The following is a 120,034-nucleotide window of genomic DNA, read 5'->3' on the forward strand; positions in this document are numbered from 1 at the left end:
TGCAAATTTTTCAATATTTTGAAATTTCCCCGGTACCAAGTACATATTTTGCTATATACACTGGCACAAGAACTATCGATTTCACAACTTGGTTGCTATTTAAACGAAGAAGATAGGTAATCAAACATGATAAATTATAAAAATATTGTTAGTAAACAAAAAAAAAAGTGCACCAAAACCGAAAGGTGGGCATTGTTAATCGTGTTGGCTATTCAGAGATAACAAAAAATTAATAAAAAGCCTCCACAAATTTCACTTTTCAGTTAGTTGAGCAATTGATAAGAGCCACAACTGTTGGTCTTAAGTTAAAAACAAAATACTAAGAACAGAAACTTAGAGTAGCCATGTTCCTATATCTGGCTGTGCTTCTTATAACAGCTCTCTGTGTCATAGTTAAACATCACTATTCGCTATGGCAGCGTCAAGGCTTGGTTTGTGATGAGCCCATCATTCCCTTTGGATCGATGAAGCCAGTATTTCGCAAAGAAAAATCGATGGGGCTCGTTATCAACGATATCTATGAACGTTTCCAAGACAAGGCAGTGGGTATTTATTTGGCCTTCAAGCCAGCCATTGTCATCAGAGATGCCGAATGGGCGCGTCAAATGCTGACAAAAGACTTTAACAGTTTTCATGATCGCGGAGTGTATGTGAATGAGAAGCGGGATCCTTTGTCGGCGAATTTGTTCAGCTTGAAGGGACAATCATGGCGTACCATGAGAGCCAAGTTGTCACCATCATTTTCCTCGGGAAAATTGAAGGGTATGTTTGGCACAGTCGACGAGGTGGGCAATAAGATGGTCAATCATCTAATGGAGCGAGTGAAAGATGGTGATAAACTCAAATTGGATATTAAGGATGTGACAACAACGTAAGAAAAATAAACAGAAACTAACAAAATCACTAAAAATTTTAAGCATCATCAATTAAATAAAATCAACTGCTTTATGAGTATAAACAGCTGATTTAAATGAATTGGCCAACGAATCGGATTTGACATTAAATTTAGCTAAATTTCCCTAACAAAAATATATGTTCTTACAGCTATGCCATCGACATTGTGGGCTCGGTTATCTTCGGCTTAGATGTGGACGGCTTTGTGGATCCCAACAACGAATTTCGCATGATTAGTGATACTCTTTTTAAAAAAACCAATGCCCATATATGGCATAGGATACGCAATATAATGAATTTCATGTGTCCTCCGTAAGTACAGCCATTGAAGGAGTTAAAGGTTCATTGGAATAAAACCTCTTTAAAATATTTACCCACAGCATAGCCCAATTTATGGCCCTCTTTGGCACCTTGGACCCCATCACCGCTAGCCTTCGCGATATTGTGCAACGCACCATAGAATTTCGTGAACAAAATGGTGTTATACGTAAAGATCTTCTGCAATTGTTACTGCAATTGAGAAATACTGGAAAAATCAATGATGACAGTGATGATGTTTGGAAAGTAGAAACTGCTGCTGAGAACTTGAAGTGTATGTCCATTGATGTGATAGCAGCCAATTTATTTTTGTTCTATGTGGCTGGCTCAGAGACTACTTCCTCCACCATTGCTTACACTCTCTACGAACTGGCCATGCATCCGGAAATTCTGGAATCTGCTCAGCGCGATGTTCTGGAGTGTATGAAGAATCATGGTTTAAAGCCTGGTGACAAATTGACTTATGATGCTGTACAGGATATGAAGTATTTGGATTTATGTGTAATGGGTAAGTTTATATCAAGATAATATAGCGGTTAAAGTGAGGGTGTCAAGCGAAGATGAGTAATCATGATTGCCTTGAAGCTAAATTCGTTGATAAGTTATACCAAAGTCATGCCAAAGTTTAACCGCTATTGTTTTCGACAGACGGAAGGACGGACATGACTAGTTCGACTTAGAATGTCATGACGATCAAGAATATATATACTTTATGCTGTCCTGGACGCATATTTCGAGGTGTTACAAATAGAATGACGAAATTAGTATACCCCCATCCTATGGTGGAGGGTATAATAACATAACTTTCTCGTGGTGTTAATGAAGGCGCAGCGGATCAGGCCATGTTCAGCTTATTGTATACCCAAAGCCCTGCAATTATTTAAAAGTATCAGTAAATATAAAACAAACGATTTTTATACCCTCCACCATAGGATGGGGGTATACTAATTTCGTCATTCTGTTTGTAACACCTGGAAATATACGTCTAAGACCCCATAAAGTATATATATTCTTGATCGTCATATCATTGTAAGTCGATCTAGCCATGTCCGTCCGTCCGTCCGTCTGTCTGTCGAAAGTACGCTAACTTTCGAAGGAGTAAAGCTAGCCGCTTGAAATTTTGCACAAATACTTTTTATTAGTGTAGGTCGGTTGGTATTGTAAATGGGCCAAATCGGTCCATGTTTTGATACAGCTGCCATATAAACCGATCTTGGGTCTTGAATTCTTGAGCCTCTAGAAGGCGCAATTCTTATCCGATTTTAATGCAATTTTGCACGTAGTGTTTTGGTATAACTTTCAAAAAATGTGCTAAGTATGATTCAAATCGCAGGTCGGTTGGTATTGTAAATGGGCCAAATCGGTCCATGTTTTGATATAGCTGCCATAAAAACCGATTTTGGGTCTTGAGCCTCTAGAGGGCTCAATTCTTAGCCTATTTGACTGAAATTTTGCACGAGGTGTTTTGTTATGACTTCCAATAACTGTGCTAAGTATGGCGTAAATCGGGACATAACCTGATATAGCTGCCATATAAACCGATTTTGGATCTTGATTTCTTGAGCCAATAGAGCGCGCAATTCTCATCCGATTTGGCTGAAATTTTGCACGAGGTGTTTTTTTATGACTTCCAATAACTGTGCTAAGTATGGCGAAAATCGGTATAGAACCTGATATTGCTGCCATATAAACCGATCTGGGATCTTGACTTCTTGAACCTCTAGAGGGCGCAATTCTCATCCGATTTGGCAGTAATTTTGTACAACGGCTTCTCTCATGACCTTTAACATAATGTGTCTAATATAGTCTGAATTGGTCAATAGCTTAATACAGCTCCCATATAAACCTATCACCCGATTTTGCTTCTTGAGCCCCTACAAGGCGCAATTCATATCAGAATGAACTGAAATATCACACAATGACTTGTACAATGTTCAGCACTCACTTATGGTCCGAATCGGACTATAACTTGTTTTTTGTTCTTTATGACCAATTTTGCGAAAATTTGTCCCTTTTCTTTTGAAGACAAATACTTTTTTTACAATAAAACTTGCTGTAGCGAAACACACCAGGCTAGCTAGTACTGTTATAAAAAAAATCTAATTGAAACAAATTTTAATTTCTGTTTTCTTTTTTAGAAACTTCTCGTAAGTATCCCGGCCTTCCTGTTTGGAATAGAGAATGCACCCAGGATTATAATTTGCCCGATGATAGTTTCACCATTAAGAAGGGGACTGCCATTATGATACCTATAATGGGTATAGGCAGAGATGCCAAATATTTTCCCCAACCAATGGAATACAGACCACAACGTTTTGCCGAAGAGAAAAATGAAAATAACATGGTGGCATTTATGCCATTTGGAGATGGCCCGAGATACTGTATTGGTAAGTAGAGAATACAACAATATGGAACAATGGAAAATCGAAACAAGTACTATTAAAATGTATGACAAAAAATAATTCAAACTACACTGAAACAAAAGTTGGCGGAAAATTTAAGATTTTGCCTTATCTTAAGGATTTAAGCAAAAAAAAAAAAAAGAGCCAAAGAACCAAAATTTTAAAAATTACTAACAAACATGACCATTTTGATCGTTGATTGCTTCTTATTTTACTTAATAAACGACTATCTAATTATTATTTTTTGAAAAATTCTTTTTTTTAACTTTTCATCTTAACCTTTCTTTATCCTTAAGATTTTAGCAATAACAAGTAAGAGCGTGCTAAGTTCGGCCAGGCCGATCATATATACCCTCCACCATGGATCGCAATTGCCGAGTTCTTTGCACAAAGAATAATGGATAACAATTGTTATGCTATTGCAGCTATAGTTATAGTCCGATTCGGACCATAAATCAAGTAAATGTTGAAGACCAAATTAGATGTCATCAGATCATATTGGACACGTATGTTGAAGGTCATGGGAGAAGCCGTTGATCAAAATTTGAGCCAAATCGGAATAAGAATTGAGCTTTCTAGAGGCTTAAGAAGTCAAGATCCCAGATCGGTTTATATAGCAGCTACATCAGGTTAAGTACGGATTTGAACTACACTAAGCACAGTTTTTGGAAGTCATAATAAAACACTTCATGCAAAATTGCAGCCAAATCGGATAAGAATTGCACCCTCTAGTGGCTTAGGAAGTCAAGATCGAAGATAGGATTATATGGAAGCTATACCAAAACATGGACGGATATAGCCCATTTACAATCCCAATCGACCTACACTAATAAGGAGTATTTGTACGAAATGTCAAGCGGCTAGGTTTACTCATTAGAAAGCTAGCGTGATTTCGACAGACGGATGGGCGGACAAACGGGCGGACATGGCTAGATCGACTTTAAATGTCACTACGATCAAGAATATATATATATATATCGAGGAGTTCAGATTTAGATATAGGTCCCATACACAGATAAAAATAATTTTGAAAAACAACAAGTTTGGTTGAAAGAACAACTACGAAAGTTGTTAATTTTCCTGCAACAATTTATTTGGAATCTCAACGACCCAAAGTACAAATTTGTGGTTGAAAGGCCCTCTCTCCAAGCCAACATAAACAACAACAACGATATATGCATAACGAGGCAAAAAGCCATCTAACCAGCTAACACATGTGCTTTGCTTCGGGTGGTGGTGCTTTTGTATTCTTTGTTCGGCTCGCCCTGCTTTGTCTCGTTCGTTTTACTGCTGCTCTCCGGTTTCCTCTGTCACTCTCTATTATAACCCATAAAAACAAATTTTAATAATTTTGGTGCCGCAAAGCATAGAACTCATGATCTGGTGTTTCGTAGTCTTGTACACATCCTGTAGCCTAACGACATAATCTTGCTTCTGATGAAAACACTCAATAAGTATTTCTGCACAGTAATAAGTGTCTCAATTAATTAAATTACGAAAAGGTAAAAACCACTGTAATAAAATTTTTTTCTGAATAGGAAATTCATATTTTTTTGCCGAATTGTCTAAAATAAGTTTAATGAAAAAAAAATTTTTTTTTGATCGGCCGGGGTACTCGAAACTAGGTTTGCAAGTCCTGGATGGCATGGGAGTTTTGTCCTCTATTTTAACAAAGTCAACAAAATTTTAATATTTTTGTCTGTCAAGTCTCTTGTAGAGACTTACTTACGTGCTTCTACAAATAATGTCTTCGATTCAAAACTAAAATTCGTTGAGAATTTAAGGTTTCACGTGCAAATTTGGTAGTTGGTTTTTCTAAGACTTTCTTTTTCTGTGTATAAACCTATCTCCCAATTTGATTTCTAGAGCCCCCGGAAACTTAAATATTTATCCAATTTGCCTGAAGTTTTGCTTGTAGTGTTCTGTTATGACTTCCAACAACTGTGCCAATTACCGCCCAAATCAGTCTATAACCTGATATAGCTCCCATATAAACCCTTCAAAAAAATTTATTTTGTATACATTTTTGGCAAAATTCAAGGTGGTGGGTTCCCAAGATTCGGCCCGTGCGAGCTTTTTTCTTGTTTTACTAGACTATCCAATTATTATTTATTGAAAAATTCTTTTATCCACCAATGGATGGGGGTATACTAATTTCGTCAGTCTGTTTGAAACACCTCGAAATATGCCTCTTAGACCCCATAAAGTACCATAAAGTATATATATTCTTGATCGTTGTAAGCATGTCCGTCCGTCCGTCCGTCTGTCCGTCAGTCCATCTGTCCGTCTGTCCATCTCTCCGTCCGTCGGTCTGTCTGTCGAAAGCACGAAAGCATTCGTGATCGTTGTAACCATGTCCGTCCGTCTGTCTGTCGAAAGCACACTAACTTTCGAAGGAGTAAAGCTAGCTGTTTGAAATTTTGCACAAATACTTCGTAAATATTAGTGTAGATCGGTTGGGATTGTAAACGGGTCATATCGGTCCAGGTTTTGATATAGCTGACAATAAACCGATCGTGGGTCTTGACTTCTTGAACCTCTAGAGGGCGCAATTCTTATCCGATTGGAATGAAATTTTGCACGGCGATATACCGGGAAAAGAACTCGACAAATGCGATCCAAAAAACTAAACATTTATAGACGCTCCTATTTGTATGGCTATTTTCCGTCTTTAACTACGGTACACTGTTGCCTTGCCCCAAAGTAAATTTCCAAACTTTCAACGATTTTTTGACCTTCATTTTATATTTTTTACCTTGGCAGCAAGACGAAATGTCAAGGATTTATAAAATTGCCATTTAAAATAAAAACCCCTATATGAAGGAAAATATTTTTCTCCAAAGGGAATGTTTCCTTAAAAAGTGGGAATAGTGATCATCTCTAAATTACCTTTGCTAATTTTTGGCTCGAATCTTTGAAATTAGGCCCACAATTTTTTCAGTGTATTGTGGAATACATTGATTAATTGATTTTCCTAATGAGTATTAATTTTAATATGAGTTAATATGAGTTAATTTTTGTTGTTTATTCCCTTTCCAGCTCAACGCATGGGAACTTTGAACGTTAAAGCTGCCTTGGCAAAAATTCTTTCAAATTTCAACATTGAACCTATGCCACGTAAAGAAGTTGAATTCAAATTTCATTCTGCTCCTGTCTTAGTTCCCAAGGATGGTCTATTTATAACTCTCTCTAAAAGAGGTTAACAAAGAATAAAATAAAGAATTCGAATCGAATTCGTGCTGTTACTGTAGTTCAAATATAGTTTAGTTTTGATATAATGATAGGCTGACTTATTTAACAACAATTGCATGAAACTTAAAATTTAGATTATTGTTAATTTCTAAGAAATTTATTTAAATTAGTTAAAAATTGAATTATGTTGTAAAGTTATTTTGAATTTGTTAATTTTGTTTATAAGTTTTCATGTTGTAAAATAAATATTGTTCACTTAATTGTATCTGGTATTTATGGAGTGTTATGAATTTGATGAGGCATTGATACGGCAATCGGGGAGGTATGAAATAAACAACTTCAAATCGACACATTAGTCATATTTTTAGATAACCTGTAACCTGTTCCTTTCCTTTTTCATATTCTCTTCATTCCTTATAATCACTATCTGGTAGAGTTTTTAATTTAATATCGGAACATCACCATCACCACATTGTTAATATTTGCTCATCACGGCCAGTTTTTTTTCCATATTGACAAAAGCAATTTTAGCTCAACCTGCAGTAAATTGCAGATGATACACAGGATGGCCACAGCAAATGACTTTTAAATGAAAAACGTGCTTTCAGTCATCTTTTAACAGTGCTAGAACTTAGAACGATTGAAACACTGACGCTAGACTACAGCAAATTGACAAAGCCTTTTGATAGCAGCTGAAGTCAAAAGGAAACCACAACACGCACTGCAGTTAGAAGACTTCCACTCTAAGAGCATTCAGCAAAAGTGCCATACAAGTTGTGGCAATATTCGCAGCATACAGAAAGTGAAGATGCAACTGAAATGTCTTACAATGGTATTGTTATGGCAGGTAGGTGATAATACTTTGTTGACTATTGGCCTTCTAACAAATGGCTAACATCAATAGACACTCTTACATGGTCATGCTGTTAACGTTGTCTCTATTCATGGCTTTATAGGTTTTTGTAACACCACCACACTTTGCCTTTGCTGCTAAAGCCGAGGAAGATGTCAATTTCAAGGAATTCATAAACGATGTCGAGCATTTAGTCTTGGACACCGAGAATGAAGCTTTGCGTCTCAGCATTTCCATCTACCAGGGTCTGGCAAATGCCATGACACCTCAGCTGCGACAAGCTGCCGCTCCTCTTATGGAAAGTTATGTGGAAATGGTAAGGCATGCTTTGGCCAATAACAGCTCATATGGCGAGAAACGCATACTTTTGAGACACTTTCGCATCAATAATTGGAAATTGGAACGTCTACGCATGAAGCTTGCCCCGGAGATGCCCAAATTTCAATTTGAAGTTATATCCCAGGAATTTTACTTCAGTGGCCTCAATACCACCAAGTTCGATAATATATATTTGCGATTTATGCATCAATTTCAAAGGGCCTCAGAAAAGCTATGAAATTGTTTGTCGGAGGATGTGGTCGAACATCAACAGGAAATGCTGGAAATATTAGATGAGATATCAGAGGAAAAGAATTTGGCTGAAAAGGATAAACTTTACGATGAGTTCATTGAGACATTTTTGTTTAAGACCGAAAAGGATCGTCTGGAGACTAGGGAGTTGGAGTAAGGATTTTCTGCTGAACTAATAAACCTTTTGAGTAAAATTTTTCGTTGGTTAGGTTAAAAAATATATAATGGAATACATTTTAATCTAAAAAAAGTGAATAAATATTTTTTTTTTTCCAAAAAATCGAAAAGCATTAGTTGGCTGTTATAGGAAAAATTTATTTTCAGCTAAATTAAGAAAATATTATGGCATTGGTTTAAAAGCTCCTCTTTTTAATTCCTGACTCCTCAATTCAAGATTTTTCTTTCACTTGATATTTTTTTGTTGAAGTTTAAGTCCTTCGTGATCCCACCAGAAATGGTCATTCGAAATTTATTGTTCCTTATTCTTGGTCCTGAATTATTGGAAGAGAGTCTTTCCTATATATACCCTACACCACCACTGTGGTATAGGGTATTATAACTTTGTGCATTTGTTGGCAACGCACTTCGGAAACTACACCGCAGTCAGTCAAAAGGCTGCGGTCACGTGGAGGCCACCCCATGCCTAAATGAACTAGGACGAACAATATCAAGATGGGTCCAGGAACCCATTTGGTGATGGCAGTTGTCGACAAGGGAGAAGAACTGGGGTGCATATCTAGGAATAACTGGAGTAGGATAGTTAATGTACTGTCATCCGTATACTCCGATTTTCTTGCGGAATTTCCAGGGCATCATCCAAATTGTGACGATGCAGCCTGGTATCGGGACCGATACAGAGTAATTGTCTTCGGGGATCAACGCTCAATTGAAATGTATCTTTACGCCCTAAAAAAGCTTGGAGCGATTTGGCCAGGCGCAGCACTAGATTTAGTGAAGAAGGAAGATATTCCTTCTCAACCAATGGTGCCTGCTTGGATACCAAGGATTCCCTCAGATTCTGAATTCATACTTGAAGACTAAGGAAATGTAATTCAAAGCATCTAAGGAGGAATCGTCCGCACCGCAAGTGTCCAGTGCCCAAATGAAGAGTGGTTCCACTGGATTCTCAACTGCCTCTGGATGCTTACGGAAGCTCATCATGGCAAGATCTAACGAATCTTGTGAGGATGAACTCCTAACGGAATCAGAAGACGCGGCTAACCCAACAGTGGTGGAAGTTCCGAATCCTGACTATAGTCCGGTTTCTGCAGATAAATCTCCGATAAGTTCCGAATCCTGACTATAGTCCGGTTTCTGCAGATAAATCTCCACCATTGTAAGGCCGCTTCGGCGGCAATAAAGGTCACCCTGTAGCAGGAAGATTTGAAGTGGATCTTATCCAGGAACCATGGGTGTGGGGAGGAGTGGTTCGTGGACTAAGAATTTCGGGATTCAAACTACTCAAGGGTACGGGGAATGGGAGAGACAGAGCCTGTATTTTTGCAAAAAGTAGTCTAAATGTTTTTCTCTTCCGTCGCTACGCATTGAAGATTCAGTAGTAGCAAGCCTTGAAATAAAAAAGTCACATTATTGGCTGGCTTTCCTATATATGGCAGACGATTACGAGATGCCGCCTTCAAACCCTAAGTTGCTGGTTAAAGTCGCTTCTGCAGGGAAGAAGAGCCTCATTGTGGGAAGTGATGGTAATGCACATCACCAGATATGGGGAAGTTCGGATGTCGACGACAGGGGTGAGCTTCTTATCGAATATATTATAAGTTGCAATCTGGGGGTAAACCGACCTTTAATTCCAGGAACAGGCAGGATGTTCTAGATATTAGCACAACAATATGCGACTGGGAAGTGTTGGATGATCACAGCTTCTCTGATCATCCTTATATTAGTTTCAACCTTAGAGAAAATACTACAGAAGTGGTCCCTCGGCTAAACAGAAGAAAGGCGGATTGTGACAAATTTCGGCACAAGTGCTGCACGTCAATCCCTTCAAGACCACAAAAGGAAGTGGCAACTACACAGGATATAGACATTATGGTCCAGCGGATCACAAAGGCCCCGAGTGACTAGCTTGAGTTAGCATGTCCTAGTGCCAAGCCAAAGAGCAAACAGCGACCGCCGTGGTGGAACCCAGAGCTGGTTGGTCTAAGGAAGGACTGCAGAAAACTCTTCAACAGAGCGAAAGTCACAAGATCACCACACGATTGGGACATCTATAGCTGTGATAACAAAATATAAGGGCGAGCTGCGAAAGGCTCAGATCAAATCCTGGGTGGAATTCTGCAGCTCCATGGAGGATACATCTGAGAGCTCTAGGCTAAGGAAGATTCTGCCATAGAGATCTATTACGTTGGGGTATATTCAGAAGTCAGAGAATGTGTGGACAATGTCTAATGAGGAAATACCGTTGTGGTGATACACCAAAGATCTAGAACTGGTCATATCGAAAAGGTTACTCGATAAGTGCAGTGTGTATCATGCGGAGATCCTTGCAATTAAAGAAGTGGTGGAATGGCAAAGATATAATGTTATAACCACGATTGGCATAAATATCTTCGCAAACAGCCAGGCAGCCATTAAATCCCTCGAAAATGTATTTCTGAAAACAAAAACCGCAGATCTCTCAACGAGAGATCTAAGGGGCCCCCTTTTTAAAGCCGAGTCCGAACGATTTTATATTGGGTTGCCCAAAAAGTAATTGCGGATTTTTCATATAGTCGGCGTTGACAAATTTTTTTCACAGCTTGTGACTCTGTAATTGCATTCTTTCTTCTGTCAGTTATCAGATGTTTAGCTTTAAAAAAAAGGTGTAAAAAAAGTATATTTGATTAAAGTTCATTCTAAGTTTTATTAAAAATGCATTTACTTTCTTTTAAAAAATCCCGCAATTACTTTTTGGGCAACCCAATTTATAGACACAGCTTCTACTTATTAAAATTAGTAGGCTGACTCGGTGGTGTAGGGTATTATATAGCCGGCTGCGCCCGACTTTAGCCTTTCCTTACTGGTTTTAAAACGAAATTACAAGTTTTTCCATCTTATTTCCATACCAAGTGGAATATCCTTTTCCAATACATTGATATAGAGCAACAACATATTCAATTTCATTAATTTTGTATTCCCTGACATATACTCTCGTATATTGACATCAACTTGGAGAACAAACAATGTTGCTCGCCTCAAATCCAAAGCCCTAACAAATATAAAATATTTAGGTTGAGCTATAGGATGTTGGCAACAAAATCGAAGTGGGAAAAAAACAAGGATGTTTCCATGTCCAATACATGTGCAAAGTAGAACAACACAATGCCATTTTGCCGAATCGGGAATTCCCTTTCCATCTATACTCCAGCTATATACGTTCGATGACTTGATAACACATTGACATGACACTCGACAACAATAGATGTCCATGGCAAACTAACCAACCTTACAACCAACTTCAACATTACTTTGTCCCTATAAATCCAACATTCATGTGATTTGTGTGTGTGTGTGTATGTGTGTTTGTTATACCCTCCACCATAGGATGGGGGTATACTTTTTTCGTCATTCTGTTTGTAACTACTCGAAATGTTTGTCGGAGACCCCATAAAGTATATATATTCTTGATCGTCGTGACATTTTATGTCGATCTAGCCATGTTCATCCGTCTGTCCGTCCGTCTGTCCGTCTGTTCGTCCGTCCGTCTGTCTATCGAAAGCACGCTAACTTCTAATGGAGTAAAGCTAGCCACTTGAAATTTTGCACAAATACTTCTTTATAGTGTAAGTCGGTTGGAATTGTAAATGGGCCATATCGGTCCATGTTTTGATATAGCTGCCATATAAACCGATCTAGGGTCTTGACTTCTTCAGCCTCTAGAGGACGCAATTCTTATCCGATTGGAATTAAATTTTGCACGACGCGTTTCGCTATGACTTTCAACAACTGTACCAAGTATGGTTCAAATCGGTTCATAACCTGATATAGATGCCATATAAACCGATCTCGGGTCCTGACTTCTTGAGTCTCTAGAGGGCACAATTCTTATCCGATTTGGCTAAAATTTTGCAAGAGGTGTTTTATTTTGACTTCCAACAACTGTGCTGAGTATAGTTCAAATCGGTCCATAACCACATGTACCTGCCATATAAACCGATCTCGGGTCTTGACTTCTTGAGCTTTTAGAGGGCGCAATTCTTATATGATTGGAATGAAATTTTGCACCAGGTGTTTTATTATGACTTTCAACAAATCTGCTGAGTATGGTTGAAATCAGTCCATAACCTCATATAGCTGCCATATAAACCGATCTCGGGTCTTGACTTCTTGAGTCTCTAGAGGGCACAATTCTTGCCCGATTTGGCTAAAATTTTGCAAGTGGTGTTTTATTATATCTTCAAACAAATGTGCTGAGTATGGTTGAAATCAGTCCATAACCTGATATAGCTGCCATATAAACCGATCTGGGGTTTTGACTTCTTGAGCCACCAGAGGGCGTAATTCTTATCCGATTGGAATGAAATTTTGCAAGAGGTGTTTTATTACGACTTCCAACAAATTTGATAAGTATGGTTGAAATCGGTCCATAACCCGATATAGCTGCCATATAAACCGATCTCGGATCTTGACTTCTTGAGTCTCTAGAGGGCACAATTCTTGTCCTATTTGGCTGAAATTTTGCACAAGGTGTTTTATTATGACTTCCAACAAATGTGCTGAGTATGGTTGAAATCAGCCCATAACCTGATATAGCTGTCATTTAAACCGATCTGGGATCTTGACTTCTTGAGCCACCAGAGGGCGTAATTTTTATCCGATGACCATGACCTTCAACTTACGTGTCAAATATGATCCGAATCGGTCCATAGCCTGATATAGCTCCCTTATAAACCGATCTCCCTATATTACTTCTAGAGACCCTTAAGGGTATAATTCTTACTCGAATTGGCGGAAATTTTATACAATGACTTCTTCTATGGTCTCCAACATTCAGTTCAGACCGGACCATAACTTGACATAGCTACAATATTATAGCAATTCCTTTCTTTTATCCTTTGTTTTCCTAAAAAGAGATATCGAGAAAAAAGCTCGAGCTATGGTGGAGGGTATATAAGATTCGGCCCGGCCGAACTTAGGACGCTTTTACTTGTTGTGTTACTACAGCGTCCTAACCAACTTATGTGGAAAAGTCCTTGATTGAACTATAGTTTCTATTGCTGAGGAGATGACGACATGGATCAAGGGAATACAAAACAGCCATTGAAAGAACTGGGTTTGTTGGCCAAGCCAAAAAGATACCCGCCATTGTTGATGGGGGGGGAGTAGTTGGATGAGGTAAAAGTTGAGCAGATTTCACATGTCTGCAAACAACCAAAATGTATTGCCATCAACATTTACTGAAAGGATATAAAACTTAAGTAAATAAATCCTAATATCATCGAATAGAGAACTCAATAGAATAGGAGTTAAATTGCAAAACAAGTGGTGAAAAATATGATTATAATGAGGACACTTTGGAAAGAAGTCGTTTTTATATGTGGAGCAAAGGAAAGTGCTGCAGACAAGTGCCCTTCTCATTGTAGTTTTTAAAGTAGCAATGATGTTTTATGGAGTATATTGCCAAAAAGTTTTATTTGGCATAGAGTTTTTAGTTTACTTAAGAGGGTGTAACAGCATGATGGAGTAGATGTTTGCAGTCTTTTGTATATCTAAAGACTGATAAAAATGTCTGCCAAATCGGATGAGAACTGCGCCCTCTAGAGGCTCAAGAAGCCAAGATCCCAGATCGGTTTATATGGGATCTATATCAGGTTATGTCCTGATTTACGCCATACTTAGCACAGTTGTGGGAAGTCATAACAAAACATCTCATGCAAAATTTCAGCCAAACCGGATGAGAAATGCGCCCTCTAGCGGCTCAAGTGGTCAAGATCCAAGATCGTTTTATATGACAGCTATACCAAGTTATGAAGCGATTTGAACCATACTTAGCACAGTTTTTGAAAGTGACACCAAAACACCACGTTCAAAATTTCAGTAAATTCGGACGAGAATTGCGCCCTCAAGAGGCTCAAGAAGTCAAGACCCAAGATCGGTTTATATGGCAGCTATATCAAAACATGAACCGATTTGGCCCATTTGCAATCCCAACCGACTTACACTAGAGGAAGAAGTGTTTGTGCAAAATTTCAAGCACCTAGCTTTACTCCATTGGAAGTTAGCGTGCTTTCGACAGACAGACGGACGGACATGGCTTGATCGACTTCAAATGTCATAACGATCAAGAATATATATACATAATGGGGTATGGGACGCACATTTCGAGGTGTTACAAACATAATGATGAAATTAGTATACCCCTCTCCTATGGTGGAGGGTTGTTGACTACGATTGCGCCTCAAATGGATCAACCGATTAGTCCAATTTTGGCAACATTTCGGCCGGTAGTTCACGAATAAATTCTTCAATGTTGTCTTCCAATGCGTCAATTGAAGCGGGCTTGTCTGTTTAGACATGAGCTTTAACATGCAAATGCAAATTGCAAATTTTGCCCCTGAACATTCCACTAAGGAACAGGGGTAAACTTCTCACATATCAATGAGTGCAGTCCGATTTAAGTTTAAGCTCAATGATAAGGGGCCTCCTTTTTATAGCCGAGTCCGAAAGGCGTTCCCCAGTGCGATACCTCTTTGGCGAGAAGTTTTACATGGCATAGTACCTCACAAATGTCGCCAGCATTAGAAGGGGAAAACCACCGCTGAAAATTTTTACTGATGGTCTCGCCAGGATTCGAACCCAAGCGTTCAGCGTCATTGGCGGTGCAGTCCGATTCAAGTTTAAGCTCAATGATAAGGGGCCGCCTTTTTATAGCCCAGTCCGAGCGGCGTGCCGCAGTGTGATACCTCTTTGAAGAGAAGTTTTACATGGCATAGTACCGCACAAATGTTGCCAGCATTAGCAGGGGAAAACCACGTGGCGCCGTCTTGTTGAAGCCACATGTAATGCAAGTCAATGCAAAAAAAAAGGTTGAATATCATCTCACGGTAGCTCTCACCATTGACAGTTATGTTACGATTCGCATTATCTTTGCAGAAGTACGGTCCAATGATGCCACCAGCACATAAACCGCACCAACTGTAACTTTTTATACCCACCACCGAAGGATGGGGGTATATTCATTTTGTCATTCCGTTTGCAACACATCGAAATATCCATTTCCGACCCTATAAAGTATATATATTCTTGATCAGCTTAAAAATCTAAGACGATCTAGCCATGTCCGTCCGTCTGTCGGTTGAAATCAAGCTACAGTTTTTAAAAATAGAGATATTGAGCTGAAACTTTGCAGAGATTCTTTTTTTTATCCATAAGCAGGTTAAGTTCGAAGATGGGCTATATCGGGCTATATCTTTATTTAGCCCCCATATAGACCGATCCGTCGATTTAGGGTCTTCGGCCCATAAAAGCCACATTTATTATCCGATTTCGCTGAAATTTGGGACAGTGAGTTGTATTAGGCCTTTCGATATCTTGGCTCAGATCGGTTCAGATTTTGATATAGCTGTCATATAGACCCATTCTCCGATTTAGGGTCTTAGGCCCATATGAGCCACATTTGTTATCTGATTTTGCTGAAATTTTGGACTGTGAGTTGTACTAGGACCTTCGACCTCCTTCTTTAGTTTGGCTCACATCGGTCAAGATATGTATATAGCTGCCATATAGACCGATCTCATGATTTAAGGTTTTAAGCCAATAAAAGGCGCATTTATTGTCCGATGTCGCCGAAATTTAGAATAGTGAATTGTGTTAGGCCCCTCGAAATCTTTTCGCAATTTCGCCTACATCGATCCAGGTTTGGATATAGCTGTCATATAGACCGATCTCACGATTTAAGGTCTTAGGCCCATAAAAGGGGCATTTATAGTCCGATGTCGCCGAAATTTAGAATAGTGAATTGTCTTAGGCCCCTCGACATCTTTCCGCAATTTCGCCTACATCGATCCAGATTTGGATATAGCTGTCATATAGACCGATCTCACGATTTAAGGTTTTAGGCCCATAAAAGGCGCATTTATAGTCCGATGTCGCCGAAATTTAGAACAGTGAATTGTCTTAGGCCCCTCGACATCTTTCCGCAATTTGGCCTGCATCTATCCAGATTTGGATATAGCTCCCATATAAACCGATCTCTCGATTTCAGGTCTTGGACCCATAAAAGGCGCATTTATTGTCAGATTTTGCCAAAATTTGGGAAATTGAGTTATGTGAGGCCCTTCGACATCCTTCTTCAATTTGGCCCTGATCAGTCCAGATTTGGATATAGCTGTCATATAGACCGATTTCTCGATTCAAGGTATGGGGCCCATAGAAGACGCATTTATTGACTGATGTCGGCGAAATTTGGGACCGTGAATTGTGTTATGCCCCTCGACATCTTTCCGCAATTTGGCTTACATAGTTCTAGATTTGGATGTAGCTGCCATGTAGATCGATCTCTCGATTTACGGTCTTGGATCCATAAAAGGCGCATTTATTGTCCAATTGCGCCGAAATTTGGAACAGGGCCTTCAACATCCTTCTTCAATATGGCTCAGATCACTCCAGATTTGGATATAGTTGTCATGTAGACCGCTTTCTCGATTCAAGATTTTGGGCCCATAAAAAATGCATTTATTGTCCGTTTTCTCCGAAATTTGGGACAGTGACTTATGTTAGGTTTTTCGACATCCGTGTCGTATATGGTTCAAATCGGTCTATATTTGGATATAGCTACCAAAAAGACCAATATATTGTTCTACAAAATTGAACAATGACTTCACTTATTAGACCACTCAATGTACGTGCCGATTTTTTTCCAAATCGGACCATATTTCTATAAAGCTGCAATGGGGGCATTAATTATGAATTTTTCACCGAATTATGACGAAATGTGGTTTACATATATACCAGAGGAGGTGGGTATCCAAAGTTTGGCCCTGCCTAACTTAATGCCTTTTTACTGGTTTTCTTTTAAAAACTATGTAAGCACGATGCAAATCTGAAGTAATTTGGACATAGCTGTACTGAAAGTCGTTTGTTTAGACTTCTTGAGTTTGACACTTTTTTGCAAAAATTCGATACGGTATTAGACCCCTGACATGCATTCCAAATCCGTTCTAAATCGGAACATATCTCAATATATGTACTATTTAACCTATGTCCTATTTGATCACATAAATGAAGTATTTTCTTTTATATAATTTCACTAAAAAAATTTTTTAAAGGTGTATAGATGTTCTTCCAAATTAATCTGGCAACCCTGGCACCATCCCACTATGTCCCCCTTATCAAAAAAAGTTAATATTTACCTATAATGCAATTGTACCTCCTCTCTCATATTGAATTTACTTCACAATGTAGACACTTCTCTCAAATCAGTCCAAATTTCAATAGATTGTACAAATATGGAATTTTATTATAAACCAATGGTAGAAAATAATGATATATTGTTTGTATATAGCTTAAATTTAAATTTTTTCTTTACTTACTTTACTGCAATTTATGGAAATGTTATGGCGATGTTATTTTCCCCCCATATTTACCATAACTTTAGCTAAACAATTTTGCTAAGCTAAGACACAAATAATTCACATACACGGTGGATATGTTAAGACTATAGTCTTAGCTATGTGTCGCTAGATGGCATTATTATGTTATAAAATGTCTGTAGTTTAACAGAAACTTGTAATGTTATAATCATTAAACTAGGCTACACTTATATTAAGGGTTGCATTTAGACTAAATGACTGTTACTTTAAAAATAAATCTAAAATGAATGCTGCCTAATGATAACGATGGGGATGAACTCTTCCACGACTGCGATGGTGACCGTGGCCATGGCGATGCTCATGTTGATGATTACTATGTTGATGTTCTAAATGATGATTGTGGTCATGCTTCTCACTGTGACGATGTTCTCGAGGTGCTAACAAATCGTCATCGAGAGTGTCAGACCGCGGCATGTTATGCTTGTGGGCACTATGACTACGGCTGTGGCTGTGATTATGACCATGCCCATGTCCGCTGCCTAAGTGACCATGGCAATGATTCGTTGTGGAAGGCAATTCTAAGGGTGTGGGCGATATTGCATAGCGAGGCGGGCGACAGTGTGTGGATGGAGGTATGGGATCATCAAAACGGGGGCAAGCATGATCACCCACCGGAGAAGCAGTCTCATAACGCTTTGACAGCAGTGTGAATTCCTGATGCGCCGAGCACAGAGCTTGCAGGCGTTGCAACAGATCAGTTTCAGGCAAATCGCGCAAATGCAGAGTGCGTGCCACCGAAGTGCGGAAATTTTGCAAATGCGAAAGTCGATGATTGGCATCGGTGAGTTGAGTTTGTATGTGCTGCAAATCGTCACGAAGCGACTGTGTAGAAAGAGCAAAACAAGTGCGGTGTGGGAAAAAAATGTAAAGAAAGCAAAAGTGAGGTAAAAATTGAGTCAGAGCTTAGTAATAAAATAAACTCACATTGATTAAAGTCTCATCACGACAACGGCGATTTTGATTAGACTCCTCTGTGGACTCCAGGCGTTCCTTCAGCGAACTTACTTGGGCCATTAGCCGTGTCTTCTCCTCCTCCAAGTCACACAATTGGCTGGTGAGATCATCAATTTTGCGAGCCCTTTCCAAGGCAGTTATTTTATATTCAGCAGCTTCGGCCAATTGAGCCTTCATTTCGGCAATCTGAGAACGGGCATCGGCCAGTTGAGCTGTCAGCTTGTCCACCATTTTGCTGGCCTTTTTGGCACGACACACAGCATCATCGCGTTCACCCTGCAGCACACATTTGCCGCGAGCTCCATCTTCTATAATGGCTAATTTTCGTTTCAATAACTCCAAATGTAGATCACGACGCTGAACTTGTTCCTTGAGAATGCGCACCTTGCGTTGTAGGTTATATAGGGTGCTTGTGCTCTCCTTGAGTGGTAGGTCATGGCAGGAGCGCTCGCGTCGCAGTTTGCTACCATGCACGTGGTGATAATGGTCACAGCAACTCTGAGAAAGGGAAGATGGCAGATGTAGAAGCAAGTTTAAAATTAGTTTAGAGAGGGGATCGATTTCTATCCAAAAGGTTTAAAGTTGTACCGGAATGTGCTTGAGGTGCAATACAAGGAAGATTATTGAATCACAATGAAAGTCAAAAACAAGGCGAGAGGGTTTAATCGCTGGAATTGCGCGGTAGGCTGTGAGCAGACGAAAAGGTTTTGTGGTGAACGATCGAAACGAAATATTTGCGACCTGATGTCTGTGGAGAAGCAGTAGTATGAAAAAGTGCATTGAAGGACCTTCATCAAGAAGAGGAGGTGGAGAGGTCTCACTGTTATACTTTCACAATCAATGAGCAATTTTAAACTGAGCTGTAGGCTCTTGGTTCGGGTCATGTGACATTGAGGTTTTTGGAGTGATGCAAAGTCTTGATATTGACTTTGAGAGTTCTCAAATCATTGAAAGTAAATGCCAAGGGACGGGATGGCTATTAGCGCTACAAGGAATGGATCTGTGAGCTCCTATTTGTGGTGTTCGTCGTCATAACGAGAATCTCAGCTGGGAGCTACCGGACAGATAGTGGGATGCCTCGTATACGGAGTCAAAATTGAGTGTAACTCATCAGACGAGATAATGCCAGCAAAAAGGAAGTATTTCGATATATAAAAACAAGTAAAAAGGCGTTAAGTTCGACCGCGCCGAACTTTGGATACCCACCACCTCGGGTATATATGTAAACCGCCTTTCATCAAAATTCGGTGAAAAATTTATAACTTATGTCCCATATCAGTTATATTAAAATATGTTCCGATTTGGACCAAATACTAAGTACAGTAGATATATCTAATAATAAACCGATCTGAACCATGTACGACACGTATGTCGAAAAGCCTAACATAAGACTTTGTCAAATTTCAGTGATATCGGATTATAAATGCGAATTTTATGGGGCCAAGACTTTAAATCGAGATATCGGTCTACATGGCAGCTATATCCAAATCTGGACCGATTTGGGTCAAGTTGCATAAAAATGGCGAAGAGCCTAACTTAAAGCACTGTCCCAAATTTCGCGGAAATCGGACAATAAATGCCTCTTTTATGGGCCCGAAACCTTAAATCGAGAGATCGGTCTATATGGCAGCTATATTCAAATCTAGACCGATCTGGGCAAAATTGAAGAAGGACGTCGAAGAGCCTAACTAAACTTACTGTCTCAAATTTCAGCGACATCAGACAATAAATGCGTCTTTTATGGCCCCAAAACCTAAAACCTAGATATCGGTCTATATGGCAGCTATATCCAAATCTGGACCGATCTGGGCCAAATTGACGAAGGATATCGATGGGCCTAACACAATTCACTGTCCCGAATTTCAGCGAAAACGGATAATAAATGTGGCTTTTATGGGCCTTAGACCCTAAATCGGAGGATCGGTCTATATGGCAGCTATATCCAAATCTAAACCGATCTGGGCCAAATTGACGAAGGATGTCGAAGGGCCTAACACAACTCACTGTCTCAAAATTTCAGCAAAATCGGATAATAAATGTGGCTTTTTTGGGCCTAAGACCCTAAATCGGCGGATCGGTCTATATGGGGGCTATATCAAGATATAGTCCGATATAGCCCATCTTCGAACTTAACCTGCTTATGGACAAAAAAAGAATCTGTGCAAAATTTCAGCTCAATATCTCTATTTTTAAAGACTGTAGCGTGATTTAAACAGACAGTCGGACAGTCGGTCAGGCGGACAGTCGGACAGACGGACGGACATGTCTAGATCGTCTTAGATTTTTACGCTGATCAAGAATATATATACTTTATAGGGTCGGAAATGGATATTTCGATGTGTTGCAAACGGAATGACAAAATGAATATACCCCCATCCTTCGGTGGTGGGTATAAAAAGATTCGTCAATGTCAAAAGACATTGGAATTGCAGTCCTTCATCGACAAGGGCTGCCGCCTCAGTGTACAATGCACAGCTACAATTATTCGAATCCGAGTGATTGTCTTCCGCCTTCGCCGAGATTTTTTTCGACATCGACAAACAGGCTATTGTCGGTCATTTTGAAGTACAGGTGGCTGACCAGTGGAAACTCTTGCTGAGCAGACTTCACTATGGTATTCGAAAAAAGTTTTCATAATTGAGAGAATTTTGCACAAAATTCAGAATTCTTGAATAAAAAATCAACTTCTGCTGCCATCAGGAGTGCATTAACAGCAGCTGGGGCGGCTTTGACTACACGTACCCAAATTTTTCTACGATCTGGAGGACCTGTTGGGTCGCCTCAGCTTCTTTACAATAGGGGACATTTATTTACAGAAACCAGGTCAGGGTCAGGGTTCCGATTTTTTGCGACTTTTGCATTAGCTTCATCATCTGTGTCCATCAGAGTTTCATCCCTACTAGAAACGTTTGATCATATTATGATGATTTTCCATTAGAGTGGTGAAAAGAGCAGTGACACTCACTTCCTAAGCTGTTGTAGAAGTATTCTCTGAATTTCCAGCTTTACTTAAACACCACCATTTACCTTAACCTAAATAGGGTTCCACTCACACAGAGCTTGTGGGGTGCCATCATGGCTCCTTTCTCTCCTTTAGCGATGGAATCATATTTTAAGAGGTTTTCCATTTCCAGCAATCCGCCAGACTTCAGCGATGTTGATGAAGCATATTTTGAATTTCCCGATTTACCCGCACATACCTGAACATTATCCAAAACAAGTGAAAGTTCGGCAGGGCCGAATCTTATATACCCTCCACCATGGATCGCATTTGTCGAGTTCTTTTCCCGGCATCTCTTCTAAGGAAAAAAAGGATATAAGAATAGATTTGCTCTGCTATTAGAGCGATATCAAGATATGGTCCGGTTTGGACCACAATTAAATTATATTGGGTTGCCCAAAAAGTAATTGCGGATTTTTCATATAGTCGGCGTTAAAAAATTTTTTCACAGCTTGTAACTCTGTAATTGCATTCTTTCTTCTGTCAGTTATCAGCTGTTACTTTTAGCTTGCTTTAGAAAAAAAGTGTAAAAAAAGTATATTTGATTAAAGTTCATTCTAAGTTTTATTAAAAATGCATTTACTTTCTTTAAAAAATCCGCAATTACTTTTTGGGCAACCCAATATGTTGGAGACCTGTGCAAAATGTCAGCCAATTCGAATAAGAATTGCGCCCTTTGGGGGCTCAAGAAGTAAAATAGATTTATATGGGAGCTGAATCGGGCTATAGACCGACTCAGACCATAATAAACACGCATGTTGATGGTCATGAGAGGATCCGTCGTACAAAATTTCAGGCAAATCGGATAATAATGGCGACCTCTAGAGGCTCAAGAAGTCAAAATCCCAGATCGGTTTATATGGCAGCTATATCGGATTATGAACCGATTTGAACCTTATTTTACACATTTGTTGAAAGTAAGAATAAAATACGTCATGCGAAATTTCAGCCAAATCAGATAGGAATTGCGCCCTCTAGAAGCTCAAGAAGTCAAGACCCAAGATCTCTTTATATGACAGCTATATCAGGTTATGAACCGATTTAAACCATACTCAGCACAGTTGTTGGATATCATAACAAAATACTTCGTGCAAAAATTCATTCAAATCGGATAAGAATTGCGCCCTTTAGAGGCTTAAGAAGTCAAGACCCAAGATCGGTTTATATGGCAGCTACATTAAAACATGGACCGATATGGCCCATTTACAATACCAACCAACCTAGACTAATAAGAAGTATTTGTGTAAAATTTCAAGCGGCTAGCTTTTCTCCTTCGGAAGTTAGCGTGCTTCGACAGACAGACGGACGGACAGACATGGCTAGTTCGACATAAAATGTCGGTACGATGGGGGTCTCAGGCGAATATTTCGAGTAGTTACAAACAGAATGACGAAATTAGTATACCCCCCATCCTATGGTGGAGGGTATAAAAATTACCAAAACTAGTCGGATCCCATTTCGGAATATTTCTCTCCTGTTCGAGGAAAAAAAAATTAATTTTCTCATCAAACAAGCAGGGGATGTCCCCTATATATGCAGTGCATAGCGTTGGAGTTATCCGTTTTAAGAAATTTGGCAGATTTTGTTATGTGAATGATGGTTCCTCCGTCAAGTACTTAATATCGGCTTAGAAGTCTCTTCACCCCCTCACACCACCGCTATTATACATCTTTGGCCCCACCTTATTCAATACGTAGGGTACAAGTACGTTAGACTAATTGGGGAATTTGGGACAGCAGTAGTGAATTTGAGTGAATTACGCTAACGTCGCAACATCGTTGCCTATTTTTTGGGTTTTAGGTTCATAGAAACAATTTTTAACATATCTCCTTATAACTTACCTTATCAGCACTACCTATCAGAGGCAAATGATGGTGATGCCCATGTAAATTGTGATGGTGCTCATGAGTCAAACGATCCACCCTTTCCAATAGACTATCGGCCATGATGTTGGTATCATTACCCAAGGCTGGTGGTGCCGTACACTCACTAAAGTGTAAAACTTTTGCCAAGCGCTGTAGAAATTCCGAGAGTCCCAGATGATCATTGCGCAGAGTATGTATTTCAGCGTGACATTTCTCCAAACGCTCTTCCAGTTCACATTTCTGGGCTTCTTCGTCTCGTAGACGACACTGAGTGGTCTCCTCGGTTTCTCTAAGTTTGTTGTGCTCACAGGAAACTTGTTCCCGCAGGGTATGGATTTGCTGAAGAACAAAGGAAGTAAAAGGTGAAACACATCGATTTTTTTGGGAGGGCATGAAATTTTCTACTGTGTGCTGTTTTTTTAATGACTTTACTTACCGCATGCATTGCCTTATTATCATTTATCAACTCTCTCAGCTTATCCTTGATCAAAGTCTCGCATGGTTCCGGTATAGTGAGCGTATTGGCCAAACATCTTAGGAATGTCAGACGATCGTTTTGCACACGATCTAAGTTACTCTGTAAACGATGACATCTTGATTCGAACCCTCTCAGCTCCTCCTTAAGTTTTTCCGCATTAATCTCCGACTCTGTTAAACGATCACGATTCACATGCAAATCCCTCTCATATTGACGACAACGAGCCTCCAATTCATGCTCATGGTTTGTGGTGCTATCCAACTGGGCAGTCAAACGTTGCTTTTCAATGTTGGCCAAGGACTTGAGATTCGTGAGTTCATTTTCACAACTACTCAAGGCATCACAGGTGGAGGATAGCTTAGCTTTGGTTCTCTGCAAGTCGGTCATCAGTTCCTCGGTACGGGCAAAGACACAGTCGGTTGTTAGTTGAGCACTGTCACAGGATTCCATACCCATGCAATTGCTCAAACGCTTGAGGAAGTCACATAATTGAGCTCGTGCCAGTTCCTTTTGGGATTCTTCATTGGCCAAGTGGGTCTCCAAATGTTGAATTTTACCCAGCAACTCTTTGCAGCGCTCATCGGCTGTACGCTTTTCGCGTTGTATTGTCTGTATGGTAGAGTCACATCGTTGTTGCACCGATTCTTCACGATTTTCTGCAGCATGCAAACGACTTTGGAGAGAGGATATCAAAGCGGTTTGGCGAGCCGCTTGAGCACGAAGATTTTCGCACTCGGATTCACGACTGCACAAGGCAGCCTTGACATCAGAGAGCTAGAGCAGAGAGATAGTAGATGTTTAAAAGTTGTGCCCTCTAGAACTATTTTGGTTGGCTGGACTTACATCTGTGGTTAATCGCTCCTTTTTGTATGTCAATGCTGCTAATTCACTTCGTAAGGTCGTCACTAGGTCAACGCTATGGTGATGATGTTCGGACAATGTCATACCAGTCGAAACGGTGCCACATCCATTGTCCAACTGTGTAAAAACAATAAAGACAGAGAGTTATTATTAATCCTTGGGGAAGTAAGGTTTTTTTTGATCATGTACCGAAGAATCAGTCAGGTTCAATTCTTAGCGAAATATGCTCACGTCCTCGTACCTGATCCTGCAGGCATTTGAGGAAGCACAAGACATAAGTTTTGCACTATTGCGTGCGCATTATAAAAATTTGCTTTTATTGGTGGAAATATGCTGTAAGATATAAGGACTATTCTTTTGTCTTTAGGGAAGATGCATCTACACGCAAAAAAAAACACGTTTGGAACATTTTTACGACAAACAAAATACTTTTGTTACAAAGTTTTTATTTTATTGTAACCGTAAAACGTTTCACTTCAACATACCAAACGCTTACCATAAACGTTGATCCAACACTTAGACCAGTAACGGGTGGATCGAGTCAGAGACTGGATAAACCATATGCTAAGGACAGATGGATAAATGGTGGGTCCCATGACTTAAATATGAGGGGAAAAGTGGCACAAGGCACGGCACAGGGGGCATTTTATCGTCTCTCCTATGGGTGACCACCATAAATAACCTATTAGGAATGCTGACTGAGGAGGGATTTGAAACCGTCTGCTATGCAGACGTATTACATCGTCTTCTGCTTCTAAGAGGTAATAGATTGGGTTGCCCAAAAAGTAATTGCGGATTTTTCATATAGTCGGCGTTGACAATTTTTTTCACAGCTTGTGGCTCTGTAATTGCATTCTTTCTTCTGTCAGTTATCAGCTGTTACTTTTAGCTTGCTTTAGAAAAAAAGTGTAAAAAAAGTATATTTGATTAAAGTTCATTCTAAGTTTTATTAAAAATGCATTTACTTTCTTTTAAAAAATCCGCAATTACTTTTTGGGCAACCCAATATGAATCAGCCATGCAGAAAGATCTAAAGTGTCTTGCAGATGGCATACGACGGAGCTTGACCCAGGGGTCTCAATGATACTGAAATCTGCCTGTTCATGAGAAAGACGAAGGTGGGCCAATTTGACGCACCACTTTTCCTCAATACAACGATTCCGATATCCGACAAGGTCAAAGACTTAGAAGCAATTTGGGACAGGAAACTTAATTGGAAGCGTCACATTCAAGAACGTACTGAGAAGGCTCACAGATGTTGGGCACTATGTAGACGGGCAGTAGGCTCGAAATGGGGCTTGAAGACGAGGATAGTCTACTGGCTCTACAGGATCATAATAAGACTAATACTCACTTACGCTTCAGAAGTTTGGTGGATTGCGATGGAGAAGTGCAACGTAAGGATAATACAAAAAGTTTAGAGAACATTTTGTCTTGGTATAGGAAAAGCGAGGCTAGAAACTATTTAAGATATCCGACCCATTGAAAAACAGATTAAGTGTGAGTCAGCCACTGTGGCTATTAGACTTAAGGACACGGGAGAATAGAATAGATAGACGCCTTGATCATACCGCGATGATGCGAGACGGTATGACCTGCACCTATAGGTCATACCATCGCGGTATGATCAAGGCGTCATAGGAAACCCGGATGGATTAGAAAAGATTTCCCACTAGATACCTGAGATGACATTTGGGTTCGAGAGCGAGACACAGCTGCCAGAGGCACAGTCTTGGATTGATGGAACTCTGGTATTGCCATCTGGGAAATCATGCTAGACAGATGGATCACAGCAAGATAACAGAGTGGGCTTAGGGATCTACATTGAGTACCCAGGGACTGAGATCTATTTTTGGCTGCCTGACCACAATACGATCCTGCAGGCGGAGATTCACGGAATACGTGAGGTTTTGTGGTGTTTATGCGAGGACGTCAAGTGTGATATTTACGGACAGTAAACTGGCTCTCAGGGCAATAAAAACCAAAACGGTAAGGTTACTAACAGTCTTGAATTGTAAGAAGGAGATTAACGCCTTCTCTGAGGATGTCACAGTCCACATCGTTTGGATGCCGGGTCATAGCGGAGTAAGGGGGAATGAAAGAGCAGATGATTTGGCAGTGAAGGCCAGCGGACTGCCGTCAATAAACATAGTTAACCCGAAGCCTTTCGGGTCGACGCAGTCCCAGTTATGAATGTGGTCGACGAACTAGCGAAATGGTCGGTAGGACGCCGAAAATCATTTGTTGTAAAACCGGAAACTCTTTAATGACAAAAGTGTTTAGAAAGCCGCAAACGATTATTCGTTTAAGAGATCAATAATTATTCCCTTGTGTCTCTCCTACTAGAGAGAAGTGTAAGTATTTTTAGAGTATAGACAAGAAATTGGCAAAAAATACCTGCATTATTCCACATTACTGTGTAATTTCACAGGAAAATAATCCCCAGCAAGCCCATGGGCTTGCAAATAATTGCAATTGTGTGCTCCTCACTGGCATAGACACATTATCACACACAAATTTTTTTCCTTAACTTGACTAAGCAAATAGCAGTCAGTATGTTGTGCAGCTCGCTCGAGTGCGGATGGTTAATTCGGAAATTAGGTTAGGTATAAGTGGCAGCCCGCCATCAGACTCACTTAGAAGTTTTCGTCCACTGTGATATCACAGGAACAGTAGAAGACGTCTTCTAATGGGTGATTTTTTAGCTATTATCTATTTGGCAACACTGGTTTAAACAGCTGACACACGTTTGGTGATTTGCTTTACTGTCAAACATCTTCAGTTTGGTCTATAATTAAAGCATGAATCGTCTTACAAACCAACAACGCTTGCAAATTATTGAATTTTATTATCAAAACGCATGCTCTGTTAAGAATGTTCCACGCGCGCCATTTCTTCTTCAGCAGCGAAGCTCATTTTTGGCACAATGAGTACGTAAGTAAGCAGAATTATCGATTTTGGAGTGAAGATCAGCCAGAAGCATTGCAAGGTAACAATGCATCCAGAAAAAGTCATAGTTTGCTGCAGTTTATGGGCTGGTGGCATCATTGGACCATACTTCTTCAAAGATGATGTGAATCTTAACGTAACTGTGAATCGTGAGCGTTACCGTGAGATGATATCCAATTTTTTTTGGTCCCAAAATGCAAAAGCTTGACCTGAAAGTTGACCATGGGATTCAACAAGATGGTGCCACATGCCACATAGCATGCGTAACAATGGACTTATTGAAAAACGAGTTCGGTGAACATTTTATTTTATCACGTTCAGGACCGGTCAATTGACCGCCTAGATCGTGCGATTTTACGCCTTTAGACTAATTTTTGTGAGGCTTTGTTAAAGCTCATGTCTAAACAGACAAGCCCGCTTCAAATGACGCATTGGAAGACAACATTTATTCGTGAAATACCGGGCGAAATGTTGGAAAGAGCATGCCAAAAATGGACAAAGCGGATGAACCATTTGAGGAGCAGTCGATATCAACATTTGCATGAAATAATCTTCAAACATTGAATTACTATCGATTCAAATAAAGATTTCATGAATTATTCTGAATTTTATGTTTTTTTTTAACTTTCCTATTGCTCTCAAAAAATCACCCTTTACCTGAGGTTTAAAAAAAAACACATTGTATTGTAATTACTGAAATACATTATTAATAAGGTTTGTTGATTCTTAAAAGTAAATCCCGGGCGACTACTTATTGATTTCAGACATCTGATGGTCTACCCCGTTAGAAGAGTATTTCTTGAATACCAAAACGAGAAAAAATCTCCAAATTTTTTCTTCACTGTATATGACATTTCCACAACGTTAAAGATTCTTATCACATAAAGAAACTGGAGTAGTATTCGTACTATAGCAGATTTTTTTTATACCCTACACCACTACTGTGGTACAGGGTATTTTAACTTAGTGAATTTGTTTGAAACACCCAAAAGGAAGAGAGATAGACCCATTGATAAGTATACCGATCGACTCAGAATAACTTTTTGATTCGACTTTGCTATGTCCGTCTGTCTGTCTGCCCGTCCGTCTGGCTGTCTGTCCGTCCGTTCGTCTGTCTGTCCATGTTAATTTGTGTACACAGTACAGGTCGCAGTTTTCATCCGATCGTCTTCAAATTTGGTACAGGCATGTTTTTCGATCTAGAGACGAAGCCTATTGAAATTGGAAAAAGTCGGTTCAGATTTAGATATAGTTCCCATATATTGGGTTGCCCAAAAAGTAATTGCGGATTTTTTAAAAGAAAGTAAATGCATTTTTAATAAAACTTAGAATGAACTTTAATCAAAAATACTTTTTTTACACTTTTTTCTAAAGCAAGCTAAAAGTAACAGCTGATAACTGACAGAAGAAAGAATGCAATTACAGAGTCACAAGCTGTGAAAAATTTTGTCAACGCCGACTATATGAAAAATCCGCAATTACTTTTTGGGCAACCCAATATATGTTCGTCCGATTTTCAGTAATAATGCAATAAAATTGTCATATGTTAACCCATTCTTTCGAAGTTTGGTAGGGAGGATTTCCTCTTGACTCTCGACATTACTGGTGAATTTCATAGAAATCGGTTCAGATTTAGATATAGCTCTCACATATTTATATCGCCCGATTTTCACTCCTACAGCCACTACAAGCGCATTTATTGACCCAACCTCCCAAAACTTCGTACAACGCCTTTCTCAATGACTGTCACAGTATCCGAGAAGTTTGCTTGAAATCGGTTCAGATTTGGATATAGCTCCCACATATATGGTCGTTCGATTTTCAGTAATAATGCAATAAAATGGTCATTTGATAACCGATTCTCTCGAAATTTGGGAGAAAGGTTTTCTTCTTGACTCTCGACATTAAAAGTGAATTTCATGGAAATCGGCTCAGATTTAGCTATAGTGGTCATATATGTATATCGCCCGATTTTAACTTATTGAGTCACATAAAGCGTATTAATTGACCCATTTTGGCAAAATTTTGCAAATCGCTTTCTTCGACGACTGTCACAGGTGTAGGGTATTATACAGTCGGCACCGCCCGACTTTTGCCCTTCCTTACTGGTTTTTTTATACCCTCTACCATAGAATGGGGGTATACTAATATCGTCATTATGTTTGTAACACTTCGAAATATGCGTCTGAGACTCCATATATTCCTGATCGTCATTTTAAGTCGATCTAGCCTTGTGCGTCCGTCCGTCCGTCTGTCCGTCCATCCGTCCGTCTGTCCGTCCGTCCGTCTATCTATCGAAAGCACGCTAACTTTCGAAGGAGTAAAGCTAGCCGCTTGAAATTTTGCACAAATACTTTTTGTTAGCGTAGGTCGACTGGTATTGTAAATGGGCCAAATCGGTCCATGTTTTGAGATAGCTGCCATATAAACCGATCTTGGGTCTTGACTTCTTGACCCTCTAGAGGGCGCAATTCTCGTCCGATTTTATTGAAATTTTGCATGTAGTGTTTTGGTAGCACTTCCAACAGCTACGCTAAGTATGGTTTCCATCGGTCCATGTTTTGATATAGCTGCCATATAAACCGATCTTGGGACTTGACTTCTTGAGCCTCTAGAGGGCGCAATTCTCGTCCGATTTTATTGAAATTTTGCATGTAGTGTTTTGGTAGCACTTCCAACAACTACGCTAAGTATGGTTTACATCGGTCCATGTTTTGATATAGCTGCCATATAAACTGATCTGGGGTCTTGACTTCTTGAACCTCTAGAAGGCGCAATTCTTATCCGATTTTATTGAAATTTTGCACGTAGTGTTTTGGTAGCACTTCCAACAACTACGCTAAGTATTGTTTCCAGCGGTCCATGTTTTGATATAGCTGCCATATAAACCGATCTTGGGTCTTGACTTCTTGAGCCTCTAGAGGGCGCAATTCTCGTCCGATTTTATTGAAATTTTGCACGTAGTGTTTTGGTATTACTCTCAACAACTACGCTAAGCATGTTTTTAATTGGTCCATTTTTGATATAGCTGCGCTATAAACAGATCTTGGGTCTTGACTTCTTGAGCCTCTAGAGGGCGCAATTCTCATCCGATTTTGCTGAAATTTTTGATATTTTGCATGAGGTGTTTTGTTATGACTTCCAATAACCGTGCTAAGTATGGCGTAAATCGATCTGGGATTTTGACTTCTTGAACCTCTATTTTTTTTTAATTTGATACTGATTTTGTCTAATTTTGAAAAATTCTGCAGCGTTTTGCATTAGTAATAAATCCAAAAAATTGGTTTTCAACTATTTTCTTCACTTTACCAAATGGTGGTGATGATGATGTGGCGATAATCCTTTCATGGGTTCATGTTGCAGATGTAGATGATGGTTATGGTCCTTGTCGAAAGGCATTGTCGCAAAATATAAAACGTTTTTTTTTTCTCAATTAAAGAAGATACCGAAAAAGTTCAAATGTCCACCACTAGTACCGGAACCAAAATTTAATAACGAACACAATCTAATCCTTTAACGGCCATCAACGAAATTGAACTGAACAATTGCCAGGCAGGCAATCAGACATTAGCCTCAAAAAAAAAAAAAAAAAAAAGAGACCCGACGACCATCTATCGATGATAGTTTGTTGGAAACTATGGCACTGAAGTTGCATAGAGTTCTCTTGGGTCCCTCAGCCATTCAACCAAACAAATCGCCAAACATAGGCTGTTGGAACACAACGCCTCTTCGCACAAGGAAGAAAGAAGCAGGAGATGGAGGTGAAGTGAAATGAAGCAAAGGCATAAAAATCACATAAAATTAACTTTCGGAATTTACGAATACATATCAACTCGATTATGTTGTTTTTGCATTCAATGTTGGCATGTTGCCCCCATGATTGTTTGTGAATCCTTGGATTCTTTATGCCCCATACCTCCATAGGTTGGTTGTAAAGTTATGTTGTGTTGGTGCTTAGATGACAGACATTCGCAGGCCAAATTGTAGTTGGCGTCGCCAAATAAAGCTTCGTGTTGATATGCATAAATGCTAATATGACAAAAACACACACAGAATCGAATAGTCCTTTATGAAAGTTGGAAAGATGGGGGGGGGGGGGGGGGGCTTTAGAAATTGAGCTCAATGGCAACGCTTTTTTTAGGCCTTTTGTTTATTGCACTGTCTATTATTTGGGTCATTCACTTGGTAGCGAAAACAAAAATCACAAACACCACGAAATCGACGAAATCGACGACAAGCAACAGAAACATCAACAAATAACACAAAACGAGAAACGAGAAACTACAACACGGCATCAAGGATATGCATGTAAAGGATATGCCGGTATGCATGTATAAAGTTTATTTGAAACTTGATAAATGTGTAAACTATGGAAAAAGTAAATACTTGTATGCTGATTACAGGAAAAGAGTTTATGAATTTTCTGGTACAACAATGTTGGGAAATGTCCATGTTTGGTTAGGGGGGGTGCTATAGATTGCATAAAGGGTTTGTATTCAATAACTCATTTATGGGAGTTCATAAACAAAGTTGTTAAAATGCATGCTACTTTTAGCATAAAACTATGAAGAAATTTAAGCCTAAGGCATATTTGATGATGTATTGGGTTGCCCAAAAAGTAATTGCGGATTTTTCATATAGTCGGCGTTGACAAATTTTTTTACTTTTAGCTTGCTTTAGAAAAAAAGTGTAAAAAAAGTATATTTGATTAAAGTTCATTCTAAGTTTTATTAAAAATGCATTTACTTTCTTTTAAAAAATCCGCAATTACTTTTTGGGCAACCCAATATGATTTGAAAGAAAACTTCTATGAATCATTTTATGTTATGTAGTCGAAAGCTTCAGTAAGACATCCTTTAGTCAAACCGCATATAAATAACAGGATCGGTAGAAGATCAATGGAAAGTTCATAACTTTCACAATTATATGTTCGTCACTCTGTTTGTCGATACAGGATAACTGTGTGCATTGCACAGCCTGAAACATCGGGCTTCGACTTGTGTGGTTTTCAGAGTCATCACGGGTTCCGCATAATGGAAGGCTTCATATTTATGCGGAGTATCTGCAAATGCAGCAGTGAGCAATCAGCGGTTTCGAGAGGAGAGTCTCCGTGAGAGGTCGCTCGGCACCGGCACTTCAATAAATACTGAGTGCCAATGATACTCGAAAAGACAAGGCGAGTCATTTGAGCCTTTAAATAACCATTGGCCAACATCAACAACTATTCCCAGGTTAGGGACGGCTGGATGCGGGCGTCGGATCTTGAAGCAACATCAAGAGATACATATGCAATCCCATATAACCCATGCGGCTGGGACGCTGGGCCAAGTATCACAACGACGCCAAATGTTACTCACTCTACTATAGCTGCCATGACACGAAGCATGAATTTGGCTTTGTATTCGAAGTTTGTCGGAGACTGAAACATCTTCCAGGTTTTCTCCGTTGGATGAGAGCCTAGCCACAATCCGCATTGAGTCTAAATTCTTCAATATCAGTGAGGAAAGTTGTTTGTCAACTTTCTCTGTAGTGAAAACTTTACCTGGCAGAAAGCGGCAGGGCACTTACATTTACCAAAAGGTGTGCAGAGACGCGCAGATTTCAGAGTATGGAAATCTACTACGAATCCTAACAACCAATGTAAAAGGCAAAAAAAAAAAATTTTAGGAATGAGCTGTTTTTGTCACCTTGGGGGCTCAATAAGTAAAATAGAGAGATCGATTTATATGGGAGCTGTATCAGGCTATAGACCGATTCTAACCATTATAAATACGTATGTTGATGGACATGAGAGGATCCGTCATACAAAATTTCAGGCAAATCGGATAATAATTGCGACCTCTAGAGGCTCAAGAAGTCGAGATCCCAGATCGGTTTATATGGCAGCTATATCAGGTTATGAACCGACTTGAACCTTATTTAACACAGTTGTTGAAAGTAACAATAAAATACGTCATGCAAAATTTCAGCCAAATCGGATAGGAATTGCGCCCTCTAGAAGCTCAAGAAGTCAAGTCCCCAGATCTGTTTATATGACAGCTATATCAGGTTATGAACCGATTTGAACCATACTTGGCACAATTGTTGGATATCATAACAAAATACTTCGTGCAAAATTCATTCCAAGAATTGCGCCATGTAGAGGCTCAAGAAATCAAGACACAAGATCGGTTTAAATGACAGCTATATCTGAACCGATTTGAACCATACTTGGCAAAGTTATTGGATATCATAGGCTCAAGAAGACCCAAGATCGGTTTATATAACAGCTATATCAAAACATGGACCGATTTAAACCATACTTAGCGCAGTTGTTGGAAGTGATACCGGATAATCGGACCAGAATTGCGCCCTGTAGAGACTCAAGAAGTCAAGACCCAAGTTCGGTTTATTTGACAGCTATTACAAAACATGGACCGATATGGCCCATTTACAATTCCAACCGACCTACACTAATAAGAAGTATTTGTGTTAGCGTGCTTTCGACAGACAGACGGACCATTTGGCAACAGCTATGCTCCGCTTCGAATCCCTCCGCTGGGCTACTTTTTGGCACACACCGAGCAGCCAATTGACTGTTGACTAGTTCTCTCCCGTGGAGAGTGTACGTGTTCCGCCTTTGTTTTGTCTCACATAGAGAGACACATCCCGGAGAGCCTTTTCCATACATTTCCGGATCCTGGTTCAGTTCGGTTTGCCAGAACCGCATACATCATTGGTCGGTGCGGTGTAACCAGTGCATGGAGTAGGTGCATTTCCGATCTTGCACTGGCCTTACGTCACTAGGGAGTATAGTCGAACTGAATATATTACAAGGTGCTGTGCAAACATAGACAGCAGTGGGTCAAAAGCGTCCTCATTTTCGCCTTCTGCGTCCTCGTCGTCAGACTATGTGACCCCCCGATCTATCCCGTGCGGCAATTTTCTCCACAACAGCATCCCAGCCTCAATATTGCCAGGTCAGTGCCGGGAAGTGTATATTCTTTACAATTGTATTGCTATGGTCTCCGAGCAAGATCGACTAGATAGTAGATTTTATGAGTCGGAAGAACATATTGGTTGCTGCGATCCAGGAGACAATGCTGACCAACACCTGCAGCCTACACAGTTGTCACGGATACAATGTGCTACGTAAAAATCACTTAAGGAATGGAGATGAGGGATTGGCTTCCGTCATACACTATTCCGTGCAGTGTAGACCAATCTCGCATGCGCCTGCCACCAGTCGCCCCAACGTGGAGTGCATGGGGATCGCAGTTCAGTTCTGCCGAGATAGAGCTATACAATGTGTACATACCGCCGGTTGGTAGTTGTGACCCAAATGTGCTCGTAGCCGAGAGAAAATTCCGGGACATCATTAACGCAGCAGCCGCTCTCTTTATACCAGCCAGTCGAATACCCCAAGTACGACCCCGTCGCAGGCAGTGATACTTTCAGACGAGAGCAATGGGATTCGTTGCACGGACCCCACTAACCCCAGAATATATGAGCTGAATCTGGAAATAAGCAGGGTAGTCAACGAACATAAGCGGAATTTGTGGCTGGAACAGTTGGAGCAATGTAACTTAGTTACCGCCGAAGGCAAGCTGTGGTCTACTGTTAAGCCACTCTCGAAACCCTGAAGAAAGGATAACAGGTATCTTAGTCACATTTGGCGACGTGGCTGGCCCGAAAATGCGCACGCTTTTTCAAACGTCAATTTATTGAGCTTCCTTTGAGTGGCATACTAAAAGAACCGAAATTCGTCGTATCCGTGGATGCCATCACAATATGCCCTGGACGAGGTTACAAGTGTCATACGCGGTGCCAAGTCATCCAATACGTTGGGCCCCGATGAAATCTCTATACTGTAGCTGAAAAAATCAGAATCTACCTGAAGTCCAGTACCTTACAACTGTCCTCAAACTGTCTTTAAACACTCTTGTAGTGCCAGATGTCTAGAAAATGGGCAGAGAGATCACGTTACTGAAGCCTGGAAGAGTCGCTAGTAGGGGGATTCATACAGATCGATCTCGCTTCTCTCACCAGTAGCCAAGACGCTGAAGGGACAACACCTCGCGAGGCTTGTTGGAAAATTTCCATTCGCCGAGCATCAGCATGGTTTTCGAAGATTGCATAGCACAAAAACTGCTTTGCATCCCATCATCGCATGCACTTGCCGTGGTTCTAATCGGTTTAGGCTATGTGATAGGACGGTCCATGTCCTCATGGCACTGGACCTATCGAAGGCATTCGACTCGGTTAGCCATGGCAGGCAGGCTTGAAATGGTGGGTCACGAATTATCTGTGTGGTCACCCGTCAAAATCGAATCACCGTAGAGCGAAACAGAGAGTTCCCAAAAAACGGGGTGATACCTCCGGCACTGTTAGCCTCTAGCTATCCTCCATTCCACCTTCTACAGGCGACATAGTGATCGTTTCATATGCGGACGATTGTACGATCATGATGTCGTGGTCGTACATTGATGACAACAGGTTATTTGCCGCTTATTTCGCGGCAAGAGACTTGAAGATATCTGCCACCAAACTTTCAGCCACACTATTCACTACAGATACGCGTGAGGTGAGTTATGAGTATCGATCGTTGGAGTATCGATCCGACCATCAAGTGTCTCAAAATACTTGGTGTCACATTTGGCAGCTTTTACAAATTCTCCACATGCCACAGCAATTTGCGAAAAAGTCAAAAGTAGGAACAAGGTCCTCAAGTCACTTGCGGGGGGTGCGGACAAAGAAACCTTGTTGACCACGTACAAATCAATTGGCATGCAGCGCCAGTGTGGTCTCGCCAGTTATGTGACACATAGTGAAATCATATTCAGATCTGTCAGAATGACGAGTTTCGTTGACTACCTCCATCAGTAGACAAAAATGCTACCCGTGCGCATGTAATTTTTTGATTTAGAGCGTGATCAATTCCTTCTGACTAAAACATAAAGATATCAGCTGTTTTTGTTGTCAGTCCCTAAACAACTCTAAATAAAATTTCTTCACACCTTTTTTACAACTTAACCATTTTTTCGCATAAAAAAATTGGATTTGCTCAAAATTTTAGGTTATGTCAGAAGCCTTAAGGTGGCTCAACATGATCTACAGCGTGATGTTCAGCACTTCATGAAGGAACCTCTAGATCAATCAGGTCTAGACAACATTCATGCAGATAGGGTAGCTGATGCGGTGAATAGCTACCGGGTGAATGTGCTCCTTGGAGAATGACCGCCTCCCATGGCACCTGAAGCAATTGACCTTCCCCTTGGCAAACCAGAGTAGTTCTGGCTCAATTACGATCCGGCAGATGCAGCCGTCATAACTCCTATAGAGCAAGGATTAATGTCAATGTGCAGGATGTAGGTCCCGATTGTGACCTGGGACCACATGACACATATCATCTGTTTAACTGCCCAGCCAGATCCATTTGTCTCAGACCCAAATCCCTCTGGACGCTTTCCACATTTCCTGGATCTGGACCTGGATAACTCCCATTTTGTGCCTATAGGGTAGGTGCAGAGTCCGTCCGCCCTGACTTTTGCCTTTCCTTACTGGTTTTAAGATAAATTTTGTCTTTAGAGAAAATTTCTTATTAATTTTGTCCTTAGTATTAAAATTTTGTCTTTTGAGAAAAAAAGACAATGTAAGCTTAGCGTGGCTGTCTATTTTCTTAACACTTCACTTCGACTATTTTCGCCCATTGAGAGGACTCTAGTAGCAGTAAAACCGACTACCCACGCACTGGTTATCCGAACCCTCTACAAACTCGGCTTCCGTGGCGACCTATCTTTAGAGATGATAAGAGAATGTAAGCTTAGCGTGGGTGTCTATTTTCTTAACACTTCACTTCGACTTTTTTCGCCCATTGTGATACCACAGTAGCGACAGACCAGGACTCTAGTAGCAGTCAAACCGTCTACCCCCACACTGGTTATCCGAACCCGTTACAAACTCAGCTTCCGTGGCGACCTATCTTTAGAGATAATTTCTTGAAAATTTTGAGTTTTTAAAAAATAAAAATTTTTTCTTTTGAAAAAAATTGTAAAAAATGTTTTCTTATGAAAAGTTTATTAAAATTTTGTTTTTTTTTTTTTGGAAAATTTCAATAAAACTTTCGTCACAATTTCTATGTAGATAAGCCTACTTTGGGTTAATGTGGGTTTACTCACCCTTCCTTCGAAAAACCTGTGCGTTACCTGTTTCAACCATTTGTATAGGTCCACCAGTACCACTCTTCAATTCGAAGTGAATTCCAATACAGTCTATTCATGTAAGTTAGGCTGTTGCTTAGGTATTGTTGATAAGCAACAAATTGCTTATGAATTGCAAACAACCCAAGAAGACTCGATAAGCCTGCTTGGAAAAAGGAATGTTAAAGGCAACCATTTTCAAATAGACCACAAACCAGACGGACAAACAATGACGTGATTTATAATAAATACCTATTTCCTGGAATACATTTTTCAATCTAAAGAAAAAGGATCCCAAAATTGTCCCTAAAATATGCAAATTTATTGGGAACACACTTTGTTATGCGCCAATACACAACTAAACTAATCGAAAGAAAATCAAAAACTTATTACCTGGAAACACGAGCTAAGAAACACAAACAAACTGCAAAGGACTTACCGGCAAAATAGAAGGCTGATGAGACCTTGAAGGCTCATGACTGGAGGCCAAGGAACCACATAGGATTTCAAATATTCGCCAATCTTCTTCACTGTTACCGTCGGAGGTCATTGCCGCTCGTCAAGTAGAAGTTCAACCTTGATATTGGGACTGCGTTTAGTTTGTTGAAGATATAATCGAAAGCTCAAACTTATTTTGTCTGAGAAATATTTTATGCTGATGATGTAGTGTTTAATGTATTCAAACAAGTTTTTTCTTCAATAAATGATGGTGTATCGATTGTGTGTTGATTTGTTGTTACTGCTGCGTATCGGAAGGATTCCCTGATATGAAGGCAAGGAAATCGTAACCAATACAATAGAGTGTTACTAAGGCAATTGTTGTTAGCAGCCATTGTGAAAATGCGAAACAAGGTGGTATTTTTGTTAAAAAAAATGTTGGTGTTCTGAATAGAGGAAATCCAAAATTTAGCAAAGACCACTTTCAATAGTTGCGTTTAAAGGAATAAAAATTACTGCTAAACTAAAGGGTGATTTGTTAGCTATTATCTTTTTGACAACAATGGTTTAAACAGCTCGCTCAAGTTTCGTGTTTTGTTTCACTGTCCAACATATTTAGTTTGGTCTATAATTTAACCATGAATCGTCTTACAAACGAACAAAGCATGCAAATTATTGAATTTTCTTATCAAAATGCGTGCTCTGTTAAGAAAGTTCATCGAGCTCTTCTCCTTCTTCAGTGACAAAGCTCATTTGTTGCTCAATGGATATGTAAATAAGCAGAATTGTCGATTTTGGAGCGAAGATCAGTTAGAAGTATGCAAGAGCTACTGTCGCACAAAATTTCAGGCAAATCGGATAATAATTGCGACCTCTAGAGGCTCAAGAAGTCAAGATCCCAGATCGGTTTATATGGCAGCTATATCAAGTTATGAACCGATTTTAACCCTATTTGACACAGTTGTTGAAAGAAAATTTCAGCCAAATCGGATAGGAATTGCGCCCTCTAGAAGCTCAAGAAGTAAAGACCCCAGATCTGTTTATATGACAGCTATATCTGGTCATGAACCGATTTGAACCATACTTGGCACTGTTGTTGGATATCATAAGAAAATACGTCGTGCAAAATTTCATTCCAATTGGATAAGAATTGCGCACTCAAGAGGCTCAAGAAGTCAATACCCAAGATCGGTTTATATGGCAGCTATATCAAAAGATGGACCTATTTGAACCATACTCGACACAGTTGTTGGATATCATAACAGCATGTCGTGCAAAATTTCATTACAATCGGATAAGAATTGCGCACTCTAGAGGCTCAAGAAGTCAAGACCCAAGATCGGTTTATATGGCAGGTATATCAGGTTATGAACCGATTTCAATCATACTCGACATAATTGTTGAATATCATAAGAAAACACGTCGTGCAAAATTTCATTACAATCGGATAAGAATTGCGCACTCTAGAGGCTCAAGAAGTCAAGACTCAAGATCGGTTTATATGGCAGCTATATCAAAAGATGGACCGATTTGAACCATACTCAGCACATTTGTTGAATATCATAACAGCACGTCGTGCAAAATATCATTCCAATCGGATAAGAATTGCGCCCTCTAGAGGCTCAAGAAGTCAAGACCCAAGATCGGTTTATATGGCAGCTATATTAGGTTATGGACCGATTTGAACCATACTCGGCACAGTTGTTGGATATCATAAGAAAACACGTCGTGCAAAGTTTCATTCCAATCGGATAAGAATAGCGCACTCTATAAGCTAAAGAAGTCAAGATCCAAGATCGGTTTCTATGGCACCTATATCAAAACATGGACCGATATGGCCCATTTACAATACCAAACGACCTACACTGATAAGAAGTATTTGTGAAAAATTTCAAGTGGTTAGCTTTACTCCTTCGGAAGTTAGCGTGCTTTCGACAGACAGACGGACGGACGGACATGGCTAGATCGACATAAAATGTCGCGACGATCAAGAATATATATACTTTATGGGGTCTCAGACGAATATTTCGAGTAGTTACAAACAGAATGACGAAATTAGTATACCCCCCATCCTATGGTGGAGGGTATAAAAAGTCACAGTTTGGTGCGGTTTATGGGCTGGTGGCATCATTGGACCGTTCTTCTTCAAAAACGATGCGAATCGTACCGTAACTGTGAATGGTGAACGCTATCATGAGATTTTATCCCACTTTTTTTTGCTCAAATTGCAAGAACTTGACTTGAATGACATGTGGTTTGAACAAAACGGTGCCACATGCCACAAAGTACGCGTATCAATGGACTTATTGAGAGTGAACATTTATTTCACTTTCGTTAACGGTTAATTGGACGCTTAGGTGGTGCGTTTTAATGCCTTCAGACTTTTTTTTTGTGGGTCTATGCGCAAACTTTCGAAGGAGTAAAGCTAGACACATGAAATTTTGCGCAAATATATCTTAGGAGTAAAAGGGCGGTTGAGATTGTAAATGAGCTAACTCGGTCAAAGTTTTAACATTGCTGAAATATAAACCGATCTTGGGTCTTGACTTCTTGACAGTCTAGAGGGCGCAATACTTATCAGATTTGGCAGAAATTATGCACGCGGTGTTATCACTTCCAACAACTTTGCGAAGTGTGGTCTAAATCGGTTTATAACCTGATATATTGGGTTGCCCAAAAAGTAATTGCGGATTTTTCATATGGTCGGCGTTGACAAATTTTTTCACAGCTTGTTACTCTGTAATTGCATTCTTTCTTCTGTCAGTTATCAGCTGTTACTTTTAGCTTGCTTTAGAAAAAAAGTGTAAAAAAGTATATTTGATTAAAGTTCATTCTTAGTTTTATGAAAAATGCATTTACTTTCTTTTAAAAAATCCGCAATTACTTTTTTGGCAACGAATAGCTGCCCTTTTAACCGATCATGGGTCTTGATTTCTTGAGCATCTGGAGGGCGCAATTCTTCCCCGATTTGGCTGAAAGTCGCATGTGTTTTGTTGTGACTTCAAACAAATGTGCTAAGTATGGTCTAAATCGGTTCATAACCTGATATAGCAGCCACATAAACCGATCTTGGATCTTGACTTACTGAGCCAATAGAGGGCGCAATTTTTATCCGATTTGGCTTAAATTTTACTTCAGATGTTCTGTTGTGACTTCCAACAACTGTGCTTAGTATGGTTCAAATTGGTATATAACCTGATATAGCTGCCATATAGACCGATTTGGGATCTTGACTACTTAGGTCTCTAGAGGGCGTAATTCTTATCCGAATCGAATAAATTTTGCATCAGATGTTCTGCTATGACTTCCCAAAACTGTGTTCAGCATGGTTCATATCGGTACATAACCTGATATAGCTGCCATATAAACCGATCTGGGATCTAGACTACTTAGATCTCTAGAGGGTGCAATTCTTTTCCGACTTGGCTGAAATTTCGCATAAAGTGTTTTGTTATGACTTCCAACAAATGTGCTAAGTATGGTTCAAATCGGTTCATAACCTGATATAGCTGCCACTATAAACCGATCATGCATCTTGACGCGCAAAGAACTCGACATATGCGATCAATCGTGGAGGGTATATAAAATTCGGCTTGGTCGAACTTAGCACGCTCTTAATTTTTAGATTTTAAGATTCCTGAAATTTCAGCACAATTGGAAGATGTTTACACGTGCTTCTTGGGCCTCAAAGTTCTGAAAATCTCAATTTTTTTGGCTATTCGGCAACTTTGGGGACTTGGCGACCCATATCTCTGAAACCGCTAAAGCTATTTGACCGTGACACCACTAAAGCTATTTGACCGATGTGACCTAAAGTTGGTCACATCGGCATTCCGAAAAATTTTTTGCGCTGCCAAATCTTTCTCAAAATTATTTTTTGCTGGTTTTGGAAAATCATCAACGACGCCATTATCTTCATATCCTAAGCCCACCATCTGCATAAGATTTTCTTCATTAATTCTACAGGAAGTTTTGCTTTCATCAAAGTCATCTCGATTTGCTCACAAGCACGTCTTTCCCTTTCTCAGTTTTCACCGATGAATAGATATTGCAAATGAACATTCCACTAAGGAATAGGGGCAAACTTCTCAAATATTAATGAGTGCAGTCCGATTCAAGTTTAAGCTCAACGATAAGGGGCCTCCTTTTTATAGCCGAGTCCGAAGGGCGTACCGCAGTGCGACACCTCTTTGGATAGAAGTTTTACATGGCATATTACCTCACAAATAATGCCAGCATTAGGAGGGGAACGCCACAGCTGAAAATTTTTTCTAATAGTCTCGCCAGGATTCGAACCCAGGCGTTTAGCGTCATAGGCGGGCATGCTAACCTCAGCGCTACGGTGGCCCTCAAATGTAGATATAGGTTAAGTTATATTGAAGAGCCAGTCAGCCATCAGACTCACTCAGACGTTTTCGTCCATTGTGAAACCACAGGAACAGCAGAAGGATGATGCCTCGTAGTAAACATGAAATGAGAACCTAAAATGGGACACACACACAGAGGCGTTGTTCTATGGACTCTTCTTCCTTGACGTCCTCACACTTTCTGCAAAAGTCATTACTGGCAATCTTCAGTCTGTAAGCATGTTTTCCGATCAGACAGTCACCTGTCAAGACGGAAATCACAGGAACAGGAGAAGGAAGATGCTTTGTAGTAAACATGAAATGAGAACCTAAAGTGGGGCACACACACAGGGGATGTTCTATGGACTCTTCTTCCTTGTTTCTGCAAAAGTCATTACTGGCCATCTTCAGTCAGTCAGCTGAGACGTCTGTTAAAGACGTCTGAGACGACTGAGACGTCTGTTAAAGCCAGTGACAGCAAAGCGGTAGATCTCTTCAGGTCTAGATTAGGCCACATAATTTTGGAATATTCATATTTGTCGGAGTGAGGGCACAAATTGTGGCTTTCCTCTCATCCACCAAAGTAAGTCAGGAGACAAGGTGTCTTTGTCACCGACGAACCATAAATTTAAAGCCAAACCCATTTTTTACACCATGTCACAATACAATGCGTCACCTTTAGGTATTGTTGTGAAGCCTTTACCAAAGGAGGTATTACAAGTATTCTTGTAAAGAGGAGTTGTGGCCTTGTACTTTTCTAATATATTTGTCAATGAGAATATTAGGGAAAACTGCTTTCCTTTTCTTTTTTATACCCTCCACCATAAGATGGGGGGTATACTAATTTCGTCATTCTGTTTGTAACTACTCGAAATATTCGTCTGAGACCCCATAAAGTATATATATTCTTGATCGTCGTGACATTTTATGTCGATCTAGCCATGTCCGTCCGTCTGTCCGTCCGTCCGTCCGTCTGTCCGTCCGTCCGTCCGTCCGTCCGTCTGTCTGTCGAAAGCACGCTAACTTCCGAAGGAATAAAGCTAGCCGCTTGAAATTTTGCACAAATACTTCTTATTAGAGTAGGTCGGTTGGTATTGTAAATGGGCCATATCGGTCCATGTTTTGATATAGCTGCCATATAAACCGATCTTGGGTCTTGACTTCTTGAGCCTCTAGAGTGCGCAATTCTTATCCGATTGGAATGAAATTTTGCACGACGTGTTTTGTTATGATATCCAACAACTGCGCCAAGTATAGTTCAAATCGGTTTATAACCTGATATAGCTGCCATATAAGCCGATCTTGGGTCTTGACTTCTTGAGCCTCTAGCGTGCGCAATTCTTATCCGATCAGAATGAAATTTTGCACGACGTGTTTTGTTATGATATCCAACAACTGTGCCAAATATGGTTCAAATTGGTTCATAACCTGATATAGCTGCCATATAAACCGATCTTGGGTCTTGACTTCTTGAGCCTCTAGAGGGCGCAATTCTAATCCGAATGGAATGGAATTTCGCACGACGTGTTTTGTTATGATACCCAACAACTGTGCCAAGTATGGTTTAAATCGGTCCATAACCTGATATAGCTGCCATATAAACCGATCTTGGGTCTTGACTTCTTGAGCCTGTAGAGGTCGCAATTATTATCCGATTTGGCTGAAATTTTGTACGACGGATGCTCTCATGACCATCAACATAAGTGTTTATTATGGTCTGAATCGGTCTATAGCCTGATACAGCTCCCATATAAATCGATCTCACTATTTTACTTCTTAAGCCGCCAACGGGCGCAATTCTTATTCGAATTGGCTGACATTTTACACAGGTCTCCAACATATAATTTAATTGTGGTCCAAACCGGACCATATCTTAATATCGCTCTAATAACAGAGCAAATTTTTTCTTATATCCTTCTTTGCCTAAAAAGAGATACTGCGCAAAGAACTCTACAGTTGCGATCCATGGTGGAGGGTATATAAGATTCGGCCCGGCCGAACTTAGCACGCTCTTACTTGTTATTTCTTCAGAATATTCAGGGGTTACTGAATCGGCGCATCAATCAGTTTTTATAGTATAAGAATTCAATAAGACCACCTTAAGTTTTAGAAATTTGGAATGAATGGTCTCAAGACGAACAGAAAGTTTACTATTGGGTTGCCCAAAAAGTAATTGCGGATTTTTTAAAAGAAAGTAAATGCATTTTTAATAAAACTTAGAATGAACTTTAATCAAATATATATACGAAAAATCCCCAATTACTTTTTGGGTAACCCAATATTTATCTGGCTAACCACTTCACCACCCATTTCAAAATGTGCTCCCTGCAGATGTCACTGTATATTATCAAGCTATAGTTAGTATAAGGCCAAAAGCAGCGATCTGCTAAAAGCTTTGGACAAATGATCTCTGTCTCCAAGTGTAAGATGATCAGTCATCTATTTAAACCAAAGGACACAAATCATCGCATCAAATTTTTGCCTTTCCTTAAATCCTTGTAAATGAAAATGTCCTCATTTTTATTAACCCTCACTTAAAGATATTTGTTTTATTTAATTTGGTTTTTTTTTGTCGGCAATTCATAATCAAAGTGATCAACTTTTTGAAAGAAATGGTTATTCTTAAACTAGAAAAAAGTAGACAAAACATTCAACAAGAAATGAACTAGGAAAACAACTAAAATATTAACTTAGAATTAGAACAGCATCATTGAAGCCTTTTGGAAGGACACTTTACTTCTTGGTCTTCTTGGGCTTAGCTTCGGCGGGGTGTTGTTGCTCCATCAAACCGTTGACGTTCTTTTGGAGTTCAGCAAGGCCGCTTTGCAAATTTTCTTGTACTTTGGAAAAACCTTCCTTAACATCATTCTATAGAAAAAGAAAGAAGAAAGGAATAAATATTTTAAGTCAAGCGGTTAAGGTTTGAGGTAAATTACTAAGGTTACCGGGTGGATGCCGTATTTCTTCAAGTTATCCTACAAAAAAAAGTGGAAATAAAAAAAAACAAAAATTATTAAATGGAGTTTCATTTTTTGAAATAGAGTGTTGAAAGAGGCGAATGGTAGCGGTTAAAATTGGAAAATCATTTATGCAATAACAATGGAGGACAAATGTCATATCTTTAATTAGGGTTGCCCAAAAAGTAATTGCGGATTTTTTAAAAGATAGTAAATGCATTTTTAATAAAACTTAGAATGAACTTTAATCAAAAATATTCTTTTTACACTTTTTTTCTAAAGCAAGCTAAAAGTAACAGCTGATAACTGACAGAAGAAAGAATACAATTACAGAGTCACAAGCTGTGAAATGTGAAATTTGTCAACGCCGACTATATGAAAAATCCGCAATTACTTTTTGGGCAACCCATAGATCTTACTACGAAAATTACTAATTGGCCACCTTTATACTGATTGTTCAATAGAGTTTGATTTTTAAAGACATTTTTATAAAGTAATACAAATTTTAAAATTATAAATAAGAATTTTTTGAATTTACCTCAGTGAAGGCTTCCGAGATGTTGGCGCTCAAGGCATTCTAAAAATAGAGAACAAATAAAAAATATTAGAAAACTCAGCTATTGACAACAAGAGCATATATATATCGTTTTAGACAAATTTTTTGCACACGTAATGAGCCGTCATATGAAACAAATTTTGCAAAATTTTTTAAAGATCGAACCAAAATTTTTTATTCGATATACCCTTCAGAAATAAAAGTGTATATCGGATAACACATATACACATAAGCAAAAATGTAAATTTGCCCATAAGCATTCCATGAAGGAACTGGATGGTACAATTTTGGAGATGGTATGGGAAGCCATCACCCAGTCCGAAGCATGGTTTGGTATTGAACGGTTCAGAGAAGTTCATTTCAATCTTAAATGAGGAATGTTTGCCAGCTAACGCCATTTTGAAAGGATACTAAACTCAGATATAGTTTGATACACGTTGAACGTCCAGGTTTTAGCTTAGGGTAAATATTATGTCAATGGTATATTTACTAGGCTCAGATAAAGCTGAATTATATCGTTGACCTTAGATTAAAATTTAGCTCACATTTTACACAATATGCGATGGAAAGACTTATTCATCTAAAGTTGGAATATACAGTCATGTCGACTTTGAGTGTACAGACATAAAATGCTTCGATTCCAATCATAGTGATTATGTTGTTCTAGCCAGATATGCCTCACTAGGGTGTCTTAAATAGTTCAGCTGTCAACCTATCGGCACCTGCTGCCTTGCTGTTCTTCAATTGGGTGGCTGTTACTACATGACATGAGGTGTACATTCTGATTAGGCGGTAAACATACTACACAGTCATCAGGAACTAGTTTTGGAGTGTCCGCGTCGACGTCTTTACTGCAATCCAGGAGATGTGAGAAATTTTATTTTCTTATCCTCAGCACATTCTCCATAACTGTTAACAGTTTTTCTTTTCTCTTCAACTATTGATCATTAACACAATTCAAACCTTTTTGTCATTATTTTCACTCAAAGATTTTTATCTCTATTCTTCATTCTCTAGTTGATTCTTTTTTTGCAATGGATTTTACTTACCCAGAATTCAGGCTTGGTGAAAGCTTCGAAAATGTTAGCGGGGAGGGCAGGTTCATTACCACTGTTGGCTGTATTGCGTGGCAAGCGAGCCATCTCAGCGGACTGCAAAAATTCAAAAAACATAGAAACACTTAAAGCACCATATCAAGGATATTTTCTTTTTATCTATTTAATTTTCTCCAAGCAGGATTATTCAGTGTTTTTTGCAGATTGAAACCTACCTGCATGTAGCAGATAACAGCTACAGCAACAAACACGTATTTCAAAGCACCAGCCATTGTTTTTTCCTAGTTCCTTCTGGATGGGATTAGTTTAGTACCAAAGTTGAACTAACTATGAACGAATTTTTAGAATGACTTGGACTTTTATGTACAAAAGATGCAGACTGTAGTGTAGTGGTAATGGCCTCTACCAGTGTTTGTGTGTAGTGGTGTATGAAAGCAGACCGACAACCATACTTGGTGTCATTGAGAACCACCACTATCATCGCTCAAAGAGAGAGAGAGAGAGAGCACATTGCGAGAATGAAAGTATCAGTGATAACCTTTGAACTTTGTATACAGCAAGTGGTTCGTGGAGATTCAATTTGAATTGACATATGATTCCCAGTATCACCAATCGTTGACGCATTGATCATTAAGTAGTTTTGATTAAATATTTGTCCAGGGGCGGAGTTAGGAGGGCCTTTGAACGATAGGCCTATTCAAATTAACGAATTAGTAGTAACGTCACATGGTAAGAACAGATATCGGGAGATAAGGAGAGAGGAAAACCGTTTATTCCAAATGAGGAAGAGAAAATTTATAAGACCTTAGTGTGAAAGTTTGACCCTGTTCCTTAATGGAATGTTCATGGGCAAGTTTGCATTAGTAAAAAACAAAACAAAAAGTGAGGCCGGGCCGAATCTTGGGAACCCACCACCATGAATTCTGCTTAAAATTTAGTTTCTATAACTAAATTTAGTTAAAGGGCATACTTTTATTCTACATACCAAACTTCTGGCAAACCAGCAAAAATTAAAGTTTCTAGGAACCAAGAGACCGGTTTATAAGGGAGCTATATCAGGTTATAGACTGATTTGGATCGTACTTGGCACAGTTATTGAAAGTCGTAATAGAACACCGCATGCAAAATTTCAGCCAAATCGGACAAAAAATGAGGCTTCTAAGGGCTCAAGAAGTCAAATCGGGAGATCGGTTTATATGGGAGTTATATCAGGTTATAGACAGATTCGTATCGTATTTGACACAGTAGTTAGAAGTCATAACAGAACACCATCTGCAAAAATTTAAGCCAAATCGGACAACAATTGCGGCTTGTAAGGGCTCAAGAAGTCAAATCGGGTGATCGGTTTATATGGAAGCTATATCTAAATCTGAACCGATGTGGCCCATTTGCAATCCCTAATAACCTTGATCAATACTAAGTATCTGTGCAAAATTTCAAGTGGGTAGCTTTACGTGTTCGACCGCTTTCGTGATTTCGAAAGACGGAAGGTATGTCCGTCCTTCCGTCTGTCGAAATCACGATAGCGGTCAAACACGTAAAGATAGCCGCTTGAATTTTGCACAGATACTTGGCTAGATCGACTCAGAACGTCGAGACCAAGATCAAGAATACATATACTTTATGGGTCTTAACGAATATTTCGAGTTGTTACAAACCGAACAAGGAACGGAGGCCACCGTAGCGCAGAGGTTAGCATGTCCGCCTATGACGCTGAACGCCTGGATTCGAATCCTGGCGAGACCATCAGAAAAAATTTTCAACGGTGGTTTTCCCCTCCTAATGCTGGCAACATTTGTGAGGTACTATGCCATGTAAAACTTCTCTCGAAAGAGGTGTCACACTGCGGCATGCCGTTCGGACTCGGCTATAAAAAGGAGGCCCCTTATCATTGAGCTTAAAACTTGAATCGGACTGCACTCATTGATATGTGAGAAGTTTGCCCCTGTTCCTTAGTGGAATGTTCATGGGCAAAATTTGCAATTTGCAAACGAAATGACTAGATTAGGATGAGGGTATATCCTGTGGTGGTGGGTATAACAAAAATCATCAAAATAATTAGGCCTTCTTAATTTGGCTTTATATCAGGTAAATCCATAATCTGATTACGCCAAATTCTGGAAAATACCAATCAGAGAGAGAGAGAGAGATGCTTTTGTCGACTGCAACATCGCTTATGACAGCCCTATACTCTTAAAGGCATTTCAAGCTTCAGCAGAGTTTAGTCAGAATTCTGAAAGCATAGTGGTAACTCAACTGAAGTCAAATCGCACGACCGAGGCGGCCAATCGACTGGGCCATTTCGTAAGATAATACCTTCTCCAAACTTGATTTCCAATAAATTGATTGTGGCATTCGCCGTGTTGCTGGTGTCGCCGTACTGTTAGAACTACATGTCCTCCAAGTTCATATCATCCAATTGGGGCCAAAAGTATTATATTATCATGTGAATTGGTACCGATTCACATTCACAGTAACGTACCGGTCTTGATCATCACTGAAGAAGTACAGCCCAATGACTCCGCCGGCCTATAACCTGTAATTATAGGCCAGCGGTCTATCTCTCTTCCTTCTAGGTGTAATACGTGTACCATTACTGTGGTACATGTATTATAACTTAGTGCATTTGTTTGTAACACCCAGAGGGAAGAGAGATAGACCCATTGATAAGTATACCAATCGACCCAGAATCACTTTCTGATTCGATTTAGCTTTGTCCCTCTGTCTGTCCGTCTGTCCATATTAATTTGTGTACAATGTACGGGTCGCAGTTTTCATCCGATCGTCTTAAAGTGACACAGTCATGTTTTTCGGCCTAGAGACGAAGCCTATTGAAATTGGAAAAAATCGGTTCAGATTTGGATATAGTTTCCATATATATGTTCGCCGTATTTGCAGTAATAATGCAATAAAATGCTCATTTGTTAACCGACTCTCTCGAAATTTGGCGCGAAGGATTTTCCTCTGACTCTCGACATTTCTGGTTAGTTTCATAGAAATCTGTTCAGATTTAGATATAGCTCTCATATATATATCGCCCGATTTTCACTCCTGGATCCACTGCCATCGCATTTATTGACCAATTTTCCCAAAACTTCGTACAACGTTTTCCTTGGCGACTTGTCTATAAAGTTTGCTCGAAATCGGTTCAAATTTAGGTATAGCTCCCATATATATGTTCGTCCGATTTGCAGTAATATTGCAATAAATTGGTGACTTTTTAACTGATTCTCTCGAAATTTTATATATATATATATATATATATATATATATATATATATATATATATATATATATATATATATATATATATATATATATATATATATATATATATATCGCCCAATTTTAACTTCGTGAGTTACAGAAAGCGCAAGACCCATCTAGTCAAACTTTTGCAAAATGCTTCCGTCGACGACTGCGACAGTATCTGAGAAGTTTGCTGGAAGTCGGTTCAGATTTAGGTGTAGCTCCCATATATATGTTCGTTCGATTTTGTGAAATATTGCAATTAAGTGCTCATCTTTTAACCGATTCTATCGAAATTTGGCAGGAGGGATTTTCTTAGACTCGCGACATTACTGGTAAATTCACAGAAATCGGCCCAGATTTAGATATAGCTGTCATATATGTATATCGCCAGATTTTCACTCCAAGAGCCACTGCAAGCGCATTGTTTGATCAATCTTGCCAAAACTATGCACAACTTTTTCATTGACGACTACCACATTATCTGAGAAGTTTGCTCGAAATTGGTTCAATTGGGTAATTTTCCATAATATAGTCATTTGTGAACCGTAGTTATTACAGTTTGAAGATATTTGCTCGAAATTCGATATGGATTGTTTAATAACCCTTCGGAAAACATTTGCCGAGGTCCATCAAAATTGGTTCAGAATGGTATGTAGCTCCCGATTTTTGCCCTTCCTTACTGGTTTTAAGATGCAATGATGAGTCATGCAAGCCTGACCCGGTTCAGAATGGTATGTAGCTCCCACATTGTATTGTAGTTATAGGGAAGGTGTCCGCCCGATTTTTGCCCTTCCGCACTGGTTTTAAGATGCAATAATGAGTCATGGATTACGTGTGAAGTGCTGTCAATCGTAGTTCCGAGCATCCATCTGGTTTTAAGATGCAATGATGAGTCATGGATTAAGTGTGGAATGCTGTCGATCGTAGTTCCGAGCATTCATCTGTAAATATATTGAAATTCCCCAAGCCTGATCCGCCGTTTGCTGCCACTCTGCCAAGGTAGGTATTAACACATGCAACAACCTGCTGTCCACAATATCCACTCGTGACAGGTAGTCAGTTTGCAGGTCAGCCCGTGGAACATAGCTGTATGTCTGGCCGACAAACTCCGAGACTGACTACGCTGTGACAGGCTTAACAGTGTCCTCTCGGCCAAATCCTTGACGTATAGACTGTATACCGAGCAACACCACTAAGGATCTAGTGGCAGTAGTTCTCTTAGACCCGCTTATAAATCTCAAAGCCACCTTATTCACATTATCCAGGTTCCGCACATGGGATGCGTACTCCGTCAGAACAGGACCAAGAACAAGACGCACCACCGCCGACTACAGCCAGTGCATCAATCTAGGACGAAGGACCATCTACTGCCAACGATCCTCTGACATGAATAGAGAGCTGCGAAAGATATCCATATCATATCAAGCTCCAATTCAACTAGCTATCCAGAATAACCCCAAGAAATCTAGCCGATTTGGATAGTCTCAAAGTTTTTGAATGCTTCCTCGGCAGTCTGAATTCAGGCACCTTCCAAATTTCTCATGAAAACACTAACTCAATCTACCTACCGTTAACCCCTAGACAACACTCAGTAGCCCAAGAAGCTGTGGCCCCAAGGGCAGTTTGCAGAACCCCAGACAGGGAGTCCAGGATCTTTTCTGTGGCTATAATAACTAGGTCGTCACCATAAGCGCATATCTTGACCTCTAGGGTCTAAAGTCTCCACAAAATCTCTTCAGCCTCAAGAATCCATAGCAGTGCAGAAATAATCCCACCCTGTGGCGTGCTCCTGGCCGCATTCACCTTCACCATCTTTGGTCTAAGTCACAGCCCATCATTAGTCGGGTTGCCGAATGGGCTAAATTGTTTTTTTTTTTTGCACCCTTATGGTAACCCAAAAACTCGATATTCATATAAAAATTTGGGATCAAATAACCTGGGGGAACGCCCCACCCCCAAAGTCCATCCAAGCGTACATGGAACAATCTCGGTATCCAGTGAAAGGTATTTAAAAGTTGGATACAAAATTTGGTTGCAAGTGCCTGGAGGCCGCCCGAACCCCAAAAGACCCCCAAAGAGATATGTTTATCGATTTGGACAATATAGGTATCAGTGAGTAGTTTAAGACCTACCATCTGACCTAAATAAAGTTCAGATCGGACTATATTTATATATAGCTGCCATATAGACCAATCTGCCGATAAAGGGTCTGAGGCCCATACAAGCTTTATTTTTTATCCGATTTCGCTGAAATTTGAAACAGTGAGTAGTTTTAGACCTACCAATATCAGACCTAAATATAGTTCAGATCGGACTATATTTATATATACCTGCCATATGGACCGATCTGCCGATAAAGGGTCAGAAGCCCATAAACGCTTTTTAATTGCCCAATTTCGCTGAAATTGAAACAGTAGGTCATTTTAATCCTCCCGATATCTGACCCAAACATGGTTCAGATCGGACTATATTTAGATATAGCTGCCATATAAACCGATCTGCCGATAAAGGGTCTGAAGCCCATAAAAGCTTTATTTATTGCCCAACTTCGCTGAAATTTAAAACAGTGAGTAGTTTTAGACCTACCAACATCTGACATAAATATAGTTCAGATCGGACTATATTTATATATAGCTGCCATATAGACCGATCTGCCGATAAAGGGTCAGAAGCCCATAAACGCATATTTTATTGCCCAATTTCGCTGAATTTTGAAACAGTAGGTCATTTTAAGCCTCCCGATATCTGACCCAAATATGGTTCAGATCGGACTATATTTAGATATAGCTGTCATATAAACCGATCTGCCGTTAAAGGGTCTAAAGCCCATAAAAGCTTTATTTATTGCCCAACTTCGCTGAAATTTAAAACAGTGAGTAGTTTTAGACCTACCAACATCTGACATAAATATAGTTCAGATCGGACTATATTTAGATATAGCTCCCATATAGACCGATCTGCCGATAAAGGGTCAGAAGCCCATAAAAGCTTTTTTTATTGCCCAATTTGGCTGAAATTTGAAACAGTAGGTAATTTTAAGCCTCCCGATATCTGACCCAAATATAGTTCAGATCGGACTATATTTAGATATAGCTGCCATATAGACCGATCTGCTGATAAAGGGTCTGAAGCCCATAAAAGCTCTATTTATTGCCCAATTTCGCTGAAATTTGAAACAGTGGGTTATTTTAAGCTTCCCGACATCTGACCTAAGTATGGTTCAGATTTAGTATTTAGATATAGCTGCCATATAAACCGATATGCCGGTTAAGGGTGTGAAGCTCATAAAAGCTATATTTATTACCCGATTTTTTGAAATTTTAAATACAAAATTCAACAGTGACTTATATTAATAAGACCACTCAATGCCCGTGACGAATTTGGGTGCATAAGCTATCCAATTTTCATCGGATTGTGACCCGAGATGGTGGGTAACCAAAGTTCGGCCCGGCCGAACTTGATGCCTTTTGCTCTTCTCACCCTCAGTTTAAAGATTTAACGACTTTATTCACGAAACTTAATGTAGATTTGAAACAGGTTTATTAGACACATGGCCTTCATAGAACTGTCAGATAAACCTAAAAAAATTAATATCTAAAAAAAGGCCTGATATGGCAGAATTTATTCCCCTGGCTGCTTATGTATGTTCTCGCACACGCGCTTACAAAGATGAGAACAAACTGTGGCCTGACTAAGTTTTAGGGAGAGATAATACAGATTTTGTTATTTCCATTATTGAGAAATGAATAAAAGTGTCTGTAGAAAAGGCGTAATTGATTACTAATCAAATAGTAAACACTTAAGCCTTACTTTCCAATGATGTAAATCCAAAGTTCATTCACTTTATGTTTGAGTTGAGAAGAATTAATAACTGACCATTCATCTCATTACTTGAAAAGAAACAAAAATGTCGACTAGCTGGATAAATAAACCAAAATTTTTGAAGGCAAATAAGTAGTACATAGAAGCTTATTAGGAGAAAGGAAAGTTGAATATTCTTTTCCGATGATATCGCCAAGATTCGAACAAAACCTTAAGTTTTACTTCTTAAGCTTTACAGTTCAGGATAAGCACACAAAAGATGTTTCCTTTTCCTCGAAGTTCCCACAGAGGGCAGAAATTGATACTTGCAACCTTTAGTTTTTGCAATCAAACAGTGACCAGTCATAACGGACACGTGAGACTTGAGTAAGACTTCTGCTCCAGCTAGTAACAGCAAAGGTTAGACCTCTTCAAGTTCTTAATGGGACACATTATCTGGCATGGACACAGCCAACTCGTGACCACCTGTCTTCCATTGCCCATTGAGCAAATCCTAAAAAACAAATTAGTGCCAACATTCGTTAAGAGATTATATCTTAGCCATTCGTGCATAACGTGCACTACAGTTGTAGGATAACCTTTCTTTTTTCACGCAGGCAATGTGTAATCCATACTGCCTGTGACATCGGCCACTGTATCAAAGATGAAGCAGTGAGAGTGACACTAATGAAATTGAAAAAATATTTAATCTCAGATAGGATCATGTTTTGGGGCAAAGTGGGCTTCTCAAAAGTCAGTAATTTTTATACCCTCCACCATAAGATGGGGGGTATACTAATTTCGTCATTCTGTTTGTAACTACTCGAAATATTCGTCTGAGACCCCATAAAGTATATATATTCTTGATCTTCGTGACATTTTATGTCGATCTAGCCATGTCCGTCCGTCTGTCCGTCCGTCCGTCTGTCTGTCGAAAGCACGCTAACTTCCGAAGAAGTAAAGCTAGCCGCTTGAAATTTTGCACAAATACTTCTTATTAGTGTAGGTCGGTTGGTATTGTAAATGGGCCATATCGGTCCATGTTTTGATATAGCTGCCATATAAACCGATCTTGGGTCTTGAATTCTTGAGCCTCTAGAGTGCGCAATTGTTATCCGATTGGAATGAAATTTTGCACGACGTGTTTTGTTATGATATCCAACAACTGTGCCAAGTATGGTTCAAATCGGTCCATAACCTGATATAGCTGCCATATAAACCGATCTTGGGTCTTGACTTCTTGAGCCTCTAGAGTGCGCAATTGTTATCCGATTGGAATGAAATTTTGCACGACGTGTTTTGTTATTATATCCAACAACTGTGCCAAGTATGGTTCAAATCGGTGCATAACCTTATATAGCTGCCATATAAACCGATCTTGGGTCTTGACTTCTTGAGTCTCTAGGGGGCGCAATTCTTATCCGAATGGAATGGAATTTCGAGCGACGTCTTTTGTTATGATACCCAACAACTATGCCAAGTATGGCTTAAATCGGTCCATAACCTGATATAGCTGCCATATAAACCGATCTTGGGTCTTGACTTCTTGAGCCTCTAGAGGGCACAATTCTTATCCGATTTGAATGAATTTTTGCACGAAGTATTTCGTTATGATATCCAACAACTGTGCCAAGTATGGTTGAAATCGGTCCTTAACCTGATATAGCTGTGATATAAACAGATCTGGGGATTTGACTTCTTGAGCTTCTAGAGGGCGCAATTCCTATCCGATTTGGCTGAAATTTTGCATGACGTATTTTATTTTTACTTTCAACAACTGTGTCAAATAAGGTTCAAATCGGTTCATAACCTGATATAGTTGCCATATAAACCGATCTGGGATCTTGACTTCTTGACCCCTAGAGGTCGCAATTATTATCCGATATGCCTGAAATTTTGTACGACGGATCCTCTCATGACCATCAACAAACGTGTTTATTATGGTCTGAATCGGTCTATAGCCCGATACAGATCCCATATAAATCGTTCTCTCTATTTTACTTCGTGAGCCCCAATGGGCGCAATTCTTATACGAATTGGCTGACATTTTACACAGGTCTCCAACATATAATTTAATTGTGGTCCGAACCGGACCATATCTTGATATCGTTTTAATAGCAGAGCAACTCTTTTCTTATATCCTTTTTTGCCTAAGAAGAGATCCCGGGAAAAGAACTCGACAAATGCGATCGATGGTGGAGGGTATATAAGATTCGGCCCGGCCGAACTTAGAACGCTTTTACTTGTTATAGTTAAAAAAATCAAACAAATTTTTTTTTTTTTGAAAATTCTAATGAGTGAGATTTCTGGAAATCTTTTTAGAGTTTTGTTGCAGTTTATGGGTTTTATATTAAAATATTTTTTTTTTGCGATAAGGCAACTACTATCGACAGCTGGTGCGATTTTTAAATAAAATGTTAGGAATATGAATTTTGTTTTCAAAAAGTTAAAAAAAAAATTTTTAAAAAATTTAAAAAAATTTAAAAAATTCCTATAATAATAAAAATGCTCTTAATAATGAATATAGGAAATTTCATCAAAATCGAACTACGGAATCGCGGGTCAAGCGGAAATGGGTTAATGTTGCAACATAATTTAAACTCAAATTTTTAGCAATTATATGTATTGTAGATCTCACTTGACTATTTCACAAACACAACTTGATACACAATTATATTAAAAGCCTTCCATTATGGTTTTGCAAAGGGTGATTTTTTTGAGGTTAGGATTTTCATGCATTAGTATTTGACAGATCACGTGGGATTTCAGACATGGTGTCAAAGAGAAAGATGCTCAGTATGCTTTGACATTTCATCATGAATAGACTTACTAACGAGCAACGCTTGCAAATCATTGAATTTTATTACCAAAATCAGTGTTCGGTTCGAAATGTGTTCATTCACCGTTCAGCGATGAGGCTCATTTCTGGTTGAATGGCTACGTAAATAAGCAAAATTGCCGCATTTGGAGTGAAGAGCAACCAGAAGCCGTTCAAGAACTGCCCATGCATCCCGAAAAATGCACTGTTTGGTGTGGTTTGTACGCTGGTGGAATCATTGGACCGTATTTTTTCAAAGATGCTGTTGGACGCAACGTTACGGTGAATGAACACATTTCGAACCGAACACTGATTTTGGTAATAAAATTCAATGATTTGCAAGCGTTGCTCGTTAGTAAGTCTATTCATGATGAAATGTCAAAGCATACTGAGCATCTTTCTCTTTGACACCATGTCTGAAATCCCACGTGATCTGTCAAATACTAATGCATGAAAATCCTAACCTCAAAAAAATCACCCTTTATTATGATCTACTGTATTCGTTATGCTATAAATAAAACAAAATGTAACTTATGTGAGTTGTTCTTTTCGCACAAATAAATGCCTACTTGGGATAGACATTTTTGATGCGTTAATATCATTAAAAAATGTATGTTCCTTAGAAATTCTTGTCTTGTTTTCTTGTACCTGGCAGCCATTTGTCTGTTGCTCTAATGATTTTTGGCATTGGACACACCAGCATTTTTGCTCCTAGGGCAAAACTTTAAAAATTATCACTTATTTACTATCCGCACTTGACCGATCTGCTGAATATATCGACTCTTCCTCAGTCAAAACAAAAAAGGGAAACATGTTGTTTGTGGGAATGTGTCTATACCAGTGAAGAGCACACAATTGCAGTTAGGTGCCAGCCCTTAGCCTTGCTTGGGAATATTTTTTTGTGTACGTACACCGTAATGTATAGTAGTGTGATTATTTTTGCCCATCACTGGTCTATTCGCTCTAAAACTCACCCATTCTTTCTGTTAGGATATACATAAGAGAGTAATTGTTGGTACGGCAAACTATTAATCATTTGCGGATATCGAAATACTTTTGCAAAGAGGTTTTGGTTTTATAACAATAGAAAGGTTATTTTACCGTAGGCGAAGCTGCTTTGCAATAAACAAAGTTAGTTACGTTTAAAAATGCTACGTTTATTGCCAACGTTTGATATGTTGAAGAGAAACAGTGGACCATTACAATAAAAGAAAGTCTTTGTGATAAAAGTATTTTGTTTGTCGTAAAAAAAGTCCCAAACCTTTTATTTTTTTGCATGTAGCCACACCCATGGTTCCTGGATAAGAACCACGTCAAATCCGCCTGCTATCAGGAGGACGCTTAGTGCCGCCGAAGCGGCCTTACAATGGTGGAGTTTTTTCTATAAAAACAGTACCATAGTCAGGATTCAGAACTTCCATCACTGTTGTGTTAGCCTCGTCTTCTGATTCCACCAGGAGTTTATACTCACAAGATTCATTAGAACTTGTCATGATGAGCTTCCGTGCGCATCCAGAGGCAGTTGAGAAAGCTGTGGAACCACTCTTCCTAAGAACACGGGACACTTGCGGTGAGGACGATTCCTTCTCGGATGCTTCATTAGCTACTGCCGTCGAAGTACTTTTTGAGTTTCGTGCTTTCGTGCCCGCTGGCGAACACCTTGAGCCCAGTTCAAGTGGATGACTCACCCACACAGGGCTTGTTGGGTCCCATTTCGATGCCTTTCCCTCCTGTCTCAATTGTGGTAGGGGGATTTTCAGTCTCCTGCAATCCGCTAGGATTAAACTTCAATCGGACTGCACTCATTGATTAGTGAGAAGTTTGCCCCTGTTCCTTAGTGGAATGTTCATGGGCAAAATTTGCAATCCGCTAAATTTTTGCGATCTGTTCGATAGTTCCTCAGGCAAGTGTTCAGCAACAACTGCTGAGTCGTCTCCTGATACCCCAACCCCAACGCTTCAATAGACCTTCAGTTTCAACTTGTTGAATGCGTAGGATACAACCCCTTTAGACTTGTTGAGGTTTGCGTGAAAGACGGAGTTTAATGCGAATGCTGCATGTCTTCTCCGGTCACCATCAGCCTTATCAAATCTATTAATCTTCCAGTAGGTGGTTGAAAGATTGGGATTACATTCTCTTAATCTTCCAAGTATGGATTCAGGATCTGGGGTAATCCCTGGTTTCCAAGCATACGCCATTGGTCGAGAAGGAATATCTTCCTTCTTGATCTAGTGCTGCACCTGGCCAGATCTCATCAATCTTTTTTAGCGCACAACGATACGTTTCAATTAGTCTGTATCGGCCTCGATACCAGCCTGCATCGTCACAAACAGGAGGAGACCCAAGAAATTCCGAAAGGTCATCGGAGTATACTGATGATAGTTCATTGACTATCCCACTCCAACTACGAGTATCCCCAGGTATGCAGCCCTGTTCTTCTGCCTTGTCGACAACTGCCAACACCAAACTGTCCCTAACGACATTAGCAAAGGTTCATGGACCCATCTTATTATTGTTCGCCCTAGTTCTTATAGACATGGGATGCCCTCCAGGTGACCGCAGCCTTTTGGCTGATTGCGGTGCAGTTTCCGAATCCAGACTTGTAGTCTTTGGGGTAGCCTTTGCAGCAAATCCCCGAGCCCAAGTTACGAAGTCTCTCTCCCTATTGGTGAGAGTCTTAGGATTATTCGCACCAAGCCTCTCAAAATGTTATCAGATCAGACAAATTATTTCGAATTTAGCCTTGAAACATTTTTTTCTGTGCGTAGTTGTTAAAATTGATTCGTCTCAAAAAATATCACCAAAATCATCAAAAAAAAAAAAAATAAAGCTCATAAAATTATTTCGGCAGACAAAATGTCATGCGTTTTCGTTAATGTTGATTTTTTTGTCATACATAAGACTTTTAGGGCGATTAAGTTGTCCTCCAAAATTGAAAATTTGATAAGAACAACTTAATAATGAAGAAGTTTTTGAAGAATCTTTACATCTTGCGTGAGTGTCTGTGGAGGAACGAGCCCATTTATACTATTTGGTGTTTATGGATCTTCTAACTACAAAACGGAATGTTCATGAGAAAATTTGAATTTTTTGTCTAAACTTAAGGTTATAACCATGACCATAGGATGGGGGTATACCAATCTAGCCATTCCGTTTGTAACACCTCGAAATATTGATCTAGGGCCCCATAAGTATGTACATTCTTGATCGTTTCGACATTCTGAGTCGAACTAGCCATGTCCGTCCGTCCGTCTGTCGAAATCACGATAGCGGTCGAGCGAGTAGAGCTTGCCGCTTGAAAATTTGGCACAGATACTAAGTATTGATGAAGGTCGATGGAGATTGTAAATGGGCCATATCGGTTCAGATTTCGATATAGCTCACATATAAACCGATCTTCCGATTTGACTTCCTGCGCCTTTACAAGCCACGATTTTTATCCGATTTGGAGGAAATTTAGCACATAGTGTTCCGTTATGACTTTCAATAACTGTGCCAAGTACGGTCTAAATCGGTCAAGAACCTGATATAGCTTCCATATAAACCGATCTCCCGTTTTGACTTCTAGTAGATTTGGTATATTGTCCAAGAGAGATACATCTCGAGAGGCCAAGACATATATGGAAATTACTCTTCAAAGGGTAGCCTTACAACACATTGCCCATCTGAGCGGAATTTATTTTCATAACTTGACTTAAGGGCAATCCAAACGAGATTGAAGTTCTCGTCACATAATGACACTGCCTTCAGTTTTGTTGGTCAAATGTTAGATCTTCTGAGCTACGGTGAGTTTGGGTTGATTCATATAAACTGCCGGGAACTTATCACGGAAGAATAGGCATTCTTTGTCATGAATATAACAATCACTGTAAGTTATATTCTATTCATTATTTTTTTGCAAAATCGATTTTTTTTTTTAGATTTTTTTTTTTATATGGACAAATGCAATATTTCGAGGAAATAATGATGAGTGTGATGGTCTTGCGGTCATATTTGTTCGACCAATTATTATAGTAATGACATCATACCATTTCAAGCTTATCATCTTAAATTAAAAATAATTTAATGGTTCCAATTTGATGTATTTAAAATATCAGTATTGAAGTCTGTTGCGTTATACACTGTAGACCTTCACCTATAACCTTCGTATATCATCCTTAAATATAGCATTCCAGTATCATTTGAAAAAACCTTATAATAGCACTGCTCAAACAAAAGTTTGCAAATCCAAATTTGCCCACGTACAATCCATTAAGGAACAGAGAGAAAACTTCTCCCATATCAAGAAGCGCTGTCAAATCAAGTTTAAGCCTTAATGTAAAGAAAAGCCAACTTCTTCTACGGTTCAAAGAATCGAAGAATACGATTTCGAATTCTTTGATCAAAGTCTTTAAAAATTTTGGAATCTCGGGGTAGAATTAAAAGGTAGCAGAGAGGTCCACTGACATTCCCAGCGGTGTTTTATGCAGGCACCTGCCGTGTTGGCTAAATAATGTAGGGCTTTTAACCCCGGGTGAATACAATGCATCTACCAACGCCTCCACACATAGCCAAAATTATGAGTAGGTGGCAATTCGATCCCACGTTGTTTGGACCTGTTCACCTCCTTGGTTAGGGCGGAGTACTATCTAAAACTCTTTCCGACCTATGGGTCACGGCACCCGGTTGCAATGCAACTCCTCATCGAGCTTGCGCTCTACCCGCGATTTGGATTCAAACCACAGTCACATCATTACTCCCCACTGGGATCTCACCATAGTCGGGCTGGGATCGAAATCTCTGGGGCCCCCGACTCCCGGGGTACCAGATTAAGGACTCCAGTCAGACCTCGTAGCCGAAATTACTAACATTAGAACCCCAAACAGTCCCGGACTGGTCACCTGATCAATTAACCTAAGACCTATCAATAATCCTAACCTAAACTAAGCCTAACTGTGAATAACCCTAACCTACACTAAGCCTACTATAAATACAAAATCCGATCAGCAAAAAATGTACCTAAAGCGACAAATCCATAGGTTAGAACAACAATTTACACAATGAACCTCACGGGACACTCAAGTCCATAAGGACGCAGGAATGACAACCCACGAATAACACACAAGGCAGCGCAACATTTGACACAGCCACACTCACGCATGGCCTTACAACAAACATCAGAATCTGGAGCGGCAACAACGCGACGACGGCATTCAAAAAACAAATGTGCGAAGCCCAAAAAACGCCCACCATCTCCCGTAAAAGGATTGCCTCCACTAAGTCACAGTACATCTCCTATCTAAAACCCCCTTGCAAAGTTGGCCAACCTGCAGGATTGAGGCAACACGGCAGGTACCTGCGTAAAATACCGCTGGGACTGTCAGTGGACCTCTCTGCTACCTTTAATTCTCAGGGTCTAAAAGGGCCCTCCTAAAATCCCACACCCCACACTACAAGTAATCCCCATAGCGCCTAAGTGCCTAAGGTCCAAATAGTACGGGCACTCAGTGAGTTCACGCTCCATATCTTTCACCACACCCCCCAAGGCAGAACAACCTGCAGTCGACGTCAGGCCCCTCTTATGCAAAAAAGCATTGAGGGAGCTATGTCCAGTCAGTAAAAATCCAAGACTCATGCCAAAGCCAAAATCAGGTCGGTCCACTACGAACGTCGCGTCCCCAATGAAACGGTAAGTAACCCATCCATTGTCACTGTCAGTCCAACGTGTCCTCCACCTATCATAAAGGCACTCCAAAAGGTGTGCCTTAAGCCACCTAACATCCCCATTCACCAGATCCGGATCAGGAAGCCAATCCCTTTCAGCAACCGAAAGACCCCTCCAAGCCTTGTGCAAAACTGCACGCGGATCACCTCTAAATCAAGAGGTGCAGCACCCAACAAAACCGGCATCGCATCCGAAAAAACAATCCTGCACAGTGGCGCGCACGCCAACACAGCCGACCTCTGGCAAGAAGTCACCTTCTCACGTCCATGAACAGTCATGATTACTCGATACCATACAGGCGCGCCATAAGTTGCACAGGCAACAAATAGACCCGTTTATATAGTCCGTGCAGCACGCCTGCGCAGACCCCAGTCACTCCTCAAAATGCGTCTAAGCATAACAGCCACCGCGGAAAGCCGCTGCCTTACATGGTCCAAGTGGGCCAGGAAACTCAACCTCTCTGACACAACTATCCCAAGGTACTTAACCCGTGGCGAGAATTGTAATGATACCGGACCAGCTCTAACAAGCGGAGGTCGGCTAGAAGCCAATCTGGCCTTAAGCAGCATCATGACCATCTTCTCAGCAGCCACCTCAACACCCACACAATCACCACATTCGCACACCATGCACATGGCCTCCTCACCCAGGCGTTCAAGAGCAGTACGCGACTGCCCTTCAACCAAGATGAGGAGGTCATCCGCATTGACACAAACCTTAAAAGAACGCACTAACAACTGAAGCAGAGAATCCATCATGAGGTTCCAAATGAATAGACCACAAATGGAGCCCTGCGGACAGACAATTACAACGTCCTTCAGGTCCACTGACACTAAATTCCTTAGTTTAATATCATATTTGTGCTCTACTACATAATTAGGACAACATAAGTCCCAAATTATACCAGTCGTTCATTAGCCACCTGATACTTGATCCGAAATTTATGCATCAGATTTGTTTTCTACTTTTAAATAACTTTAATTTAAAAGTCAATATTGTTCCGGTCGGTTTTTGCCTTTTTTGGGGGTAGTCGTGGTAGTCACATAGGTAGCAGAGAAGCCACTAAGACACTAAGTTCCTTAGTTTAATACAAGATTTGTGCTCTTCTCCCTAATAAGTCCAACATAAGTCCCATATTATACCAATCGTTCATTATGCCCGCTTCGGTGGTTTAAGGGATGGGACGAGCTACCTGACACTTGATCCAAAATTTATATGTCAGATTCGTATTCTAATCTAAAATACCTTTCATTTAAATCCCATATTGCTACGGTCGGTCTTTATGCCCGCTATGGGGGTTTTGGGTGGGGCGTTCCCCCAATGTTCTGGACTCTCACATTAAATTATGTTATATGTATTTTCTGAGTTATGGGTTCAATAATATCCAACTCAGGTGATAAATCGAGTTGCCCCATATCATATCATATCAGCGTCGTAGGCGGGCATGCTAACCTCCGCGATATAGTGGCGCCACCAACTAACAAGAATAACCACTTATGTTAATAGGAATTATTTGTGCAAAATTTCGAGCTGCTATCTTCACTCGCTTAGAAGTTAGCGGGTTTAAACAGACGGACAAACAGACAGACAAACAGGCGGGCCAACAGGATTGAACTCAGTCTAATACTGTGGCCAGCAGTTGGCGGATGGCCGAACGACCTTCAAATATGAAAGTTAGCTGCGAAAAATAATCAGCAGAGACCGCAGGGCTTGCAGGAAACCCCCATAAGGAATCCTATGACATAGATAGTTGGTTCCCCGATCCACCGGAACCTTCAAAATTTATTGGAACCAAAATCCAAGAACGTCTGATCCATATTGGGCAGCTTGCTGTTCAGCGTCTGATATCTCCAGGTAAGAAGCGCCTGTATTGGAAAATGGAAAGGTCTCAAATCTTGGGAACTCACCACCATGGGTTCTACTAAAAATTTATACAACATAAATTAAGTTGTAGGGCATAATTAATTCTACATACCAAACTTCTGGAACCGAACAAGGACGATCGAGAGACCGGTTTACATGGGAGCTATATCAGGTTATAGACTGATTTTTGCCGTTCTTGGCACAGTTGTTGGAAGCCATAATTAAACACTACATGTCAGCCAAATCGGACAAACATTGCGGCTTGTAAGGGCTCAAGAAGTCAAATCGGGGGATCGGTTTACTTGGGAGCTATATCAGGTTATAGGCCGATTTGGACCGTAGTTGACACAGTTGTTGGAAGTCATAACGAAACACTGAATGCAAAATTTTAGCAAAATCGGACAAAAGTTACGGCTTCCAGGGGCTCAGGAAGTCAAATCGGGAGATGCGTTTATATTGGAGTATTGTCAGGTTATAGACCGATTTGGACCGTGGTTGACACAGTTATTGGAAGTCATAACGGAACACCTCATGCAAAATTTCAGCCAATTCGGAAAAGAATTGCGCCCTCTAGAAGATCAAGAAGTCAAGACCCAAGATCGGTTTATATGGCAGCTATATAAAAACATGGACCCATTTCGCCTATTTACAAAATTTTAAGCGCCTAGCTTTACTCCTTCGAAAGTAAGCGTGCTTTCAACAGACGGACATGGCTAGATCGATTAAGAATATATATACTTTATGGGTTCTTAGACGCATATTTCAAGGTGTTACAAACGGAATGACGAAATTAGTATAACCCCCATACTATGGTGGAGTATATAAAAGCGAAGAGCCATGTATTTGGGGAGCCGCCCCATCCCAAATTACCTCCCTATTATATTAAAGCTATTTGGGGAGTAAATGGATTGATTTTCCGGAAATTAATACTCATTTTCGGGACAAAGCTCCTGGGGTCCACCCCACCCTCAAGCAGAACTTATTTACCGATCATGTAACTATGGGGCTCATAAAAAATTAATTTAAAAGTAGAGCACGAATCTTATATTAACTGTCTGGGTGGCCTTCCCACCCTTGAAATACCCCATAAACCGGAAATATTTACCAATACTGTCATATAGGACTCAAAGGACTACCACAAACAAACAGACATGGACTGGTAACTTTTTTGCGTTTTATGTTTGCCCTTTGCCGATTTTCTATCCGGTACTAAAATCAAACAGCAAATATTTATTTATTAAAGCAACATACCATATTGGAAAACAGTGCATAGTTTCAGGCGTTATCTTGTTCCAAACAATTTGTCATTTATTTGAATTTAATTTTCTTTGAAACTTCAAAACAATTGAAGAATTCTTATCTTTTTTAACCAACAAATTATTTTATAAAATTTTCTCGAATATATTTTGTGTACCTTTTTCAAAATCAATCTATAAAATGCCTAAAGAGAATAAACAAGTAAGAGCGTGCTAAGTTTGGCCGGCCGAATCTTATATACACCCTCCACCATGGATCACATTTGTCGAGTTCTATGCGCGGTAACTCTTTTTAGGCAAACAAAGAATATTGAAAAAGAACTGTTATGCTATTGGAGCTATATCAATTTATAGTCCGATTCGGACCATAAATGAATGCTGAACATTGTAGATGTCATTGTGTAATATATCAGTTCATTCGGATAAGAGCTGTGCCTTGTAGGGGCTCAAGAAGCAAAATCGGGAGACAGCTATTGATCGATTCAGACCATAATAGACACGTATGTTGGAGGCCATGAGAGAAGCCGTTGTACAAAATTTCTGCAAAATCGGATGACAGTTGCGCCCTCTAGAGGCTCAAGAAGTTAAGATCTCAGATGGGTTTATTTGGCAGCTATACTATCAGGTTATGTACCGATTTATGTACCATACCTAGCACAGTTATTGGAAGTCATAGGAAAACAACTCATGCAAAATTTCAGCCAAATCGGATGAGAATTGCGCGCTCTATTGGCTCAAGAAGTCAAGATTCAAAATCGGTTTATATGGCAGCTATATCAGGTTACAGACCGATTTAGATCATACTTGCCACAGTTATTGGAAGTCATAACAAAACACCTCATGCAAAATTTCATTCCAATCGGATAGGAGTTGCGCCCTCTAAAGGCTCAAGAAGTCGAGACCCCAGATCGGTTTATATGACAGCTATATCAGGTTATGGACCGATTTGAACCATACTTAGCACAGTTATTGAAAATCATAATAAAACATCTCATTCAAAAATTCAGCCAAATCGGGTTAGAATTGCGCCCTCTAGTGACTCATGAAGTCAAGGTCCAAGATCGGTTTATATGACAGCTATATCAAAACATGGATCGATATGGCCCATTTACAATCCCAACTTACCTACACTAATAGGAAGTATATATATATATATATATATATATATATATATAGTCCGTTTTGAATCAAATATTGGGAGCCCTAAAACTACTCACTGTTTCAAATTTCAGCGAAATCGGTCTAAAAAAAAGCTTTTAGGGGAATCAGACCCTTTTTCGGAAGATCGGTCTATAAGACAGCTATATGAATTTGCCCATTCAAGAGCTTAACCAGCGTGCATCGAAAGACGTATCTGTGCCAAATTTCAGCTCAATTTTTAAAGGCTGTAGAGTGATTACAACAGACGGGCAGACACATGGAAATAGTTAAATCGTTTAAGATTTTACGACGATCCGAAATATATATACAGTGTAGGGTCGGAAATTGATATTTCGAAGTGTTGCAAACGGAATGACTTATAACCGCTTTTTTGTTTTCCATACCAAATTTTGTTTTTATACCCACCACCGAAGGATGGGGGTATATTCATTTTGTCATTCCGTTTGCAACACATTGAAATATCCGTTTCCGACCCTATAAAGTACATATATTCTTGATCAGCGTAAAAATCTAAGACGATCTAGACATGTCCGTCCGTCTGTACGTCTGTCTGTTGAAATCACGCTACAGTCTTTAAAAATAGAGATATTGAGCTGAAATTTTGCACAGATTCTTTTTTGTCCTTAAGCAGGTTCAGTTCGAAGATGGGCTATATCAGACTATATCTTGATATAGCCGCCATATAGACCGATCCGCCGATTTAGGGTCTTAGGCCCAAAAAAGCCACATTTATTATCCGATTTCGCCGAAATTTGGGACAGTGAGTTGTGTAAGGCCCTTCGACATCCTTCGTCAATTTGGCTCAGATCGGTCCAGATTTGGATATAGCTGCCATATAGACGGATCCTCCGATTTAGGGTCTTAAGCCCATAAAAGCCACATATATTATCCGATTTTGCTGAAATTTGGGACAGGGAGTTGCGTTAGGCCCTTCGACATCCTTTGTTAATTTGGCTCAGATCGGTCCAGATTTGGATATAGCTGCCATATAGACCGATCCTCCGGTTTAGGGTCTTAGGCCCACAAAAGCCACATTTATGATCCGATTTTGCTGAAATTTGGGACAGTGAGTTGTGTTAGGCCCTTCGACATTTTTCTTCAATTTGGTCCACATCGGTTCCGATTTGGATATAGCTGCGATATAGACCGATTTCTTGATTTATGGTTTTGGGCCCATAAAAACCACATTTATTGTCCGATGACGCCGAAATTTGGGACAGTGAGTTAAGTTAAGCCCCTTGACATACTTCTGCAATATCACACAGATCGGTTCAGATTTGGATATAGCTGCCATATAAACCGATATCTAGGTTTTAGGTTTTGGGGCCATAAAAGACGCATTTATTGTCCGATGTCGTTGAAATTTGAGACAATGAGTTTGGTTAGGCTCTTCGACGTCCTTCTTCAATTTTGCCCAGATCGGTCCGGTTTGAATATAGCTGCCATATAGACCGATCTCTCGATTTAAGGTTTTGGGACCATAAAAGAGGCATTTATTGTCCGATTTCACTGAAATTTGGGACAGTGCTTTGTGTTAGGCTCTTTGACATTTTTATGCATCTTGTCCCAAATCGGTCCAGATTTGAATATAGCTGCCATGTAGACCAATATCTCGATTTAAAGTCTTGGCCCTAAAAAGGCGCATTTATAATCCGATTTCACTGAAATTTAACACAGTGACTTATGGTAGGCTTTTCGACATCCGTGTCGTATATAGTTCAGATCGGTTTATTTTTAGATATAGCTAGTATAGTTAATAGTATTTGGTCCAAATCGGAACTTATTTTGATATTACTGATATGGGACATAAGGTATGAAATTTTCACCGAATTTTGATGAAAGGTGGTTTACATATATACCCGAGGTGGTGGGTATCCAAAGTTCGGCCCGGCCGAACTTAACGCCTTTTTACTTGTTTTTTTTTTTTCCTTCCTTTTTTTGTTTTCCATCCCACTGGGCATCGTTGGTCTATTTATATCGAATATGCTTTTTGGTTTTCAACATTTTGCTGCAAAAATTTTTTTCAAATAAAATTGAGATTGCACATTCAAAGTTCGATTGCGTATCTAATGTCCCATCTTAATGAGCAAAACTAGAGCTATTCTCTATGTGAGATTATATCATCTATGTCTAACAGTTTAAGTACCTCTGGCTGGGTAATAATGTTTGCCGGCAATATTTGTGGTCAAACCTCATGTTGGCATATTAGTTATACCCTAGACCACCACTGTGGTACAGGGTATTATAAGTTTGTGCATTTGTTTGCAACGCTAACAAGGGGAAGAGCTAGACCCATTGATAAGTATACCAATCGACTCAGAATCACTTTCTGATTCAATTTAGTCATTCCTGCAATCAAAGTGCAGGTCGTATTTGTTGTCCAATCATCACGAAATTTTGCACATATCACTTTTTTGGCCCAAGGTCGAACGCTATTGATTTTGGTTAAAATCGGTTCAGATTTAGATATAGCTCCCATATATTGTATATGTATCGCCCGATTTGGACTTAAATGGCCGTAGTAACTACAATTTTCAACCAAAATGCACAAAATTCGGTAAGGATTGTATTCTTGCTGAACTTAACACATCTGCAAAATGTTATCAAAATCGGTTCAGATTTAAATATAGCTCCAATATATATGTATCGGCCGATTTGTACTTCTATAGCCGTAGTACCTACAATTTTCAACCAGTCTACACAAAATTTGGCACAGATTGTTTTCTTGCTGATCCTAACATAGCTGCAAAATTTCATCAAAATCGGTTCAAATTTAGATATAGCTCCCATATATATGTATCGCCCAATTTGCATTTAAATGGCCGTAGTAGCTACCATTTTCAACAGATTTGCACAAAATTTGGCATGAATTATTCTGTAACTGATCTTAACATACCTGCAAAATTTCATTCCGTAACTGATCCTAAAATATCTGCGAGATTTCATCAAAATCGGTTCAGATTTGGATAAAGCTCCAATATATATGCATCGCCCGATTTATAATCTCCCGATTTATAAGGCTGAAATATACACAATTTGTAACCGATCTGCACATCTGCACAATTTGGCATGAATTGTTGTGTTGCTGATCTTAACATATCTGCGATATTTTATCAAAATCGGTTCAAATTTGAATGTAGAACCCATACATATTTATCGCCGGATATGCACTTACATGGACGTAGTAACAACAATTTTCAATCGATCTGTTTAAAATTCGGTTCAGATTTAGATATAGAAATTGTATTTGTTTGTCGGTTTGTTTGTTTGTGTGTTCCTTATAGACTCAAGAACGGCTGAACCGATTTTCTTGAAATTTTCACAGATGGTGCATAATGAGCCCGTGGTGAAAATAGGGTACTACATTTTTTAATCTCTGAAGGGGGAGGCGTACTCTCCCCCTTACCCTAATTTTCAGAAACGCCAGATCTCGGAGATGGGTGGTGCGATTTAAGCGAAATTTTGTGTGCTTTCTAATTGGAACCTAAAAACGAAAATACGGTATCCAAATTTCGGATGGGGTACCTAGGGGGCCGCCCCACCCCCAAAACCTACCAAATACATACATAGGACAATCACGACAATATGGGACTCAAATGAAAGGTATTTAAGATTTGAAAACGTATCTGATATCCAAATGTCGGACCAAGTGTTAGGGGGACCACCCCAACCTCCAAAACACCCCTAAATCGGACATGTTTATCGATCATGGCAATATGGATCTCAAATGAAAGATATTTGCGAGTAGAATATGTATCTGATATCCAAATGTTTCTGGGAGTCCACCCCTTTCCCAAAACACCACCTAAACAAGACTTATTTACTGACATGAAAATATGGGGCTTAAATAAAAGGTATTGGAATGTAGAATACCAATCTGATATCCTAATATGGGATCAAGGGTTTGGGGGCTGTTCCTCCCCAAAATAACCCCAAAAGAGAACAAATTTACGACCATATCAATATGTGGTTCAAATGAAAGGTCTATGTGAGTTCAATATTAATATTCGCGAAAAGTGTCTATGGGGCCACCCCACCCCCATAAAACCACCCATATAGGAAGTATTTGCTGACTTTTGCAATATGGAGCTCAAATAAGAGGTATTTTAGAGTAAAACCCGAATCTAATATATATTTTCAAGGCCAAGTCAATGTGTGGCCGCACCATCCCCCAAAACACCCCCCAAACCGCTCATGTTTGCCGACTATGGAAATATGGGGCTCAAATAAAAGGTATTTAGGAATAGACCACGAATCTGGTATCAACATTCGGCACCAACTGCCTAGAGGACATCCCACCCCCTTTACAACCCCCAAATAAGACGTTTATGCTCACCATGACACTTCGGGTCTTATCCAAATGTCGGACCAAGTGTTAGGGGGACAACTCCAACCTCCAAAACACCCCTAAATCGGACATATTTACTGATCATGGCAATATGGATCTCAAATGAAAGGTATTTGCGAGTAGAATATGTATCTGATATCCAAATGTGGGACAAAGTTTCTGGGAGTGTACCTCTTCCCCAAAACTCCCCCTCAACAGGACTGGCAATATGGGGTTTAAATAAAAGGTATTTAAGAATAGACCACAAATCTGGATCAACATTCGGCACCAACTGCCTAGGCGACATCCCACCCCCATTACAACCCCCAAATAAGACTCATAATAAGACTATGCTCACCATGACAATTTGGGTCTTAAAGTGAGTGGATTTCGATATTGGTAGTTTTTAGGGCCCATACCCCAAACCAGACATATTTGCTGCATTTTGCAATTAGGTGTTTAAATGAAAGGTATTTGAGATTAGAAAACGAATTTGATATCCAATTTTGAGCTCAATGGCAATACGGGGTTCAAATAAATGATATATAGATATATGAGAATAGAGCACGTTGCTGATATATTTTCAGGGCTTAGTGTTTAGGGGACCACCCCACTCCCCAAAACATCCCTAAATCGGCCATATTTACCGACCATGTCAATGTGGGACTTAAATGAAAGGTATTGGGGGTAGAGCAAGAACTGATACCCACTTTCGGCAACAATTTTCTGGGGGTCTACCCCTTTCCCAAAACACCCCACAAACAGCAATTTTTTACTGACCATCGCAATATGGGGCTCAAATAAAGGTATTTGAGGGTAGAATACGAATTTGATATCCAAAGGACCATTTATTAAGGGCATCACTCCTTCCCCAAAACACCCCCAAAGGCAAAACAATTTTTGGAACATGCCAATATGTGGCTTAAATGACAGTCATTTGATCCTGCAGTATGGACATACATTACCTTAAGAATTGTAGAAGAAGTCTGTCGTCTTTAAAACTACATACTTAGAACTTACATCCACTGGTATACACATGGTATATTACATTCCCTATGTTGTAAGGTATCATTAGGTCGGCATTGCCCAACTTTAATCTATACTCACTTGTTATTATTACTCATTTGCGTATTTGCGTGCCCCCGCAATGAGTGATTCACTCATTTGTCTAAATTTATTACTTTAATGAACCTGCGTTCAATTAGAGATTTTCGAGGTCGGGATTTAACACAAATCAGCAGTTCACTGGAAATCCCGCCATTTAAAGATAAGAATTTTGTGATTGCCCAAAGAAACAACAACCTAAGACAAATTGTAAAATTCAAGTTCAAAAAGCCATCACATAGAGACTTTTGTTTTTCTTCTATCAGATCGATTTTACGAGTCTTGCATTTAGTATAAATTCAAATTTACACGAAGCAATAGCACAAAATTGAGGAAATCAGTAGCATCTGAAACGCAGGTTAAGCTAGAAAAAAGGAAAAAAATGGGTGCTTCTATAAAAATGCTTGTCCTACTCATGGTTCTGGTGTCCTGCATGCAGGTGGTTATAAATCTAAAAACTGTGAAAAGTGGAAAAAAAATATCCATATAATGTGTCTTTACAGCTTATCTCTTTGGCGCGAGTAAAGCGTGATGATACGTCTGCCAAAAATAGCAAGCCTTTAGATAACATAGATGTTAATGCTTTGGGTAACATGATATTGGAGCGTTTGAAGGAAAATTTAAAGGATAGCGGTGACACAGTAAAGGTAAGGCGATATATTCAACATATGAAATAAGAAACTTTGGATACCAACCACCGGTGAAAAAATGCATAATTTATGCCCCCATAGCAGCTATAACGAAATATGGTCTGATTGATGATAACCAAATTAGGCAACTTTTTGAAACAAAATATTGGTCTTTTTGGTTGACCGATACTACCCATATACGACATGGATGTCGAAAGCCTAATATAAGTCGCTGTCCTAAATTTCGGCGACTTCAGACAACAAATGAGTCTTTTATGGGCCCAAGACCTTAAATCGAGAGATCGGCCTATATGGCAGCTATATCCAAATCTGGACCTATCTGGGCTAAATTGCAGAAAGATGTCGAGGGGACTTACAAAACTCACTGTCCCAAATTTCGGCGACTTCGAACTACAAATGTGTCTTTTATGGCCCCATGACCTTAAATCGAGAGATCAGTCTATATGGCAGCTATATCCAAATCTAGACCGATTTGGGCCAAATATCAGAAATATGTTGAAGGCCCCAACACTAATCACTGTCCCGAATTTCGGCGAAATCGGACAACAAATGCGCCTTTTATGGGCCCAAGACCTTAAATCGAGAGATCGGTCTATATGGCAACTATATCCAAATCTAGACCGATCGGGGTCAAATTGAAGAAGGAGGTCGACTGGTCTAACACAAGTCACTGCATCAAATTTTCACAAAATCGGAAAATAAATTCGCCTCTTAAGGGCCCAAGACCCTAAATCGGCGGATCGGTCTATATGGCAGCTATATCCAAATCTGGACCGATCGGGGCCAAATTGCAGAGGGAGGTCGACTGGTCTAACACAACTCACTGTACCAAATTTTAGCAAAATCTGATAATAAATGTGGCTTTTATGGGCCAAAGACCCAAAATCGGCGGATCGGTCTATATGGGGGCTATATCAAGATATAGTCTGATAAAGCCAATCTTCGAATTAATCCTGCTTATAGACAAAAAAAAAAGAATCTGATCAAAGTTTCAGATCAGTATTTCTATTTGTAAAGACTGTAGCGTGATTTCAACAGACAGACGGACGGACATGGCTAGATCGTCTTCGATTTTTACGCTGGTCAAGAATATATATATATACTTTATAGGTTCGGAAATGGATATTTCGATGTGTTGCAAATGGAATGACAAAATTAATATACTCCCATCCTTCGGAGGTGGGTATAAAAACGAAAAAAAAAATAACAACAAGCAAAAAATTTTTGCCAGACGTCGGCAGGCTTAAAATAATAAACCAGGTAATAAATAAAGCTTTTATGGGCTTCAGACCCTTTATCGGCAAATCGGTCTATATGGTAGCTATATCTAAATATAGTTCGATCTGAGCCATATTTGAATCAGATGGTGGATGGATGCGCACTATTCCAAATTTCAGCGAAATCGGTTAAAAAATTAAGCTTATATGGCCTTCAGACCCTTTATCAGGAGATCGGTCTATATGGTAGCTATATCTAAATGTTGTCCGATCTGAACCCTTTATGGATCAGTTGTCGGGAAGCCTTAAACTACTCACTGTTTCAAATTTCAGCAAAATCGGATGAAAAAATAGTTTTTATGGGCATTAGACCCTTTATCGGCAGATAGCAGCTATATCCAAATATGGTCCGATTTGGCCCGTTCAAGAACTTAAGCAGCGTGCATCAAAAAGACGTATCTGTGCCAAATTTCAACTAAATATCTCAAGTTTTGAAGGCTATAGTGTGATTACAACTTTATATTGATGTAGGTTGTTGGGGATTGCAAATGGGCCATATCGGATCAGATTTGGATATAGCTCCCATATAAACCGATCTCCCTATATGACTATAAACCGATCTCCCTATATGACTATAAACCGATCTCCCTATATGACTTCTTGAGCATCTGGAAGCCGTAATTTTTGACAGATTTAGCTGAAATTTTGCATGTGGAGTTCTGATATGACTTCCAACAATTGTGCTAAGTACGGTCCAATTCGGTATATAACCTGATATAGCTCCCATATAAACCGATCTACCGATTTGACTTCTTGAGCCCCTGGAAGCCACAATTTTTGCCCGATGTGGCTGAAATTTCGCACATAGTGTTCTGTAGTAGTTCCCAACAACTGTGCCAAGTACGTTTAAAATCGGGTTATAAGCTGATATAGCTCCCATATAAACCAATCTTCCGATTTGACTTCTGAGCCCCTGGAAACCACAATTTTTGCCCGATTTGGCTGAAATTTTGCATGTAGTGTTTTATTATGACTTCCAATAATCGTGTCAAGTACCGCCCAAATCGGTCTATAAACTTATATAGCTCCTATATAAACCGATCTTCCGATTTGACTTCTGAGCCCCTGGAAACCACAATTGTTGTCCGATATGGCTGCACGTAGTGTTCTGTAGTGGTTTCCAACAACTGCGCCAAGTACGGTAAAAATCGGTTTATAACCTGATATAGCTCCCATATAAACCGATAAGTCGGTTTGATTTCTTGGGCTTACAAGCCCCAATTTTTTTCCAATTTAGCTGAAATTTTACATTAGTGTTTTCGGTTTCGATGTAGTCTCATACCTGCCTCAATCAACCCTCCCCATAATCTATAATACTCAGAATGAAATTGTGATCTTACCCGACCTCCTTCAGTGTACCGAGATCCCTCAGCCCGCATCCTTGCTTATATAGTTCCGAATTCTCATCTATCTTGCAAATTTTGCCCATGAACATTCCACTAAGGAACAGGGGCAAACTTCTCACATATCAATGAGTGCAGTCCGATTCTAGTTTTTAAGCTCAATGATAAGGGGCCTCCTTTTTATAGCCGAGTCCGAACGGCATGCCGCAGTGCGACACCTCTTTGGAGAGAAGTTTTACATGGCAAAGTACCTCACATATGTTGCCAGCATTAGGAAGGGAAAACCACGGCTGAACATTTTTTCTGATGGTCTCGCCAGGATTCGAACCCAGGCGTTCAGCGTCATATGCGGACATGCTAACCTCTGCGCTACGGTGGCCTCTCATCTATCTTAAACACTTCATTTGTTTCTCTACCATCTCATCCGGGAAAGGGTATCTTGAAGATTTTACCTGAAATAGGTCTCGATTCCTGAGTCTAAGACCTTCATCAACCTGTACCCTGTGCATATAATACCTAGAACGGATCCGTAGACTTAACTTTCCTTTTTCCGCATACCGAGTTCCCACAGATGTTGGGCGCAATAGGTTGCATATCCAACATCGCTTCCAAACTTGTCCTCTTTCCGCATACCAAGTTCCCACAGATATTGGACGCAATAGGTTGCATATCCAACCTCGCTTCCAAACTTGACTGCGGTGTAGACGCAACGTGATACCGACATGTCTACATCCTTCTACCATATCAGTATCCCATATGTCAGCACCGGTTTCACGACCCAAAACTTTTCTGTAGTACCAGAAGGAGCAAAAATTTTAGATTTGTATTCACAAAAAAGGCCTGGGTCTAGGCCAGAGTCTAAAATCCGCTATCTCCAGTAATGGAGAGCATTAGCTACGTTTGTCTTGGATTTGTCTCCCTGGTGACCTTCTCATGATTTCGCTGACGGCAATAACGTCCGCAAATGCGATTAAAATTGTACCATCCTTCTTCAGATTCGATAGGTTTTCGTTTATCATTAGGTGCCAGAGAATCGGCAAGATAGCATCCACCCTTGAGGCCTTCTCCTCGTCCACAGTATTCTGACGTCAATATCCCCCAAATCTGCATTTTTAATCCTGCAGCGTGCATATTATTCATGCATTCACCATTCATTATTCATCATCGGCTGGACCCCCTGCGGTTCAAGGCGGCGACTATAGATCCTGTCTTAATGCTGTTAAATGACCCCTTGATATACCTCAATGCTGCCATGCCGTTCTACTAGTACTCGTACCAATACAACATTCTCCGGTGTCAGCCCATCCCTCACCTTCAGTGTTTAAAGTACAAATATGACAGACTGATGAGCGTATAATCCTATGTCGTGCTGTGACTTACTTTTCCACCTACTATTCCCGAGATAAATAACCCCCTAACCTCCCCTATATATGAAGGACCATGCCAGTTTTCTTAGAAAATATCTTCTGGCTTGGACAGACTTACTTGAAAGCGAAAAACACCCATGCTAGGATTGCCCCAAGAATCCGTTTTAGCCATGACAGAGTAACTTCAAAGGAATTCTTGGAAAAGTGCAGGGATAATAGCGTCCTATGTCACCATTCAGATAGAGCCAGCTTCTGCGGTGCTGAGTCAATTATTTATAACTACGCTCCTTATCATTTCTTACCTTGTCATCAATTAATCAAGCCTTAATTATTTTCAGAACATTCTCAATTCAGCTCGCAATTCTCTTCAGCAAAATGTTGGAGGTATGCAGGCCGGAGTAGCAGCAGCTTAAGTGTGGAAAAAGGGGTAGTTACCAACGACAATGTATAGATCGCCACAGCATACGCTAATTACAAGCCAACTTTTTATTTTTAAAAATTTTTCACCACAATATTACAAATTAGTGTCACTAAAATATACAAATTGAGTATTAATAAAAATATAAAGAAATTTCGAAACTTAACAAAAAGTTTGCTATGAATTTTATTTGTTGGTAAACTTTTCCAGCTCTTCATTTCTTTTTAGCGCCAGCTTTGCCCTTTTTGCGCTTTTGTTGCTTCTTTAGTTTCTTGGCTTCTAATAAAGCCAAAGCAGCAGCTTCCTCTTCCTAGATGGCAATTAAAATTACAGAAAAATTTCTTTATGATACATTTCTTATCACTTACTTGTCTCTTTAATTCGGCTTGGGCTCGCCTCCGTTCCTCTAGTTCCAAACGCTGTTGTATTTCCCTATGAAATTGTTCAATTTTCTCCGTATGCAGTTGTTTGGCATCGTTTAATCCATTAATTTGTGCCCGTAAGTATTTATTCTTATTTTCCATTTCCTCCAATTCAAGATTGAAGCGTTCTTCCAGTTCAACGATATTATGGTTGTATTGCTGCAAAGGAGGAAAAATCAAATACTCGTCATTAAACACTCAATCAAATTTGTTATTCAAAACAGCAAAAATGTTTGCTAAAACAGCAGTTTTTGTCTGCTGAAAATGGGAAAGCAGGCATTACTGCTGTTTCAGCAAACATAGGGCTGCTGTATTAACAAACATTTCCTACTGCTGTTTTAACTAACAAAATCTGCTGTTCTGAGTACACAAGTCTGCTGAAGCAAAATTTTTGTTACCTTTCATGGTTGTCGGTTACTTGCTTTGATTACTTTAGGCATTTGCAAGGCGTAAAAGCAGTACCACTGCTACAATAGCAGCAAAATTAACTACTAATATTCAGCAGACAGTGTTTGCTATTTTCAGCAAACATTTTTCTATGAGTGAATGCTAATAAAAGTTCATGAAATTGTGATTAATTTCATGGTCCCATATAGAGAGGGTATAAAGAGAGGTGTGGAAACAACAAACGTCCGGCGGGATAACAAACCCCGATTCAGTCATCCTTTTTATACCCTTCACCATAGGATGGGGATATACTAATTTCGTCATTCCGTTTGTAACACTTCGAAATATGCGTCTGAGACCCCATAAAGTAAATATATTTTTGATCGTCATGTCATTTTAAGACGATCTAGCCATGTCCGTCCGTCTGTCTGTCGAAAGCACGCTAACTATCGAAGGAGTAAAGCTAGCCGCTTGAAATTTTGCACAAAAACATTTGTTAGTGTAGGTCAATTGGGATTGAAAATAAGCCAAATCGGTCCATGTTTCAATTCTTGTCCTATTTATTTGAAATTTCAAACGTAATGTTTTGGTATCACTTCCAACAACTGTGTTAAGTATGATTCAAATCGGTTCATAATCTGATATAGCTGTCATATAAACCGATCTTGGATTTTGACTTCTTGAGCCTCTAGAGGGCGCAATTCTCATCCTATTTGGCTGAAATTTTGCAAGAGGAGTTTTAGTATACCTTTCAACAACTGCACTTAGTATGATTCAAATCGGTCCATGTTTCGATATATCTGCCATATAAACCGATCTTGGGTCTTGACTTCTTGAGCCTATAGAGGGCGCAATTTTCCTCCGAGTTGACTGAAATTTTGCACGTGGTGTTTTGGTAGCACTTCCAACAACTGCGCTAAGTATGATTCATATCGGTCCATGTTTCGAAATATCTGCCATATAAATCGATCTTGGGTCTTGACTTCTTGAGCCTCTATAGGGCGCAATTCTAGTCCGATTTTATTGAAATTGTGCACGTTGTGTTTAGGTATAACTTCCAACAACTTCGCTAAGCATGATTCAAATCGGTCCATGTTTTTATATAGCTGCCATATAAACCGATCTTGGGTCTTGACTTCTTGAGCCTCTAGAGGGCGCAATTCTTATCCGATTTGTCTAAAATTTCGCACGTGGTGTTTTGGTATCACTTCCAACAAATGTTTTAAGTATGATTCAAATCGGTTCATAATCTGGTATAGCTGTCATATAAACCGATTTTGGACCTTGATTTCTTGAGCCTCTAGAGGGCGAAATTCTCATCCGATTTGGCAGAAATTTTGTACAACGGCTTCTCTCATGACCTTCAAATTACGTGTCTTATATGGTCTGTATTGATCAATAGCTTGATACAGCTCCCATATAAACCTATCTCTCGATTTTGCTTCTTGAGCCCCTACAATTACTATCCGAATGAACTGATAATAACACAATGACTTCTGCAATGTTAACCATTCATTTATGGTCCGAATCGAATTATAACTTGATACAGCTCTAATAGCATAACAGTTCTTATTCAATATTCTTTGTTTGCCTAAAACAAACAAATGCAGTCTATGGTGGAGGGTATATTACATTCGGCCCGGCCGAACTTAGCACGCTCTTACTTGTTACTCATAACCCTGAAAATACTGAACGACCTGAGTACAAGAAAGGGTCTGAATGGATAACTTTAGTGGGGAACAACAAGCATGGGTAGATTGATAAGAGTACTCTCTAAGGAATTGTACGCGATATAGAGAAGTCTCTCCGACAGAAGGAGTAGGAGCATAGGCGATCATCCCGGTTGCCTATAGGGTTTTCAACAACGTGGAAAAAGGATATATAATCACCACTATATACCGCAATGGCTTTCACCCAATTATCTCTCAATGGAAACTTAACAAACTATGCGGCAGGTTTATCAATGCAGAAGACGTGTTTCGAAGTCAGGTGACTAGGGGAAATGCCTCTGGACCGTCAAGATATACAAAATCCTTTTGTTGTTGGAAAATAGTTGACCTATTGTATTTTCTTTTATACTCTTCTATTTATTTAGGCTTGACTCATTCTGAAGGGCCTTAGTGTTCGGCGCAGTAACAGCAAAAGTTCCAGTATAGATTATAAGAGCAAAGGGAAGGCTGAATAGTCTCTCATACACCAAATATTGGGATGCCCAAAAGGTAATTGCGGATTTTTTAAAAGAAAGTAAATGCATTTTTAATAAAACTTAGAATGAACTTTAATCAAATATACTTTTTTTACACTTTTTTTCTAAAGTAAGCTAAAAGTCACAGCTGATAACTGACAGAAGAAAGAAAGCAATTACAGGGTCACAAGCTGTGAAAAAATTTGTCAACGCCGACTATATGAAAAGTCCGCAATTACTTTTTGGGCAACCCAATAGAATCTTTAGGACTCGCTTTAGCAACAGATAAGTAATTGGACAGAGGATACTCTGTTTGAGGATGTGTCATATCTGTCATTGGAGTAACCTCACCTTTATGGTGAGCTACCCATTTCGCTTGTATTCCAGTTGATCGCTTATACAAATCTTACCTCCATCAGAGAATAATAACAATCCATTATACTATCGCCACAATGTTTTTCTTGGATGATCTTCATTTTAAGCCTTTCAATGTCATTTTCATAGTCAGCATGTATGGCATCCTTTTCATATTGGATTTGATTCACCTTTGATTTGTACCAATTTGTAGCATAGCGTAACTCAATGGGATACCAAACTGAAAAATTCAAATAATTTTACCATTTCACAATTAAGAATACAAACTTTAGTCAAAAAACTACCATCTGAACTTATGACCATATCCTCTAAAGCCATTAGGCTAGTCTGTTGCCTGTCCAAACCTTGCGAGGCACTCATAGTCAAAACCCGAGACTGAGCTTCTTTATATTCGGAAAGCAATTTGCTATGGTCACTGACAAGCGTTTGTGGCATTTTGTTGTATGACACGGCATCTCTAAAATTTTAAAACATGATAAAAAAATTGGAAACATTCTCTCCCATAACAATACCTTAATGGCTTCCATAGCATCTCCTCCACATCCTCTGTGCTACATGTTTCATTACACATTTTATGGCCAACCTTAAATAACAATTCCATAAATCTTTGGATTTCTTTTAAATCTGCTTTGGCTTTTTGCTTTTCCAGACATTTAATTGAATATTTCATTGTTAGCCCATCAATCCACTCGCAGGATTTTAGCTGCCTTCTTGCCAGAAATTCCTCATATGACCAACTAAACAGGCTGTGTGGAGTTTCCTTAACTTCGATAGAATTGTATTCTTTACAGTGATTGATAGTGCTAAGAAAATCCAGTTGTTGACTCAATGTCTGGTGGAGACGTTTCAATGCTAACTCCTTAACATATCCAGTATTGATAGAGAAAGCATTAAAAATGTTTGCGATTTCATTGGGGTCCTGTGCACTCATATTATTTGCCATGATTCGTCTGGAATTGAGGAGATTGTAAGCAGAATAATGGTAAAAAAGATTTCTAGCAAATCATAATTAAAATGTTTCCATTTTTTGACAGGAAAATCCTAAGCGTAGTAGAAGAAGAACTTGATTTCAACATACATAGCTGCCCCGATTTCTCCAGGAAGGATAACTAGTAAATATAAGCAAAGTTCAGCCAAAAGTTGAAGGTTCTTGCGGCCATTGAAGACTAATCGGGAGAGCGGTTTAGGTTTTAGACAGATCTGACTTTTAAAGTAATACCAGAACACTACATGCAAAATGAATATAATAACAAGTAAGAGTGTGCTAAGTTTGGCCGGGCCGAATCTTATATACCCTCCACCATGGTCGCATCTGTCGAGTTCTTTGCGCGGGATCTCTTTTTAGGCAAACAAAGAATATCGAATAAGAACTGTTAAGCTATTGGAGCTATTGGGTTGCCCAAAAAGTAATTGCGGATTTTTTATATAGTCGGCGTTGACAAATTTTTTCACAGCTTGTAACTCTGTAATTGCATTCTTTCTTCTGTCAGTTATCAGCTGCTACTTTTAGCTTGCTTTAGAAAAAAAGTGTAAAAAAAGTATATTTGATTAAAGTTCATTCTAAGTTTTATTAAAAATTCATTTACTTTCTTTTAAAAAATCCTCAATTACTTTTTGGGCAACCCAATATATCACGTTATAGTCCGATTCGGACCATAAATGAATTCTGAACATTGTAGAAGTTTGATTGATCGATTCAAACCATATTCGGCACGTATGTTAAAGATCATGAGTAGAAGCCGTTGCATAAAATTTCAGCCAAATTGGATGAGAATTGCGACCTCTAGAGGTTCAAGAAGTCAAGATCCCAGATCGTTTTATATGGCAGCTATATCAGGTTCTATACCGATTTACGCCATACTTAGCACAGTTATTGAAAGTCATAACAAAACACCTCATGCAAAATGTCAGCCAAATCGGATGAGAATTGCGCGCTCTTGTGGCTCAAGAAGTCAAGATCCAAGATCGGTTTATATGACAGCTATACTAGATCATGAACCGATTTGAATCATACTTAGCACATTTGTTAAAAGTGACACCAAAACACCACGTGCAAAATTTCAGTTCAATCAGACGAGAATTGCGCCCTCTAGAGGCTTAAGAAGTCAAGACCCAAGATCGGTTTATATGGCAGCTATATCAAAACATGAACCGATTTAAACCATACTTAGCGTAGTTGTTGGAAGTGCTACCAAAACACTACGTGCAAAGTTTCAGTTCAATCAGACGAGAATTGCGCCCTCTAGAGGCTCAAGAAGTCAAGACCCAATATCGGTTTATATAACAGCTATACCAGATCATGAACCGATTTGTATCATACTTAGCACATTTGTTAAAAGTGACACCAAAACACCACGTGCAAAATTTCAGTTCAATCAGACGAGAATTGCGCCCTCTAGAGGCTCAAGAAGTCAAGACCCAAGATCGGTTTATATGGCAGCTATATCAAAACATAGACCGATTAAAACCATACTAAGCATAGTTGTTGGAAGTGCTACCAAAACACTGCCTGCAAAGTTTCAGTTAAATCGGACGAGAATTGGGCCCTCTAAAGGCTCAAGAAGTCAAGACCCAAGATCGGTTTATATGGCAGCTATATCAAAACATAGACCGATTAAAATCATACTAAGCATAGTTGTTGGAAGTGCTACCAAAACACTACGTGCAAAATTTCAGTTCAATCAGACGAGAATTGCGCCCTCTAGAGGCTCAAGAAGTCAAGACCCAAGATCGGTTTATATGGCAGCTATATCAAAACATAGACCGATTAAAACCATACTAAGCATAGTTGTTGGAAGTGCTACCAAAACACTGCCTGCAAAGTTTCAGTTCAATCAGACGAGAATTGCGCCCTCTAGAGGCTCAAGAAGTCAAGACCCAAGATCGGTTTATATGGCAGCTATATCAAAACATGGACCAATTTAAACCATACTTAGCGTAGTTGTTGGAAGTGCTACCAAAACACTACGTGCAAAATCTCAATAAAATCGGACGAGAATTGCGCCCTCTAGAGGCTCAAGAAATCAAGACCCAAGATCGGTTTATATGGCAGCTAATGCAAAACATGGACCGATGTAAAGCATACTTAGCGTAGTTGTTGGAAGTGATACCGAAACTCTACGGGCAAAATTTCAATAAAATCGGATAAGAATTGCGCCCTATAGAGGCTCAAGAAATCAAGACCCAAGATCGGTTTATATGGCAGCTATATCAAAACATGGACCGATTTGGTCCATTTACAATACCAACCGACCTACACTAATAAAAAGTATTTGTGCAAAATTTCAAGTGTCTAGCTTTTCTCCTTCAAAAGTTAGCGTGCTTTCGATAGACAGACGGACGGACGGACAGACATGGCGAGTTCGACTTAAAATGTCACGACGATCAAGAATATTATGGGGTCTTAGACGCATATTTCGTGGTGTTACAAACAGAATGACGAAATTATTATCCCCATTCTATGGTGGAGGGTATAAAAATAAATAAATCGGAAAACAAGTAAGGCTTTCAGCAGTTCAATACATCAAATCAGGTTACTGGCTTATATGGGACTAATATCCCATCGAACTTCGATTCTTGGAAGTCGTTACGGAGTACTATGTGCACAATTTCAACCCACTCGGATTGTAATTGTGGCTTCTGGATACCCACGAAGTCAAGTCGGGGGACCAACTATCTACATCATTATTCGAAACTGTCCGCTAAGGATTCGATTAGGCTCAGAGAACTTGTCATGGTGATAGAAGACAGATACAGCCACAGTTCCATTCTGGATGCTATGAATGCAGAGAGCAAACTGAAAGTTTTTAAACTTTCTGCCACCAAGATCGACTCGAAGTAGGATGATGCGCTTGTACGAAAGAAAAAGTGTTGAGAGCAGAATGAGTTTGAGTACAGTGGGACCTCGGTCTTTACGAACAACCCCTTGTAGATACGGAACGTGATTAGGGGTCTATTCTGATGTACATCATATCGTTATGTCCTTCACACCAACCGACAACTGTAAGGTCTTTTTGGTAAAGCCTACTACTCTACTACAGTAAAGTGGGTAGTTAACCCAAAAAATTTTTTACAGAATGTGCACTGATATCAGGGTACGAGTGCTGACATAAGTGGTTTGATTTGGTAGAGAAAGGATCTTTAGACTGTCACGGCAGGGAAAATTGTGGAACAGTTACTGTGTTTAAGAACAAAAAACCAAGATTTTCACTGATGGCTCCATAATGAAGACGGGAACGAGTTGCGGTTTCATCACCAACGCACCAGGAGATCAATTTATATAGAAGCAATATCAACACACAGACTAAATAAAACCAAGTTAAAAAAGTCAGTTGGAAGTCATGAGTGAAATCGCAGTACAAAATGTTAGACTAATCGGATGAAAATTGCGCCCTCTATAGGCGTAATGCATCTTTAAGGATACAGTTAGTGTCGCATCGCTTATTATTGTTTAATTTTGCTAAAAAATTAACAAAAATTAAATATCGATAGTGCCACAGATATTTTGCCAACTCTAGTATTCAGTACCTTTGCAACATCATTGAAGTATTCATACTTTTAAGATCCATAATTCGTTATGTTTTTTAAAGACTGCCTTCATAACAATTTATTCTTTTCCTATGCTACATAGTGTACTTTGGGTTATTGGTCTAGGTAAGAATCATTAATCACACCCATGCCTACCGTAAAACGATTTTTTGTTCACCTCTTCCCAAAGGCAATAAGTAATTTAGCTTTCTTCACATCTGCCAGAATAAATTTGGCACATTTGTCATTTATCATTGTTGGGGTAGTTAGTTGTTAATTAATGAATTATTTCATAAAAATAGCAATGCCAGCAAAAGCATTCGTCGATTGCCAAGTAGCAAATACTTAATCATATCTAAAAAACATTCATTTAAACATGGGCTTCTATATGGCCTTTGTGTCAAGTGCAACATTTGTTGCACGCAACAATAAATAGTCTAGGACTCTTCTTATCCCAATTCTAGTTCATAAGTTCTATGCAGACACCAGCGACCAACCACAAAATCAGCCGGGCAACATTTGCTACTGCGATAATGATGACATCATCATGTAGCACAGATTTTTAATAAAACATTTTCAACCAGGCCATCAGCAAACGGAGCAGGGCATTTGTGGCGCAACATGGCAACATGTTTGCTTGCGACTCATATGGAAGGAAGAAGAACAAACAGAATACATATAATGAGCGAACGAACACAATAATCGCAACGTACAGAAGAACTCTCTGGCGGGTGAATGGTACGGTATGTTGGGTTTACGCTGCTGCAGCAAACCCAACCGAACCAGAATGTACCACACCAAACATTCTAAACTACAATAATTGGAGGAATGAGCTGCAAGGCAGACAACTAAGCAGAGGAGTAACTTGGACGAATGGATACGAGGATGGTATACTATGCACGGTCGCCAGTTATAAGAATGGGAGTTAACAAAACGCTTGGCTTCGAGCCCTGGCGATGATGTTGATTCCGATGGCGGTGCCAAATGCATTACAGCCTTTTATGCCCTCCACCACAGAATGGGGGTATACTAATTTCGTCATTCTTTTTGTAACTACCCGAAATATTCGTCTGAGACCCCATAAAGTATATATATTCTTGATCGTAGTGACATTTTATGTCGATCTAGCCATGTCCGTCCGTCCGTCGGTCCGTCTGTCTGTCGAAAGCACGCTAACTTTCGAAGGAGTAAAGCTAGCCGTTTGAAATTTGCATAAATACTTCTTATTAGTGTAGCTCGGTTGGGATTGCAAATGGGTCATATCGGTCCGTGTTTTGATATTGCTACCACATGAACCAATCATGGGTATTGATTTCTTGAGCCTCTAAAGGGCGCAATTCTTATCCGAATTATCTAAATTTTGCACGAAGTTGTTTGTTGTAACTTCCAACAACTGTGTCAAGTATGGTTTAAATCGGTCCATAACTTCATATAGCTGTCATATAAATCCATCTGGAATCTTGACTTCTTGAGCCTCTAGAGGGCGCAATTTTCCTCCAATTTATCTGAAATTTTGCTAGAAGTGTTTTGTTATGACTTCCAATTGCTATGCTAAGTATGGTTTAAATCGATCCATAACCTGATATAGCTGCCATATAAACCCGTCTGGGATCTTGACTTCTTGAGCCTCTAGAGGGCGCAATTCTCATCCGAATTGGCTAAAATTTTGCACCAAGTTGTTTGTTATAACTTTCAACAACTGTGTCAAGTATTGTTCAAATCGGTCCATAACCTTATATAGCTGCCACATAAACCCATCTGAGATCATGAAATCCTGAGCCTCTAGAGGGCGCAATTCTCATCCGATTTTGCATCAAATTTTGCATGAATTATTTGTTATAACCTTTCAACTACTGTGTAATGTATTGTTTAAATCGGTCCATAAACTGATATAGCTGCCATATAAACCGATCTGGGATCTTGACTTCTTGAGCCTCCAGGGGCGCAATTTTCATCCGATTTGTCTGAAATTTGGAAGGAAGTGTTTGTTATGACTTCCAATTGCTGTGCTAAGTATGGTTTAAATCGGTACATAACCTAATATAGCTGCCATATCAACCCATCTGGGTTCCTGACTTTTTGAGCCTGATTTCCTGATTTCTTAAGCCTCTAGAAGCCGCAAATCTTATCCGATTTGCCTGAAATTTTGTACGACGGCTTCTCTCATGACCATCAACATACGTGTTTATAATGGTCTGAATCGATCTATAGCCCGATACAGCTCCCATATAAATCGATCTCTCTATTTTACTTCTTGAGCCCCCAAAGGGCGCAATTCTTATTCGAATTGGCTGACATTATACACAACAACATATTGGGTTGCCCAAAAAGTAATTGCGGATTTTTCATATAGTCGGCGTTGACAAATTCTTTCACAGCTTGTGATTCTGTAATTGCATTCTTTCTTCTGTCAGTTATCAGCTGTTACTTTTAGCTTGCTTTAGAAAAAAAGTGTAAAAAAAGTATATTTGATTAAAGTTCATTCTAAGTTTTATTAAAAATGCATTGACTTTCTTTTAAAAAATCCGCAATTACTTTTTGGGCAACCCAATATAATTTAATTGTGGTCCAAACCGAACCATATCTTGATATCGCTCAAATAGCACAGCAAATCTTTCCTTATCTCCTGTTTTGCCTAAGAAGAAATGCCGGGAAAAGAACTCGACAAATGCGATCCATGGTGGAGGGTATATAAGATTCCGCCCGGCCTAACTTAGCACGCTTTTACTTGTTTTGATTATTTTTAGCTGCCTGGGTCAGTTAGTTATCAGGTAGTTATTTTTGGCTAATGGTAACTTGTTTACACCAACCGTCGTATGTTGATAACGCCAAATGAACTCTGGTAGCTCCGCTAATGGTGTTAAATACTTATCTCCAATTTTTGCAAAAACATCGCTTTATAGTTCATTATTCTTATATCAGAATCAACATCTACTACGGGAAATTCAATTAAAAACAATTTCCTAAGCATGTAATGTGGGTGAAAACGACCAACGGGATTATCACTGTCACAGTTATCCCTTTGCCTTTTTACGGTATATGGGACATTTTATATTCAAAAAACTTTTACTATTCAGTTCAAACCAAAATTTTTATAATACATCGGTAAAATCTAGCCTATTGAAACTAATTCCAGCGTATATAGTTGCAACAGTGTGTAACGTCCATGCTGATAATGTCTATAAATAAGACTTGAATAAATTCACAATTCGATATTCACATACCGTAAACAATGTTTAGGACCAATTTCTCCCTACTCAGTTAAAGAAACTTTTAAGATTACATACCACTTGGCGTTTAAAGAATTGGAAGTGATAAGCATAAGTTTTTTTATTGAAGCACTCATTAGGAAAATGGCCCTCACACGTGTATGGTTTACTATTTTGTGATAACACTCCAAACGGACGAGAGCATTGGCCAGTAACACAACACAGCTGAATAAAGTGTGATGTGCACTTCAGTTTCGTTCAATAACAAAGAAGTTCAAACAAATGTCACTATATTTGACTCTAGGCCTATGTGCCATTCTCTATCTACTGCTTAAACGCCACTATACAAAATGGAAACGCTTGGGACTACCTTCAGATGAGCAGCCATCTCTAATCTATGGATCTCTCACTAAAGTGGGACGCCGAGAGTTACCATTTGGACTGGCCCTACATGAGATCTATCACAAATTTCATCAAAAGTTTGTGGGTATTTATTTGCTCTTTAAACCCACCATTTTGATACGGGATGCTGAAATTGTGCACGATATAATGACCACATCATTCGATAGCTTTCATGATCGCGGCATATATGTGGATGAGGAACATAATCCTATGTCGGCAAATCTACTAAGTTTGAAAGGTGCTAAATGGCGTACACTGAGAACAAAATTGACACCTTCATTCTCATCGGGCAAACTGAAAGCTATGTTTGAGACTGTTGATGATGTAGCGCAAAGGTTAATTGATCACATGTCGCGACAATTGTTGGAGGAGGAAGTTGAAAAAACTCAACAAACATTTGAAATGAAAAGTCTATTGATAACGTAAGTATGTTTGAAAAAAATAATTAAGATAGAGAGCTTACCATAAAGGGGTGTTTACACTTAATGATTTGTTTGTTTTATAATTAGACTTAAAATTTGATTATTTTAAATTCAAAATCATCAATGCTAAGTTAAGATATGCTCCCTTTCAAGACTTTATATATTATTATTAATGAATATCTTTCCAGATACACTGTTGACATTGTTGGTTCTGTTATCTTCGGTCTAGAGTTAGACAGTTTTGCTAATCCCGATAATGAATTTCGGCTTCTTACAAATCGACTTTTCAACGATTCGACTCTGCTGCAACAAATTCAAGGAATTATGGGATTTGTTTGTCCGCCGTAAGTATAACTTATACTAAAACCATCAAGTGTGATCAAATTTTTTATAAGTTGGCCCTATAAGTTGGTGATGTATAGCCATATGTATATGGAAGCTAAATATCTAGAGTGCGCAATTCTTATCCGATTTGAATAAAATTTTGCACGACGTGTTTTGTTATGATATCCAACAACTGTGCCTAGTATGGTTCAAATCGGTCCATAACCTGATATAGCTGCCATATAAACCGATTCTGGGTCTTGACTTCTTGAGCCACTAGAGGGCGCAATTCTTATCCGATTTGAATGAATTTTGGCATGATATCCAACAACTGTGCCAAGTATGGTTCAAATCGGTCCATAGCATGATATAGCTGCCATATAAACCGATCTTGGGTCTTGACTTCTTGAGCCTCTGGAGGTCGCAATTTTTATCCGATTGGAATGAAATTTCGTACGACGGATTCTCTCATGACCATCAACATACGTATTTCTTATGGTCTGAAACGGTCTATAGCCCATATAAATCGATCTCTCTATTTTACTTCTTGAGCCCCCAAAGGGCGCAATTCTTATTCGAATTGGCTGACATTTTACACAGGTCTCCAACATATAATTTAATTGTGGTCCAAAGCGGACCATGTCTTGATATCGCTCTAATAGCAGAGCAAATCTTTTCTTATATCCTGTTTTGCCCAAGAAGAGGATATATAAGATATTGGGTTGCCCAAAAAGTAATTGCGGATTTTTCATATAGTCGGCGTTGACAAATTTTTTCACAGCTTGTGACTCTGTAATTGCATTCTTTCTTCTGTCAGTTATCAGCTGTTACTTTTAGCTTGCTTTAGAAAAAAGTGTAAAAAAGTATATTTGATTAAAGTTCATTCTAAGTTTTATTAAAAATGCATTTACTTTCTTTTAAAAAATACGCAATTACTTTTTGGGCAACTCAATATATATAAGAGAGATAGGAGGGTATGTAAGATTCGGGCCGGCCGAACTTAGCACGCTTTTACTTGTTAATAACTTACTTACAACAAGTAAAAGCGTGCTAAGTTCGGCCGGGCCAAATCTTGGGAGTGGTGGGTTCCCAAGATGGATTCTGCTAAAAATTTATACAAACTGAATTTAGTTCAGTGGCATAATTATATTCTACATACCAAACTTCTGTCAAACCTGCAAAAATTAAAGCTTCTAGGAACCGAACAAGGATAATCGAGACACCGAGAGAAAATCTTGACCTTTTTTATCTTCCCACCCTGAAAAGTATGAAGTTAATACTCTTGCACCTCTTGGTAACTCTGCTCTTCGTACTGCTTCCTACCCAGTCCCGAAGCGGTCACTATTTTTAAACGAAAATGCACGTTGGGCTGAACTCAATGAATTCTTTCAGCATTTTAATTGGAAACTATGTTTTCTAGATGACGATATAAATGCTACTCCTGAAATGATTGAGAAGATAATTTTAAATGGAATGAGGACATTTATTCCAGTTAAGACTATAATGGCTAAATCAGACGACAAAAGTTGGTTTAACCATACATGCAGAGATGCTGTCAGATCGAAAGAGGTGACATTCAGGAACTGGCGCTTGGATAAAAATATCAATACTGAACTGCTGCGCAAACAGGCAAGATCTTCGTGTGCCAATGTGCATAGGCACGAAAAATTTCTTTACGAACAGAGTCTGCTTACTAAGGTTCTTGCTTCTACACGAGGAAGTAAGAGCTTTTGATCGTTCGTGAAAAGAGTAAAGGGTAGTTCTTCATCTATTCCAACTCTTGTTAAGGACGACCAAACGTTCACTGACCCGCTTGATAAGACTAACCTGTTGGCTGATATATTTACAGGGAACTCTTCCCTGCCGGATTGCAATCAACCATTACCCTCAATCGAAAGTGTATGTGGAGTCACGCCGCAAAAATTTTTTCGAACTCGTGGAGATAAAAGGGTTCTTGAAAATCTAGACGTAAACACAATACCTAACACATTCCAAGTGAACTGGAATCTGTGGGTATGCCTCTAGCCACATAAAAGCTAAGTTTTTAGAACCAGGCCCGAAGGACAACGTACAGGGTGGCTGATGAAAGCCGCTACCAAAAAAAAATGTAATAACTTTTTTTCTATTTAATAATAATAATTTAATAATTAATTTAATTAATTAATTAATTAATTTAATTAATAATAATTTAATAATTAATTTAATAATTTAATTTAACATGAATAAAAGAAAAATGTATTCCATACACCGAAAAAAAAATGTAGCAATATTCATCATTGTAGCAATATTCATCAGCCACCCTGTATGATAGATGGTCAGAAAGAGGGGTTGTGCGCATTCCACAAATAAGTGGCCTCAACTAGACTTGAAGAGATCTACCGCTTTGCTGTCTGTGGATATCCCTCTAGCGATATGTTAGCTAAGTTTTAAGGAACAGGCCCGAAGAGCAACGAATGATAGATGGTCGCAAAGAGCGGGTTGTGAGCATTCCAAACTTATGTGACCTAATCTAGACTTGAAAAGTTCTACCGCTTTGCAGTCATTGGCTAGAACAGACGTCTCAGTCATTGTGTCCGTCATGACAGGTCACTGTCTAATCGGAAAACATGCTGACAGAATTAAGGTTACCAGTCACGAATTTTGCAGAAGCTGTGAGGACATCGAAGAAGAAGAGACTATAGAACACCTTCTGTATGTGTGTGTTCTGCACTAGCAGACAGAAGGAGTACCACTTTAGGTTTTCATTTCTTTGAGAAACTGTCTGATTTAGCGGATGTGAACATTAGAAAGTTTTTGGGCTTTTTAATGCGATCTGGATGGTTGAACGGTAGGAACTAGAAGGCATCTTTCTTCTTCTGTTCCTATGATATCACAATGGACGAAAACGTCTAAGTGAGTCTGATGGCAGACTGCCACTTAAACCTAACATAATGTCATGTGTTGGGGGGGGGGGGGGGGGGGAAATTGGCTTGACGAAAATCGGCATTTTTTTAAGGGTTAAAAAAATCAAACAAAAAATTTTCTTAAAATTTTTAGCAGTGAGATTTGTGGAAACCTTCTTAATGTCTTTTTGCAATCTACGTTTCCTGTTTTAAAAAATAAATTAACAGCGATAAGCTTACTAAATTTGACAGTAGTCGGACAATATCCTGCAATGGAATCTCAATAAGATTTTAAGACCAAATAAAAAAAGCGATTTTAAGTTATATTTTCAAAATTCACTTTTTCTCGCTTACATTATAAAAAATAAATAAAATTATTTTTTTGTTGTAAAAACATATTGGCCTAGGAAATATTTTTTTTTTTTTAATTTAAACAAGTAAAAGCATGCTAAGTTCGGCGGGGTCGAATCTTGTATACCCTCCACCATGGATCGCATTTGTCGAGTTCTTTTCTCGGTATCCCTTTTTAGGCCAACAAAGAAATGTTGGAGACCATAGTAGAAGTTATTGTATATAATTTCAGCCAATTCGAATAAGAATTGTGTTCTTTAGGGGCTCAAGAAGTAAAATAAGGAGATCGGTTTATATGGGATCTGTAAAGACCGATTCATACCATATTTGATGAGTATGTTGAAGGTCGTAGAAGAAGGAGTTGTAAAAAATTTCAGCCAAATCGAATAGGAATTGCGCCCTATAAAAGCCCAAGAAGTCAAGTCCCCAGATTGGTTTATATGGCAGCTATTTCAGGTTATTGACCGATTTGAACCTAATTGAGCAAAGTTGTTGGAAGTCATAGCAAAACACGTCATGCTAAATTTCATTCCAATCGGATAAGAATTGCGCCCTCTAGATGATGAAGAAGTCAAGACCCAAGATCGGTTTATATGGCAGCTATATCAGGTTATGGACCGATTTTAACCATACTTGGCACAGTTGTTGGAAGTCATAACAAAACACCTCGTGCAAAATTTCATTCTAATCGGATAAGAATTGCGCCCTCTAGAGGATCAAGAAGTCAAGACCCGGTTTTTATGGCAGCTATATCAGGTTATTAACCGATTTTAACCATACTTGGCACAGTTGTTGGGAGTCATAACAAAACACCTCGTGCAAAATTTCATTCCAATCGGATGAGAATTGAGTCCTCTAGAGGCTCAATAAATCAAGATCCCAGATCGATTTATATGGCAGCTATATTAGGTTATTAACCGATTTTAACCATACTTAGCACAGTCATTGCAAGTCATAACAAAACACCTCATGCAAAATTTCATTCCAATCGGATAAGAATTGCGGCCTCTAAAGGCTCAGAAAGTCAAGATCCCAGATCGGTTTATATGGCAGCTATATCATGTTGTGGACAGATTTGAACCATACTTGGCACAGTTGTTGGAAACCATTAAAAATAAAAATTTCGCCCTCTAGAAGCTCAACAAGTCAAGATCCCAGTTCGGTTTATACGGCAGATATATCAGATGATGAACCATACTATGCAATGTTGTTGGAAACCATAACACCTCATGCAAAATTTCAGCCAAATCGGATAATAATTGCGCCCTCTAGAGGCTAAAGAAGTCAAGACCCCAGATCGGTTTATGTAACAGCTATATCAGGTTATAGACCGATTTGAACCATACTTATCACAGTAGTTGTGGAAAATTTGAAGCGGCTAGCTTTACTCCTTCGAAGGTTAGCGTTTTTTCGACAGAAAGACGGACGGACAGACGGACGGACTTGGCTAGATCGACATAAAATGCCATGTCACCAGCTTAAAAATGCTTAAAGAAAAATCGATTTTCAAACCATTTCAGTCGAAGAGCACCAGGCCAGCTAATTAAGCTTAAAATTGAATCGGACAGCACTTTTTGATATGTGAGAAGTTTGCCGCTGTTCCTTAATGGTATGTTCATGGGCAAATTTGCATTTGCAGCGGCTTAAGACGTCAAAACTGGGGATCGGCTTATATGGAGGCTTTATCTAACCTAACCTGAACCTATATAACCCATTTCAATTTTTGCGACCTTTATTCATTCAACGCTCTCGTGATTTCGACAGACTGAGTGATGGACAGACGGACATGGCTAGATCGACTCAGAATGTCAAGACGATCAACTACGAGTAAATACTTTATAGGGTCTCAGGTCAATATTTTGAGGTGTTACAAACCGAATGACTAACTAAGTATACCCCTATTCTTAAGTGGTGGGTATAATAAGAAAACAAAGTCAATTTTAAGGAGGATCAGGCGAAAATTTTGACCGATACTTTGTACACAAATTAAAGTCGACAGACAGACAGACAGGAAGACTGACGGACAGGCAAACTTACGGACATGGGTAGATCAAACCAGAATGTGATTTTGGGTCCATCTGTATACTTATTAATGGGTCTATCTCTCCTCCTTCTGGTGATACAAATGAATGCATGAAGTTACAAATACCACAGTAGTGGTGTAGGGTACAATTACAATAAAAGTTTGTTAACCGTAGAATGTTCTATAATTTTTTTACTTTAGAGAATGGTTGATTGAAATTTGTTCCCTTTCAGTGTCGCTCTGGTACTTGGACGCCTGGGCGTCAGAGATAACATAACCTATCGTCTTCGTGATATTGTACAGCAAACCATAGAGTATCGTGAAAAGCATGGTGTCACACGTAAAGATTTGCTGCAATTATTGATACAGTTGAGAAATACTGGCAAAATAAGTGATGACTCTGATCAGCTATGGAGTACGGTGGAAACTGCTGCTGATAACTTAAAATCCATGTCCATTGATATTATTGCGGCCAATTCATTTCTTTTCTATATGGCCGGATCGGAAACCACAGCCTCAACAACTTCTTATACAATATACGAATTAGCCATGAATCCTGAAGTTTTGGAAAAGGCCCGCCAAGATGTGGACAAGGCCATGGAGAAACATGGTCTGGACAAACATAAACGTTTGACTTATGATGCTATAAAGGATATGAGCTATTTGGATTTGTGCATAATGGGTGGGTAAATATGACGATGTAAAAGAAACATAAATTGGAAGTACATTGTAACGAGGGTCTTACAATCTGTAATCTTAGACTAACTAAGATGTGTCTGTTTTTTTGTGATATCAAAGATTGTTTTATTTTCTCTGTTTCAGAAACTCTTCGCAAATATCCTGCCCTGCCATTCTTAAATCGCGAATGTACCCAAGACTATCAAGTGCCTGAATCGAAATTTGTTATTCAAAAGGGCACTGCTGTAATTGTGTCACTTTTTTCTCTACATCGAGATCCCGAATACTTTCCCAGACCCCTGGAATATATACCAGAACGATTTTTGAAAGATCAAATGGACTATAATCCCATTGCATATATGCCCTTTGGCCAGGGGCCAAGACAATGTATAGGTTGGTATACATTTTTAAAGTATTTTCCTTCAGGAGTTTCGCCTTGAAGTTCCTTATTGTTGTTTAATTTTTCTTTTAATATTTTCCGTTACAACTCAACGCATGGGACTGGTAAATGTTAAGGCAGCTTTGGCAAAAATTCTTGCAAATTTCAATATTGAAATAATGCCTCACAAAGAGGTGGAATTTGAATTCCATACAGCACCTGTTCTGGTACCTAAAGGTGGACTGCCGGTCACACTTTCCAAAAGAGAAAATTGATTAAAAATCTAAAAATTTTTAGAAATTAAAGTCAGAAGAGATTGTTACTTCCTTTTTAAGTTAAGACTTCAAATCATTGGAAATATTTGTTGTATAAATATTGGTTGCCCAAAAAGTAATTGCGGATTTTTTAAAAGAAAGTAAATGCATTTTTAAAAAAACTTAGAATGAACTTTTATCAAATATACTTTTTTTACACTTTTTTTCTAAAGCAAGCTGAAGGTAACAGCTGATAACTGACAGAAGAATGAATGCAATTACAGAGTCACAAGTCGTGAAAAAATTTGTCAACGCCGACTATATGAAAAATCCGCAATTACTTTTTGGGCAACCTAATACATCAAAGACAACGAACTTAATTTTAAGATGCCCAATTAACCAATTTCATAAATGGACTAGCCCTCACTCTCGTATTTCATCTGAGCCCTATACTGGCACGGTCAGGAAATAAGTCCTGTTTGGGGGTGCTGGTACGGCCTTTCAGATATTTCGCCCCAATGTGGATATTATACTGATACTCTTCTCCCAAATACCTTTCATTTGAGCCTTATGTTGCTATGGTAGGTAAATATGTCCGGTATGGAGGTATTTTTAGGCGTGAGGCGGACCCTAAATGTCAGATTCGTGCTCTAGTCTAGAATACCTTTCATTTGAGCTCCATATTGTCATTATTGGTCTGTATTTCCATTTGGCGGGCTTTTGAAGTGGGGCGGTCCCCCTAGATATTCCAATTTAAATGAGGATACCAAATTTCTGTTTTTGAGTTATTATAAACAAACCAAATTTAGCTTAAATCGCCCCACCCATCTCTTAGATCTGTTGTTTTTGAAAACAGGCTAAGGGGAGGATGCGCCCATTAAAGTTTGGAGGTTAGTTGTACTTAATTTTCGTGGTTTTGGTGGTGGATTGGAGTAGCCATACCCCTTGGCCCGAAAATGGATATCAGATTCATACTCTACTCCCAAAAATAACACTTGAGCTACATATTGCTATAGTCGGTATGTATGTGAGGTTTAGAAGGAGTTTATGAGGTGAGGAGTCCCTAAAACACTTGGTCATAAAACAGATATCAGATTTAAGTCCCTTTTTTGCCATAATCCACAAATATGTCTATGTTTGAGGGGTATGTAGGGTTGGGAGGCACCCCACGCACATAGCTCTAAAAAATATCAGCATCATGCTCTACTCTCGAATTCCTTCTTTTTGAGCCCCTATTACTATTGGTTTAGGGGGAGTTTATAGCGTGAAACGATCCTCAAACATTTGGCCTCAAAATTGGGTATCCACTTGCTTTCTACTACAAAATACTCATTCCTCACAAGTTGCCTATCTTTGCCTCGATTATACCGCGATGGTAAGAGCTGCTCATATTCGAAAACCATTCCATCCATTGAGGATGGGAGCAGCTCATATCATCGCGATATATAAACGAGGCGACGATAGAAAACCTGGAAGTAATCGGTATTTTGTAGTAGAAAACAATTGGATATACAATTTTGAGGCCAAATGTTTGGGGGTCATTTCACCCCAGAAACGATGTGAAAAGGTTTTCGATCGGATACCTGAGATGAACCTTGAGGTCGAGTGTGAGGCACTACTGCCAACGGCACAGTCATGAATTGATGGAATTGCCATCTGGTAGATCATGTTACACGAATGGATCAAAGCTTGAAGCTGGAGTGGGCCTGAGGGTCTACATTTGGAACCCAGGGACTGAGATCTGTTTTAGACTGCCTGACCATAATACGGTCCTGCAGGCAGAGATACGGGCAATCACGGAATGCGTAAGATGGTGTGGTGCTAAGCCGAGGAAGTCAAGTGTGGACATCTTTACGAACAGTAAAATTGGCATAGGGGCAATAACAACCTGGAAGGTAAGATCACGAACAGGGTTGCAGTGTAAGAAGGAGATAAACGCCTCCTCTGAGGATGGCAAAATCCCCATAATTTGGGTACTGGGCCATAACGGAGTAAGGGGGCATATAAGGGCAGATAATTTGGAGGCGAAGGCCAGAGGACTGCCATCGATAAACTTGGTTAACCCGAAGCCTTTCGGGTCGACGCAGTCCGAGTTAGGGCAGTGGGCGACGAATGTGCATGCATCCCTGTGAAACAGAGAAACGGTGAGTAGGACGGCGAAAATCCAATGGGGGGATCCAGATACATGCATCCCTGTGGAACAGCAAAACGGTGGGTAGGACGGCGAAAATCCTATGGGAGGATCCATATCATGAGAAGAAGAGGCGAAACGGTGGGTAGGACGGCGAAAATCCAATGGGGGGGATCCAGATGCATGCATCCCTGTGAAACAGCAAAACGGTGGGTAGGACGGCGAAAATCCTATGGGAGGATCCAGATCATGAGAAGACGAGGCGAAACAGTGGGTAGGACGGCGAAAATCCAATGGGGGGGATCCAGATGCATGCATCCCTGTGAAACAGCAAAACGGTGGGTAGGACGGCGAAAATCCTATGGGAGGATCCAGATCATGAGAAGACGAGGCTATTACTGAAAGGAAGTAAGAAGGAGGTCAGTATAGCTATTGGTATCATAACGGGACACATAGGACTACGAGCTCACTTATGTAAAATCGGTGCTGCAGGTGATAGCATTTGTAGGGCAAACGGGGAAGATGATTAGACGTTGGAGCATCATTGCCCGGCTTTCGGGGCTAACAGATAACGACACTTAGGTGGGGACACATTGCCAGACATGAACCAACTAAGCGGCGTGGCATGGAAAACAATTAAGGATTTGGTAAGTAGCACGGAATACCTAACTTAGGTTTCTTTTTTAATATTTAGAGCGCACAACAAGGCGATTATTGACTGAGGTGTATGTCCATAGTGGCATGGGCGGATTAACATCCGCACCCTCTTTTCAACCTAACCTAACCTAAATACCCATTATTTGAGCCCCTTATTGTCACAGTAGGTAAATATGAACGGTTTGATTGGAGTTTAGCGGGTGGACTCCGTAATAATATCTGCATCGTGTTGGAGGACGATTTTGTTTGAGTCCCATAATAACAAAGATATCAAATATGTCGTATATTCTTTTTTTTTGGATAGGATTGGGGAGGGGGATTACCGTCCTCTCATTTGAAAACAATATATTTTCTGTCATCCTACATGACAGTTTGGTGTTGTTTTTACTGGGAGGAGAGGGTCGTTCCTCCCGATGCTAAGACCCAAAACACAATTTATTTGAAAAGTCTATGACAGTAGAGTTCGAATCTAATGCTGATATTAGGATTCAAGTATCTGGTTCACATCCTAATGATCGCGACAACAATGGACTCAAATAAATTGTGTTTTGGGTTTTAGCATCGGGGGCGAAATACGCTGCAGAATAAGACTTGCCATCACTTAATTTATTGGGTTTAGCATTGGAATCTCCCTCCAGTTTTTACACAGGGTGAGTTCGCTTCTTCCATACCATGGGGAAAGCCTTTGTATCCCAAATCTCCCTAACTATTGGGTGATCGCTTGAGATATGGGGTGTGCTCCCTACCGCATCAGTTCAGCAGGTATATTAGGGCCGGGTGATTTACCGATGAGACCAGAACGGCCTCAATTTCCTCGCACGTGGGTGGGGCTGTAGATATATACCTGCGTGGGTATCGGCGCACAGGGGGGCTAAGAGGGTCAGAGCTTACGTCCTTGGTCGCTGGTCCTTCGGAGCTGAAAGATCCGCGCCATCGCTCCAATTGTTATTCGGGTGTTGTTAATTTCGATCCTTCCGCATCTTTTATTATTACCGTTTGGCCTTATATTGTTACCGCTAATTTTTATACCCTCCACCATAGGATGGGGGGTATACTAATTTCGTCATTCTGTTTGTAACTACTCGAAATATTCGTCTGAGACCCCATAAAGTATATATATTCTTGATCGTCGTGACATTTTATGTCGATCTAGCCATGCCCGTCCGCCTGTCTGTCGAAAGCACGCTAACTTCCGAAGGAGTTAAGCTAGTCGCTTGAAATTTTGCACAAATACTTCTTATTAGTGTAGGTCGGAGTCGGTTGGTATTGTAAATGGGCCATATCGGTCCATGTTTTGATATAGCTGCCATATAAACCGATCTTGGGTCTTGACTTCTTGAGCCTCTAGAGTGCGCAATTCATATCCGATGGGAATGAAATTTTGCACGACATGTTTTGTTATGATATCCAACAACTGTGCCAAGTATGGCTAAAATCGGTATATATACTGTAATAGCTGTCATATAAACCGATCTTGGGTCTTGACTTCTTGAGCTTCTAGAGGGCGCAATTCTTATCCGATTTGAATGAATTTTGGCACGACGTGTTTTGTTATGATGTCCAACAACTGGGCCAAGTATGGTTTAAATCGGTTCATAACCTGATATAGCTGTCATATAAACCGATCTGGGATCTTGACTTCTTGAGCCTCTAGAGGTCGCAATTATTATCCGATTTGCCTGAAATTTTGCACGACGTGTATTGTTATGATATTCACTAACTATGCCAAGTATAGTTCAAATCGGTCCATAACTTGATATAGCTGTCATATAAACCGATCTTGGGTCTTCACTTCTTGAGCCTCTAGATTGCGCAATTCTTATCCGATTGGAATGAAATTTTGCACGACGTGTTTTGTTATCATATCCAACAACTGTGCCAAGTATGGTTCAAATCGGTCTATAACCTGATATAGCTGCCATATAAACCGATCTTGGGTCTTGACTTCTTGAGCCTCTAGAGGTCGCAATTATTATCTGATTTGCCTGAAATTTTGTACGACGGATTCTCTCATGACCATCAACATAAGTGTTTATTATGGTCTGAATCGGTCTATAGCCCGATACAGCTCCCATAAAAATTGATCTCTCTATTTTACTTCTTGAGCCCCCAAATGGCGCAATTCTTATTCGTATTGGCTGATATTTTACACAGGTCTCCAACATATAATTTAATTGTGGTCCAAACCGGACCATATCTTGATATCGCTCTAATAGCAGAGCAAATCTTTTCTTATTTCTTGTTTTGCCTAAGAAGAGTTGCCGGGAAAAAAACTGGACAATAGCGATCCATGGTGGAGGGTATATAAGATTCGGCCCGCCCGAACTTAGCGCGCTTTTACTTGTTTTTACTGACTCTCTCGTATTCTCATTGTATTCCTTGAGCAGTGTGTAGTACACATCCCAGTAAATCTCCGCGTTTTACGAAGTACCCTGTTGTAAAGTCTGTGGACCTCTTTCCCAATGTTGCGAATCTCCCCAGTCATCCGGGTTTCTCTTGGCCTGATTTCCTTTCCCGAAGAGGAAAACTATCTTCAAAAGACACCACTATTGCAGTCATAATCCTGTTGATATGGGCTTCAATGTCTTCTACCCAAATATAAATTACCTTGCCCTGTTGTTGTAAAGTTTTTGGACCTCTTTCTCCATGTTGCGAATCTCCCTGGTCACCTAGGGTTTTTCTTGGGCTGATTTCCTTTTTCGCAGAGGACAACTATCTTCGAAGGACCCCACTATTGCAGTCATAATCCTGTTGATATTTGCTCCAATGTCTTCTACCTAAATCTAAATTACCTTGCCGATATCTTCTTCTGATTAGTCTTTCGAATTTTGTCCAGTTGGTTTTCAACTTATTACGGAAGATTAGTGGATACAACGCTGGCCGTGCTATTCTAAACCTGATGTAACGATGGTCTGAGAAGGAGCGCTCCTTGAAGACCCTCCCATCCTAAACATCATCGATCAGATTTTTCAAACATATTGTCACATCTAAAACCTCCCGCCATATACCAAGACTCAAGTTTCATGCTTTTATTGGGTTGCCCAAAAAGTAATTGCGGATTTTTTAAAAGAAGGTTAATGCATTTTTAATAAAACTTAGAATGAACTTTAATCAAATATACTTTTTTTACACTTTTTTTCTAAAGCAAGCTGAAAGTAACAGCTGATAACTTACAGAAGAAAGAATGCAATTACAGAGTCACAAGCTGTGAAAAAATTTGTCAACGCCGACTATATGAAAAATCCGCAATTACTTTTTGGGCAACCAATATATGCTGCTATATACATCTTCATCATATGCATAGTTGAATATAAGGCCCAATGTGGAGCTGTGGTAAAATTTACTTTTCCTTAACAAAAGTAGCGTGTCTGAATCTTCCTCAACCCAAACTCAGAATATTAAAAGTCACAAATGATGCCATAGTATATGCTCACATATTTGTTTGACCTTGATAGAATATCAGGTTGTAACGCTAAAAATACATTTGAGGCTATTGAAATCACCATTGTGTATCAGTTCTGATTTCTTTGCAATATGATGCCCGTCACAAGTTTTAAATGTGCGAAAAGACACAAAGACATTAAAAGTCTTACAGCTCCAAAAGTTATCAGCCAAAATCAGTCCAAGCAAGACCAAAATGACTTCCTTATGGTGTGAAAGTAGGTGAAGTCAACACAACCCAATGTTCATGCATTTATGGATGAACATTGCCATCATAGTATCTTGGCAGCACATTATTCAACTATGACTATGAAGGCAGAAAGTGATCATCAGAGCAAAGCTCAGTACCGACAAATTTTCGTGTACAAGAAGACGTGAAAGTAATTCATTCCTCTTTTAATAGAGGCATTAGTAAAGAAATGTTCATAATTTCAATAATAATAGTTCTCGCCGCCTCATATGTACTGATAAAGCGCCACTATTCGAAATGGAAACTCTAGGGAATACCCTCCGATGAAGAGCCCTCAATATTCTATGGATCTTTGGGTAAAGTAAGCCGTCAAGAGCTACCCTTAGGTTTGGCTTTAGCGGAAATCTATCAACGATTTGAACATAAATTAGTGGGCATTTATTTACTCTTCAAACCCACCATACTGGTAAGAGATGCCGAATTGACACGCCAGATAATGACCAACGCCTTTGAGAGTTTCCATGATCGTGGCATTTATGTGGATGAGGAATACAATCCCATGTCGGCAAATTTACTCAGTTTGAAAGGTCAAAAATGGCGTGCCCTAAGAGCAAAATTGACACCTTCATTCTCATCGGGTAAATTGAAAGCAATGTTTGAAACAGTGGATGATGTGGCTCAAAGACTGATTGATCATATGTCGCGGCAGCTAGAGGAGGAGCAGAAAGAAGCGCAGCGAAATACATTGGAAATGAAAAGTTTGCTTATAACGTTAGTATGTGAGAGAGTATGTGAGAAAAAAAAGATTTTAAGTAGTGTCGGTTCGAAAGTTTTTTTTATACCCTCTAATATTTAATGGCGGGTATAGTAACATCGTCATCCTGCTTGTAACACACCGAAACATTGGTCTAAGACCCCATTACAACAAAATTATGGAACGAATTGTGGATAATATGATAAAGAGTAGGACATCCAGCATGCCATTGTCAACGGAAGGTCGGTGGATATGGTTCTCCATGAAGTTATGGATAAATAGAAAAATCCTTCGATGTCAAGACTAAAACATTGGCGGTATGCATTGACATCGATGAGGGCGCCCCTACACACTGATCTAATCCTTAAACCAGTCCTATATGCTAAGGAACAGGTGGATAGATTGTGGGTCCCATGACAAAAATAACAAGTAAAAAGGCGTTAAGTTTGGCCGGGCCGAACTTTGGATACCCACCACCTCAGGTATATATGTAAACCCACTGTCGTCAAAATCCGGTGAAAATTACATACCTTATGTCCCATAGCAGTTATATCGAAATATGATTTGGACCAAGTATTAATAACTTCATGTCATTGTTCAATTGTGTATTATAAAATGTTGGTTTATTAGAAGTTATCTCTAAAAATAAGCCGATCTGAACCATATACAACATGGATGTCGAAAAGCCTAACATAAGTCAATGTGAAAAATTTCAGTTAAATTGGATTATAAATGCGCATTTTTTGAGGCCAAGACTTTAAAACGAGATATCCGTCTATATGGCAGCTATATGCAAATCTTAATCGATCAAGACCAAATGTTGAAGGGCCTAACATAATTCACTGTCCCAAATTTCAGCGAAATCGGATGAAAAATGTGATTTTTATGGGCCTTAGACCTAAATCGGAGGATTGGTCTATATGACAGCTATATCCAAATATGGACCGATCTGGGCCAAATTGACAAAGGATATCGAAGGTAATAACACAACGCACTGTTCCAAATTTTAGCAAAATCGGATAAAAAATGTGGCTTTTATGGGCCTAAGACCCCAAAATCAGAGGTTCGGTCTATATGGCAGCTATATCCAAATCTGCACCGATCTGTGCCATAATGCAGAAGTATGTCAAGGGGCTTAACCTAACTCACTGTCCCAAATTTCAGCAAAATTGGATAATAAATGTGGCTTTTATGGGCCTTAGACCCTAAATCGGAGGATCGGTCTATATGACAGCTATATCCAAACCCGGACCGATCTGAGCCAAATTGGCGAAGGATATTGAAGGGCCTAACACAGCTTACTGTCCCAAATTTCATCAAAAACGGATAATAAATGTGGTTTTTATGGGCCTAAGACCGTAAATCGGAGGATTGGTCTATATGACAGCTATATCCAAATCCGGACCGATCTGAGCCAAATTGACGAAAAATGTCGAAGGTAATAACACAATGCACTGTTCCAAATTTGAGCAAAATCGGATAATAAATGTGGCTTTTATTGGCTTTAGACCCTAAATCGGCAGATCGGTCTATATGGGGGTCGGTCTAAAAAAAAACCTGGTACTAGGCACGCTACAGGGCTGCATTTTATGGCCACTCCTATGGGTGACCAACATAAATAACCTATTACGTATGCTGACTCAGGATGGATTCCAACCCGTCTGCTAAGCGGACGATTTCACATATGAATTAGTGTTGTCTGTTTCAAGTTTAAGGCTCTATGAAAATAGGCCTCCTTTTTATAGTCGAGCCCGAACGGTGTGCCGCAGTGCGACACCTCTCTGTAGAGAAGTTTTTACACAGCTGTCATGCCAAATGGTGCAGTACCTCACATATGTCCCCAGCTTAAGAGGGGATAACCGCCACTGAAAATTTATATACCCTCCACCATAGGATGGGGGGTATACTAATTTCGTCATTCTACTCGAAATATTCGTCTGGCAGTATATATATTCTTGATCATCGCGACATTTTATGTCGATCTAGCCATGTCCGTCCGTCCGTCTGTCTGTCGAAAGCACGCTAACTTCCGGAGAAGTAAAGCTGCTTGAAATTTTGGACAAATACTTCTTATTAGTGTAGGTCGGTCAATGTTTTGATATAGCTGCCATATAAACCGATCTTGGTTTATATTTTTATTAGTGTAGGTCGGTCCATGTTTTGATATAGCTGCCATATAAACCGATCTTGGGTCTTGACTTCTTAAGCCTCTAGAGTGCGCAATTCTTATCCGATTGGAATAAAATTTTGCACGACATGTTTTGTTATGATATCCAACAACTGTGCCAAGTATGGTTCAAATCGGTCCATAACCTGATGTAGCTGCCATATAAACCGATCTTGGGTCTTGACTTCTTGAACCTCTAGAGTGCGCAATTCTTATCCGATTGGAATGAAATTTTGCACGACGGGTTTTGTTATCATATCCAACAACTGTGCCAAGTATGGTTCAAAGCGGTCCCTAACCTGATATAGCTGCCATATAAACCGATCTGGGATCTTGACTTCTTGAGCCTCAAGAGGTCGCAATTATTATCCGATTTGTCCGAAAATTTGTACAAAGGATTTTCTCATGACCATCAACATACGTGTTTATTATGGTCTGAATCGGTCTATAGCCCGATACAGCTCCCATATAAATCGATCTCTCTATTTTACTTCTTGAGCCCCCAAAGGGCTTAATTCTTATTCGAATTGGCTGACATTTTACACAGGTCTCCAATATATAATTTAATTGTGGTCCAAATCGGACCATATCTTGATATCGTGCTAATAGCAGAGCAAATCTTTTCTTATATCCTTTTTTTGCCTAAGAAGAGATGCCGAAAAAAGAACTCGACAAGTGCGATCCATGGTGGAGGTTATATAAGATTCGGCCCGGACGAACTTAGCACACTTTTACTTGTTTCTAATGTTCCCGCCAGGTTTCGAATCCGTCATAAGCGAACATACTAGCCTCTGCGATACCTTGGGCTCTGTTCCTTTACCCTCATGGGTAAATTTTCATTTGCAAGAAGTGCCGAAAGGGCCTGGAGATGGCAGATGTTGGGCACTATGATAGTCCACTGACTCTACAGGACCTGTATATGTTTATACCTCGATTTGGTGAGCTGCGATGGAGAAAAAACGCAACGTAAGGATAATAAAACAGGTTGAGGGAACATGTTGTCTTTAAATGGACGGAGCGATGATGATCACGCCCACTAGAGACTATTCTAGACATTCGACCCATAGACATGCAGATTGTGTGTGAGGCAGCCACTGTGGCTGTAAGACTTAAAGCGATGGGAGAGTGGATAAAGAATAGAAGCAGGTCATACCATCGTGGTTGAATCGAGGCGACGATAGGAAACCCAGAAGGAATGGAAGAAGTTTGCTATGGGATACCTGACAGGAATGGAAGAGGTTTCTGATCGCTTACCTGAGATGACACTCCAGGTCAAGTGCGACGCACTGCTGCCAGCGGCACAGTCTTGGAACGACGGAACTCTGCTATTACCATCTGGGAGATCATTATCCTACACATATCCTGCGTGTTTAGATATTCCAAGGGGGTGTACCCTCCCCACATCTTTATTTTATAAAAAGAGCTAGATCTCGGTTTTAAACTTTCAGCTATGTGCACCGATTTTAATTTTGTTTGCAAGCTTAATGTAAGCAACAACAAGGTAACCCTGGGGGAACGTCTCACCTCTAATCCCAATCAATCGGGTATGTTTACCTCTTGGAACAAAATGGGTATTTGGAAGTAGAGTACGATCCTGTTATAAAAATGTGTCTTCGAATATCTGAACGGCTGCCCTACATCCAAAAACTCACGCAAATAGACATGAAAAGCCGAGACAACATGGCAATCGAATAAATGGTATATGGAAGTGAAGCACCTATAGGAAGCAATTATTATTCAAATTTATAACACAATCTATGAGATTTATTGCTTGCCTTTCCACTTTCCTTTTTTTAGTTTCTGCCTATAAGCAGATATAAGGCAAAGAACTTGACAAATGCGATCAATAGTTGAGGGTATATCAGTTTCCGCACGGCCAAAGGTTAAAATTTTTTTGTTGTTTCTCTTCTAAGACGAGCTCAATGATCGGAGATATTCTTTGCAATGGAAAATTAACTTTTTATACCCACCACCAAAGGATGGGGGTATATTCATTTTGTCATTCCGTTTGCAACACATCGAAATATCCATTTCCGACCCTATAAAGTATATATATTCTTGATCAGCGTAAAAATCTAAGACGATCTAGACATGTCCGTCCGTCTGTCCGTCTGTCTATTGAAATCACGCTACAGTCTTTAAAAATAGAGATTTTGAGCTGAAATTTTGCACAGATTCTTTTTTTGTCCATAAGCAGGTTAAGTTCGAAGATGGGCTATAGCGGACTATATCTTGATATAGCCCCCATATAGACCGATCCGCCGATTTAGGGTCTTAGGCCAATAAAAGCCACATTTACTGTCCGATTTTTCTAAAGTTTGAGACAGTGAGTTGTGTTAGGCCCTTTAACATTCTCCGTCAATATGGCCCAGATCGGTTCAGATTTCGATATAGCTGCCATATAGACCGATCCTCCGATTTGGGGTCTTAGGCCGATAAAAGCTACATTTATTATCCGATTTTGCTGAAATTTGGGACGGTGAGTTGTGTTAGGCCCTTCGACATTCTTAGTCAATATGGCCCAGATCGGTCCAGATTTGGATATAGCTGCCATATAGACCGATCCTCCGATTTAGGGTCTTAGGCCGATAAAAGCTACATTTATTATCCGATTTTGCTGAAATTTCGGACAGTGAGTTGTCTTAGGCCCTTCGACATCTTTTTTAAATATAGCGCAGATCGGTCCAGATTTGGACATAGCTGCCATATATACCGATCTCTCGGTTTTAGGTTTTGGGGCCATAAAAGGCGCATTTATTGTCCGATTTCGCCGAAATTTGGGACAGTGCGTTGTGTTAGGCTCTTCGACATTTTTCTAAAATTTGGCTGGGATCGGTCCAGATTTGGATATAGCTGCCATGTAGACCGATATATCGATTTAAGGTCTTGGCGCCAAAAAGGCGCATTTATAATCCGATTTCACTGAAATTAGACACAGTAATTTATGTTAGGCTTTTCAACAACCGTGTCGTATATGTTTCAGATCGGTTTATTTTTAGATATAGTTAATGAAGAGACCAATATTTTGTTAAACACAATGGAACAATGTCTTGTACTTATTAGTATTTGGTACGAATCGGAACATATTTCTATATAACTGCTATGCAACATAAGGTATGCAATTTTCACCGGATTTTGATGAAAGGTGGTTTACTTATATACCCGAGGTGGTGGGTATCCAAAGTTCGGCCCGGCCGAACTTAACGCCTTTTTACATGTTTAGAACTAACCATGTTCGTCTGACTGTCCACCGAAAGCACCCTGACTTTTGAATGAATAAAGCTAGACGCTCAAAATTTTACACACATTTTTCTTGTTGATGAATGTCAGTTGGGATCGTAAAAGGGCCAAATCGGTCTATAATCCGATATAGCTCTCATATAAATCGTTTTCCCGATTATAATGCCTAAGCGTCTATAGCACTTGCGCCTCATGACCTCTGTTATGACCTTCAATATCTGTACCAAAAATGGTTTGAATCAGTTTATAACCTGATACCCAAATGCAAATTTTGCCCATGAACCTTCCACTAAGGAACAGGGGCGAACTTCTCACATATGAGTGAGTGCAGTCCGATTCAAGTTTAAGCTCAATGATAAGGGGCCTCCTTTTTATAGTCGAGTCTGAATAGCGTGCCGCAGGGCGAAAACTCTTTGGAGAGAAGTTTTTACATGGAATACTACTTCACAAATATTGCCAGCACAAAGAGGGGAAAACCCATCGCTGAAAACGTTTTTAGGGTCTCGCTAGGATTCGATCCAGGCATTCAGCGTTGTAGGTGGACTTGCTAACCTCTGCGCTACGGTGGCCTCTCAATTGTATTCTGTAATATAACTCCCAATTATATGCTCATGCAATTTGGCTCAAATTATGCAAGATGAGTTCTTCAATGACCCCTATACCAATTTTATTCTGAATCGGTCTGTAACCTGATACTCATAGCTCCCATCTCCAAATGTTACTTCTTGAGCCTCTAGAGGCTTCAATTCTTATCCGATTTTGAATACAGAGTTGTCACAAGACCCCTATACTAATTCTGATCTAAATCGGTCTATAACTTGTCTAGCTCCCATATAACCCCATTATCTGACTGTAATTCTTGACTTTCCAGTAAGCGCTATTATTGTCCGATTTGGCTGAAATTTTGCATAATGATTTCTTCTATGACCACCCACATCTATACCAAGCATGGTCTGAATCGGTTAATATACTGATAAAGCTGCCATATAACTCGATTTCCCAATTCTATATTTTGAGCCTATGTGGGGGCGCAAGAATTACGTAATTTGGCTGTATTTGGTTATAACGAGTATAACAAATAAGGCCTTAATCGGCCTATAATCTGATATGGGTCCCATATAAACCGAATTCCCGTTTTTTACTCTAGAGGGAGCAATTCTTAATCAATTTGTTTGAAATTTTGCACTAAGACTTCTGCTATGATCTTCAACATCTGAACCAAGTTGTCCCATAACCTCATATAACTTTTATACATACTGGAGAAATTCGATCCATAGTGGAGGCCATCGTAGCGTAGAGGCTAGCATGTCCGCCTATGACGCTGTACGCCTGGGTTCGAATCCTGGCGAGTCCATCAGAAAAAAAAATGTCAACGGTGGTTTTCCCCTCCTAATGCTGGCAACATTTGTGAGGTACAACGCCATGTAAAACTTCTCTCCAAAGAGGTGTACCACGCCGTTTGGATTCGGCTATAAAATGGAGGCCCCTTATCATTGAGCTTGAACTTGAATCGGACTGCACTCATTGATATGTGAGAAGTTTGCCCCTGTTCCTTAGTGGAATGTTCATGGGCACAATTTACAATTTGCAGTGGAGGGTATAGAAGATTCAGTCCTTCCGAACTTACACTCTTTTACTTCTTTCAAAACCTTTTCTCCTCCTTTCATTTTCAGTTATGCAGTCGATATTGTGGGCTCAGTGATATTTGGACTGGATATTGATAGCTTCTCTAATCCTGAAAATGAATTTCATCTTCTGTCGAACCGGGTCTTCTACCAATCATCTTTACTGCAAAAAATTCTAGGTATCATGAGTTTTGCCTGTCCACCGTAAGTTAATGGAAAACTAAGCATACAGTTACAATTTTTGAGTTTTCTCCCATTTTTCAGAGTGGCCTTCATTTTGGGTCGTCTTGGTGTACGAGATCCGGTCATCTATCGCCTGAGAGATATTGTCCAACAAACCATTGAGCATCGTGAAAAGAATGGTGTCATGCGTAAAGATTTGCTACAACTATTGATACAATTGAGGAATACCGGTGAGATTAGTGAGGACAACGAACAATTGTGGAATGTGATAAAGACCTCTGGGGAGAGCTTAAAGTCCATATCCATAGATATCATAGCATCGAATGCTTTCTTGTTTTATATGGCCGGTTCGGAGACTACAGCGGCCACCACCTCATATACCATCTACGAATTGTCTATGAATCCGCGAGTTTTGCAAAAAGCCCAAGAAGAGGTGGACAAAGCCATGGAGAAGCATGGCCTTGGTGTCAATGGCAGACTGACCTATGAAGCTATACAAGATATGGCCTATTTGGATTTATGTGTAATGGGTAAAGGATAAAATTAAGTATGTCCTGATTTTTTGTCATTTATTGCCTTTCTTTGTTTTAGAAACCCTGCGCAAATATCCTGCTGCACCCTTTCTAAATCGGGAATGCACTTTGGATTATCAGGTGCCAGACACAAAATTCACCATTAAAAAGGGCACAGGCATTATTGTCTCAGTGTTTGGTTTACACAGAGATCCGGAGTATTTTCCCAAACCCATGGATTATATACCGGAACGTTTCGCTAAGGACTCTAACGATTATAATCCAATGGCATATTTGCCTTTTGGCCAGGGACCACGCCAATGCATAGGTGGGTTTCGTAGGAATAGGAAACTACTCGATTTAATGTCTGTTTTCTATATTTCAGCTCAACGCATGGGAATTGTTAATGTTAAGACCGCCTTGGCTAAAATATTGGCCAACTTTAATATCAAAACAATACCTCGAAAGGAAGTTGAATTTAAATTTCATACCGCTCCTGTGCTTGTGCCCAAAGATGGTCTAAATGTATCATTTTCAAAGAGAAAGAATTGAGGACAAAGCCGAAGAAAAGTTTCAGTTTTGTATATAAATTAAAAATAAATTTTTAAATGATTTTCGATACAGTTTTGGGTCAAGAATTAAGGCACATTTCCCCCTAAAATCCATATTTTAAGAAATATAAGGTTAGGTTGAGTGGGTTGCCCAACAAAGATGAGCACACTCGGAGGCCAGTTTGACCCATTGTGGAACCCTAGAAAGAAAGGGAAGAGAAAGAAGAAGTGAGACATCGGTCTAGAGATTATATACACGAATAAAAGAAAAACGGGAGGAATGGAGAACCCGAGCGGAGGATGACCATCCTCCCAGTTCCATTACGCCAAAGACGCTTCCTGGCCATTCCCTTTACTATGTTCAGTAGCTCGACAAACGGCACTCCTCCGCCCTCTCATTTCCTGGATTGCCCTCATGGTCAGGAACCCATTTCAGTCTCACATCGTGGACCCGGAGCCTATCCAAGGACTCCAAACAAATCCGCCATGCATCTCGACCCAAAGACCTTAGTCCAAGGCCGCCATACTGTCCAGATTAATCCTGAGTGACAAATCCCTTATCAGAACTTCTCTGATAAATGGTCATATCTCCAAAACTAAGCCCCGTAGAGCAAAACTAAGGATAATTCGTGTTCGCTTCCAAAATATTATCATGAAAATCCATCAAAAACTGAAATTTTCACTTGGAAAACTTTAAATGGCCATATCTCCTCAACTAAGCCTCGTAGAGCAAAACTAAGGTTATTTCGTGATCACTTCCCAAAATTCAAAATTTTTATACAAATCTATCAAAAACTAAAATTTTCACTTGGAAAACTTTAAATGTCCATATCCCCTTACCTAAGGCTCGTAGAGCAATACTAAGGTTAATTCGTGATCACATCCCAAAATTCAAAATTTTCATACAAATCGGTCAAAAACTGAAATTTGCACTTGGAAAACTTTAAAAGGCCATATCTCCTTAACTAAGCCTCGTAGGGCAAAACTAAGGTTATTTCGTGATCGTGAAACTTTAACTGGCCATATCTCTTTAACTAAGCCTCGTAGAGCAAAACTAAGGTTAATTCGTGATCACTTCCAAAAATTCAAAATTTTCATACAAATCGGTCAAAACCTGAAATTTTCAGACGGAAAACTTTAAATGGCCACTTCCAAAAATTCAAAATTTGCATACAAATCGGTCAAATTTTGAAATTTTCAGAAGGAAAACTTTAAATGGCCATAACTCCTTAACTAAGCCTCATAGAGCAAAACTAAGGTTATTTCGTGATCACTTCCAAAAATTCAAAACTTTGATGGAAATCGGTCAAAAACTGAAATTTTCACTTGGAAAACTTTAAATGGCCATATCTCCTCACTAAGCCTCGTAGAGCAAAACTAAGGTTATTTCGTGATCACTTCCCAAAATTCAAAATTTTTATACAAATCTATCAAAAACTAAAATTTTCACTTGGAAAACTTTAAATGTCCATATCCCCTTACCTAAGCCTCGTAGAGCAATACTAAGGTTAATTCGTGATCACTTCCAAAAATTAAAAATTTTGATAGAAATCGGTCAAAAACTGAAATTTGCACTTGGAAAACTTTAAAAGGCCATATCTCCTTAACTAAGCCTCGTAGGGCAAAACTAAGGTTATTTCGTGATCGTGAAACTTTAACTGGCCATATCTCTTTAACTAAGCCTCGTAGAGCAAAACTAAGGTTAATTCGTGATCACTTCCAAAAATTCAAAATTTTCATACAAATCGGTCAAAACCTGAAATTTTCAGACGGAAAACTTTAAATGGTCACTTCCAAAAATTCAAAATTTGCATACAAATCGGTCAAATTTTGAAATTTTCAGAAGGAAAACTTTAAATGGCCATAACTCCTTAACTAAGCCTCATAGAGCAAAACTAAGGTTATTTCGTGATCACTTCCAAAAATTCAAAACTTTGGTGGAAATCGGTCAAAAACTGAAATTTTCAATTGGAAAACTTTAAATGGCCATATCTTCTTAACTAAGCCTCGTGGAGCAAAACTAAGGTTAATTCGTGATCACTTCTAAAAATTCAAAATTTTCATACAAATCCATCAAAAACTGAAATTTTCACTTGGAAAACTTTTACATGGCCACAACTCCATAACTAAGCCTCGTAGAGCAAAACTAAGGTTATTTCGTGATCACTTCCAAAAATTCAAAATTTTCATACAAATCGGTCAAAAACTGAAATTTTCAGAAGGAAAACTTTAAATGGCCATATCTCTCTAACTTAGCCTCGTAGAGCAAAACTAAGGTTAATTCGTGATCACTTCCAAAAATTCAAAATTTTCATACAAATCCATCAAAAACTGCAATTTTCACTTGGAAAACTTTAAATGGCCATATCTCCTTAACTAAGCCTCGTAGAGCAAAACTAAGGTTAATTCGTGATCACTTCCAAAAATTGAAAAATTTGATGGAAATCGTTCAAAAACTGAAATTTGCACTTGCAAAACTTAAAATGGCCATATCTGGTTAACTAAGCCTCGTAGAGCAAAACTAAGGTTAATTCATGATGACTTCCAAAAATTCAAAATTTTCGCACAAATCGGTAAAAAACTAAAATTTTCAGACGGAAAACTTTAAATGACCATATCTCCTTAACTAAGCCTCGTAGAGCAAAACTAAGGTTAATTCGTGATCACATCCCAAAATTCAAAATTTTCATACAAATCGATCAAAAACTGAAATTTTCACTTGGAAAACTTTAAATGGCCATATCTCCTTAACTAAGCCTCGTAGAGCAAAACTAAGGTTAATTCGTGATCACTTCCAAAATTTCAAAAAATCGATGGAAATCGGTCAAAAACTGAAATTTGCACTTGGAAAACTTTAAATGGCCATATCTCGTTAACTAAGCCTCGTAGAGCAAAACTAAGGTTAATTCATGATGACTTCCAAAAATTCAAAATTTTTGTACAAATCGGTAAAAAACTAAAATTTTCACTTAGAAAACTTTAAATGACCATATCGCCTTAACTAAGCCTCGTAGAGCAAAACTAAGGTTAATTCGTGATTACATCCCAAAATTCAAAATTTTCATACAAATCGGTCAAAAACTGAAATTTTCACTTGGAAAACTTTAAATGGCCATATCTCCTTAACTAAGCCTCGTAGAGCAAAACTAAGGTTAATTCGTGATCACTTCCAAAATTTCAAAAAATCGATGGAAATCGGTCAAAAACTGAAATTTGCACTTGGAAAACTTTAAATGGCCATATCTCGTTAACTAAGCCTCGTAGAGCAAAACTAAGGTTAATTCATGATGACTTCCAAAAATTCAAAATTTTTGTACAAATCGGTAAAAAACTAAAATTTTCACTTGGAAAACTTTAAATGACCATATCTCTTTACCTAAGCCTCGTAGAGCAAAACTAAGGTTAATTCGTGATCACATCCCAAAATTCAAAATTTTCAAACAAATCGGTCAAAAACTGAAATTTTCACTTGGAAAACTTTAAATGGCCATATCTCCTTAACTAAGCCTCGCAGAGCAAAACTAAGGTTAATTCGTGATCACTTCCAAAATTTTCAAAAAATCGATGGAAATCGGTCAAAAACTGAAATTTTCACTTGGAAAACTTTAAATGGCCATATCTCCATAACAAAGCCTCGTAGAGCAAAACTAAGGTTAATTTGTGATCACTTCCAAAAATTGAAAAATTCGATGGAAATCGGTCAAAAACTGAAATTTGCAATTGGAAAACTTTAAATGGCCATATCTCGTTTACTAAGCCTCGTAGAGCAAAACTAAGGTTATTTCGTGATCACTTCCAAAAATTCAAAATTTTCATACAAACCCTTAAAAAACTAAAATTTTCACTTGGAAAACTTTAACTGGCCATATCTCCTTAACTATGCCTCGTAGAGCAAAACTAAGGTTATTTCGTGATCACTTCCAAAATTTAAAAAAATTGTAGAAATCGGTTAAAAACTGAAATTCGCACTTGGAAAACTTTAACTGGCCATATCTCCTTAACTATGCCTCGTAGAACAAAACTAAGGTTATTTCGTGATCACTTCCAAAATTTCAAAAAATTGTAGAAATCGGTTAAAAACTGAAATTCGCACTTGGAAAACTTTAACTAGCCATATCTCCTTAACTAAGCCTCGTAGAGCAAAACTAAGGTTAATTCGTGATCACTTCCAAAAATTGAAAAATTTGATGCAATTCGGTCAAAAACTGAAATTTTCAGGCAGAAAACTATAAATGGCCATATCTCCTTAACTAAGTCTCGTAGAGCAAAACTAAGGTTATTTCGTGATCATTTCCAAAAATTGAAAAATTCGATGGAAATCGGTCAAAAATTGAAATTTTCAGACGAAAAACTTTAAATGACCATATCTCCTTAACTAAGCTTCGTAGAGCAAAACTAAGGTTATTTCGTGATCACTTCCAAAAATTCAAAAATTTGATGGAAATCGGTCAAAAACTAAAATTTTCACTTGGAAAACTTTAAATGGCCATATCTCCTTAACTAGGCCTCGTAGAGCAAAACTAAGGTTATTTCGTGATCACTTCCAAAAATTCAAAAATTTTATGGAAATCGGTCAAAAACTAAAATTTGCACTTGGAAAACTTTAAATGGCCATATCTGCTTAACTAGGCCTCGTAGAGCAAAACTAAGGTTATTTCGTGATCACTTCCAAAAATTCAAAATTTTCATACAAATCCATCAAAAACTGAAATTTTCACTTGGAAAACTTTAAATGGCCATATCTCCTTAACTAAGCTTCGTAGAGCAAAACTAAGGTTATTTGGTGATCACTTTCAAAAACTCAAAAATTTGATGGAAATCGGTCAAAAATTAAAATTTGCACTTGGAAAACTTTAAATGGCCATATCTCCTTAACTAGGCCTCGTAGAGCAAAACTAAGGTTATTTCGTGATCACTTCCAAAAATTCAAAATTTTCATACAAATCCATCAAAAACTGAAATTTTCACTTGGAAAACTTTAAATGACCATATCTCCTTAACTAAGCCTCGTAGAGCAAAACTAAGGTTATTTCGTGATCACTTCCAAAAATTGAAAAATTTGATGGAAATCGGTCAAAAACTGAAATTTGCACTTGGAAAACTTTAAATGGCCATATCTCGTTAATTAAGCCTCGTAGAGCAAAACTAAGGTTAATTCATGATCACTTCCAAAAATTCAAAATTTTCATTCAAATCTCTGAAACACTGAAATTTTTACTTGGAAAATTTTAAATGACCATATCTCCTTAACTAAGCCTCGTAGAGCAAAACTAAGGTTAATTCGAGATCACTTCCAAAAATTCAAAATTTTCGTACAAATCGGCCAAAAACTGAAATTTTCACTTGGAAAACTTTAAATGGCTATATCTCCTTAACTAAGCCTCGTAGAGCAAAACTAAGGTTAATTCGTGATCACTTCCACAATTGCAAAAAATCGATGGAAATCGGTCAAAAACTGAAATTTTCACTTGGAAAACTTTAAATGGCCATATCTCCTTAACTAAGCGTCGTAGAGCAAAAATTCCAAAAATTCAAAATTTTTATACAAACCCTTAAAAAACTAAAATTTTCACTTGTAAAACTTTAAATGGCCATATCTCCTTAACTAAGCCTCGTAGAGCAAAACTAAGGTTAATTTGTGATCACTTCCAAATATTGAAAAATTCGATGGAAATCGGTCAAAAACTGAAATTCGCACTTGGAAAACTTTAACTAGCCATATCTCCTTAACTAAGCCTCGTAGAGCAAAACTAAGTTTAATTCATGATCACTTCCAAAAATTGAAAAATTCGATGGAAATCGGTCAAAAACTGAAATTTGCACTTGGAATACTTTAACTGGTCATATCTCTTTAACTAAGCCTCGTAGAGCAAAACTAAGGGTAATTCGTGATCATTTCCAAAAATTGAAAAATTCGATGGAAATCGGTCAAAAACTGAAATTTTGAGACGGAAAACTTTAAATGGCCATATCTCCTTAACTAAGCCTCGTAGAGGAAAACTAAGGTTATTTCGTGATCACTTTAACTAAGCCTCGTGGAGCAAAACTAAGGTTAATTCGTGATCACTTCCAAAAATTGAAAGATTCGATGGAAATCGGTCAAAAACTAAAATTTGCACTTGGAAAACTTTAAATGGCCATATCTCCTTAACTAGGCCTCGTAGAGCAAAACTAAGGTTATTTCGTGATCACTTCCAAAAATTCAAAATTTTCATACAAATCCATCAAAAACTGAAATTTTCACTTGGAAAACTTTAAATGGCCATATCTCCTTAACTAAGCCTCGTAGAGCAAAACTGAGGTTAATTCGTGACCACTTCCCAAATTGAAAATTTTCATACAAATCGGTCAAAAACTGAAATTTTCATTTGGAAAACTTTAAATGGCCATATCTCCTTAACTAAGCCTCGTAGAGCAAAACTAAGGTTAATTCGTGATCACTTCCAAAAATTGAAAAATTTGATGGAAATCGGTCAAAAACTGAAATTTGCACTTGGAAAACTTTAAATGGCCATATCGCCTTAACTAAGCCTCGTGGGGCAAAGCTAAGGCTACTTCATGATCACTTCCAAAAATTCAAGTGATCACTTCCCAAAGTTCAAAATTTTCATGGAAATCGGTCAAAAACTGAAGTTTGCACTTGGAAAACTTTTAACGGCCATATCTCCTTAACTAAGCCTCGTAGAGCAAAACTAAGGTTAATTCATGACGGCTTCCAAAATTTCAAAATTTTCATACAAATCGGTCAAAAACTGAACTTTTCAGATATAAAACTTTAAATGGCCATATCTTCTTAACCAAGCCTCGTAGAGAATTGCCAAACTTAAATTTCCCAACAGGTTATCTTGACGATAACCTGTTAATAACCAGAAAATGGCGATTTGGATATTTCTTCTGTTCGCATAGTTGAGGATATATAATTCACACAAAAATTTCGATTTTAGATGGATTTTAGATATTATTTTGAATTTGTTTAGGTTTCACATTAAGGTAAATTTACCTCTAGTATGCATAGTTTAGGAGATATGTCGAAGTCTTAATACTCATTTTTTGATATGGTAGTCACATTTTTTCATAAGACCCTCGTTAAAGTTGAAACCCTTTGGAGTAACTAGACAACAGCACTGCAATGGAACATGACGAAGGTAAAGTTAAGTTTTCCTTGAATTGTGGCCCTACTTGCTGATTTCACTCTCTGTTTCAATGTTTCTGTGTTCTGCCACATCCAAGCCAAGTGCAACCTTAACATTCTCAGACCTAAAGATGTTGCAAGAGTTCTTGGTTGCTTGGCACAAAACGAAATCAACTTTAGTGCTTCCTTTTAGCCACAAATGTGCTTTTCAGCTAACACCGAGTAAATCGTGCTGGTCGTGTATTAGGAACCAATAGTCAATTACAATGATGCACATACACAACGCCACCACAGTTGGTGGCTGATGTTGCAAGCAATGAATGATGCAGATGATTTGGCTCTGCCTTGAGGCTCAAATAGGGCTGAAGGTTTCAGCGATTAGAAATTTCAGCAGGAATGCAGCAATGCTCAGCAGGCGGATTTTCGCCAATGCTACACCAAGTCCCTTTTTACTTTGTATTCTTTCATTCATTCTTTGGTATTCTTTTATGGTGTGGTGACTGCAGCATGGAGTATGACTGCATGGTTTGTTCGATGGATGAATGGTTGGCTGCTTGGTCTGTCCTATAGCAGACAATGGCTGGGAATATTGTTCTTGGCTGTGGAGAAAGAAAAAACTACAGGCCCTTTACGTCAAACAGCACCAGGGTGCTTGAGGAGTATAAGAAGAGGTGTCGGTGTTTGTGCTGTCTGCTGAATGTCTCAGAATGATGTTGGCTGTTGCTGCCTTCTGTGCAAGCGACATGTGGTTGCTGTGGTAAAAATGATCCTAAGAATCAAGAAAAGGAACTCTTTCAACTAGAACAACAGCAACTTTAGAAGGATGGATGAAC

At 39.3% G+C, this 120,034-nt stretch overlaps 4 protein-coding genes across 6 annotated transcripts; 2 read left to right on the plus strand and 2 right to left on the minus strand.

The window, feature by feature from the left end:
- Positions 1–323: 323 nt before the first annotated feature.
- LOC106088855 (uncharacterized) lies at positions 324–112,086 on the plus strand. The gene is made up of 14 exons (XM_013254558.2): positions 324–871; positions 1,045–1,206; positions 1,275–1,720; positions 3,351–3,599; positions 6,654–6,812; positions 7,496–7,653; positions 7,763–8,154; positions 63,512–63,695; positions 73,247–73,390; positions 89,156–89,727; positions 89,916–90,071; positions 95,541–95,989; positions 96,130–96,378; positions 111,904–112,086. Exons 1-14 carry the CDS (start codon positions 345–347, stop codon positions 112,068–112,070), a joined length of 4,014 nt encoding a protein of 1,337 aa, XP_013110012.2. The 5' UTR covers positions 324–344; the 3' UTR covers positions 112,071–112,086.
- LOC106088852 (uncharacterized) lies at positions 7,443–8,344 on the plus strand. The gene is made up of 2 exons (XM_013254552.2): positions 7,443–7,653; positions 7,763–8,344. The coding sequence occupies exons 1-2, from the start codon at positions 7,615–7,617 to the stop codon at positions 8,213–8,215; spliced, it is 492 nt and encodes a 163-aa protein (XP_013110006.2). The 5' UTR covers positions 7,443–7,614; the 3' UTR covers positions 8,216–8,344.
- On the minus strand, positions 45,485–47,796 carry LOC106088854 (uncharacterized). Of its 3 annotated transcripts, XM_059364714.1 has the most exons (6): positions 47,673–47,796; positions 47,452–47,553; positions 46,385–46,423; positions 45,826–45,864; positions 45,580–45,757; positions 45,485–45,516 (listed from the first exon to the last, which is right to left on the minus strand). In XM_059364714.1, exons 1-5 carry the CDS (start codon positions 47,727–47,729, stop codon positions 45,623–45,625), a joined length of 372 nt encoding a protein of 123 aa, XP_059220697.1. In that variant the 5' UTR covers positions 47,730–47,796; the 3' UTR covers positions 45,485–45,516; positions 45,580–45,622. The 3 variants fall into 3 exon arrangements, with proteins under 3 accessions (XP_059220697.1, XP_059220698.1, XP_059220696.1); XM_059364715.1 differs by having other exon boundaries at positions 45,485–45,757; positions 45,835–45,864; XM_059364713.1 differs by having other exon boundaries at positions 45,485–45,757.
- LOC106088860 (uncharacterized) lies at positions 77,829–82,210 on the minus strand. The gene is made up of 5 exons (XM_059364712.1): positions 81,680–82,210; positions 81,452–81,624; positions 81,203–81,387; positions 78,167–78,379; positions 77,829–78,108 (listed from the first exon to the last, which is right to left on the minus strand). The coding sequence occupies exons 1-5, from the start codon at positions 82,108–82,110 to the stop codon at positions 78,013–78,015; spliced, it is 1,098 nt and encodes a 365-aa protein (XP_059220695.1). The 5' UTR covers positions 82,111–82,210; the 3' UTR covers positions 77,829–78,012.
- Positions 112,087–120,034: the final 7,948 nt, after the last annotated feature.

This window comes from Stomoxys calcitrans, chromosome 3 (assembly GCF_963082655.1).
Source record: "Stomoxys calcitrans chromosome 3, idStoCalc2.1, whole genome shotgun sequence".
In the NCBI taxonomy this organism is placed as follows: domain Eukaryota; kingdom Metazoa; phylum Arthropoda; class Insecta; order Diptera; family Muscidae; genus Stomoxys; species Stomoxys calcitrans.

What these genes read in the sequence shown, in the direction of transcription:
- LOC106088855 (XM_013254558.2), top strand. Translation starts at nt 345, where the DNA reads ATGTTCCTATATCTGGCTGTGCTTCTTATAACAGCTCTCTGTGTCATA. An exon ending in ATTAAGGATGTGACAACAAC is followed by an intron (nt 872 to 1,044) that starts GTAAGAAAAATA and finishes ATGTTCTTACAG; the next exon opens with CTATGCCATCGACATTGTGG. An exon ending in TATAACTCTCTCTAAAAGAG is followed by an intron (nt 6,813 to 7,495) that starts GTTAACAAAGAA and finishes GCCTTTTGATAG; the next exon opens with CAGCTGAAGTCAAAAGGAAA.
- LOC106088854 (XM_059364714.1), bottom strand. Translation starts at nt 47,729, where the DNA reads ATGGCTGGTGCTTTGAAATACGTGTTTGTTGCTGTAGCTGTTATCTGC. An exon ending in CTGTTATCTGCTACATGCAG is followed by an intron (nt 47,554 to 47,672) that starts GTAGGTTTCAAT and finishes GAATTTTTGCAG; the next exon opens with TCCGCTGAGATGGCTCGCTT. An exon ending in GCATCCACCCGGTAACCTTA is followed by an intron (nt 45,758 to 45,825) that starts GTAATTTACCTC and finishes CTTTTTCTATAG; the next exon opens with AATGATGTTAAGGAAGGTTT.
- LOC106088860 (XM_059364712.1), bottom strand. Translation starts at nt 82,110, where the DNA reads ATGGCAAATAATATGAGTGCACAGGACCCCAATGAAATCGCAAACATT. An exon ending in TATGGTCATAAGTTCAGATG is followed by an intron (nt 81,388 to 81,451) that starts GTAGTTTTTTGA and finishes TGAATTTTTCAG; the next exon opens with TTTGGTATCCCATTGAGTTA. An exon ending in AAGCCGAATTAAAGAGACAA is followed by an intron (nt 78,109 to 78,166) that starts GTAAGTGATAAG and finishes ATTGCCATCTAG; the next exon opens with GAAGAGGAAGCTGCTGCTTT.
- LOC106088852 (XM_013254552.2), top strand. Translation starts at nt 7,615, where the DNA reads ATGCAACTGAAATGTCTTACAATGGTATTGTTATGGCAG. An exon ending in CAATGGTATTGTTATGGCAG is followed by an intron (nt 7,654 to 7,762) that starts GTAGGTGATAAT and finishes ATGGCTTTATAG; the next exon opens with GTTTTTGTAACACCACCACA.